The following is a 144,179-nucleotide window of genomic DNA, read 5'->3' as shown; positions in this document are numbered from 1 at the left end:
TCTGGGAAGATTGGTTGAAAACTCATGAGTGTGATTGCTTCCCAAACATGGTTTTAGACATATCGTTCGAGTTAATTCGGTATCATAACTAAATGAAATAAATTCACAAAGTCATTTTTTGATCAAGATTTATGACTCATGTTTATTTTTTTATTTGACTCACAAGACGTCTCAAACGTGTCGAAAAATTCGTTCAAGACGACTCGGTATCAGGCCAAGACAAGACAAGACAAATTACTGAGTTTGAAAATCATATTCTCAAAGGCCCTACTTATTTTATTATTAAAGATAGGGCTGCAACCATGGGTGTGGGTGTGGGTGTGGGTGTGGAACCTCAACCCAAGTCCGACCAAAATTAAAGTCAGGTTGAGATATTCTAATCCAAGTCCAACTCATCTTCTCAATAACTTGGCTCAGACTCACTCATGAATCGGTTTGGATTCGGGCCAACCTGTCCACGCTGCTGCCCTAATTGAAGCATAATGCATCAAAATTCAAATGAATGACTCTCTCTTACCAACCATACGTGTGGTCGGTTGGAAATTGGACCACAGCTCTATGGGACTAGTGGCGGCTAGGAAATGAACCATCTATAGTACTTTCATGATGATTGAAACAGCATCACATCAACAAAATAGCAAAATCTAACCGTTATATTTGAAATTTTGGTGTTTATACATTTTCAAAGCCTTCCGTCAAGTTTATATTTAATTAAATCTTGTCTAGGTTATGAATGTTAGAGGTCTATATTTTTTTTTTTTCCCAATTGGCACTCTCTAAAGCATGTAAAAAGTAATATAAGATACTACAAGAAATAAGTAATACAGAGAATCCACTCCCAGGTTTAATATGACTTTGATGGTCTATGTAATTGTGAGGGAAAATAATTTCCTCTTCAGTGGGTATATATGATTTCACAGAAATTCATCTTATTGGGAAAGTAACAACGGATTTTCATTGGGGTCCTTGCCACCCCAACACACGCACACATGAATTTTCAAAATCTATGAAAGCACATGTATTATTGTAATATATAACAACGATAAATAAGAAAATCTGTTTTATTTTGCTCTATATTGTCCCCACGAGAGCAAAATCCTTTCTCCACCCCTGTGGGAAAGTATTGTCCAACTTGACACCCCTAGAAAAATGATTTTCTACATTTAGTCGAAAAAGTCCTAACATTATATTCACACCATTTCACCATCATAATAAATAAAAACCAGCTTTTCTTTTACCATTTTTCTAGGTGCAATCATATATTTTGGAAAATGTCTGATCAAGAAATTCATGTCACATTATCCTTTTACATTAATGTCGTTTTTTGGTCTAGATAATAGTGGTCTCAAACATTATTGATGATTAGTCTCACATAATTAATGTTAAATGAATAAAGTGGATGAACACCTAAGGAATATTATGTGATCACCGATCTACATGTTTATCAAAATAGTGATAAAAACTTTAAGATACAAAATAAGATGGTTTATTTCTTATAAAATTTGTTGAGTTTTGTTTTGTTTTGTTGTTGTTTACAGAATGAGTCATGAGTCTAAGCTCTATATGTTGAGATGGATTAAGAAGATTAAAAACGCCTACAATCCTTGAGATATATGTAGAACTAGCATTCGTAGGTGATAAAATAAAATTGAATCAGATGGTTTCAACATATCAGTAAAGACTAAGTTGAAGATATGATGGATCTTAGAAATGGTATTTATAGATCTGCATCTGCGCAGGGCCAACAAATCACTGGAGACACAAACTTTCTTTTATATAAACTCATTAACTCCATGTTATATAAATGATTTCTTATTACACCTATAACAAATTAGGGAAGCATTCAAAGGCTTTAAAGAGAGCCAAAACATTTTTCAATATATAAGTTAGGAATTTCGGAATAAGCTGATTTTTTGTGAGATGATAATCTTTGTGAGGAGATCATTCTCACAAAAAATCAGCCCATTCAAAAACTTTTAACCATATCAAAAGTGGTTTACAAGTAATAGACGGTCTACGATTTTTCAACTTGTAAACTAGGTCTAAAAGTATCAAAATAGATCGATTTTTTTGTAAGTCACAAAATATCAGTTTATTCCAAAACTTTTAACCCATATATTGAAAAATGTTTGACTTTCTTGAGGGCCTTTGAACACTCCCCAACAAAATATTATCAAATCATAGATATAAATCAATCATGAAAAAATTATCAAATCTAACGACTAGATTCACCAATAATGTTTAATATTGAAGCGCTAGCAAATCCATCTACAGACGTAACAAGCCAAAAAAGTATTCTACCAACTATTAAATGTAGGAAATGTTCGGCACCCTACGCTTTACCCTATGTGTTTTGTCCTACATGGGTTAGAAGTTTTGGAATGGGCTGATTTTGGGTGAGGATGATCTCTATGATTGGAAGATCCTCTTCATAAAAAATCAGCTCATTCCAAAATTTCTATCCCCATGTTTACAAGTTGAAAAATTGTGGACCGTCCATTTTTAGTAAATCATTTTTGATGGGGTTAGAAGTTTTGGAATGGGCTGATTTTTGGTGAGGATGATCTCCTCACCATAGAGATCATCCTCACCTAAAATCAGCATATTCCAAAACTTCTAACCCATGTAAAACAAAACACGTAGGGTAAAGTGTAGGGTGCCGAACGGGACCCATTAAATATAATGCATTTTGTATTTAAAAATTTAACATTTTTTTAATTAATTAGTAGTAAAAATTGTCCAATGAAGACTTATTTTTGTTATGACTTCGATGGATTATCTTAACCCTTTGCAATAAATACTTTCAATAATTTGAAGGTGGATATTTTTAAATAAGAATATACAATAATTTTGTATTTACGAGCCAATATTCTAACATGCTAAAGTCGAAGTATATACTTTTATACAAACTCCATTTATTGAGGATATGTTGTAATGATAAGAAATATTCGATTGAAAATATCAAAATCAAATGAATTGATCCGAACCAATGATCCGATCAAACAAATAATTAGAACTACTGTTGCAGAAAAGCTTCATTTGGTCGATCAAAATTGATAAATTAAGAAGATTAAAATAGAAAAAACAAAAAACACAAGAGATTTACATGATTCAACAAAATTTCCTACGTCCACGAGAGACGATGATAATTTTTTATTGATAAAAATTGTGAAAATATAATACACCTTTTAGGATTTCTATATGACATCTTAAGGCAAAACACACATATTTTAATTATAAAAAGGCAGATTTACCAAAACATGCACAACTTTTCATTTATTTACCAAAACGGTACACTGTAGCAATTAATTCCGAAAACGGTAAATTTACCATTTTCGGAATTAATTTTTTTTACCAAAACGGTAGAAACAGTAAAATATATTTTTTGATACCGAAAATGCCCTTTTTTATTTTTTGACTGAAATTACAAAAATAAAATTGATTTCGGTAAAAAAAAATTATAAATACATATGATTGTTGGATTACCGAAAGAGAGTGAATCTTTTTAGTTGGATTTTCATTTTTTTAAGGTTAAAATTGTAAATATATATGTAAAACAAAAAAAGGGTATTTTCGGTATAAAAAAAAATATTTTACTGTTTTTACCGTTTTGGTAAAAAATATTAATTCCGAAAACGGTAAATTTACCATTTTCGAAATTAATTGCTACAGTGTACCGTTTTCAGAATTAATTTCGAAAACTCTACCGTTTTGGTAAATTATTCTTATAAAAATGTACCTAGAAACTATACAGATGCCCAAAACTCAAGTTAGAGCCATAAACCAACAACTACACCCAAATTATGCTCGTGCATGGGATTGATATGGTCATTCAAATGCTTACATGATCCAGTAAAAAAAATTCAATCATTCCAATAATTGCGATTGGTCAACAGCTAGCCTTCCTCCATTGATCACACGCATGCAATTACATCATACAACTATTTTTTTTCAAACTGTGCGATCTAAAAGTCATCGATTGCTTTCCCACCAAGTTGAGATGATCCTTGAAGCAGACTGCACACGTGCATCGTGGGTCCTTATTAAGAAATAATTCACTTGTTTAATCATTTCCTGGACTTTTTCACAGTATCCTTGATTTCACTTAACCATCTTTGACCGTATTATTTTAGTTTCTTTATTTTCAACTTGCAACCAGTCAACCACTACATCATCATTGTATCTAGTACAAATGTGTTTTGTTAATGTAAATGTGGTGTGTGTGACAGTGATGTTCTCTAAACAGGGGAGATGCATTTGATATTTTGATTTACATTATTTAGTATTTTATGATTTATTTTATTATATCTTATTTCTAAAGTTCAGTGAGAATTTTGAAAATATGAGTTATAAGTTTTGGAATGGACTGATTTTTTTGTGAGATTCATTTTTATGGTGAGAAAGGGGGGGATTACCAACGAAATAGCCAATGTTTTTTGAAAATATGAGTTATAAGTCTTGGAATGGACTGATTTTTGGTGAGGTTCATTTTATGGTGAGGAAATCATCCTCGCCAAAAATCAGCGTAATCTGAAACTTCTAACCCTATCAAAACTAGTTTTAAAAAAATGAACAATCTACAATTTTTCAACTTGTAAATTTGGGTTAGAAGTTTTAGAATGAACTGATTTTTTGTGAGAATGATCTCCTCACCATAGAGATGATCCCCACAGAAAATCAGCCCATTCCAAAATAATCCTTATAGGACAAAACATGTTGGCTATATCGTTAGTTGGCAAACTTGGGTTAAGTTTGGCAACCAACATTAGGGAGCCAACGATTTGTTTTATATGGCTTAAAGATTTTAGATTAAGCTATTTTTTTGTGAGGACAATTTTGATGATGAGGAGATCATTCTCACAAAAAATCAGTCCAATTTGAATCTTCTAACCCAATAAAAAGGAATAAGAATTGTGGATCTTCAAATTTTTATTAAAAATTTGTAAACTACTTTTGATGGATCTAGAATTTTTAGATAGGGCTGATTTTTTGGGAGGATGGTCTCCTCACCCTAGAGATCATCCTCACAAAAAATCATCTCAATCCAAAACTTTTAAGTCATATAGGAAAAAAAATTGACTCCCTAATCAGAGGCGGAGCCAGGATTTTACTCGTGTGGGGGCAACATAACAGTGGAAATTTTTTTGTGAGGACAACAAAAATTGTAATTTTATTTTTGTGGGGGCAACATAAGAATGAAAACTTTTTTGTGGGGACAACTAAGAGTGTAAAACAAATTGTGAGGGCAATAGCTCTATTATCTGTCACAATAGCTCAATAATCCATAGAAGGTTTGAAAATTCTTATGGGGGCAAGTGCCCCCACTCTAAATCCGTCCCTGTCCCTAATGTTGGTTGTTGAACGCCACCATATATAGGGGACCGTTCAAGAGATATAAGTAAAAATAATCATGCTTTAAAATATAGGTTAGAAGTTTTGAATTGAGCTGATTTTTTGTGAGGATGACCTCTATGATGAGAAGATCATGCTCACAAAAAATCAGCTTAATCTGAACCTTCTAATCCCATCAAAAGTGATTTAGAGTGGGTACCATCGATTTTTTTTACCAATATTTTGTAAACCACTTTTGATGGATTTAAAAGTTTTAGTTTGGGCTTATTTTTTGTGAGGATGATCTTCTCATTGTAAAGATCATCTTCACAAAAAATAAACTCAATCCGAAACTTCTAACCCATATTTTTGAAAAAATGTTTTGGTTTTACTTATGTCCCTTGAACGCCATATATATATAGGTCCTGTTCAGCAACAAACATTTTGGCAAAACATTTTTCAAAACATGGGTTAGAGATTTTGAAATGGGCTAATATTTGGTGAGGATGATGTTTACGGTGAGGAGATCATCCTCACAAAAAATCAGCCCATTCCAAAATTTCTAGCCCCATGTTTACAAAGTTGAAAAATTGTGGACCGTCCATTTTTTGTAAACCATTTTTGATGGGTTAGAAGTTTTGGAATGGCCTGATGTTTTGTGATGATGATCTCCTCACCGTAGAGATTATCCTCACCAAAAATCAGCCCATTCCAAAACCTCTAACCCATATTTTGAAAAATGTTTTGCCAAAATGTTTGTCAAAATGTTTGTTGCTGAACATTTCTCATATATATAATAAAATACTTGAGTTGCTACAGTTTTTTATTTTTTGAGTTAGGGTTAAAAATCCTCTTAACTACAATTTTGTGATTGGACAAATGTCTCATTGATATACATATTTTATTTTATGTTTCCTCTTCACTTTCTCTAATTTTTTATATAACCTATTTAATCCATTTTATTATTTTTTACCTTTCAACCTCATTTTTTTAATAATAAAGATAGGGTTCACTTTTGTGTGTGTGTGTGTGTGGATAAATCTTCCATCAAACTTTAGTATTATTGGGCTCACTTTATTTCTTTTACTTTTCATTCTTTCTAATTTTACTATATTTTCTGTTTTACCCATTTTAACCTACTTTATTATCTTTTATCTCTTTAACCATCTTATCACACTATAATTTTGTAGGACCCATTTTATTTTCTTTACACTTCACTTCCTATAATTTTCTTATATTTCATCTATTACCATTTTGACTAGTTTATTATTTTTTATCTTTTACTCCTTTAACCTTAAAAAATTTCAATAATACCTCTGTAATTATTTTTTACACGTTTACCCCTTTTACCCAAGAGATGATTGTTTGTGACGTACAGACACTCTGGGAGAAATATAACCTAACAAAAAAAATATTATTATATAGAAATATAATAAATAATTTAGTTCATGTATGGCAAACTTAAGATTAAAAGTTGTATACAATATTGAAAAAAGAAAAAAAAAATTGACACTCCCATTTTTACTTAATACTACATCAATTATTCAAATCAAATGATATAATTGAGATGTAGAAATCCATCCTTTGTATTGATTTTACCATTACACCTCATTTCTTTAACTTTTCTACAAGATAATGACAAAAACCTTTGCTCGTTTTTCGAAAAGGTAGGTCTATTAAGGGTACTTTTCTATAAAGGATTTTTTATCCAAAACCTTTTAGAGGTTTTATTGTATTCAACCTCATCTTCAATACAAGGATTTTCTACAAAGCCCTTCAACCTCAAAAGATTTGAAAATGAAATTTTGGATAGAAAAATCAAAGGTTTTCTATAAGAGGTTAAGGTACCTTTGGAAATATGTATTGTAGATGAGGTTAAATAGATTAAAATTAATTCACTAAAAAGGTTGAAGAACTTGAAGTTAATTTAAAAAATCTCTGATATAAAAATCAATGGATTTCTTGCTAAAGGTTGAAGATGAGAGCATACCATAAATTTGAAAACAAAGAGGTATTTAAAATATTCACAAAAATGTGAAGGAATGTACACTAAATCAACCGATCAAAACAAAAATATACACTAAATCATTGAAAAAGTAATGGGTTGGGATTCAATGACCTTTGAAAAAGTCACATAATCCCGACCATTAAAAAACAAAATTCAACAATGGGGATTTACATGTTTTTAATAACTTGTCCAATTTTACCAAAAAATAATTTCGTTGTTTAATTTATTTCGTTTTTTTCTTATTGTTAGAGATACATGCATGCCACCTTGAGATATAAGGTAAATACTTGATGTAGGGCTATATGATAAAATAAACTAAGTATTAGATTGAGAATGAGATCTAGGAATTGGACTCGAAAGTATTATTCATAGGTTTCAAAGTCAAACTAATCATATGCCAATATATAGATTGGTGGGGGGGATTGGAAATGTCTCCAAATTATAAACAGTGATTGATTCCACAACTCATGCAATAATTGCATGTACAATTATAGGTACATTCCTAACATTTTAGAATCAAGAATAGATAAAAAATTTAGACCTAACTATGACTCTTGAGAAACTTTATAATTTTTTATATCCACTTATGTTAACATTTCCATTTATCATTTCTTTATGTTTATTAGAATGTATTCATAAATTAAGCACCTTAAGAATGCCATCACTTCTTGTTGAAGTGCTTCTATAGGTACATTCCTAACATTCTAGAATCAAGAATAGATAAACAATTAAGACCTAACTATGACTCTTGAGAAACTTTACAATTTTTTGTATCCACTTATCTTAACATTTCCATTAATCATTTCTTTATCTTTATTAGAATGTATTCATAAATTAAGCACTTTAAGAATGTCATCACTTCATATTATATAAAAGAGTCATGATAATATGATTCCCCCCCCCCCCCCCCCCCAATTGACACACGCTCCCCATCACAGAATTGTAAATCAGTTGTCTTGGGATATAGAAGAAAATATTTATGATTATACGTATCCTTATTGTTCTGTGATGAGAGTGTGAGGACATAAAAGCAATCAAAATGTTAAAGTTACTTTGCTCAACCCATTGAATGTATTATATATATTTTAATTATAGATAAATAGGTTTTTTTTTTTTCTAAAGAAAAACTATGGGTTCAAAAGTTATGTGAGTTCAACATCAAAGTAATTTGTTTAAAATTGCAGTTCAATTTTTAATTTTTATATATGAATAGATTAAGAGATCTCTTGAAAGTAAAACAAATATATTTACCTTTCAATCAATCAACCCCCTCCCCCCAAATATTATTAATTATTAAGTAGTAAAAGAGAGAAAAATTCAAAATTATAGGGCCACAGTTGAATGTAAGTTACAAATTCTTACTTCTCTTTCAAAACTCGTGCACAAGACTTCTGTCGAAACCATTCAGTTTTAGGAAGGTTGGAATGTCCAAACAGCTGGTAACCTTTTGTTTCTCCCAAAGGTTATTTTAACTAACATTAATGACTGTTTGTAAACTTGACTCCTTGATTTTTGACTAATAGCTGTTTATTGTTTGTTTCAAAGATTACTCAAGTATTTAATCTTTAATTAGAGTTTAATTCATTGAACCATGAAGGTTTAATGGCCTTTGATTTGAAAGGTGTCAGAAAATCATTATTCTTTATGATTTGGTTTGTACTGGTTCGTCGAATACAAGGAAAAATCAAGTCCAAAGAGTTATCATATAGTTTAATATTAAGTTATAATCTATATTCCATTCGAAGATACACAATTTCCATATAAAGGTTGTATGAATTTGAAGAACTTGGGAACATGACGTCTATCTAACTTATCTCTTAAATGAAACACAAACCTTAACCCAAAAAAAAAATGATATTTCGTTTGGACTATTTCTTAAAAATTGATTTTTATTTCTTTCCTAGTCCTAACTAGGAACTAGGTTCATTCTAGAGTGATTGAACCATGAACCCAAATCCCAACGATGTTAGCATCGATGATAACATACCTCCTTAACATCTATCTTACGAGAACAGATCTTCTAGAGTACATTTTTCCTGTTGTGCCATTTAACTAGAAGATATTGACATTTTGAAAACAAAATCTAATACCTCAACCTTGTATAGATCATGGTGTAAATCGGATTTTTAAAAAATTTTGAAAAAAATACAATTTTTTAAGTATGACGAAAGCTTTGAAAATGGATGGTTCATGACCTCCAATTTTTTACCGAAGAAAATTTTGCAGATCTGTGACGTGCCTCTCCTTCAATTGTTAAATACCACTACAAGATACTGCAGGGAAAGCAAACTACAGAGGATCTGCTCCCCCTATTTTTGCATGGCCGATATCACACATTTTACATTCATTATTCAATTGATTTTATTTTAGATTCTCCATAATTAAATTTTTAGTCAAAATATCTTATTGATAGTTTAATGATCGATGAATGTGTATAAATTCAATAAATTTATTGAGTATATATATGTAAATCATTTCGTTCTACCCTGAATCAACTTCGTCAATAACTCGTTATTAACCATGATTTTTTTATGTTGAAGGCAAATATTCGTTTAAAGATAACAAAATTTCTTGTGCTTAGATTGACTAACTGTAATTTCCTAGAGTCCAACTTTAAAGTGATTAGGCCACTTCAAAATTTGGGACGAACCTCCTACTTACTTGACACGTTGCGGTTTATAGTTTTATGACCTGCCACTAGATGCCACTCTCATCATCATCATCATATCATTGACATCATCTCCACCACCATCATCATCATTGTGATTAGTTCAAGAAAAAAAAATTAAAGATATTTAAACCATTTTTATTAGTCTATGAGGGAAGACCAGAGTCAAGGGGCACATCACAAATTTGAAAATATAAGGGTATCCCAAATATTTAGAGGGTTCGTCCAAAATTTTAAAGCCGGGTGGTAGCTTGTTTTTTTCCCTAATTTCATTTCCTACTATTTTTTATGTTGTTTCCAATTTTCCAACAACTTCCATCTCGAATCACTAACAAATAATAAAAGAAAGAAAAAGTCAAAAATAAGAGGCCCAAAGAACAAAATAGAAATGATTAGTAACTCTAGTTCCTGGTTAATTGAGAACCATTAACACAAATTTAATTGTTTTCCTTAAGCATTCTAGATTCAAACACCCAAACTAATCGAAATCAGAAGAATCATAATTGGAAATTTAAGCTTTTGCTCCATAAAACATATAATGAAAATTTTGCAAAAGAAGCTTCCAAGAAGTAAGGAGTAGAAACAATGACACTCAATTGAGATTTGCTTAATCCCACGGAACTTTGTATAAACTTAACTGATCTTTGTTTAATCTGATGCCGACCTTATTTTAATGTCTAATACACAATCATGTAAGTGTTCTTGGAATAGAGGGTGTTAACGGTCACAAGGACATATAAGATATTTTGGTTTTTGGACAAAATTAAATGGAGGAACAAAATTCATTCAGCCAACCTTAAATTATAAAAATCTTTGATGATAATGATGACGACGAGAATAATAAACTAATTTGATATTAGGCTTGTGTTGTGTCACTTATTTACAAGGTCTTGTGCTTTGAAGTTACAGACTGAGAATGGAATCACTAGGCAAAAACTAGTTAGGGGTCTCAATGGGCTTTAAATATTTTATTTCAATTGGGCTTGAAATCTAGCCCAAGTTCATTAACTGGGCCAGTTAGTCCTGGATCTTATATCCAGCCCAAATACCACGGCCTATTTTGAGGTTTGAGTTGGGCTTTTCTTTATAAATTGATGAGAGGGCCAATCAGGTAACTTATCTTCTTGTGTTTGATTCCTCTTTCTTCTTCTACTTATAATTTCTCTTGGACAAAAGAAACCAATGATGGGAGATTAGTAGCTTAATGAGGACAACTTATGTAAACCAATCATATCTCTTTCATATTTATGTAAAAAGGTTTAATGTTTGGTAACACTTCTGAAGATTGAAGTCTAGAGTCTAGAAACATCTGAAGAAGTCTGAAACTAGAAGTCAGCTTTCAGAAGTTTCATCCAACATCCCATCATCGTTGGTTCAAAACTTCTGAAATTTGGTTTTGAAGTTTGATGTCTAAACCAAAACAAACGGAAATAAAACTATTAAAATCTGAATTTTTGACAATAGATGATAAATGAAGAATGATACACTCTTAATTTTGAATATTTAAATGTATATTTCAATTTATTTTGATGATTTATAACAAAAAATGAGAAATGAAATTGAGATTCTAAATTTTGCGAAGATTCCATTGTAATGTTTAGTTTAAGTGTCCATTTTACAATTATATTATATGTATTTTGGGTATTTTGAGAAGTTCTATTCAATGTCTTTGTAAAAAATAAAAGAAAAAAAAATCCTAATCATATTTGTAATGTTGGTATCGAGTTCAACATTTTTATTGTTGAGATTAACAATGTTATTGTTGAGGTATCCATTGACCTTTTTGGTGTATATTTGAAGTTTCTTTTTTCTTTTGTAAAAAATAAAAATAAAATCTGTTTTATGGTGTTAATATTAAAGTTTTTAACTTGAAATTTGATATATATATTAAATCACTGAGGGGGTATTTTAGGGTTAGCAACGGATCAGATCGCTGGTTAGGTACCAGATTAGTGCCACTCCAATCCAAATGGATTAATGAATATGTGAACCGAATTCGATCAATTTCATTCCATCCTTAATCTAAAATTGATCCGGTCAGATCTAAACACATGCCCTTTTTTCAAATTATCAATGTTAAAAAAATTTTAAAATTTTAAAATTTTAAAATTTTTAAAAAATCTACTTTTCTATTACAAGTATGGAAATAAAAAAGATTAAAACATTTTATACATATGTATTTATATGAAATTAATAATAATAAAATATTTTTATTCAAATACGTTTGGATCGGATTGGGGTAGATCCAAAATGATCTCGGATATAAGATTTCAATCTGAATCCAATTTTTCATGTTATTTTTAATCGGACCGTTTCAGACATCGGGGGTATATCTCATATCATTGCCAGCCTTAGGGTATTTCATATTTAATTTGGTGGGGGCATCTCTAATTGTAACCAAAAATCAGGGGCGCCTCTAAAATTTTAAGGGGCGCCTCTAAAATTTTAAAGAAGAAGAAAACACACCACACTTGTCGCACGAGTTCACTCTTTCTCTCTGCCTCCTATCATTTCTTTCCAAAAACCCAAATCACAATTCGAAGTTCGCACTGCAATTCCTTAAAGCGATTGATCGACAGTTTATATCTCAGCCATGGCGGTGATCAAAGACACTAACCTCTTAGATATTGAAGACGAAGATGAAGAACCAGGCGAGGTGATCGAATCCGCACCACCTCTCAAGGTCGGACAAGAGAGGGAAATTAACAGCTCAGGCCTTAAGAAGAAGCTCCTCAAGAACGGCCATGGATGGGAGAATCCCGACTTCGGTGACGAAGTTACAGGTAATGATGATCACCACTCAATCGAACTCCTCCCACAAATCAGTTTTTTTTTTTTTTTTTTTTTCAAATTCAATGTTTCTTGCTCTGTTGATTTTGTTTTTCTAGAAATGGGTTTTGTTCTTTGTGTGTTTTAGTTTGAGAAAGTTTGTTTCTTGAATCCAGTTCACTATGTGGGAACTTTACTTGATGGAAGCAAGTTTGATTCCAGCAGAGATAAAGGGGAGCCCATCACTTATAAGCTTGGAAATGGTGAGTTTTCAGTTCTTCTCATTGATATTTCAATTGGGTATATATATATATATATATTCTTCACTGATTTTATTGATGGGTTTGTTAGGTGAAGTTTTGAAGGGGTTGGATTATGGAATAATTACCATGAAAAGGGGAGAAGTGGCATTGTTCACATTACCTTCTGAGAATATTCAATTTGAGGTAGAACTTGTGTCTTGGATCGTGGTCGTGGACTTATGCAAGGATAGAGGAATTATCAAGAAAATTTTGGTGAAAGGGGAAAAGAATGAGCAGCCCGGTGATTTGGATGAAGTTACAGGTACTATTACATCGTTTGACTTCTTTTGTAGTTCATCACATTAGAGTTCGGTTACATTTGGACCAATTAAGCAAATTTTATGTTTTTGTCATTGTTTCGGTTCATGCAGTGAAGTACCAAGTGACGCTGGTTGATGGTACAGTTGTTGCAAAAACACCCGAAGAAGGAGTAGAATTTTATGTCAAGGATGGTAATGTGTCATATTTATGTAATCTAATAGATATTGAATGAAAGGGTAGAGTATTTTATTTTGAATTTTGATTAGGTAGATTTTCAATTGATTTATTTCTTGCAGGCCATTTTTGCCCAGCATTGCCAAAGGCACTCAAGACCATGAAAAGGGGAGAGCAAGTCAAATTAGTTGTGCAGCCTCAATGTATGTCTTTCCATTGTTGTCGTAACCTGATTTCTTGAAGATTTTAATCTTCTGTTGGGTTATCTACTACTTGCTTGTTTTAGTAACTTTAAGTCTTTACTACTGAAGCTGTTTGATACTTCTTTACATTCCTAGAATCCACATCTACACAAATATTTCTAGCGAAATTGTACTTGTCCTTACTGTTCTATGTACTTTCTTTCATTCATAGTAGACCGGTTGCTTTCAATTGGATGAGGCCATGGTTTTACCAAGTCACTTGGAGTGTATCATGTTACATTCTCCCTGTTTATGATGCATCAAAGTGAGACACATATGGTCAATTGTCTGGGTGCGCTTTTCATTTTGTAGCTATCGGATGATTAATCTCAGAAAAATTTAAGAACAAATGTTGGGTTAGAAGAGCCTTCATCCAAACCTAATCTTTCTTGTTTTTTCCCCAGACGCCTTCAAAGAGCATGGTGTAGATGATAACAATGGATTTCCTGCCATCCCTTCAAATTCTATGTTAAATGTTGATCTCGAGTTGGTATCCTTCAAACCAGTAATTGACATTACTGGTGATTCCAAGGTTTTGAAAAAGATTTTGAAGGAGGGAGAAGGCACTCATACCGCAAATGAAGGAGCAGCTGTTACTGGTAAGTATTCTGATTTTGCCTTTTTTCCTTTTGAGTTGGCAAGTCTGTACACATGTATTATATTATAACTCTATATTTAAATCAGACTTTTTTTTTTCACTAGGAGAAGAATTTGTAAAGAAGTAAAAGTGAACATTTCTATAGACCTAAAAAAGTGTATTTCGAATATCAAGCCATTCTTGTCTGCATGTTGATAGCCAAAAACAGAAAGGCAACGGAGTTGGAATCATTCGGCGAGACCCATTCTTGAATGGAATCGTCAAGATCTTCAAGATCCCCAGCTTCACCATGTATTTTTCAATTTTAGGTCCGTTCAAACCCTGTTTTCGGCGATTTTGCTATTTTAGGAAAGTTTTGTTAATAACTTTAGTTTTAGAAGTCAGAATCACGAACTGTCGATTCTTCCTTAATTCTAGGGTTAAGTAATTTCAATTTCCATGCTTATTTCATTTTTACTATTTTTAATAATTTTTGGCTATTTTCGTGTTTACTAGGATTATAACTTTTCTTCTATAAAAAGGGATGTAACTACAATGTAGAAATCATCTTCAATTTAATAAAATTTCTCTTTAAAAGTTCTTTTCTGGTGGATTCCAGATTTTATTAGTCTTTATTGTTTCTCGCTGTGTCACTTCAATAACTTTATAAATAAATAAGAAATGTATGGAGGCTGATGTACACCAACCCTCTTTCACAAGTCATTATAAAAATCATTAAAATAAAATGTCACTACCTTGCATGTTAGTAGGTGTGTCAAGGGTTGCCCATTTCGACATTGCAAAAATCTTACAAATCTTGTAACCTTATCACATTGCAAACGTTCTTAATAAGATCCAATGGAAACTAAAATCATCAAACTAGATGCCCTTAAAATCGTCAAGATGGAGACAATTTTTATAAAGAAATCATTTTGACCTTCTTCAATAGCGCAACATCTCTTTTCAATTTAGGGTACCATGCATCACTCGAGAGCTCATCAAGTTAAGATATGGTTTCTTCCTTCAAACAAAAAAAACCAAATTTGATTATCAGGGAAAATAGCCATTCAAAAAAGTCATCCACAGAAGATTGAGCGTGATTGTTTTAAGGTAAAAAGTTTAAAGAAAAAAAAAAGATTCAATTTTTTACGTTTTTACCACAAGGGTGTTCTTCAAAAAATTATAAGGGGGGGATAGGGGTTAGGGGCATTTAGAAATAAAAAAAAAGTTTACTAACTGGGTTATTGAGTGATTGCCCAAAAGCTAGGGGAAATTTAGAAAGAAATCTCTAAATTAGGGTCCATTAAGTAATTGATGCAGGATGGTGAGGGAAGAAGATGGAATTGGGCTTTCCAAAGATCTGTCGTTGGACAAGGAGTATAATCAGATCTCAAAGATCTATGTTATTTATGTGTAGATTTTTTTTTTTTCGTTCACATTTTCTAGTAGATGGGCCACCGATTGCATGGGATGTGGGTCAACAATGAGCCATTAATTGATCGTGGACTGTGTTGAGTTGGAGAGGTGATCCATCAATTGATGGCTAGGCTCAATGGCTACACATGTAATTATCACGACATCTCTTGGTGCTCATAATGAACCTTAGTGATATCACTCAAATGTTTTTCTTTGAGGACACCTCGTCCTCTTATCAATAAATTCCAAAAAAAATATCACTACACTTCATGTAATTAGTTTAAGTTGATATAAATCGCTTACTCTTTGATTTGCTTTAAACCTTTCTTCAGTTAGGTATTCTGCTAAGCTGGAAGATGGTACTATATTTGAGAAAAAAGGTTTCGATGGAACTGAGCTCTTGGAATTCATTGTTGATGAAGGTGGGTTTCATCTTAATGTTTTTTCGCTCTACTTTTTCTTTTATTTGTAGCTTTGCTTGTAGTAGGGCACACAACCAATAACTGCAAATCATCATGTTTGACATTGATGGTGTTTATTTGTTCCTACTTGTAGAACAAGTGATTCCCGGGTTAGACCGAGCAGCAGCAACAATGAAAAAAGGTGAACTATCCATTGTGACAATAAACTCAGAATATGGGTTTGGTAGCACCGAAGTTAAACAAGATCTTGCCATTATTCCTCCATGTTCAACTGTAGTTTATGAAGTTGAAATGGTTGACTTTACCAAGGTAGAGCTTTTTTTCTAGAACAAATATGAAGTTCGTTTTGATGTAGCTATTGTTGGGTTCTGTGATAGATTTCTTAAAAACTTTGGATCATATAAAGATGTAATTTTGCCTATTTTCCTGTTTACTAGTTTTATTTCTTATGTGCCATCACAGGAGAAAGCACCTTGGGAGATGAATAATCCCGAGAAAATTGTGGCAGCCATGAAGAAGAAAGAAGAAGGCAACATATTATTTAAGAGTGGGAAGTATCAACGAGCAGCAAAAAAATTTGATAAGGTAGTGCAGTAAGGGTTGCCTGAAGGTAAACTAATTGAGGGTCCACAATGATAACCGTTTGATTAGTGGATTGTTATTATCTTAATCTCAGGCTGCGGATTATGTTATTGAAGAGGGATCATTTGGAGTTGATGAGCAGAAGCTTGTTAAAGCTTTGACAGTGTCTTGCTGGTTGAATCTTGCTGCATGCAATCTCAAACTGAACAATTTCCATGAAGTAATCAAGTTATGTTCTAAGGTAAAAGCATGAAATGACATTGTAAGCATTACATATTAATGCCAATTTTATCTGCCAGTATAGTCGTAGCTTCATCTGATTAGGAACGTGGTATTAAAATTAGCTAAGTTTGTTGCAAATTTAGCCCAATTTTTGTTGAGTAACTTGGCAAAGCAAAGTTAACTGTCATATTCTAATAAATGCATCTTTCATACATTTATGTCTTTTTGTGTGTGTGTGTGTGTACTCAATAGGTAAGGGGTTAGTGGTTTGTATCTTGTTATGTCATTTTGTACCAGCACATTTAGGGTCCTAGGTCAATTAGGCTATGAAAGGACGTTGATTTAACTGAATTCCATTTATTTAAATGATGTTATCTTTAACAATTAATTAAACATCTAGCCTTGCATAAACTTAGTGTCTAACATTTGCATCAATATGTGTAGAGTACCATTCATCTTGCAAATTTTACTCGATGACAAAGGAGTTATGACTGTTGTCAACATGCTTTCTCCATCATTTCATGTATTATCGATGCTTTTTCTCGTCGTACTTGTTATAATTCTACAAAAGTTTCTAATTCATGAAATTTCCAAAACTTCTCCATGTCAACTCAAACTTCGAATTAATTCCAAATTTTAATCAAGTTAAGTTTATGGAATATTCTAAGTTTAGTAACTTGATTAGGAATCCGAGCTCTAGAAACGTGGCTGGAGCAGGTTTTAGCTAAAGTCTACTTATTTTAGACTTTAAAGTTAAAATACTAGTTAAGTTAGTTGTGTTAATAACTTAATATTATAATATATATGCAATTATATATTTTAAGGGATTTTTCTTCTTCCTTCAAGACAAACATATTCTCTATCGGTAAACAAGAAACAAGAGAAAACCTGTTAACTTCATTTGACCAAACCCAATTTTTGTTTTCCCCCAAAGTGAAAGTAGGGTGGAGGTTGAGAGCTCTGGTTTTGGTAGGAGTGAATATATACAACTAAGGTATTAAATTTCGATTTCAATCAGCTTGGAAATGGAAATATTTTGATCAATGTGGAAATTAATACATTTTTTTTAAATGATGGAAATGTTGTGGAAGCGATGAAAATATTGAGGAAATTTATATCTAAACCATGAAAAATTATAAAATAGGCATTAAAAAACGCTCATTGAGTAATCAAAATACAATAAACAACCATATGGAGTGTATAAATGAAGATCAACAACGTTCTACTATACATGCACAAGTGCTTGAGAGCACAATAGTGAAAAACAATATAACTCTACATGGAAATCAAAATAATAATGCCACTTTAACTACATACCATATAAAACAGTTACCTACATGGAGAAACTATTAAGTACTGCATTTACGTGTTACTATATTTCCTATTTTCTGAATATGCATGAATAAATTAATTATGAATCTAATTAATTAAAACATGAATGATGGTGTGCAAGCCTGCTATGAACGTACTAATATACTTAAAAATTAAAATACATCAAAATAAGATGATATACATATCTAATTAATTTATAATTTTTATTATATTTATAAGTTTTTATCAATATTTTTGAATATTTCTTTCAAAATAGAATATTTCGGTCAAGGTGTACTATTTATTGAAATATTTCCATCAAAATCATACATTTTTATACCTAAAATTTGATTTTATTTCGGTCGAAATTTAATATTAACCGAAATATTTCTAAAAATAAACCTTCAGTTAAATTTCATGTTGGACCTTGTGGAAATGGAAATATTTTGGTATATTTCGTGGAAATATGTCAAAATTTAATACTATGGACACAACCATCACCATTTTTTTTTCTTGCTTTCGACAGTACCACCACCATTTTTTTTTCTTGCTTTCGACAGTACTGCTCATTCGCTGCTACTATGTGAACATAATCTCTTGTGTGTCTGCTAGCAAATGGCTTATTTTATAGTTATTCAATTCCCCTTTCTGGTGTGTTTTAGATTATATAGTTTAAAGAAAACTATTGCACTCTTTTGAGTAAGGAAGTGATGGTCAGTGTTACTTGAGTTTTATAAATTAAATTAAATTATATTCCGGTAAGCAAAGCTTAGGAACCTGTGAATCTCATATCGCTGCATGTAGCATGGCAACCTTTAACGACATTGGTATCGGGTACACAGTGCAACTTTTTTTTTTTTTTTCTGGTTTTAAAAAGAAAACGAAGGATTTACAAGAAGTAGAGTGAATAGAAAATAAAAATATATGACAAACTATTTTTCTTATCACAAGGATGAAGATTTTAGATATTTTAAAAATATTTCTAGAAATCCAATAAATAGCTTATTGTACGTATTTCAGTGGATCATGTTTTAATTGTAGACATATTTAACTCTGATCGATATCGCTGTTTTAAATCTCATGTGGTCTCCTTCAGGTTCTAGATGTTGAGTTCCACAATGTGAAAGCATTATACAGACGGGCACAAGCTTATATGGAAACTACAGATTTCTACCTCTCTGAACTAGACATCAAGAAAGCCCTTGAAGTTGATCCTCACAACAGGTCAGTGGAAATAATCAATCGAGTCCCGTTACAGTATCTGTACTCATAAGAGTTGTCTTCCATGACGTAAGATGTGCATGTTGTGGTTCGCTTGCAGGGATGTAAAATTAATACACAAGACACTGAAACAACGTCAGACTGAGAGCAACAAGAAAGATGCAAAACTCTATGCTAACATGTTTGCACCAAAGAGGAAGGACTCAGCTGTGGTAAAAAAGGTGATCCCTCACTCTCTACTTTTGAAAGGTTTTCAATGATAAAGATTTCAGATGAGCAAGCCAAGGTTTTCCTATTAAAGGCTGCCACCGCTAATAAAATACAAATTTGCTCCCCCCTAGTATAATGTTGAAGAATGCCCTGAATATTTAGATTTTTTTTTTTTTAATTAAAAAAAGTTGCTACTTACCCTATGTGGGTTTAGAATTATGTTACCAGGTTCACTACTATAGCTGTGAAATGCAAACTGGTACAAACTGAACGAATTTGAGGTTCGATTCATAGTGGGTTCGTAAAAGACAGCAAAGCTAATAAACCCCCTTATTTTGGCGAATTTTAGAGATGCTCCCATGGTTTGGTCAATGTTAGATTATCCATATTTTAGAAGTCCTTGGTCAATATTGAAGATATCCCTTTGTTCTTAGACTGATGATATGCCCTCTTGACCGTAGTGTCTTCTTCTGTGAGATTAACATAAATGACTTAAATATCCGCCACGAACTACCTCTGCGAACCAAGAACCCCGAACCCAAATTCGAACCGAGGAACATAGGTTTAGAACAGAAGGGTTGGGTCAGATCTTGTCTTTTTTTTTTGGCCTTGGAGTTACCTTTGATAGATCTATAGAATAGCACAAAGCTGAACTCTTTTTTATAGAATTTGGGAAGGAAAAGTATCACTGTTTACTACTACATTTTGTAACGGAATGAAATTTTTTCGTATTGCAGAGACTGAAGATTGAGAAATCAGAAGATGAGAAATGGGATGGGGGTGTAATGGCAATGGAAATGGAAAAAGTTGCATTGGGTTCAGGTTCAGGTTCGGGTTCACCCAAACAATGAATCAGTATTGGAACCTTGATGATGTCCTTCGTGAAGCTTATACTTGTAAGATCAGCGTATGTACGAGGGGCTAATGGTAAGGGAGATGGAAAGTTACAGTAAGTTCAGCTCCACCTAACCATGAAAAATGGTATATTTAATATTATGATCAAAATCAATGATCAAGTTGGGTGCAGATCAAATCTATACCCATTCTTACTGGAGATCGATTTTGTCGGACGACTGTACTGCACAATGAGTTTTTCAAACCATAGAATCAACTTTATAAAAATTCAGCCCATTTTTATTTGGCATTCTTAATCTGGTGAACAGATAATTTTTGAAGTAAAAAATAAATAAATCATGATTATATTAATTCATTACTTTATAAAAGTCTCAAGATTACTAATGTTGGAATAGATTTATTGTTTTTTAAGAAGAATGATTAACATGGTAGTGATAAGGCCCAATGAGACCATGAAACATGGGGAGAGGGTTGTCAATGGGCTGGATCCAAGTCCAACCATCCATGGACCTGGAATATGTTATAAAACCTTGTTCGTTTACATTTTAGTCTCTTACAATTAGGAGTGTTAATGGGTCGGTTCCGATTCGGTTCCTAGGGAACATAGAACCATAACCATTATATTTATTTTGATTTCCAAAATAAATGGAACAGGAACCAGAAAAAAACACAGGTACCAATCGATTCCAGTTCTCAAGAATCGAATTTGAAAAAAATATTTCAAATCATTATAGAACTTTTATCTTTTTAAAAAATTAACATATTATTTACAAAACTATTAACTTAGTTATAATTTGTCATACTAAAAATACAAATTAATGATTTTTTTCAGAAGTAAAAAGTCATCTTAGTTAAAAGGAAAAAAATTTAGAAGAGAGTTCGTTTTAAACTCCAATAGATAATCTATATGAAAAATTGAAGAATTTTATATAATCCAATTTCTTAAATTATTTATAACACCCCAATTAAATATTAAAACTACTCTTCCAATATTACAAAGATTTGGCTCCAAAATTATAAACTCAACATTATAACCCTCCTCAAAACAATTTCAACATTTGTTTACAATTATGATTGGGTTCATATAAACATTTAAATGAAAAAATATAAATCTAGAAAAGGAAAGAGAGAGAAAGAGAGCTTCTATTGGCATCCCAACTTCTACCTATTCTCATATTTTATCATGTAAGAAATGTCAACTTTCTCAAAATATAGTTAATAACTTTATTGTCAAAATTATATAATGTTAGACATCTTACCTCCTCATCGGAATAATGTTATTCTTAACTTTTTGGGTAATACTTGATATGATCATTCTTCATTTTCAGGATTTCGTGATTTTCGAATATCAATCAACTCTATTCAGTCAACCTGTCTTTGTGTCTACCTCATTTTCGTAATTATCTTTTTTAGAAAATAAATTAAGATATGAACAAATAAAATGTAGATAAAGCATGAAGAGTTTCTTTTTTTTTTTGTTTGTCTTAAGATATGAATGAAGATGGGCAAACCATTTTATGTAAGAACACAACAGAAAATGCTGGTATAATAGATGGGCAAAAGATGATTCAAATAAAATGAAACCCATGTCAAAAAATTTTAAAAATTGGGTGAAAGTAGCCAAGGACTTTAGAAAAAATGGTAGAAAAATAAATGTAACATATGATGTTACAGTAAGAGGAGATTACCAAAATGAGATTGAGAAGATTTGCAGAGTGGATGCAGAGATGATAGAGAGAAAATGGTGAGGAAGAGAAGGAAAAAAGAAATGGTTGAGATTTATCCTTGAGATATGTATTACTCAGATATTCATAAATCTCAACTGTTGAATTTCGTGTCTAAAACGGTTGGAATCAAGTGTTTTCTTATGAGTCATTATTCTTGAAACATTGAAACCCAACCGTAGCCTAACCTTACCCACCTATGTTTTTAAATACTTTGATCTTTTACATTATATATAAATAAAATATTTGTCACTTCAATTTAATTTTAAGATAATTTTAATCCTTAGGAATATTATCATCGGGTCTCAATTTTAAATATATATCGGTAATTAACTAATCATGTTAGAAAAAATGTTGTGGGTTTATAGTTTGAAGTTTGAAAAAATAAAACTTGTTTAAATTAAGAAATGATGTGATGTGGGTTTATAGTCCACCTCACTCTTGTCTCTGTAGAGAGGAATGCGTGTCAAGGTGAGGCTGTGGAGTGCCCGGCCAACCATGGAAGGGTATTACGAAATACGAATACACTTTGGTGCTTGGATCTTTGACCAGCAGACCTGAATTGTTGAATAGATTTCCTTCACTGCTACTATTACCATTAATGGTTTGCAAGCTAGCATTCATTTTGAAGGAAACAATTATTTTTAGAAACTAATCATAATGAATTAAATATAATGGTCATGAGAAAATGAACTTTGTTGTTGGATATAATCTAAGAAAATGTCAAAAGGAGAGTAGACTTTTAAGCTTGTAAAGGTGGGGGATGAACGTAATAGAATAACACTGACTTTCAATTTTTATTTATATATGTTGATCAATGATGCTGCCATAAACTTATTAGCGTTAATAGTAGTAGTGAAATATACATAAGCAAATAGGATAAATGAAGAGTGGATCTAATAATGTATTTTAGAATTGAAATGGTGTTGAGTTGTGGCACCTAGGGATTCGAGTTAGGTACAGAGATTCAAGCCAACTCATCAAATGGTAAGTTCGATGGCTCGATCACACACCAAGCATGGGTTCAAGTCTCGATTGACCGAAAAAATATTGGGTCAAGGATAAATGGTAAGATCGTTCAATCAACCCAAATCCTTAAAAAATAGGGATTAGATCAAAAGTTATTAAAATCTTGAAAAGAAAATGTCCCAGTGAAAAAGAAATGTATAAGGACAGAATATTGATTAGATATATTTTAAAATCACCAATTAAGATCTCCTTCTAAATTGGATAAAAGCAAAATCGATAATAGGATCTAAAGGGATCGTAAGGTTTCATCTCTATAAATAAATGGACAGAGGTATTAAAAGGTATGAGTCCCCTCTCTAAATTTGATACTATTTTTGTATTAAACTTCTGACTTAGACATCGAAATAGTGTTGTTGTAGGCACACCCAGATGAATAAGGAGAGGAGATTGCAAGATATCGTCATAGATCTCAAGGTAGTGCAAGATTTTGCATTTACAGATGACTCAAGTTCTAACTCTATCTTTTCTTTGCCTTGATGCTTTGAACTAAAGTTTTGAAACTGGACAACCATTATTTCTACACATAAGCACGATAGAACAATCTGATATTAACGACATGATACCGACGTCTTCATATTGGGATGACAAACAAATAAGTTCTTTTTGTACAAGTAGAGATCAATGATGTGGGTTTAGTTTTAGAAAGAAAAAAAAAAAACACGGGCTTCTGACCATTAATTAATGCAGATGAACCCATAACCATGCTAAAATAAATCTGTGTCGGTTCACAATTTCAACACTCTAGTATGAGTTGTTCTGAACCAAGGAAAGCTGGGAGCTATACACCTCCATGAACAAACTCAATAGTACAGATTTCCAGGTTTGGGTCTATCGAGTCCAGATAAAATGAAGAAGTCAACTCCGCGCTTTAAACCTTCTGCACCATTTAATTATCAACTCTTTGATCTCGACCTCCATTCGAGTGCCTCTGTCTTCCCAGACCAACATGTGAGCGAGATCTTCCAAGGATGATCCAGACACTTCATGCACTGTCTTGAATCCTATTATTTTATAGAATTTAACAAGCTAAAACATCGAATTCCCAATTTCGAACCACCAATATAACGAATTCCAAACACCAACATCAAATGAATCAATAAATAAAATGATAAACACTTCGGTGACTTAGTGACCAAAAACTAGAATGGATGTTTACTGTTGTGTAAGTTGTTGTCTAAGAAGAAGAAATCAAATCAAAAGATTGGTGTTCAGTGATTAAAAACATAGTGAGCTGCTATTGACACCCCAACTTTTACTTATTACAACCCAATAAAAGTAAAATGAGATATTTACAAAAATGGTATAGTGTTCATTTTATTTCCGAAAACTTGCACATGGTACATTGTTCATTTATATGCATCTACCAACTCGTAAGTTTAAAAGTGGCGAACTTACTAATTCATAGATATTAAAAATGACGATCTTAGTAGATGCGTAAAAAGTGAACAATGGGCATGTTTTGGAATAAATATGAATAGTGTACCAAAATCAAAATTTTGGCATGTCACTACAAGAAAAATTAGCTAATACAACGACTTTTTGTGGCGGTCAAAGTTTGACCGTCGTTATATAAGATTTATTTCGCACAAAATCACTCACTCACTCACTCTCGCTGTACTCACTCACTCACTCACTCACTCACTCACTCACTCTTCGTTTTCTCTGTTTCTCGTCTCAAACGAATTCTGTTTCGTTTTCTGTCTCTCTCTCTCTCGTCTGAAATTTGAAAACGAATCTCACTCTCTCTCTCGTCTGCAAATAAACGAAGCCTCACTCTCTCTCTCTCTCGTCTGCAAATCGAAAACGAAGCCTCACTCCTCTCGTCTGCAAATCGAAAACGACGCCTCACTCTCTCTCGTCTGCAAATCGAAAACGAAGCATCTGTCTCTCTCTCATCTCATACTCGACAGATCTGTCTCTGTCGATCTCTCTCTGCCTCTCTGCCTCTCTACCACTCTATCGATCTCTCGCTCTCTTGATCTCTCAAACGCGTGAGGGATCAACTAAACAGATCCGATCTGATTTCAACCTCGAAAATTTAGGTATGTTTTTATACATATTTTGATAATTTTTTCTTCAGTCGATCCCTAAACCCTAGATTTTTCTGCATATTTTGTTGATTTTTCTGTATAATCTTAATTTCTATAGGGTTGATTTAAATTTTGGTTTGATTTCAAACCAAAATCCCAATTTCTATGATTTCTATCATAATATCTTCTATTCTTCTTCTCAGTATTTTCGAGGTTTCCAATTAAGTCATGTGTTCTTGTTTGTTAATTTCTTGTATATTATCTTAGTTACATTAATCATCTGTCTTTCATTTCTTTTGAATCATGTAATTAGATTTATTTGCTTAATTACTTTGTAAGTTGCATAATTTACTTATATTGATAGTTTTGAATTTTGATTTTCAATTCCTCTTCTTTGATTTTTGCGATTTCCTGACTTTTTTATGTAAGCTTCTTGCACGTATGATGAATCTGTTTGGAATGATCTTCATGATGTAATATTGTACAAATCTCATGATGGAAAACAGTTTTGGGCCCACTGACCATGTGAATGTGTTTGCACACTTGTTTACGACCATACACACCAAAATCAGCTTTGATATGTTGACTAGAAATCATCCATGAACCCATTACAGGTTGGATTAAGCTTAGCCTCAGCTGCATGTATGCCTGGCTAGCATTAGACAAGTCTGTCCTAAGTCTGGCCATTAACACACCCCTAGTTTCCCAATTTTCAAATACTTTTCCTAACTTTTCAGACAACTTCTTTTATTTGTAACACAAATAACAAACCTGCCATTTGAAAATTGTGAGGTATATGTATAAGTAGAATGATATTATAATTATTCCATAGTGACCAAGCTGAGTTCGGGAATAATTTGGCAAGGAAAAAATTGGGAAAAGCCAAGAAAATCAGGAAAACATTGAATAAATTAAAAAGTAAAAATATTTTTTAAACTATAAAAAAATAATATGTATTTATATATTAAATTATAAATAACACTTAAAAATGCTATAAAAAAATGTGATTTATTCAATAACTATTAAAATCATGACTTAATCATACTTTTTTTTTTTTTATAAATCATAGATTTTTGTTACTATGAATTCTTCAGACAGCGTTTTATTAGATGTCACTTAAATTTGATTTGGGTTATTTTGAAATACCCTTTCAATTTGTTGCGAGTTAGATACCATGCTTTTTCAAATTGATGACATGAATGAATTTAACTAAATTCATTCATGGTTGGGGCTCTTGAAACCTGATCCATCGATAGGAACTGATAAAAATTAATAACTAAAATCAATTTAGGATTTCAATTTTAGGAAGACCTTTAATAATTGCAGGTTGAGTCACTTGTCAACTTTTTCAATCAGATATATGCCTTTCCCCATCCCTTTTAAAGGGAGATAATTGGGTTTGATAGCGAATTTGTGATGTTTCCTTCTTGGTGAAATTATTTTATTAGTCCCAGGCTCATAACATCCCATCATATACTTTTCATTGATATTTAGGGTACTTGGACCCCATTTAAGGTGACATTTTCCTATTCGGTCGATTGTCCTAGATAGGATCTTGACCGCAACAATCTTACGTCTCGTACCATGACCTTTGTGATTGTTTTTTTAATAAGGTGGGGGTATCCTACATCTTTTGGGATGTAGACTAATCTATGCAGTTGCACTCATCCAAGTTGGTAAGTTTTACTTACCATGTGTTTTTGGTTTAAAGGTGACATTGCTGTGAAGCGGATATGCCGATAGATAAAAGTTGGATTCAGTTGCCTAGAGATACCCCTGAGTATGAAGCAGGAGTTATTAATTTCTTGGATTTTGCATTTTCTCATTCAAGGTTCGATAATTCGATCCAATGTCCTTGTGTCAAATGTCTCAACGTGGTGGTAAAGAATAGAGAAAACGTGCATGGCGATTTATTATGGTATGGGATAGATAAGGGATATATACATTGGACACGTCATGGTGAGACATTCGAAGATGAATATATAATTGATGAGTCCAAAGAGGGTGATGATATGCAAGGAATGTTACATGATGCATTTGAAATCCCTAACTCTGATTGTGAAGATGTTAATGAGTCGAATGATGATAGTCCAGATGAGCCGAATGAGGATGCAAACAAGTTTTATGAAATGTTGAAAGCTGCTGAGACTGAGTTATATCCGGGTTGTATTAAATTTTCGAAACTATCTTTCATTGTAAAGTTGTTACATCTGAAATGTCTTAATGGATGGAGTAATAAATCATTTGATATGTTACTCGAATTGTTAAAAGATGCATTTCCTACTGGTGAAAAGTTGCCTAAGAATTATTACGAATCGAAGAAGATTCTGCGGGAACTTGGTTTACATTACAAGAAGATACATTCGTGCCCGAATGACTGCATGTTATATTGGAAGGAGCATGAGAATGCAAATGAATGCGTAGTGTGTGGTGAGTCTAGATGGAGATCAATTACATGCCAGTCAACTGAGGAACCTTCTCGTTCGTCTACAAAAGATAAGAAAATAGCTGCAAAGATTTTGCGTCATTTTCCGTTAAAACCGAGGCTTAAGCGGTTGTTTATGTCTTCAAAAACAGCCGAGAACATGAGATGGCATTCCGATAATCGTATAAAAGACGGTGTGTTGAGGCATCCAGCTGACTCTATGGCGTGGGAAACTTTAGACAAGGAGTATCCATCATTTGGTTTTGAACCTCGGAATGTTAGACTTGGATTGGCAAGCGATGGCTTTACTCCTTTCAGTTACATGAGTACTCCTCACAGCACATGGCCTGTTGTTTTGATTCCGTATAACTTACCTCCATGGATGTGTATGAAACCAACTTCTTTTATGTTGTCGTTACTCATTCCAGGTCCTAAGGCTCCTGGGAACGACATCGATGTGTATCTGCAACCATTGATAGACGAATTGAATGAATTGTGGACAGATGGAGTTGAGACATACGATGCCTCAAGAAAACAAAATTTTAAGATGCATGCAGCCGTTTTATGGACTATCAACGACTTTCCTGCATATGCAAACTTATCAGGATGGAGTACTAAAGGAAAACTTGCTTGCCCCTCTTGCCACAAAGACACTTGTTCAGTCAGATTGCAGAAAAGAAATAAAGAATGTTACTTGGGACATCGTCGATTTTTACCACTTGATCATAGATTCCGAAAAAATAAAAATTCGTTTAATGGAAAAAAAGAGTTGGAATATACACCAAAACCGTTGAGTGGAAAGGATGTACTTGATCAATTACGAGAATACGAGCAAATTATTTTTGGTAAGGCAAATAAAGATAAGATTGGGAAGAAGAGAAAAAAGGATGATTGCAAGTTACCAAAAAATTGGAAGAAAAAGGATAGTGAAGAACTCATGGGGTGAGAAAGTTTACATAAGAATGTAGTACAGCATAGTTGATGAAGAGGGAATATGTGGTATAGCCACGGATGCTTCATATCCTATCAAGACCTCAGCAAAGACAACTAATTAGTTATAATTTTTGTAATGTAAAAGTGAAATTAGTAGCTCATGTTGTATCATAATCTGTGTAATAGTAAAACAATGAACTCTAGTAGAGTGGGGCATTTGGGTCTTTTCATATTGGTAAGTGGGTTCATGGTCATCAATTTCAAAATATTAGGGGTATCTCCAATATTCTGCAATACATGAGGGGGCTGGTGTAAAATAAAATTTTTTTTTTCTTCAAAAACCTTTACAGCGACGGCCAAAAGCCAAAAGCGTAGCTAAAGAGTAAATTTATTTTTTTTAAAAATGATACCCTATAGCGACGGCCAGCATTGGCTGTCGCTATAAGTCCTGCACTAACGACGTCCGTGAATTAGTTGGCCGTCGATATAACATATAGCGATGGGCTATTTAGCGACGACGACCGACGGCCTCCCTGGCCGTCGCTACGTGTTTTTGCTACGGTATTTTTCCCTATAGCGACGGTCACGACCGTCGCTATAGCCCTATTTTACTGTAGTGTGTGCACTGCATAATTTGGAGATTAGTCCAAATAAAAAAGACAATGATTTAGAATAAGTAAAAATTGAGAAGCTAATAGAATCTTTCTTTCTTTCTATTAGGATTTTAGATGTGCCTAATCCTAATGAGTCGTATTAACTGAATGTAGTGGGTTTGATTTGTTCAAATATATCCTAATAAAAATGGGTTAGATATGGATTGATGTCCCTTGACCAAAGTTGGAGCCAATTGGATACGAATCTATCCCTATATATACGCCTACATCCGAATAATATATTACTTTAAAAATTATATATATTTTGATAAATAGTATTGTATTCCAGTAAAAAAACCCAAAATCGGTCAAGATGACCAACCTAGGGAGGCCTTACAAGACAGCACTACTCACGATTAGAACAACATATCCTATCCCACTTATACACGAAATCATCAAAAAATAGACTCCTAAGCTCCTTATACACTTTGGACCAACAAAATATAAGACCCAAGATGGACATAATTGTTTCTAGACAATCCTTCTGTTTCCCTTCAAAAATGCGTCTATTCCTTTTAAGCTAAACCCCCCAACAAATTGCAAAGGGCGTAATATTCCACAACAACCTTTTTGTCCCACCAAACGGTTGACTAATTAATACCCAACCCATGAAGATGTCTTTAACTGAACTCGGTAAGCAAGTTGATACCCCGTATAACTTCAAAAAGTGACCCCAAATGCTATGTGAGAACTTGCAATGGATTAGAAGATGATCTGATGATTCTCCATTATCCATACATAACACACAACAACTCGCCCCGCACCAACCAATCCGCATCAAAATTATATTTTTATGTTTTTCAAAATACCTTTCCTCTACTATTTTAATATAACATGAACTTTTATAAAATAAAAGAATTATAATGGTAAAATAGAATATTACAGTAATTAGAAAAGAAATATAACAAAAAAATGTTCAACAACCTGAAATTATCCAAGCGATCGAGTGAATCAATTAATTCGATTGGGACAGATCTGGTTACGAGTTTAGTGAAAACAAAATGGTTTAGATATGATCTTAATTATTAGGATCCAAATCAGATTCGGATAGAGAACATAATCCGAATAATTTTTTTGGATCTGGACATGGATATAGTATATCTGGCCCGAACCTGACTCCTTTTTACAAATAATTCTTAAAAGGCTCAATTTTAAGGTGTTTAAGCAAGAGTCATGGCAACAACAGCAACAAAAGAGAAGTTTAATTCGGTCTCCATTTGTTTCCATCTTCTTCTTCTCATCTTGTACTGTTTGGTTCGAGGATCATCGCAGTCTCTAGATGGACGGTCAGATCTCTACCAGGCTTTACTGGTTCTCTTCCTTTCAAATTAGAAACTGGGTCGGTAAGCTAAGGGCCCGTGTGGATACAGGAGTCAGAAGTACTTAAAACATAAATACTTCTAGAAATACTTTCAAAAGTACTGTCTCAAATAGCGGAATACGTGTTGTACGTTTAGATGTAGGATTTGAGAAGTACTGCCAGAAATACTTCTCATAGAGTTTTGTGTTAGGACACTATTCTGTATTATGTTAAAATGACCAGAATACCCTTATATGTAATAATTACTATTTTTACCATTATAACTCAACAACATATGTTATAAAAAAATAACAGTTACTATTTTTATTAAATAAAAACATTATAACATTATTTTATACTCAAAATATACTTATTCTTATTTATTTTTTTAATTCGACAGAACCTTTCCTAAATATTGGACATATGAAAAATAAAATCCGTATAAAACATAACAACTATCATATAATAAAACCTGCATCATCATACATAAAATCATATATAATAATCACACCAACATATGTAGAATGAAAAGAAAACATTCATAAACAAAATTTATATGTGATCGTCATACCAATAAACAAAAATGTTCATATAGTAGAAACATATTAAATTTATCTAAAAATATAATTTATTCAGTTAATAATAACTTTTAAATCATAAAATTATATAATTATATCATGTCGATCATAAACTTCTTTTATAGCTTCAGCTATGACTTCTCTCCTACATTCCATTTCTCTATGTCTTTCCCGTTGTGAATGTCTCGAGGATTCAGGCTCATCTACACTCCTAGAGACGGCTTTATCTATATAATCTAATTCTTCCTATATAGCAAATTCAACATCTACCAAAACTTCATTTCAAATGAAATTGTGCAATCCCATACAAGCAATGACGATATCAGTTGATTTTCTAATAAAATTATAAAAAAAAAAGAAATTAACCTTGCCTTGAAAGATATGAGAAGAACAAAGACCATCGAATGAGTGTAAGCCGATCGACTTACCTATGAGGAGAGGACGAACTCGCTGCTGCAATCATCGGAAACGTTGTCGCCGTAGTCGCCTGAGGGGAGATATGTTTTATTCGTAGGGAGGAGAGGGTTTCGACAGAACTTCTATCGACGATTTAGGGTGAACGATGAGGGTTTATAAAACGAAAAAAATAGATACTGTTTTGTCCAACTGACTCGGAGAGGTCGTCGTCGTAGTCGCCTGAGGGAGGAGAGAGTTTCGACAAAACTTCCGTCAAGGTTTCAAGCGTGAACGACAATGGTTTCAAGCTTGAACGACTGATTTGTTTTGACAAACAGACTCGGGATATATGGAGTCATTTATATTTTTCATGGGGGTAATTTTGGAAACGCACCCTATTAATTGACAGAGAAATTTGCTCCCCACAAAAACAGATTTGAAAAGCACTGTTCTCGGTACTTCTCGTAGAAGTACTAATTTTACTTTTTTGAAGAATTATTTTTCGAAGTACTTATTTGTCCAAATGATTCAATAAGTGCTTCTGGCTCCAACAGGGAGCCAGAAGCACTTTAAGAAGTCAATCCAAACATGCCCTAACATTATGCTTCCATCGAGCTTCTGAAAAAAACAATCCTTGTAATAAGTTTTCTGTAAAATGAAATTTCTAGTGATTCTGGAAATTCTAGAAGTTTAATTCTACAGTGGGTTTTAGTTAATTTAGGTATGTGGGTGTAGATGATGATGATGTGCACCTGACACACGCTGACGTGGAAGAACATAATTTATTTATTTATTTTTAAAATAGTTTCTCTCTCGTGCACGTTTTCTACCCATATATTTATATTTTTAGATTTTAAATTTTAAAAATGATCGTTGACCAACGATGATTATCACGTCACATGGACAATCTAACAACACAGCCATCTAATTATTTTTCAAATTTGATTCACGGTATTTAAAATTGTCAACTATGATCAAGCATCCAAATTTTAAAATAAAATTCACCCTTGAAAAATTATTATTATTTTTTAAAATTCATATAATTTTATCCTCTAGAATCCCATTTCATCGAATCATGATTTTGAATCTCACAAAAAGTTTCTTTTTTATACTATAGCCAGGAGAGAAACTCATTTTTTTTTGTCTTAAAAAGTTATGTGCTTCAACGTCAGGTGCATGCACCAAAAGTACGTCAAATTATCTATGCTCATATTTAACATGTTTCTCTGAAATTAATTTATTTGATTTCAAAAAATTCTTCTACAAAGGAATATAACCATTCCTTCAAAAAATAAGTACCAATGTTTGATTGCAATTATGAAATATTAAAAAAGAGATTGCTTTCTAGCATAATTTTAGAAATCATCAAGTCAACTTCAAATTTGGCTAAGTCAACTGGAATTTTTTAGGATTTCAAGGTGACACCACCTAAAATATATGAAACCAACTTGCCAATTCAACTTGGGAAATCATCAAGTCAACTCAGATGGGTCAGCTTAAAAATGTATCAAGCAAGATAAAAAATTCAATCTAATACATAATATTTTTGGAGAAATAATATTAAGTATTTCATTTATTTTGAAATATTGTTAATTATTTATAATTTAATATATTTTTATTTGATTCTTTTGAATCATGTAACAAATTTTCTAGAGTCGTGATAATATGACACCCCCTCTAACACATGCCCCCTACGTCCCCCATCACAGAATCATATATCATTTGCCTCGGGATACAAATGAAAGATGTATGATTATGCATATCCCGAGACACATGATTTGCGATTCTGTGATAGGGGTGTTAAAAAATCATTACACAATTTTTTATTTGATTCTACTTGATAGACATTTTAATCATGTTGAGTTTTTTAATTTTTATATTACGATTTTTTATTTTGGGGTTGGAGGTGACATTGAAAGAATGACATTAGAGAGAAGGAAAATCATTTTTGTAAGGAGTGGGATGGGAATCTATTTGCACCCACCATTTATGCTCAATGCACGCACTTTTTTTTTTCTATATATCCTGTCCAAAAATGTACTTCAGGCTGGTGCAAATAGCCTGACCCATCTATTTTTTCCTTTTATGTGGAAAATCACCTGAGGTTAGAAATCAAATTCTTTATAAAATAAGTCATCAAATTAGGGTTGGCAATGATCCAAAATATACTGGATATCTGAATCGAACTGAATCAATTTGATTTGAAAAATATGAAAAATCTGATTTTTGGATAAGATTCAAATTGAAATCTAAGATCCGAAATAATTTTGGATCGGATTTGGATGTATCCCAATCTGTTAAAAAAATCTGATCTAAACATATTTTAATATTGTTTTTTATCCTTAATTTTATATAAATACATTAGAATAAAACGTTTTTGGTTTCCCTCTATATTTGTAGTTGGAAAGTATTTTTTTTTTTAATTTTTAGTTTTTTTAATTTTTTGAATATTGCTAAGTTGAAAATAAGGCATGTGTTTGGATCAAATTGATTTCATATTAAAGATGAAATAAAACAGATCAGATTCGATTCACATATTCATTAATTCATTCAGATCGGGTATATGTTTAAAAAAATTCAGATCGATATTGGAGTGGTACTGGGTTGATATCGAATCAATACATTGCCAACCCTAGATCAACTAAATTGAGGTTTGAGGCTTTCCAACAAACCAACTATTGGGATGGGAGAACACTCTTAGGGATTCCCAACAAAATAAATCATATACAAATGTTCAAGAAACTATTACTCTTCTCTAGGGAATATAAAGTTATCCAATCATCTCAGAAACTTTCACTTATGTAATACACTAAATTATATATAGATGGTGCAAGTGTCAATTAACTTGATAAAATCTTTAGGTGATGATAATGATATCTCTAACTTGGGTTCAAATTCCATTAGCATCGATTTAATAATCTTGTTAAAAATAAGCTCATTGATTAAAATAAAATTATATATAGACATACATTTAATTTTAAAAGGACTAGTGTATAATAAATAAAAATTGATGTGTCGTGAGTTCAACACCTAGGATAATGTGTGTGATGTGCAGGTGTTGCAAATGCTTGAGGGAGAGACCATGTGCCTTTCCTCTGGCCCTACCTCTTTTGATCCCCTGGGCGTTAATTTGGATAGAAAAAAAAAATTAAGAAAAACTTGCGCCAAGCAAGGCATTTCCAAGGAGGTATCCCACATATATATATATATATATATATATATATATATATATTATATATATATATATATATATATATATATATATATAAATTAAAACACGCCGAGCATAAAATAAATAAAAAATGAGGGACCAATAAATAAAAAAAAGTTTATTAAAAATGTCTCATAAAGCTACTGTGCAAAACTTAAGGATTGTTTAAAAATAAATCTTCCACCAGTGTTTTTTAAGTAATTTTCCCTTAAAAGATGAGTCTTTTTTTTATTTTCGGTGAAAATCTTGAACTTACTGGGCAAAGTAAGAGAAGTAATTCTTTAAAAGGGTTGAAATTCAATTAAGACTAGTTGAAGATTTAGGAAATGAATAAAAAGTAACATTTTATTTTTAATAAGCAAGCAGGTTTAGTGGGTAGTAATTAATAGGTTTTGAACTAAAGGTCGTGGTTTCAACACTAAAAAACTTAGGGTATGCTTGATTGCATAGAAAGTGACTTTTTATGGAATTTGAAATCATAGAAAAATAGTGATGAAAAATAGGTAGGGTTGGAAAATTAAATTCTATTGTTTCATTATACTTGAATAAAATCATGAAAAAATTATATGGGGAAAAAGAAGAAAGAGAGGAGGAAGATGGAAGGGGGAGGACGTCGTGGTGGCAATGACGATTGAGGTAAATGATGAAGAAGATGATGAGGAAGATGAGGGGAGAGCGGGTAGTTGTAGCGACGGAGGAGATGAGGGATGGAAAAGGAGAGAGAAAGAGAGTGATTGGAGATGGTGATGACGACGATGGTGATGGTGACAATGACGAGATTATTGTGATGGTGGTGGTGGTGATAGAGAAGAAGAAGATATGAGTGTGGAAAAGTTAGGAATGATAAATTTGGATATATTTCACTTTCTCACCCATAAGGGTGGGAAAGTGAAATCCATATTTTAGTGGATTTTTCGGTTGGAGGGTGAAAAATGAAATTTTATTTTCATGTGCAATCAAACATTTAAAAATATTATTTTTTGTAAAAATTAATTTTCCATCATATTTTTCACGTGCAATCAAGCATATCCTTAAATTTTTTTTTTAAATTTTTTTTTGGTACTCTTTGTTTAAGGAAAGATGGAACAATCATTCTTGGGTCAGTGGGCCCAAGCGATTGGTGGCATGACATTATTATATCATGAGTGTCACGTCAACTTTGGCCGGTCCTAGTTTTACAAATAATTCTTAAAAATCTCAATTTTAAGGTGTTTAAGTCAGAGCTATGGCAACGACGACGACGACAACAAAAGAGAAGTTTAATTCGGTCTCCATTTGTTTCCATCTTCTTCTTCTTCATCTTTTACTGTTTGGTTCGAGGATCATCGCAGTCTTTGGATGGACGGTCAGATCTCTACCAGGCTTTACTGGTTCTCTCCCTTTCGAATTAGAAACTGGGTCGGTAAGCTAACCTTATGCTTCCATCGATCTTCTGAAAAAAAACAACCCTTGTAATAAATTTTCTGTAAAAAGAAATTTCTAGTGATTCTGAAAATTCTGGAAGTTTAATTCTATAGTGGGTTTTAATTAATTCAGGTACGTGGGTGTAGATAGTGATGATGATGTGCAGCTCTTCTATTATTTTGTGAAATCTGAGAGGAAGCCAAGAGAGGACCCTCTTATTCTTTGGAACACAGGAGGTCCTGGTTGTTCATCTCTTACTGGACTTGCTTTCGAAATAGGTACTTATATTCTGGCCTTTTTCTCAAACACCTCCCTCATTTATGTGGTATATGTGATGTGTGCTGATAATTTGACGTACTTTTCGTGCACGCAACCTGACGTGGAAGCACATAATTTATTTTAAGAAAAAAACAGTTTCTCTGTCTTGGCGTTTTCTACCCACATTATTATTATTATTATTATTATTTTAGATTTCAAATCTTAAAAAGATCGTTGGTTACATTCACAATCCAATAGAATTCTTGGATATATTCATATTTTAAAAATTATTTTTCCAACTTGATTCAAAGCGTTTAGAACGTACTAGTTACCAAACACTCAAATCTTAAAATAAAATCCATCCTTGAAAAATAACTAATATATATTTTTTTAAATTCATATAATTTTATGCTCTACAACCCTCTTTTATCGTATCATGATTTTGAATCTCACAAGGTGGTCAGATATGAAAGTTTCTTTTTTTCACTATGACTAGGAGATAAATTCTCTTTTTTCTTACTAAGTTATGTGTTTTCACGTCAACATGCGTCAGGTGCGTGTGTCAAAAATACGTCAAATTATCAGCACTCAAATTTGATATGTTTCTCCAAAGTTAATTTTTTTGATTTCAAGAAATTCTTTTTCAAGGGAATATGACTATTCCTTCAAAAAATAAATACCAATGTTTGATTGTAACTAGGAAATATAAAACAGAGATTGGGTTCTTGCATAATTTTAGAAATCATCGAGTCAACTTCAAATTTGGCTAAGTCAACTAGAATTTGTTAGGATTTCAAGGTGGCACCACCTGAAATTTATGGAACCAACTCATCAATTCAACTCGGACAGGTCAACTTGAAAATGTACCAAGTAAGATAAAAAATTCAATCTAATACATAATATTTTTGGAGAAATAATATTTCGAGATGTTGTTAATTATTTTTTAATATTTATAACTTAATATATTTTTATTTGACTCTTTCGAGTCATTCAACAAACCAGCTATAGGGATGGGAGAACACTCTTAGAGATTCCCCACAAAATAAATCATATACAAATATTCATGACCCTATTACTCTTCTTTAGGGAATATAAAGTTATCCAATCATCTCAGAAAACTTTTACTTACAAAGCACCAAATTATATATAGACATTGCAGGTGTCAGTTAACTTACTTGGTAAAGTCTTTAGGTGATGATAATGATACCACAAACTTGGATTCAAATTCCACTAGCATCGATTTAATAATCTTGTTAAAATAAGCTCATCGATTAAAACAAAATTATATATAGACATACATTTAATTTTAAAAGAATTAATGTATTATAAATAAAAATTGATGTGTCGTGAATTCAATACCTAGTATGAGTAGTATATCCTTGGGACCATTGACGAAGGCCCACCCTCACTTACTCCATGTGTGTGATATTCAGGCGTTGCACATTCCTGAGGGGGGGACCATATGCCTTTGCTTTGGCCCTGTCACTTTCGGTCCTTGTGCGTCAGTTTGGACACTCATAAATAAATAAATAAAATTTGTGCCAACCAAGGCGTTTCCAAGGAGTTATCCCAAATATTATATATATATATGGTTGGGTTCCGTAGAACCCCTTTACGACTCACATTGCGACACACCGTTTTGTCTTATATGGGCAAAAATGTTTGGAATGGACTGATTTTTTTTGAGGATGATCTCTATGGTGAGGAGATCATCCTTGCCAAAAATCAGCTCATTATGAAACTTCTAGCCTTATGTTTACAAGTTGAAAATTTTTAGACCGTCCAATTTTTTTAAATCAATTTTGATGGGGTTAGAAGTTTTGGAATGGGATGATTTTTTGCATGGATGATCCCCTCATCACAGAGATCATTCTCACAAAAAATCAGTCCATTCCAAACATTTTTGCCCATATAAGACAAACGGTGTGTTGCAATGTGAGTCGTAATGGGGGTCGTAGGAACCCCACCCATATATATATATTCTTGACAAATATTGTATAACCAAATAATTCGATCAAATTTTTTACCTTATCTGATCATTTTCAAGTTGACTTGGCAAGTTGGTTGCACCGATTTTTTGGCAAAGTAATTGTAAAATCCAATAGCCTCGATACAAAAAATTATATATCACTGTCAACTTGATTGGGTTTCTCAATGACTCACTCCCAAACTTGATGGAACCAACTGTTCGAGTCAACTTGAAAATGCAAGTCAAGTTAGAAATTTGACCAAGTTATTTGGTTATATGTAATATATTTTAATATCTTTTGATGGAACCAACTTAGTCATTCTCTTAATGATAATATCCTACATTAATAATTTAGCTAAATTTAAAATTGTATAATTTTGTCCGAGATGAACCGGAAAGAGATTAATATGGGTTTTTGATATTGGAATATGTAGGTCCTTTGTACTTCAAGATTGCCGAGTATGATGGTACTTTACCAACTTTGGTGTTGAACCCCAATTCTTGGACGAAGGTTTGATGTCTTCTTCTTCTTCAACAAGAAAATACAATGTTGACTCAGGGGATAAACGTAACGCACATTTTCAGTCTCGTGTGAACTAGACGAGACGTCAAAACGAGTTTTAATACCCTGGTTTGGGTCTTTGGGGGTTAAAATTTATTGGTGTCCAAGCCCATGAGAAAATTGCTTAAAAAATTTGGAACACCATTCATGCTAATTTATTGTGTCCACTGAGAGATGGACCAATCATTCATGGTTCAGTGGGCCTGAGAGACTGGTGGCATGACAACATTATATCATGAGTCACGATTCTGAACAGTGTCACGTTCGTACAGAATAGGAATGGTGACAACGTGGCATGTTTTGGTTGGAGATTAAATACATGAGGCTATTTGTAATGTAAAAAGTGGCTTGGCTAGGGTCAATATGTTTTAACTCCAACCAAAACATGCCACGTAGGCACCATTCCTATTCTGTAGGAATGGGAGACCTTACCTGATTCTTGTATCAGTGGCAAAATTTTGTGCTCTTCATGACTTTTGGCTTAGTTGGAGAATGGGGAAGATAATAAAAAGAAGGGAATATTACTTAAAGGACCTGGTGGAGGAATTTTTTTTTCTAAATAATCCCTAAGTTTTGGGCGATCTCTTAATAGTCCATTCAGTAAACTTTTCTTTTCTTAACAGTCCCTAGACCTCATCTCCCACATTTCTCACGATTGAATGTTCTAATCGTTCGAACTCATCATTTTCATTAAAAAAAATGAATTTTTAACATCTCAATCGAGTTTTGGAGACTCCATTCCTTCAGAAAGGATTTAAGAAGGAAGAGGTCATTTTAATGGGGTTTTCAAACATTTTGAAGATTGATGTAAAAAACTAGGGTTTTTTTTTCTTAGTTTTTGGATGAAAATCAATCAAGAACGGTTCTTTTGGGTTGAAATCATTTAAATAAATTATTATCTCAAATTTTTAGTCAATCTTTAATTCCATGTATTTTAGTCGAAAAAACTCGAAAATTGAAAATGGATGGGTTTTGTCAGTGTCAAGCTCACCACTTTTTATTTAAAAAATAGTTAACTCATTAGTAAATAGTAGTGAGTTGGACAATAAATTAAAAAGCATCGAGTTCTTCAAAAATAAAAATGGTGAATTTGACGACAAATAAAAAAGCAGTGAGTTTGACAATAATGAGGGACCAGTAAGAAATAAAAAGTTTACTAAATGTCTGATAACGCTACTGTGCAAAACTTAGGGATTGTTTCCACCTGGGTCCTTCAAGTAATTTTCCGTAAAAAGAACAGTCTTTTTTTCTTTCCGGTGAAAATCTTGAACTTACGGGGCAAAGCAAGAGAAGTAATTCTTTAAAAGAGTTGAAATTCGATTGGGGTTAGTTGAAGATTTAGGAAATGAATAAAAAGTAACATTTTATTTTTGATAAGCGAGCAAGTTAGCGGGTCGTAATTAGTAGGTTTTGAACCAAAGGTCGTGGTATCAACACTCAAAAACTCTAACCAACTTGAAAGTGGGCCGGCACCTTCGATTTGAATAGCAGTAATCATCATCTATTATCGTAACAAGCTTTAGCTTAATAATTAAATTAAACACCTTGGATCAACACTCCCTTTATTGATGTTGTGTAATTGTCTTGTATTCTATTGCGTTATGTAAAGCCCTCGGCCCAAATTTTTTACGAGGGTACGAAAAGGGCAATCGTGTAATATTTTCTTAAGGGTTTTCTATTTTGAAGAGCTTTACATGTTTTGGTAACTCTCGGTTATATAGACAGAGATCTCTAGGACTGTAAAACTTATGAGAAAATAGTGATTGCTCTTGTTTTATTCTGTGGATGTAGGCACATTGCCAAATCATGTAAATCCTTGTGTTTTGTGTGATTTTGTTGTCTTTAATATTTTGTTTTTTCATCTATGACTTGTCTCTTTTTGATGAAATATTTAGGTTTCCAACATAATCTTCTTAGATGAGCCTGTTGGAACCGGATTTTCATATTCCAAAAGCTCCCAAGGTTCCACTTCCACAAACACAAAATCAGCAAAACAAATTTACACTTCTCTAAGAAAGGTATGGAAGCAATCACTTACAAGCACATTGGGTACTTGTAGACTTGTTGGGGATGAAAAATGCACAACTTGAAAAAAGCCCATATTTGATGGCCCAAGGCCGTTGAATTTCATAAAGTTCGATGGGCTAAGGCATGGAATTTTTTTTTTTAACGAGCCGAAACCATCAAATTAATGGAGAATGAGAGAAATTTGACGGCTCTAAACCGTTGAATCAGGGGAACATAAAAAATTTCAAGGGTCTTGGGCTGTTGAAATTCAGTTTTTTACATTCGTGGGCCTTGGTCCATCAAATTTTCTAGTTTTCACATAGTGAGGTACATGTTATGGGGCTGATGGGATGTATATGTTGTCCACTTCTCATCTAGGTCCGCCGTGAAATCCCTCACCTCCTATGGCTTGCCTACTAATCTTTTTCAGAAAAATAATGGGATATTACTTTTTGGTTCATTATAACGACCAACTGTTATTAGTCCCTATACGATAAAAAAATGGATTGTTGTAACCATTCTCATACCAATGTTTCTTCATCAATTTGATTTGGGATGTTAGTAGTGGTTGATTGATCACCCAGAGTTCCTCTCAAATCCTCTCTATGTGGGTGGTGATTCCTATGCTGGCATGATTGTTCCAATTATCGTTCAACATATATCAGATGGTAATCCTTTAAACCATATATTCCCATTTGATTTCCATTTATATTAATTCTTCAGAGATTATGTGGAAGCTAATTAGCCAATTTAATGCCAAACCAAGTACTAGAGAATTAAGGAAATGATCATTGAATTTAATGGGTTTATATTACACTTTCACAATTTCAGGAATCTTTAGCTCCATAAACGTTGAAATCTATAGTTCTGGCATTTTTGTACTAAAAGAATCTATGTATATCACAGGTATCCAAGTTGGTGACAAACCAATCATCAATCTTAAGGTATGCCAATCTTAGAAATAAATATTTGTAACTGAGGGAGGTTGACAGTTTATACTTCAAAGTGTGAAAGTTCTTAATTCGACCTATCTTTGTTAGATGTTGCATGCACACATTAAAATAGATTTTAATTTGCCTACCTATGGATTTCATCCAAGCAATTTATTATCAATATAGCTAGATTGTTAGGGATTTGATCAGAGTATTTCAAGTTTGGAGTAATCCAAAGCTAACATGGATCAATTAATCCATGTGACTTAACCTCTAAAATATGTGGCATGTTTGAAAGATGTAGGCGAGGAAGTATGCATTATACATGTTTTATGGTGGAGTGATTTGGTAGAATGTTCAATCTCGTACGTCTTGCTCGTGGGTTCTTATTTCCACTTTACAAACCTGAATTGTGTTTCATATACATAGAACAAATTGAAAAGGGAACAAAAGTTAAGGTTCTTGACCTTATGATTAGTGGCTAAATCGTTGTGTCCAAAACTGATGCAGGGATATTTGCTCGGCAACCCTGTAACAGATCCTAAGTTGGAAAATAACTCAAAAATCCCATATGCTCATGGAATGGCACTTCTCTCCGATGAACTTTATGAGGTAAATAAATTTCCTACACTATCTATCTTTATTAACTAACTATATATAAATGTTATAAGGTTGCTAGTGAACACAAGTAGCATCATTAGGAAAATTGATCTTTGTTTATATCACTTTTTCCAGTCGACAAAGAACAATTGTGGAGGAGAGTATGTCAACATAGATCCCAGTAATGTACTTTGTTCTAACGATCTTCAAGCTGTCTCAGAGGTCAGGGTGATCAGTTTCAGTTCTAAGTATTACGATTCTCATGGTTTTATCTGAGTTAAGTTGACATTTGTGGTATTGCATTTACAGTGTACTTCACATATTAATAATGCACACATTTTGGAACCCAAGTGTGTTTTGATATCTCCAAGGCCAAACGAGATAATAGGATATAGGAGGTCACTTGTTGAGAATTCGAGCAAAATTTTCTTTTCAGTGCCCCCCGTTCCTGGGCTCGAGTGTAGGGTATATCTCTCTCTCTCTCTTTTGCGAGTGCACGCACGAGCACACACACACCACACAGAGTGCTAACAAGCTTGCATTTTGTCGCAGAGTTATGGTTATCTGCTCTCCTACTATTGGGCAAATGACCTAAGTGTCCAAAAGTCACTCGATGTTCGGAAGGTATGAAAATGTGACTAAGAGTAACAATACTAATAAATTACTTGAATAATGTTTTTTTTTTCCCCACGATGAGCAGGGAACAGTTCAAGAATGGATCAGGTGCAACCATGATATATCTTATGTGGAAAATGTCATAAGCAGTGTAAAATATCATCTAAGTCTCAGTAAAAGAAATTACCGATCTCTGATATACAGGTGAGATCTCCAGATCCATCCACTGTATCATTCATTCTCTTGTACATGCAAGCAACGTACACCTTAATTTTTGTACAAATTTTATCTTAAAATAGTGGTGATCATGACAACCTTGTGCCGTTCTTGAGCACACAAACATGGATAAGGTCTCTCAATTACTCCATCATCGATGACTGGCGACCTTGGCTTGTCAATGGTCAAGTGGCAGGGTATGCCCATAACTTATCTCTTAATCATAATTGAGAAACTTGGAGTGATGGTTTACATTCCTTCGTGAATCTAAAGTCATGATGTTCGGTTTCATGCAGGTACACAAGGAAGTATTCCAACAATATGACATTTGCAACTGTAAAGGCTAGTGAATTCCTCCCTCACTTCAGTTCTGTTTAATTAAACCATTTATACAAGATATTTCTGTTTAATTAATTACATAATATATATACATAAAAACTATTTGAAAGTTTACAAACATTTTTTTTTATTTTTTGCACTCTAATTCTTTATACAAGTAGAGATATTTGTTGGGGGGCAGAAGAGAAGACATTGAGTCTTATATAGTGTATGTTTGTGCAGGGAGGGGGTCACACAGCTCCGGAGTATCGGCCAAAGGAATGCTTGCCTATGTTTGAGAGGTGGATATCAGATACTCCTCTGTAGTTAGTTTCCTTCAATTAAGAGCTCCAAGCCTACAAGGGCTATACATAAGTCCACAATTTGCAATGTACGCATTTGGGTGGGAATAGTTGTTGTATGAAAATTTAATAATGTGTCATGTGTGTCGTATGTTCCGATCCACTGATGCAAATGGAAATCGTTCAACATTATATCTCATTTATAGTGTTCCGAACATTAAAACAAAAAAATAAATAAAGAAACATTCTGTTTCAAGATGACGCTTGTACTAAAACTGGTTCCAACAGTTGGCTTTTAATTAAAAATCTCTAATACATAAGACTCTCTTATAGAAACATGAAAAAAAAAAAGAAATTTAATCTCTCCCATCTGTAACATAGTCCAAAATTCCATGATTGAATGGAGCACGTCAAAATTTTTTAGCTTGTCGATCTTAAGAAAAACGAAAGATGGCAAAATTAGATTTCCTTAAATATCATTTGTTTCTATTTAGAAATGTTCTCTATTATATTTATAAAAGTCCCATTAGATTCTTTATAAAGAAGCAGAGATATTAGGTGGCAAGAGAAAGTCCAAAGAATGATTAACTATGTTTGAAATTTCAAAAATCAAGTGTGCCTGCATTTCATTGATGCAAATGGAAATCATTTCGAAATTTGTGAGCAATGAATGGTTTCAATAAAGATTATTCAACTTCAATCTTAATCAGAGTTTTAACATTTGATCTGAGTGTCAATTTCACCATCATTATATATGAATTATGGGTACAATGTTGATCTTGAACAAACGAAAAAAAAGAAGGAAAAATCAAAATCAATGATTCAATCGTTCACAGGGAGAAAGGGGTATTTTTTGTATTTTAAAAAACTTTTGCTAAGTTGAGACTTGAGAGTGCATAATATTATTTAGTGAATTATTATATTGAATTTTTCCCACATTTCTTAGTCGAATCAAAATGTAATGAATATTAAGTTGACTTGTGCTAAAGATTCATTTGAATCCACACGATAATCTCAGGAATTCACCGAGTTGGATTAGAAACTGAGCCGAGTTATTTTTTTACATTTAATGAAGTGACCTCAAAATTGACCTTATTTCACACTTTCGTGACGTAGAGGTGTGTACAAACCATAAATGTTTTTCACATAGTTATGGTAAAAACCATAAATGTTTTTAACCCCTCTTTCGAGATAAGGATGCCTGTCAGATGCTCGTAAAGAAAAAAAAAAAACATTTGGTTTTGTGTGCACCTCCACGTCAGGAAAGTGCAAAATGAGGTCAATTTGAAGTCACTCAAACACAACTTATTATGAAAACGGTATTGTACTTTGCCTTCTTTCATAATAATAATGAATTGATGATTTTTAAATAATGTACAAAAGTATAAGCGAATTGCCATCATGGTTCAAAAACTTGTTTTGACGTCTCATCTTGTCCATGAACAAGATTGAGTTGTCTTTGATGAGTTTTCTGATATATTTGAGTCGTCTAATTCAATAATGAGAAAAATGAACTGTTTAAGTCTTGTCTGATACGTTTGACTTGTTAATCCATCTGTTGTTGGACTATACGTGGAGACGTATCAGATTGGATGAGATTTAAAATCATGATTGTCATCCATTAATTAATAAAGAGAGTTGTTATTGCCACATCAACTGTGTGCATTTTTTTTGTTTCAAAGGAATTGGTGTGGCATTAGCAACAGTTAATCTGGCAATAGTAACTTCACATTTCAAAGTGTGGAATTTTTAAATGTTTTAAATATGAGAAATCTGACAAGTCGCACAGTGCCATTAGTTCCATGGATAGAAGGTTTGACCTCTGTGAAGCCAAGGAAATGCCGTGTGAAGTGTGAACTTTTTCATATACAAATCCCCTTCTTCTAGTGACCTAAGACAGCTTTGGTGGTGTTAAAAGAATTATCATGGCAATAACAAAGAAGCTGTATTGGGTCTCTATTTGTTTCCATCTTCTTCTACTGTTCTGTTCGAGAACCATTGCTGGGTTTGGCTCAACGATCAAATTTCTACCAGGCTTTAATGGCCCTCTCCCATTCGAATTAGAAACTGGGTTAGTGAGCTACTTCTGAATAATATGGAAATTCCAAAAATAATAGAAATTATTTTCTAATCTTTTTTAAGGAAATTTATATTTCCATATATGTATTTTTCAGGTATGTTGGTGTAGATGATGATGATGTGCAGTTGTTCTACTATTTCATCAAGTCTGAGAGTAACCCAAGAAAGGACCCTCTACTGCTTTGGATCACAGGAGGCCCTGGTTGCTCTTCTTTATCTGGAGTTGTTTATGAAATAGGTACTTTTTTATTGTAAAATTCATAGGTTTATTCCTATATTTTGAGGATAAGGTTTGAACTCAAGACCTCTTGATTGTTACTTGTAAAAAGTAGAAATTTTCTTATTTGGTGAAACATAAACTAAAGAGTTTTTACGTATTTAAAAAAAAAATTAGTTGAAAGTCAAAGATTCTCTTTTTTTAGTTTGTAAAGAAAACTCTTTTGATTTTTTAGTCCACATCGGATAAATACTAGAAAAGTTCTCAACTTATTAAATGATCCCTCTCTCTTTATTGTTCGAGTTTGAGAGAGAAAGAGACTGGCACGCACATGGGGGCCCAAGGCATCGTGGGACTGCAGCCCATTGTGTTTGGGGCCAACCTGTCGAAAAACCTTAGTTCTCTTCTCTCTCCTATTCTCTCTAATACAAAATCTTACTGTAGATCTACTATTTCCGAGTGCATAGTTAATAGACAGTGACTGTTGAATCTTAGAAACCAGATGCCTAAAATGCCTAAAATTGACTACGTTGAGGATTCATTCCTAAGGGGCGAAATTGGTTTTAAGGACAGTGGCTTTTTCTGTGCCTCAGTGATCGATAATTTCTTCAAGTTGTTTACATTATACTATTGCTTATAATTTATTGTTTCAACAAACCAGAATCAGAATATCCAACACTTTTATTATATGCTTTTCTGATTTCTCTCTCTTTTTAGTGGTCTCAAGATTTCTTAAACTAAAGACATAAGAGTGGTACCAAATAATTTTTTTGGAATTTAGGAAGGCGCCTATAAATTAATATCCCACATTAATGATGGGGTTCAATCTAAAATTTTACGCTTTTCTGATTTCTCTCTCTTTTTAGTGGTCTCAAGATTTCTTAAACTCAAGACATAAGAGTGGTACCAAATAATTTTTTTGGAATTTAGGAAGGTGCCTATAAATTAATATCCCACATTAATGATGGGGTTCAATCTAAAATTTTACAATTTTGGTATCTGGTATGTTTGGTCTGCAAAGGAATGATGGATTTGATCTTGGTAATTGGTGTAGGTCCTTTGCATTTCAAGGTTGTTGAGTACGACGGTACTTTACCGACTTTGGTGCAAAACCCCAACTCGTGGACCAAGGTATACTTTATTTTTAATTTTCACACTATTCTTGGAGCGAGGAATTAGAAGTTAACACATTTGAGAAAATGTAAGAGTAACTCCAATGGGTGTTAAACTGAGAGAAGGTTGATTGAGATATTTTAGGTATGTTCAGTTAGAAGAAATGCTCAAGTTGAAGGTCTTAAATGAATGAGGGAGAATCCAAATATATATATATATATGTGTGTGTGTGTGTGTGTGTGTGTGTGTGTGCGTGTGAAAAAAAAAATGAACTTGCTTTAAATGACTTAAGAATTGTCTTTGGATAAAGTGGACATTGAGTAACAAGATACGTTTAGAGACAGGCGACCTCAAATCTTTGAGATAAGACTTGTTGTCGTCGTTGTTGTTGTTGTTGTTGTTGTCGATAATGATATTATGATCTTGGGTCTATGGACATTGAGTAACAAGATTCATTTAAAGATGAACAACCCGAAATCTTTGAGATAAGACTTGTTGTTGTTGATAATGATATCATGATCTTGGGTCTTTAACCATTCAGCCATGGATGCATGGTAGGGATCAAATCCTTAAGAGGAATCAATTATACAAGCATCAATTCAAATCTTGGATCATTGATTTGAGAGAGAGAATTCTCACTATTTCTTAGATTCATTAGTTACCCAATGTCACAAAATTTAACCGGATTGGTGATTTCTAGACTTTTATAATGGGCCAAATCCAGACATAAAAGAGAACATCAGGCTATGATAAAAATGCTGAAATCCAAAAGCTAGAAATAACCCATCAATCTAACTTATGTTGTTTAGGTACATCAGATTCAACAGTCCCAAGGTACTCCGTAAAATTGGATTGGTATTCAAAGATAATTTTAAGGGAATGCTAAGAATTGAAGGGGAATCCCAATCGTGGGTAATTTATGGGAAAATGGAGAGAGCTTCAATTGGAAGAGTGTAAATTATATTCATGAATTTGGATCCCTTAAGCACTTATAAATGTGATTTTTTTCCCTTATCTGGGAAATTTCAGGTTTCCAACATAATCTTCCTAGACGCACCAGTTGGGACTGGATTCTCGTATTCAAACAGCTTAGAAAGTTCCAAAAGTCAAGACACAAAATCAGCGAAACAAACTTATGAGTTTCTTAGAAAGGTAAGGAAGCCAAACACTATTTACAAGCACATTTGCTAACAATTGGATGGTTGTAAGTGTTCTCATATAGCTTTGTTTTATGGTGTTAGCAGTGGTTGATTGACCACCCAGAGTTCCTCTCAAATCCTCTCTATGTTGGTGGTGATTCCTATTCTGGCATCACTGTTCCACTTATAGTTCAAGATATATCAGATGGTAATCCTTTAATCCATTTCTTTTATCATTTTTTTCTTGTGTGTAAAATTTGATGTTCTTTCTAGGTTGGTATTTTCCCATTTGATTACCATTTATATATCCTTCAAAGCTTATGCGGAGATTAATTAGCCAATGTACCGTCATTTTGAAAGAAAAAAATATAACCCTAAGGAACTTGATTCATACTTGGAAATTACCTGTTTTAAGGCTATTCATGTCTATAGGGAACTTAGCAAAAGGTGCATTACTTCACATGGACATAATTTCTTGAAATGTTGTAATTTACCTTTCTCATTGTGTTTAAATCCTTTTGAAGTTTTTATTGTATTACAGGTATCCAAGATGGTGATAAACCAATCATCAACCTTAAGGTATGCCATTCTTAGAAATAATTTTTGGTAACAGAGGAGGTTGACAGTTTACTTCTAAATCTCAAATTTCATAATTCCACCTATCCGTGTTAGATGTTGCACACATTAAAACAGATTTTAACTTCATCCAGGCAATCTATTATCAATATAGCTAGATTGTTACTTGTTAGGACATTTGATCAGGGTATTTTTTAAGCTTGCTAATCCAAGACATGGATCAATTGATCAATGTGACCGAGCCTCTAAAACGTGTGCCGTGTTTGAAACATGTAGGTGAGGAAGTAAGCGTTAGCTTTAGTATTTGAGCTGTTTTCATGTGTTGCATAGACAAACTGGAAGGAGAAGAGAAGATAAGGTTCTCAACCTTATGATTAATAGCTAAATCATTGTGTCCAAAATTGGTGCAGGGATATTTGCTTGGCAACCCTTCAACAGATACTAAGTTCGATCAAAACTCATTAATCTCATATGTTCATGGTATGGCGCTTCTCTCTGATGAACTTTATGAGGTAAATCAATTTCTTATACTCTTATCTAACAATATATTATCAAGGTTGCTAGTGAACACAAATACAATTATAAGAAAAATTATTGTTTACATCGCTGTTTCTAGTCGACAAGGAACAATTGTGGAGAAGAGTATGTCAATGTAGATCCCAGCAATGCATTGTGTCTCAAGGATCTTCAAGCTGTCTCAGAGGTCAGGGTGACCAATTTCAGTTCTAAGTATTACAATTCTCATGGTTCTGGCAGCTTTAAGCTGATATTTGTGGTATTGCATTTACAGTCTATTTCACAAGTTAATAAAGCGCACATTTTGGAGCCCAAGTGTGTATTGGTATCCCCGAAGCCAAAAGAGATGATAGGATATAGGAGATCACTTGTTGAGAATTCAAGCAAAATTTTATTTTCACCGCCCTCCATTCCTGGGCTCGAGTGTAGGGTAACTCTCTCTCTCTTTCTCTCTCTCTCTCACACACACACACACACATATTGATAACAAGCTTACATTTTGCCGCAGAGTTATAGTTATATGCTCTCGTACTATTGGGCAAACAACGATAGCGTCCAAAAGTCACTCAACATTCGGAAGGTAAGAAAATGTGACCAAGTATAACAATACTAACAACTCAGTGGAATAATGTGTATAGCAATGAGCAGGGCACGGTTGAGGAATGGATCAGGTGCAATTATGATATACCTTATGTACATGATGTTAAAAGCAGTATAAAATATCATCTAAGTCTCAGTAGTAGAAGTTATCGATCTTTGATATACAGGTGAGATCTCTATATCCATCCACTACCATTTATTCTCTTGTACATGGAAGCAATCCCTTATTATCACATATTTTATCTTAAAATAGTGGTGATCATGATGCCCTTGTGCCGTTCTTGGGCACACAAGCATGGATAAGGTCTCTCAATTACTCCATCATTGATGACTGGCGACCTTGGCTTGTCGATGGTCAAGTTGCAGGGTAGGCCCATAACTCATCTCTTAATCATAATTCAGAAACTACTACATTCCTTTCAGAATCTAAAGGTTTTATGATGTTGGTTTTCTTGTAGATACACAAGGACATATTCCAACAATATGACATTTGCAACTGTAAAGGCAAGAGAAATTTTCCCACTTTATACCTAGAAAGAAAATAAAAGAACAGAATGATGGTAGTCCTAATAAATTATATCTAGCAGATTATAATTGTAAACTGTTACAAACAATTTTTTGTTTATCAGAAAATCAAACAATGGATTGTTCTCTGATTCTTTACACTAGAAGTAGATATATTTGTTGGAAACAGAAGACATGAAATCTTATATGTTGTATGTTTGTGTAGGGAGGAGGCCACACAGCTCCGGAGTACCGGCCTAAGGAATGCCTGCCTATGTTTGAGAGGTGGATATCAAATGATCCTTTGTAATTATGCAAGGTCTGATCTTCTTAACCCACATATGTCCACAATGTGCAATGGATGCATTCAGGTGGGAATAATTGTTGTAAGCTAAGTCTATAACTAGTAAAGAATAATGTGTTTCTCCAGTACATGTCATAGGAACTAGTATTTAAAATTTCAAAAACCAAGTGTGCCTTTGTTTCACTGATGTGATTGGAAATCATTCAAAGAATTTGTGAAGAATAATTACTTCATCCCAAGTAGGAGTGTTTGAAAACCGCTTGTTGCATACGCAAGTTGGCAACTCATGCACGTTGCTTGATGTTGTGTTTTTGGAAGGGTCAACACATGCTAATTGCCAATTCATCTACTCTTTGCAACTGTCACGCCTCTCATTTGCTTTGTCAATGAAGCATCCATTATTCTAGGGTCTATCTGTTTTTCTTTAGACATGCTTTTAGGTTTTTCTTGATTCAATCTCTGATTAAAGACATACGGTGTCCTATTTACGCGGATTTACTTTTCATGGTAATCTTATCTTTAACATTGTCCTTCTCTGTAGTTCTCTTCTTTTCTTCATTTTCTTTCCAGATTTCAGATTACTCTTTCTAATCGAGACATCAACAATGCAGATTTCAATTGATTGTATTTGTCATATGGTTCAAACTCTTGCTTTTCAAATGCACCCTTAATTTGATTTGTTTCACTTACATTTAGGCTGTTTCAATATAATCTCATTCCAATGCTTTTGAATGGTTTACAAGGATTGGGATGACCAAGCCAAGACTTTATTATAAATGTAGCTATGATGAAAATTGAAATTTTTATTCATTTTGATCTGTAAATTTTTGAGAAATGTGGCAATTTTTTTTTGTATATTTTGTCATAAAAGTAGATAGGTCACCACTTATATAATCTGAGTCTAATATGCGAACACACCCGTTTCTGCCAAACCACGAACCAACTTTCATAATCATGCCTTGGGGTGGCAATGGGTTGGATCGGGTCATGTTCGTCTTGTGTTGAGGTAAGGGCATTATGAAAATTTACCAAACCCAAACCGAATCTGTTTAATAATCATGTCAAAAATTTAAATTTAAACCCAACCCATTTATAAATAGGTATATCTTATCCAACTCATATATAACTTATTAAATAAAATTTTTAATTTTTATTGAAAAAAATAATTTTCATTTCCACCACAAAAATAAAATATCATTACTTAAAATAGTCACACAACCGTATACTAAATTTAATGGTGAAAGATAACTTTCTTTTAATCATGTATTTTAATGTTATAGGTGATGTGGTCATAAAATTTTTCTTACTAAGTTAGTAAGGAAAGTGTTTTTCAATATTATTATTACTATTATTATTGACAAAGTAAAATCTATTTCATTATCACATGAGACATAATAACCTTATTTGATAAGATCTTAAATCTCACTGAGTGATAGTTTGCTAATATTAGAAATCAAACATTACATACCTCTAGATTTTAATGAAAAAAATAAAGTAAAAAAGTATGAAAATAAATAAATAATTTATTAAGAAAAAGATTTTTTCTTTTTCAAATTAAAACTTAATCATTTATTAATTTAAAATATATTAAAACACCATTTATATTTGATAAAATTTGATTAAAAAATTGAATTATGAAAAAATTCTATAAAAAACTGAGTAATTTAATTTTTTTAAATAATTATTGATCTATTTAAAATTAGATATTAATGATAAAATAATTAAGCATGTCTAAATGGATTAGACGAGTTAACACCTTGAATCCAAATCTAACCTATTCAATAATCATGCTAGATGGGTTAATATTATTATGACTAAAATTCAAATGGGCTTCTTCCTAACCTACAAATTTTGTGTCGTTTTCAAGTCGTACTCAGCTAGACGTGTTGAGATTGCCACCCTTAATCATACCTACCAAAAGTAAGAAAAATACCCATCCCACGTATGGTTATAAAATATCTTCCATTTTCTGTTCACGAGTTATTACAGAGGGGACCACATAGTCATAAAAATGGGAAAATTACTTAATGGACCCTGCTGGAGGATTTCTTACTAAATAGTCTCTGACTTTTGGACGGTACGTTCACATTCCATTTAATTAACTTTTTATATCCAACTGTTCCTCAACCACATCTCCCCTCACCTTATAATACGAGAGCTGTTATTGACACACCAACTTTTGCTAATGCCACTCTTCGAGTGTGGCAATAGAATCTCTGTAAAATATTTGTTGGAGTATTTAAATTACCCTTTTCTCATTTTCTTTGTATACTAGAATTTTTCAACAAGATTGCAATTATTTCTCATGATTTTTTAAGGTGAATGACAAATGGAGAATAATATATTCCAAATCTTTAAAATGTAGAGGTAATTTTCAATTTATTTCGATGATTTGTAACAAAGCATGACGAATGAAGTTGGGATTCTAAAATTTTTGAAGATTTCCTTGTAGCATTTAATTCGAGTGTCTTTTTCTCACCTATGATACATGCATTTTTGGTATTTTTGAGAAGATTTATATAGTGTTGAGGTTGGATTAAAATTAAAAAAAAATTGAATCACATTTGCAATGTCGAGATCAATATTTTTCAACTTCGACATTATATGTATAGTAGTGAAATGGACCTTGTGACCAAAAGTGCATAAAATTACTTTTGCATTACATTAAATAACCCATACATTATAAAATTAGACTATTATTTTAAATTCTTACATAAATTGCATATGACAACAACCATATGCTCCAATCATAAGCATTGCTCAACTTCACTGAAAAATGTTGAAACACTAAAGATAAGTTACACAAGGGATTTCATTTTATCGAAGCTTACCACTGTAAAGCCAAACCAATACTGAGTTAATCTTTCCATACAAATCCTCTTCATTTAGTGATCTGAAGCTATTTAGTGAATTGCTTTGGGGATGTTCAGTAACTCGATGTTGGTGGGGTTTGAATCCAAATCCTTGATATCATCACTTAAAGACTTTACCAATTAAGCTAGTTGACGCCTATTTAATGATACTTTCTCATTTGAATTATACATAGATCATCTTTAATTCGTCCTTCACCTTCACAATTTGTCAAAATAAATCACAATTGTTATTAAAAAAAATAGATCTATTTAAAAGAAGAATAATGATAAATGCACGCGGTTTTTAGTGCGTGACTGACATGGCAAGGACAAAGAGTCATGGATATTTTTCCTGTGCATCCCGAAGAAAAAGATCTATGGTTCTGTTCTTTTTTCCACATCACCCGCACATACGAATTGCGTGCATTCATCACGACTCTTAAAAGAAGTGAGAAAGAGGCATTTTTGGTACCATTAAACTTTTATTAAGGTGAGGCTTTAAAAAGAAAAGTTAGTCGTTTAGTCGTTAAGTTATCAAGTTACCACCCAAACTTAAGGGGTATAAAAAGAGGTCCCTGTAGGGTGCATTAAGTAATTTTTTACTAAGCATGACTCTCTTTACTCTTGACCATAGATTTAAGGAGAGTAACAAAAAAGAATCTGAATAAATCAAATAAAATAACCTTGAAATCATTGTTAGAGGGATTTGCTTAAAAAGAGAGTAAGGCTAGCCTTACTAACTTAGTAAGATTTCAAATCTTACGAAGCATGTTGGATCACCTTACAGCGTCCAGAAAATGATGCAATGCCACAAGGATGGAGAGAACAAAGTTCTACAAATTTTAAAAAAATTTTACCATTAAATTTAAAATTTAAATTTATGAGTTTTGTGGGAGTTTAATAGTTATCTATTTTCAAGACCTAGGATCATGCCCAAAAGATTGGACATGAGTTTTTCCATGAAATCTAGTGGGTTATGGTGTTGGATGGTAATCCATTTGAGTTCTACGACCATTAATGTTATTTTAAATCTTACTAAGATAGTAAGAAAAGTGTTTCTCTCAAAAAGATATTGGATGGTAATCCATTTGAGTTCTACGACCATTAATATTATTTTAAATCTTACTAAGATAGTAAGAAAAGTGTTTCTCTCAAAAAGATATTTATTCATAAATTTCGTTACTTTTCAAGGTAAAATGGTCCAAGCACATCGTTCTAGATTGCATTTTGCCAAAAGTCAATAATCAAGTGGAGTAGGTGTCTCTTTTTCATAAAATTCCGGTCTCCAATGACGTTTAATGGACACCGCTTACCTAATGCTTTAAGATACGAAGAGATTCTCTTGAGATTTCCAAGAAAACAGATTTACCCGTTTGGATGGATGGGTGGATCTGACTTTTTTCACTTGCCACACCCCCAAAATCAAGGGTTAAGAATTTGCCGTTAAGAAATTTCTGTGTTAAAATATCATGACGTCACGTGCATTAAAAAACAAATGTGTTTGGTTGGTGGAGAGAATTTTTAAATAGTTAATGAGTTCAGATTTTAAGTGCTTTTTCAATATCCGTGGCGACACGTGCATTGAAAAACAAATGTGTTCGGTAGGTGGAGAGAATTTTTAAATGGTTAAGAGTTCAGATTTTAAGTGTTTTTTCAATATGTGGCATTGTGCCATTGGTTTCGATCCTTTGCACGCAAAGATGGGGTTAAGTTCAAAATAATTTGACCCATTAAATCCAGTTTGAGCTAGAGCCTGGTACTGTCCAATAATTCCGGCCATTATTATATTTTATATTTGTATATTTTTATTATTACAGCGAGAGAGACGGTCGAATTGTTATAGAGTGGCCTCAAGACGAAACTCACATCGCACTCCTTGACGTGAAAATGTATAGGAATCATAAATGCTTTTTTACTTGAATTTATGGTTCCTATGCACTTACACGTCAAGGTATATAATATGAGGTTCAATCTTTAGGTCACTTTAGCATTATTCTTAATAGCTTTCTACAATTACAATACATATATTTTTTTACTATTTTGTATTGAAAATCTATTTAATTAATATTTTAAGTTATAAATGGACCCTTATGAGTCTTGTGTGTTTGCATTAGGACTATCAATAGATGCTTATCGGTTTGAATACAGTAATATTTGAATTCAAAATTTTTATTTGATATTTGAATTCGAATTTGAATCCAGTTCTAAAATTCTATTTGAATTCAAATCTGATTATCCTATATATAAAAAAAAACATAATTTTTCTTTATTCAACTAATTTTTCATTATTAAAAAAAATTATTATATATTATTTTGTATCGGATATAATTGAATTTAAAATGTTAATATCCAAATTTGTATCCGATAAAGAGTCAATATATAAAACTATCTGAATTCGAATTCGATATTCAAAAATTTCGATTTGAATTCGAACTTTAGTCTATCCATTGACACCCCTAGTTTGCATGCCTATAGGGGTGGATTTACAATGGGGCACTTACGAATTTACCCCCACAAGAATTTCAAAGTCTAAGAATTATGAATTATTACGATAAATATTAATAACAAATAAAAAAATATATTGCTATTGCCTTAATTTATTTACTTTTCACTAGTAGTTATCCGCACCAAAATTTGCAGACGCTTAGTTGGCCTCACATGGGGAAAATCCTAACTCCCCCTCTTATTAGAAGTTTGGGCTCAAGGAAACCAAGCTGGCCCATTGATGGCCCAATTATCTCCCAAACCTACCACCATCTTTGTTGTCCCTGCGGTTCTTGGAAGCAAAATACACGGTTTTTTTTGGGTGTACATAAGTGGTACCTGAGAGGCTGAAACACAATGGTCAATGGACCGAGCAAACAAAACAAGACTTGTAAAATTCTAGACATACCTCCTTCGTTAATGTGAGATATTGTATGTGCCCCCCTGAATTAAGTAGATCTCTTAATTTTATCACAAAGGGAGGTACTTTTAATATCATGGAACTTAATGAGGTACGTATAATATTTAATATTAAGGATGGATGCAAGTCTAATTTTTTTGCGAGGATGTCTTATGTTTGAACATTATTTGTTTCGTTGTTCTAGTTTCGTTGGTCCTTGCCGAAAGAGAACAAAAAAGTCAGTTGTATTTAATTGAATACATACAAAACGACAAAAAGAAAAAAAAGAGTTTCCTTTTCAATTTCATTTTCAAGAATGTAGTTTGCCAATCACGTGAGGCCATGTATTGACACGCATCAGATATGATGTTAACAAGTATAAAAAAACAAAAACAAAAAATCTTATATTTAAATAAAAAATTTAGAACTTTAAAAACTCCACTTGTATCTCTATTGAGTCAAGCTGAAAACTTCTGAGTTAACTCAAATAAATCAAATTAAAATAATTAATGACTTAAAAGTGCACTTCACTTATTCAATGTTGAATTTTAGCCGCACAGCCTTTTTCACTCGTTGTTAATTGATTTTGAGTTGAACTTATAAAATAATGAGTTTTTTTAGTAAAATAATCAAATATTTTTTTTTTAAGATTATAAAATCAATGAATTTGAAGGCGATGTCAAATAAGTTGAGGATCTTGAAGATGATGGAAGAATTTTGGAAAAAAAAAAATTGTTTCTTTGATTCCTACCTTTCTAAAACTAATTCAACCGAGTTTTGAAGTTAACTCATTAATTTGTGTCCAGCAAGTTTTATAACCGAGTCATTTAAAAAACCCAACCGAGTCGAGCCGAGTTGACGAGTTTTAAAACTATGCTCTGATTTAAGTAGGGCAGTTTTATTAACTTACAAACGGTAATCTAACACTGTCATTTTGAGGTGTTAAGTCAAGAGTCATGGAAGCTGGGCTGTATTCGGTTTCTTTTTGTTTCTTTCTTCTTCTTCTTCTTCTACTAGTTCTAGAAGAGCTCTGCTCAAAAACAGTGCCCACTACAACATTCACAACGGTTAGATTTCTACCAGGGTTTAACGGTCCTCTCCCTTTCGAATTAGAAACTGGGTTAGTGAGCTACTACTACTACTACTACACTACAATCTATTGGCCTCTTTATCTAGTTTTACCTTCTTTTTTTTTTGAGGAAATAAATATCTGATGGTTATGAAATTCTTTAATAAATTTCAAAATAGTAGTATAAGTAGAGTGCTTTAATGGGTTTTGTTGTGTTGGTGATGGGTACTTTTCAGGTACGTGGGTGTGGATGATGGTGATGTGCAGTTCTTCTACTATTTCATTAAGTCTCAGAGGAACCCAAGAGAGGATCCTCTTATTTTTTGGAACGCAGGAGGTCCTGGTTGCTCAGGTTTCTTTGGTATTGCATTCGACATAGGTACTTATGTTCTTTGGATTTCTGAGTTACATCCCTCTTTTTTTCTTTGAATAATTAATAAAATTCTCTAAATAAATTGGTGAATCGACGGATCCATCGATTATCCTCAAAATTTTATTTTCTTCAATATTTAAATATCAATAACAAAATAGAATTTTTATGGAGGTTGAAGATGATGGGTTTTGGTAAGAAACCCAAAAGCCCCATTTCTATATTCCCCAAGTCGCCTCTCTTGACCTTTTGATCTCGACAAAGTCTGACTACAAATGACAAAATTAACTACTTTTTTTTCATATTAATTTTTAATTTTTTTTGTTGCTGTGTGGGGCCTTAAGTGAATCTGTTAAACTAGAGTCGTGCTGGGGTGACACTAACGGAGACACAAAGGTGACAAAATGATGTGGTGTAGCGCACATTACCGTAGATGTTTTTCTGCAAGATACGAGTAAAAACCATCTACGGTTATGGGCGCACCACCACATCATTTTTGTCACCTTTGTGTCATTCCAGCATTTCCGTTAAAATATTGTCATTAGTTGGTTAATTTAGTCTTTTAAGAAAAATTTGGAGAGTTGCTATTGCCACACCAACTGTGTGCAATTCTTTGGTAATTTATAAAGGAGTTGGTGAGGCATTAGTAAAAGTTGGTGTGGCAATAGCAGCTCTCTAAATTTGTCTAAGGTGTTGTTTGTTAAACTGAAAAAAATAAGTGCTGAATAGCATTAAGCGCTGAAACTTATAAGCACTGAATTTAAATGCTGAAAAAGTTGTTTGTTTAGATACTGAATCATGTTTGTTACACATTGCTGAAGCTAGTAAATTGTCTTTGTTACCCTTACAATTATATTATATATTGTTTGCATGTTTCAAATGCCTATTTCTTATCAAACACAATAAAATATATTATTTCTTATAAAATTAAAATACAATTCATTTTTAAATAATAAATAATACTCAAATCTTCAATTTATAAATAATAATTTCTATTTATAAAAGCCTACAAATTTCAAATTAAAAATAATAATGTCATATAAGTCACTAAAATTTGAAATCAACTTTAAAATAACTTAATTTTGGATGAACAATTTTTTATGGAAATGAAGGATGTGTAATTACAAAAGCACCCTATGAATTAATAAGGGCAACCCACACCATAGCCAATTTTTTTTGTTTTATATGGGTTAAAGTTTTTGGAATAAGCAAATTTTTAGTGAGGATGGTTTATATGGTCTAGAGATCATCCTCACCAAAAATCAGTCCATTTTGAAACTTCTAACTCGTCAAAAATAGTATTAAAAAAAAAAATAAGGGACGATTTACGGTTCTTGAACTTGTTTTGATAGGGTTAGAAGTCTCAAGATGTGCTGATTTTTGGTGATGATGTTCTCCTCATTGTAGAGATCATCCTCATCAAAAATCAACTTATTCCAAAACTTTTAACCCATATAAGACAAAATAATTTAGCCATGGTGTGGGTTTATTAATTTGTGGGGTGTTTATATACTTATCCATGGGATATAAGAGGTAATATCTTTTTAAGAATAAGGGCATACTTGTCCATGTTCAAAAAAATGAAGGGCATACTTGTCCGTGTCGAAAAAAACGAAGTGCTTAACGCTTCAGCACTTTTTTTCAGCATCAAAATAGTGCTGAATTTTTTTCACTTATTTTCAGCAATAAGCGCTGAAAATATAGAGTAAACAAACGCGCTATTTTGACAAAAAGTGCTGAATTTAATTTTTTTCAGCAATAAACGCTGAAAAATAATGGAAACAAACACTGCCTAAGTTAGGTGTTCAAGGGAGACACCTATAATATCAAGTATTTGTTATGGTTTGTGGCAATGTTTTAAAAACCGAACTGATGATTCAACAGAAATTTTGCTTAATTGGTCTGACTGGGGCTCAATTCGGTCACACCGATTTTTATTTGCTATATATAATATGAAAAATATTTAAGAAAAACACAAAATTAGTATATAATAAATTTAATTTTATTCAAATATTGCCTATTTTATCCTTGAAGATCATCAAAAATATCAAAGATTTAGATAAAAAAATATGAAAGCCTTTTTTTTTCTTTTCTAAATTTCAATAAATAAATCCGTAAGAAAAATATGTATTTTACTATCTAAAGACCTAGTAAAATTTCTGATTTTGGATTTGATGGCAAAAGAAATCAAAATTTTGAGTTTTAATTTAAGATTTTTGTAAAATCCTTAAAAAATTAATAATTTACAGTTTCTTCCTTAATTATCCTTTAATAAGGAGGATTTTGTAAAAAAAATATCTTATAAAAAAAGAATTACAAATCTCCATGTCATCAAACTAGAAGAGATTTGTATAGTGAAATTGGTGTGGCTTCGTGGTTTTTTCCTTTGGGATTCTTCACGTAAATCTATGTGTTGTGGTTGATTTCTTGATTATTGTTTCTTGTTTGTTATCTTTAGATAGTTTTATAGCCCAATATTGTAAGTTTGAGTTTTTTCAAAAATATTTAGCATTTATCATCCAGGTCGAACCATAGAGATATTATAGGTTTTATGTATCGTTGTTTGGTTTGTGTAGGTCCCTTGCGTTTCAATATTGCAGAGTACAATGGGACTTTACCAACTTTGGTTTTGAATCCCAACTCATGGACCAAGGTAATAAGTTTTTCCTTTTCTTTTTTGGTTACGTATTCGTTTAAAGTAGAAAGGTTTACACAAGGATATATAATACTATGAGTTAGGGTCCCACGGTCCCACCCTTACTCTAATGCTTGTGGAACCCATGCGGATTTCACGTTGGACAATACACCTCAACACTCTAGAGTTCACGGCATAGCGTCACTAACTTAGTCATGCTGCCACCCTTACTAAGGTTTGTGGAGCTCACACGGATATCCACATTGGACAAATAACACCTGAACACTCCAAAGTTTGTTGCCTAGATCAGATTTTTTTTTTTTTTTTTTTTTATAAAAACTTTTTTGGCCTGATATAAGGCTTTGAAAATGACCATTGATCTCCCAAATTTTAAATTCAAATCCAACGGTGATAATTAACTTCTTTTTTTAATGTTAATTTTATTGAAGTTGTTAAAATTTTGTGCTCTAATTTGTTGAGTTCATCTAAATCTGGAAAAACGAGTTCAACCAAAATTCTACAAAACTAAGAGGTTAGAACCCAAAAGGGTTCCTCAGCCATTAAGGGGGATGTCGCACAACGTTGTCCCTCTTTAAATAAATATAGGTTCTAAAAGAGGGATTAATAGTTCTCTCTAGATTCTGAAGAATGGATGACTCCTTAGATCTATGTACTATTCTTTGCAGATCCGAACAAATTAGATCTTTTACCTAGTTCAACCATCAAAGAAAACATGATTTTATGTTTTAAATATCAAATTGGATAAGATCTAATTTTTTCACAATTGTTGATATCTAGATGTTAGATTTGGACATTTTTTCAGAATGGGTCCAGACCTGGAGGTAAAACATTTTGGGATCCAATTTCATGATGAAATGCTTAATTCAAAGCACTAGAAATCACCAATCAGAATAATTTAGTACGCTTATGGTCATTGGCCACTTCAATAACTGTGGAGCGGGTCAATTACTGTTCATGACAGCCTTATCATTGTGAAAATCATATAGTTTAGATGTAGACAGAGTTGCCAAAGCTTTCCGTATGGATGTGATAGACTAGAACTTTGATGTCTTATGCCTAGAATTTTAAAGCCAACCCAAATAAGTAGAAGGGAAGGATTTGTGTGTTGGACTTTCGCTACATCTGCAGCTGAATTGGATTGGGCTGAGTTCTTATTGTGTCTTGATTTTCTCAATTTATATGGCTGTTTCTTAAATATTAAAAAAACATTGTAAATTGAGTAATTTGGACAAAATACATAGTTGTTTTACTACTTTACTCTTCTAACAAGTATAAGAACTATGTATTAGTTATAATTTTGAATTCTCCTTTAAAAAAAGGGACTTCCAAAGGTATCAGAGTCAATCGGTGAGTCAAGTGGGTATGATCTTGAACGGACCATTTTTTATTGGGCCTATAAACCTAGCAACCTAGCCTAGTCTAAACTGTTTATTGAATGAGCGGACCACCTTTCGAAAAATCAATAATCCTGAGCCTAACCCTTTTCTAGCTAGACCCAACTACATTCAAGCCAATTTGAAGGCCAAGCCGGACTTGTTTTGTTCTTTACAAGAGCTGGCCTGGCTGCTTAATGGTCTTAACCCCAAACCCAAGCCTCACCCATGTCGGCCTTAATAGGAATGGTCCATTGCAGGTCAACCCATCTTGTTTATGATTTTTTTTTTTTTTTTTTGTGGGGGTGTGGTAATTTTCAGGTTTCCAACATAATCTTCATAGACGCGCCTGTGGGAACTGGATTCTCATATTCAAAAAGCTTACATGGTTCCAGCACTGGAGACACAAAAGCAGCAAGACAAACTTACGATTTTCTTAGAAAGGCAAGGAAGCTAAACACTGCTTACAAGCACATTTGCTACAATTGGATACTTGTATCCTTTCTCATAGCTTTTACTTGTGGTGTCAGCAGTGGTTGATTAATCATCCAAAATTCCGCTCAAATCCTCTCTATATTGGTGGTGATTCATATGCTGGCATGATTGTTCCGATCACCATTCAACATGTATCAAATGGTAATCCTTCCTTTTATTAACTTGTTTAAGCATGATAACAGATAGCAACCAATAAACTCACCTTTGGGATAAATAAGCAAAAGCCACCTTCTATAGATCAGGATTTTGTGTACTAAAAAGAATTTGTCAGAGGAAAATTAATGCCTTCCAAGCATATCATCATGTTTTTATTACTTGGATTAGATAATGACTTAGAATATAACTAGATATAAAATATTCCTTATGCTTTTGTGGGAACTTTGATGTATATTAAGACATAAATTGGATTAGACATCTATTTTATAAAATGATCTTGGGATGGTTCATCTTAAACCTGGAAATAAAGTGATGTCGTACATATACGAGACTAAAGATGATCACTTAGGCATACATGAATTTCACCTCGTGCCCTTTATGGTAGGAAATCCATTTTTATTTGTGTTTTTCTGCTGGTTGGTGGGGCTATCACGGATGCGGAGTTTGTAACACTCTTTGAGCCCACGAATTATGAATTATGGTTGTAGATCTTTATTTCAGGATGGCAAAGTTGAGAATTCATGTGGTAGTCATCTTCTCTAAAATGATAATTATTTTAATATATTAAACATTTTTCATTTAAGAAAATGTTCAAAATGTCTATTGAAAATAAGCATGAGACTTATGATACTAGATCCATTGATTACGACTAGTGCTGAGACATTTAGAAAGCCTGTTGAAAGGATTTATCTCACTGGCAGGCCATGATGATATATGATCATAAGACTGATGATTAATCAATTAGACTCAATCCTTATGAGATCTCATGAAATGATATTTCTGCATTTTCTATGTTTGGATGCATGTGAATAAGAAGCGTCTTGAATTAGATTTTAACGTGGGACCATTGTGCCACTAGGCAATAGCCTATATTTTTTCAACTTCTGAATTGGGTTGAGTGAGGTTGTTAGTAGTCCATAAGTGCAATACATAAGAAAGAGAATATATCTCATATTAAAGTATAACATCAATTACTGGCATTAGTCATCTTGCCTAATCACAATATAATCGTTACAATTATAATAAGAGACGGCAGATTAGAAGTGGGTCGACCCCCGCCCCCGCCCCCGCCCCCTTAACATTTAAACTTAGAGTTGTGATAATATGACGCCCCCTTCTAACAAATGCCCATCACAGAACCAGAGACATTTGCCTCGGGATATGCAGAACCATAAATCTTTTTCTTGTGTATCCCAAGGCATTTGATTTACGGTGTAGGGGGGGGGGGGTTGTTAGAGGGAGTGCCATGGTTCTTAAACTTAATGTATATCAGGGTCATTTTTTGTCAAAAACCAAGAAAATTGCAATCCTACATCCCTAAAATCACGTTAGTTAGTTTTAAGAATTACAAAAATATCTGTTTTACTCTGTAATCTTCAAAGCAACCCTTTAATTAATATTTTAAATTACAAATAAGCCCTTTAGATACATATGCATTTGCACATGCCACCTTCGAATTGAATCCAAGAGGAATCTCCTGTTTCAAAATAACTTCTAAATGAAATATATATATATATATATATATATGGGTCAGGTTCGGCAGCCAATGTTAGGGAGCCAACGCAAGTGTCCTATATGGCTTAAAAGTTTCGGATTGGACTGATTTTTTGTGAGGATGATCTCTATGATGTAGAGATCACCCTCACAAAAAATCAGCCCAATCTGAAACTTCTAACGCCATCAAAAGTGGTTTAGAATTATGGACCGTCGATTTTTTACCAATAATTTGTAAACCACTTTTGATGGATTTAGAAGTTTCAGATTGGACTGATTTTTTGTGAGGAGGATGATCTCCTCACCCTAGAGATCATCCTCACGAAAAATCAGCTCAATCTGAAACTTTTAAGCCATATAGGACAAATGCGTTGGCTCCCTAATGTTGGCTGCCGAGCGCCACCTTATATATATATATATATATATTATCTCATGGGTGACCAAGGGGAAGGGTAAGATTTTTCTGCTATGCGGTGGACATAATTGGGCTTCTAAAATACTTCAATTCTCTTACATTCCAGTTATAAAGGAAATCCTAGTGTAATTTGAATTGGGAAATATAGTTTTGTATATTTGTAGTTTCCTTGATTGGTTAGGAAACACACTAGAATATAAACTCTTGGCCCTCTCCCTCTCTCTCTCTCCACCTTATAAATTAAGGATACTAGCTCCATTCTCATCACAAGCACACCCTTTGTATGTGAAGGAGGGGAGAGAGAAGGTGAGTTAAGAAAATACCAGGATTAATCGTGGATTTCATTTCATCAACGATTGAGAAAGGGATGGATCAATGTGTTACTGCCAATGTAAGGTACACAGGTAATTTTGTTCGATTTGATTTGTTATATGATTCCAAAATCCATTAGATCCTGATTTTTCTATGTCAATTAAATTGCATGGATGAATATGAAAGAAATTTATATGATGTCTTGAAATTTTGTAAATTATCTTGTTCATTGTGTCCTAAGCCTTTTGAAATTCTCATGGTGTTGAAGGTATCAAAGCCGGGAACGAGCCAATGATCAACCTTAAGGTATATGATTCGTAGATAGGCATTTTTTTCCTGACAGAGGAGGTTGAACAGTTTAAACTTTAAACTTCAAACTTCAAAGTGTCAAATCTCTTAATTCCATCTGTTTATGGTAGATGTTGCAGACATATGGGTTTCATCTAGGCAATCTATTATCAACATAGCTAGATTTTGGGATCATTTGATCAAGGGTATGAATGCTATGCTTGAAAGTTATGGGTGAGAAGTATGCATTAGCTTTTAGATATTTAGGATAATTTGATCAGGCGGATCCTCATGCCAAGCCATTGGTAGGTAGGGTGGATAGACACATATCCCCTACATAGGGAGGCAAAAGGTTTAGTGTGGTTTCTTTTCACAAACTTAAAGAACAAAAACAATAGAAACAATGAAAAGTGGAAAAAGAAAAAAAAAAAATACAACAGCAACAAAAGAGAGAAGGCAAGCTTCTGAGCTAAATTATTGTCCATAATTTGGTCCAGGGATACGTGCTTGGCAATCCTGTAACAGATTATGATTCAGCAGACAACGCGAAAATCCCATTTGCTCATGGTATGGGGCTTATCTCCGATGAACTTTATGAGGTGAATCTCTTTTTATCTCTTTATATACTATATATGTAATGCTAACGTTCAGTTCTTCATAGGGACATTAGCATGTTCCACAACTTTTATTTTCCAATAATATCATTGAATCGTATTTTATATTTTTTCTTTTGGTGCGAAGGTCCTTGGGTATTAAATGCTTCACAAATATGATATTGTAATAAAAGTTGCGATCCAAAACGGTGTCTCATTCCTATAGCAACATATGGCGTCTATGTGGCACTTTTTGGTTGGAGATTAAAGACATTGGGCTGCATGCCATGTAGAACACAGCTTGATTAGGAGACCAATGTGTTCTAAACACCTACCAAAAGGTGCCACATAGACGCCGTTCCTATTCTATAGGAACAGGACACCTTTTTAGATCTTGATTCTTGTAATAAATGCTTGTGCAATAAGTACTTTTATAAATATACCATTGAGATTTTTTATATTTAAATGTTTCATTGTATAAGTACTAAAATACCTCTACTTTTTCACTAGAAGAAAATAATTCAAGGTATTTATGGAAAAGAAAAATTATGCAGGATGCTAACCTCCCTTGAGGTCTTGGACTTAGCAGTCCCATACATATTATGAGAAAATCTTATATATGCATTTTTTTTCCAGTCAGCAAAGAATAGTTGTGGAGGAGACTATGTCAATGTAGATTCCAGTAACGAACAATGTGTCAACGATGTTGACGCTGTCTCAGAGGTCAGGGTGACTAGTTTCAGTTTTTTTAAGTATCACAATTCTTATAGTTTTAGCTGGATTTAGTTGATATTTGTGGATGTTTGCATATACAGTGTATGGCAGGATTTGATCCTGAGTACACCTTATTTCCCTTGTGCTCAGTGGCATCCCCTAAGCCACAAGATTTGATTAGAAGAAGGAGATCACTTGGCAATAATTTGAGCAAAATTGTACTTTCAGCACCCGCCTTTCCTGCTTCACTTGAGTGTAGGGTAACTCTCTCTCTCTCTCTCTCTCTCTCTCTCTCTCTCTCACACACACACACACACACACACTGTTCATAAGCATTGCATTTTTGTCGCAGAGCTATGGTTATGTGCTTGCCCATTACTGGATTAACAATGATTTCGTCTTCAAAGCTCTCAATGTCCGAAAGGTATGAAAAAGTCACTAAAGAACAATAATAACATTAGGGGTTAACTACTAATAACTCATTGGAATGATGTTTATGGCCTTGAACAGGGAACAGTAGAGGAATGGCTCAGATGCAACCCTAATTTGTCTTACGAATATGAGGTTGACAACACTGTAAATTATCATTTAACTATTAGTAAAAGTTACCGATCTCTTATATACAGGTGAGGTCCTCGGTTCCATAAACTCTTGCAATAAACGTGCAAGCAACACCTTATCACTGATTTTATCTTTTAAATAGTGGTGATCATGATCCTACGGTGCCGTTCTTGAGCACACAAGAATGGATAAGGTCTCTCAACTACTCCATCATTGATGATTGGCGACCATGGCTTGTCGATGGTCAAGTTGCAGGGTAGGCCCATAACCCATCTCTTAGTTGTAATTAAGCTCCATAGGGAATATTGGTTTAAATTGATTTTTTGAATCTTAAGGTTTCGAGATGTTGGTTTCCGTGTAGGTACACAAGGACATTCTCCAATAATATGACATTTGCGACTGTAAAGGCAAAATAATTCTTCCCCCACTTTAGTCTTTTTCAAACCATATATACAAGATTGTTTAGAAAGTTATAATAGAACAGAATTATTGTTTCAATGAGAATTAAAACAAATAGATAGAATAAATTTGAAAACTCTCATTGTGGTTTTGTCACATTTTACACCAGAAGTGGAGAGATTAGTTGGAGACAAGACATGATGACTTACATAGTAATTGTTTGTGACTTTTCGTGCAGGGAGCAGGCCACATAGCTCTTGAGTACCGGCCTAAGGAATGCTTGCCTATGTTTGAGAGGTGGATATCACATAATCCTTTATAACTAAATACAGTTCTGAGCTTCCAAACCATACAAGACTCTTTTAGCCCTCTTATGTGGAATGGATGCTTTCTTAGAGTTTGTATACAAGTACTACGACATGCTAATGAGTGAACTTGATTTATTTAAGTGATGTGTAACCATTTCATGTTAGTACTTTCTTTGATGTACTAGGTTGTCCTTATCACCAAAATCTCCTCTTTTTTTTTTTCACCTTTTTTTTTGAAAGATCATCGGGGGTTAAGACAAGACCCAAATCAAAAGACACACATAAGGAGATCCTAAGGTATAAGCTACCACACACCTCTCCTTCCATATATGATATACAAAGACTTGTTCTAACATTATATAAAATACATTTTGATCTCATGTCAGATGGATTTTTTTGATAAAAATGATAGTTTCAATAGCAAAAATATGGAAATTACTATTTTTACTGTTTTAGTAAAATAAAAATTTATCAAAACGATAAATTATCATTTGGTAAATAAGATGTATAGTACTCTGTTTGGTAAATAATCGATATGTCGTACATGTTTTGATAAATTTTGCCCCAAAAAAAAAAAAAAAACTCCTAACTCACTTTGCAACTTCCAGTCTTTCTCCGCTAGTGATCGTTGTGGCATGTGTCATGTGAGGAAGCAAAAGTAGAAGCGGTTTATATAGAAGAAAGGACATTTTTTTCACCAACTATTTGCTTCAATGTCATAGAACACTCTTTTCATTATTGCTAACCAGCTACCTACTAATTCATTAACCACGTCTCCCACCACCAAAATCTCTCCACTTTTTCTTATAAGATTTTATTGAAAAATCAAACTAGAGGCCGAGATGGCCCCTTTACAAAGAAGCAGATAAAGAAGAAACAAAAAAACAAAATAGGAAAGGAAAATACTAAGGCAAGCACTACAAACAACTACAAACTATACCCAAACCCTACCAAATTTGAAAAAAATTCTCATGGCCTATGGAAATCTTTGCACAATTTGCTCTAATCCAAAAGAATAATAATCCCAAAATGTCAAAAATCATCTCTTGGGGAACCTCTTCCTTTCCTTGGAACATCCTTATGTTCTTATCTTTCCAAAACCCCCAACAAACAACAAAGAGAGGAATAGCCCACAAGTGTCTTTTCCTATTAGAGAATACATTATTAATCGACCCATCAACAATTGCATTAGGAAAAACCCCGTCCAAATAAAAGAGAGTCAGAAAATGAGACCAGATACAGGTAGAGAAAGAGAAATGCAATAAAATGTGATTTCTTGATTCCCCATGTTTTCTTATAGAGGAAACAAAAGTTTAGTACCGGCAAACCACGCTTAATTACATTGTCCAGACTCTAGAGTTAGAATTCTCCCAAGGGAAGATAACCAAATGAAAATTGCAACTTTGGTCGGAACAAGAGTAGATCAAATTGCATTTTGAAAAGAAGCTAAGTCAAAACGAGGCAATAACTCTTTGTGAAAAGACCAAACATATGTCTTTTATCCTTACTCTTGCTCCCCTCTCTTTGATCCTCATCATTTTCAACAAATTGGTAAGAAAAGATAAAATCAAGAAGGGATGTCACCTTATTAATTTCTCAGTAGTTAAAATTTCACTTAAAACCAAAGTCGCAAGAGAACTTGTGCCCATTGTGAAACAGACAATCTTGCATAGTTTAGTTCTTTTTCAAAGAAGCGGCACAAAGATAAATGTAGTGAAGAGAGAGAGCCAACTTACACATTAGTCCTTAATTTTTTTTGTAAGAATAGGAGCAGCTCGAGACGATCCAATTGGTCCTATTTGTACTAATGTTATCTAATAAGTGTGCACGAGCCAGACTTCAATGAGATACATACATCCCAAAATATTGTCTAGCATTTGGTTTGGACTTGAGCACTTCTGAAAGTGATATGGGTCTTTGGATTTGATCATTTTGATTAGAGATCACCAAATAAACTTCTTTTTTATAATAATAAAAAATTGTGTGGTTGTGTGTGTAATGGGAGCTGATCCTCTGCGGTACTTTTTCCAGCAGTTCCGTAGAATTTGGTTAGACAATTGAGAGAGTGCCACGTGACGTAGAGACCAAAATCAATTTTTAGTGACAGTTCATTTTCAATATGCAAGTGATTAAAGCTTTAAAAAAAAAAAAAAAAAATTTCTTTTTAAACTTCTTTTTGGTTTTCAAATCTGATCCAAATTAATCATAATCAAAACATGGTTGATGGGTTAGATTTTATTTTACAGCTACTCTTCTCACCATAATTCAAATAGTAGGTCAACATTTCAACGAAGGGATTTTGGTATATACACCACATGGCACTCTCTCAACATTTCAACTAAGGACTATCGCGACCTTGTCGCCCAAAACTCTAAAACCATTTTTATACGTATATATGTATATAGATTGGTACTCACCAAAAGTCTGCATGCCCTTTGACCTTAGTCTTCTCTAACAGACCAATGCTGAATGATTATGTTATCCTCATCTTCAATTACATCATATAAAAAAGCCCTAGGCATGAGCTTAACTCAACCAGACCATCATGTTAGAGCTCATTAATCAAGTTCAACTCGAGATTGAGCTTCTAAAATCGGGTTAGCCAGAGTTAGGCAATTTTTGACCGGTAGAGCAAGATTAATTTCATTTTAACCAATACATAAATTTTATTTTATATTTTAAAAAAGTAATACAACATGAATAAAAATAATTACTAGGAAAAAAATTTGCATACAACCTCCAAATCCACCATTTAAATAATATTTAGACAAATTACTGTACAATACTGTACATAAACATGTATGGTAATAGAGTTAAATGTAAAAAAGAAATGTCAATAAAAAAGTTTTTTTCCTTTAGTTTTACAAATATATTTAGGAAGAGGAAATTATTATTTTTAAATAAATAAAAATATTTATATGTAAATATGTAACATCGGGTTCAAGTTGACTTGGGTTACACGAAGCCTCAACCCAAATTCAATTCGAATTGAGATTTCCTAACCCAAACTCAACTCATTCCATATATCCCATCACAGGCTCGCCTATCAATTGAGTTGAGTTCAAGTTAGCTCGCCCAAGTTGCAGCCCTATCTCAAGAATTTAAAAGCACAGGGGCATATAAAATAATTGTCCAAATGCAAAGGGATGTCTAAAGAATCTAAAATGCTAAGGAGGGACGTGGTGCCCCCCTAGCCCCTTATTGGCTATCCCCTAGTTAGACCCAAGGTTTCAAATCTCTTCCGAGACCATTGGGGTTAGTAAAGTTGTCAAATTAGGCATTCGGATCCGGTTAAACACAATCCAAACCCAATTAACTAAGTACCATGGATCCAACCCATACCCCAATCGGTTCGGTCAAAAGGGATCTGACTCTTTAACCATGCCTAAAGGAGGTTCGGCCTCTATATTTTCCGACCCCTTCAGCCCCTCTCAACCTCAAGGAGACTCAGCCTCCTCATGGAGCCGACCCCTTGTTATTTCATCCAAAGGAGGTCTGGACTCCTCAAGGGGTGGGAGCCCACCCCTTGCTACATCATCCGACCCTTCTCTCAAACACTAAAGTCATTTTACCAAGTTTTGTCAGCAACTACTACTACTACTACTTCTTCTTCTTTTGTTCCTGTTCAACAACTTATACAATTGCTACTTCTTCCTCTTCTCCTATTTCTATTGAGTAGTTTCTCCTCCTCTTTCTTCTTCTGCTCCAAGGGATTAGAAAAAGAGAACATTACAACTTGATCCATACTCGAATAACCGAGTAACATGGGTCTGATCTGTATCTCAAAAAGGTTTAGCTGACTCCATCAACCCTCAAGGAGGTTTGTCCTCTCAAGGAGCCGACCCCTTCACTCTTTAAACTTCAAGGAGGTTTGGCATCCCAAGGATCCCCCCCCCCCCCCCTCATTCTTTAAATCCCAAGGAGGTTCAGTCTCCTATGGAGCCAATTCCTTCACTCTTCAATCCTTAGAGCGATTCGATCTTCTCAAGGAGTCAATCCCATATAAGTTTACCATAAAATGAAACTATCTCCTCAAGGAGTCATCTCCCTAGCACAGTATAAATATCGATCCTTTGAGGAGAGACAAGATCTCTATCAAACATAATAACTAACAATTACTCGAGTAGCATCAAAGGGAAGAGAAAAGATATCAATAGAACAAACTTCAGATACGTAACATGATTGAGTCAACTCGAGGAGTTAAATAGATACCGAGTTAAATCGGTTGTAGAGTAAAAAACACTTTTGTGGTTAGTTATGAAGGCCAAGAGAGTGGAGCTTTAAGACCATTATAAACCTAAATAATGGTACTTTAAAGTCATTATGAGAGGAAAAAACAGGTCATAATGACATCATGAGTCATAAATGACTTACATTATGGGTCATCAATGACATACATCATGGGAAGAGGTTACAATCTCTAAGTAACTAAGTAATGCTTTATAAATAAGGAAACTACTCTCACCTCAAGGTAAGTTAAAACATTCAATACTCCTTTGCTTTTAAATTTTTCTGTATTTTTTTTTTCAAGTTCTAACTTGATCATCAGAGGTCCCTTGACTGACACCACACTTATGTCTTTTCAAGTGAAATCCATTAAGAAGATGATCGGAGAAAGTGGAAAGTTAACAAGCAAACAGATGTCTTTTCAAGTGAGACCCAAGGAGAAGATGACCGGAAAGATAATGTCAAGTCAAAGAAGAAGACCGGAGAAAGTGGAAAGTCAACAAGTAAATAGACACCTTTTTATTTTAATATTTTGTTAACAGAGGAGTGTCAAATTTTTTAATTCCATCTGGACACCCCTGCGATAAAAATAAAAATAAACGTTGCAGACATATGGGATATCTAGGCAATCTATTATTAACATAGCTAGATTTTGGGATCATCTGAAAGCTATAGGTGAGAAAGTATGTATTAGCTTTCAGATTTTTAGGATCATTTGATATCCTTATGCCAAACCATTGGTAGGTAGGTTGGATAAGTGCCTATCCCCTGTATAGGCAGGCATAAGGTTTAGTCTTGTTTGCTTTCACACTGTCATCCCCATTTTACAAGCCTGAACTGGGCTGCATAGCACAAACTAATAGGAAAAATAATAATAATAATAATAATAATAAAGAAAGTGGAAAAGAAAAAAATAGAAGGCAAGCTTCTGAGTTGATCATTGTACACAATTTGATCCAGGGATACATTCTCTCCATATATACATGTGTGTGTGTGTGTTGTACGCTAACATTTAATGCTTCATTGTGACATTAGCATGTTCCACAACTTTTATTTCCAATAAGAACATGCTGAACTGATCGAATTCCTTCGACACTGCGCTGGTATGGTAGTGTGTAGAGAACCGTTGATTTTCTTTACTGTATCTCGAGGAAAAAACATGTGGTTCTCTGTATACTGTCACATCAGCACAGTGTTGAAGGAAGTCAGTTTAGAACAACTCTTTCCAATTGTATTTAATATTCCTTTAGTTTAAAGGTCCTCAGGTATTGAATGCTTTTACAAAATTGATGCACATGTTAATCAAAATTCCTTTACTTTTTCATTGAAAGACAATAATTCCAAGGTATTTATGGGAAAAATAGATTATGGAAATTCTACCCTCCCGTTGAGGTCATGGACGTTAGCACTAGCAAACCTATATATATATATGTCGAGTCGTGCCGGGGTGACACAGGATTCACTGTGATTCTCACAAGTCTGACGTGGACATGCATACAAAACCGATGGTTTTTACTTGTATCACGAGAAAACACATCTATGGTTATGTACACATCCCACGTCAAACTTGTAAGAATTGCAGTAAATACTTTTTGTCATTTTTCATATATATACATAGGGTCCAGTTCAGCACCAAACATTTTGGCCAACATTTTAACCAATCATTTTTGTCCTACATGGGTTAGAAGTTTTGGAATGGGCTGATTTTTGATGAGGATGATCATCCTCACCAAAAATCAGCCCATTCCAAAACTTATAGCCCCATGTTTACAAGTTGAAAAATCGTGAACCGTCCATTTTTTGTAAATCATTTTTGATGGGGTTAGAAGTTTTGGAATGAGCTGATTTTTGGTGATGATGATCTACTCACCGTAGAGATCATCCTCACCAAAAATCAGCCCATTCCAAAACTTCTAACCCATGTTTTGAAAAATGTTTTGCCAAAATGTTTGGTGCTGAACATTTCCCATATATATCATGTGAACAATCTTTATATATATTCATTTTTTCAGTCAGCAAAGAACTATTGTGGAGGAGAGTATGTCCATGTACATCCCAGTAATGAACAATGTATCAAAGATGTTGAAGCTGTCTCAGAGGTCAGGGTGACTAGTTTCAGCTCCTCAAGTATTGCAGTTCTTGTAGTTTTAGCTTGATTTAGTTGATATTTGTGGATGTTTGCATTTACAGTGTATGTCAGGATTTGATCATGAGCACACCTTGTTGCCCTTTTGCTGGGATGCATCCCCTAATAATTAGCCCTGGTTCGAGCAAAAATTTAATTTCAACACTCCCCTTTCCTGCTCGACTCGACTGTAGGGTACCTCTCTCTCTCTCTCACACACACACACACACATGCTCGTGTGCTAGGTTAAGTAGCCCTGCATTATTGTCTCAGCACTATGGTTATGCGCTCAGTGAGCACTGGTTTAGCAATGATAGCGTCCAAAAAGCACTCAAAATCCGAAAGGTATAAAAAAGTCCCTAATAATAATAATAATAAGAGTTACTACTAATAACTCATTGGAATAATGTTTATGGCTATGAACAGGGAACAAGAGAGGAATTGGACTTATGCAGCTCTTATTCGTCTTATAAATTCGAGGTTCAAAGCACTATAAATTATCATTTAGATATTAGTAAAAGTTACCGGTCTCTAATATATTGGTGAGGTTTCAACTTTCATCAACTATTACCATTGTCTTGTGCATGCAAGCAAGCAACAACTTATCACTGATTTTATTTTTTAAACAGTGGTTATCATGACCCACCCTATGGTACCGTTCTTGGGCACACAAGCATGGATAAGATCTCTTATTGATGACTGGCAACCATGGCTTGTTGATGGTCAATTTGCAGGGTAGCCCCATTACTTATCTCTTGATTATAACAAATTTAGCTCTATAGGGAATACTAGTTTAAATTCCTTTTTGAATCTTAAGGTTTCACTATGTTGGTTTCTGTGTAGGTACACAAGGAGATACTCCAACAACATGACATTTGCCACTGTAAAGGCAAGAGAATTCTTCCCCCACTTCAGTCTTTTTCAAACCATTTTTAGAAAAAGATTATAGAGCAGACTGATAGTTTTGATGAGAATTATAACAAATTGATATAATGTTTGTGAACAATTACTAGGACATGCTAATAAGTGCAGTTGATTTTTTTAAGTGATGTATAACCATTTCATTTCGATGCTTTTCTTTTATCTACTAGGTTTTGTCCTCATCACCAAAATCTCTTGTTTTTTCTTCCGCTTAAGATATAATTTCATATAAAAAATAAATAAAAAGTCCTCACTCATTCTGCAACTTCCAGTCTTTCTCTGGTGGAGATCGTTGTGGCATGAGTCACAAGAGGACGAGAAAATACAAGAGAGGTCAATGAAGAAGGAAAGGACATTTATTTATTTATTTATTTATTTTTTATTTTTTTATTTTTTTTATTTTTTTTAAGAAGAGAAAAAGGTAATTTGGGTACTCCAAAAATATTACACGGATAGATGAGGTTGAGGGTCCATTTAGATGTTAAAAAGTTGAGAAATTTATCAAAAAGGAGCACTATACATTTTATATTTTAACAAAATCTATTTTTTAAAATATTTTATTTGATCAAAATGACATAAACAATAATTTTTAAAATTTTAGTACCACAAAATACTTATTATTTATATATAAAAAAAAATCAGTGTCAATGGGATCCTCTTGACACCATACAAAATAAATTCCGATCTCATGTCAAAAAGATTCTATTGACATTGAATATATATATATTATATATATATATATTATATATATATTATAAAGTTCTTTATTAATGAAATTATTTTCACACTTTACAAAAGTAAATTTTGATTTTATATCAAAATGATCTTGTTAACATTAAGTACTTAAAAAAACAAAAATACCTTTAACATGAGATCAAAATTTATTTTGTTCAGTGTCAAAATGATCCCATTGACAAAGAACTTTTTCAAATAAAAAAAATAATCAACGTCAACAGGATCATTTTAATATAAGATTAAAATTTATTTTTGTATAGTGTCAAAAGGATCTCACAGACATTGAATTGTTTTTAAAAATATTCAATTTCAACAGCATCTCTTTGACATGAGATCAGAATTTATTTTTATACAATGTCAAAAGTGATCCCATTGACATTGAACATTTTTTCTAAAAATGGTATCTTCGGTACTAAAATTCTAAAAAATACTATTTGTATCGTTTTGGTAAAAAATACTTTGTTTTGGGAATTATTTGATTTTTTATGCATGTTTTGGTAAATTTGCTTAAAAAATTCAATAAATGGACTATCAAACTACTACCCAAAATTTATCAAAAGTTATGTGTGAAAACATTTTAGAATTATTGTTTTATATGAAACAATAGTGTTTTTAGGATCAGTAAAGGCTAGTAATCCAAATTCAAAGATTTTGATAATCTTGAAAACATTTGAAGAAGACCAAATTCAACTTCTATATGGTGATAATGTCAAAGGTGACGAGATACCCCACCTTTATTCTTTTCAAATCTTTTAATCTTTTTTTCCTTTTCTTTTCTAGATTAACAAAAAAATTATCTAAATAACCCATCATTTTGAATGTTGTTTTAACACCTTCTATAAAACCTTATAATTTTCTATTAAAACTCTCATCATCTTACTTCAAAAATCTTATTTTATTCCTTAATTATATTTGAAAGTTAAAGTAGATCTTAAAGTTGAAAATTATAAGGTAAAATTTTTACTTAAAGATATTGAAGATGACTAGTTTTGGGAAGAGATCAAATTGAAAAGATTTTGGTTTCAGGTTTTGAAGGGTAATGAAATCATTTATAATATTGTCTATTATACAAGACCGAGGTGGAAGGGGGGCACAAAGGGGTTTTAGTGGATATTTGACATGGTCTATGTTTTTCAAGAAGGCTTTACACTTTGACTTGGACCTTCTCTCATAAATTAACGAGAAATGATCTAAATGCATTTTTCTTCAATCTCTAACCAAAACCTCGAATTTTCTCTTCCCTCTTCAACCTTACTATTAACTATACTTTGCCTTCTACAAGAAAATCCTTGCTCCTCACCCTAAATGATGCGAATCTCTTATGATTTTTCGATGAGACAACTACAATATCTTACACTAAGGAAGGAGGCAAATCTAAAATTTTATGAGTTTTTTACTATATTCTTCCTGATTGACTGGGTCCATTGACCATTGTGAGGAAGGAGATCACTTACCAATAATTCGAGCAAAATTTTATTTTCACCACCGCCCTTTCCTGCACTATGAGTATAGGGTAACTCTCTCTCTCTCTCTCACCTTATCACTGATTTTTATTTTTATTTTTAAATAGTGGTGATCATGACACTTTGGTGCCATTCTTGAGCGCACAAGCATGGATAAGGTCTTTTAACTACTCCATCCTTGATAGCTGGCGACCATGGTTGTCGATGGTCAAGTTGCAGGGTAGGCCCACAACTTAACTTCTCTCTCAATTACAATTTTAGGTCCAACAATATGACCTTTGCCACTGTAAAGGTGAGAGAATTCTTACCACACTTGCTCAAACCATTTAACAAGATTTGTCTAGAGTAAGCTAATATAACAGAGTGATAGCGTTAATTAAAAAAAAAAACATCTGTTTGAGACTTTGTGCAGGGAGCGGGCCACATACCTCTCAGTGTACCGGCCCTAAGGAATGCTTATCTATGTTTCAGAGGTGGATATCACATAATCCTTTATAACTCCACTCCAGTTCCGAGCTTTCAAACCATGCAAAACTCTTTGTCCTATTATGTGGAATTGATGCATACTGAGTTTGTGAGCCAGTTACTATGACATGCTATAACAAGTGAACTTGATTTGTTTTAAGTTATGCTTAATATTTCATTTCAATGTTTTTCTTTGATATACTAGGTTGTCCTCATCAAAATATATTATTTTCGTGTAATCTTATTCAAATCAGATCTGATTTCATATAATTAAACAAAATTACTACTTACTCAGCTCTCTGCACCTTCCAGTCTTTTTCTCCAGTAGTGATCCTTGCAGGCTTGCAGCATGTGATGTCATGAAAGAGGGGAAATTGATGAGATGATTATGAAGAAGAAGGGAAAATTTTTATTCACCCCATCTTTTGTTTCAATTTCGCAAAACAAACACTTTCTGGCTTTTGCTGATCATAGCAAGAGAATTGTTTTCTATTTTTCTACTTCATCTTCCAAAGAAACAAAGGGCAAATTCAGTATTCAAGTCCCAGGATAACCTATCACATAAAACGGGTAGGTTAATCTTAAAAGTAGTGCAACTTGAGAAGATCAAAAAGCTTCTCAACGAACCAGTTGCTTTGTGATCACCTACGAGTACTTGTGAGATGGAGCCTTCTAATAAATAAACTAAAACGGGAGATAAAAGGTTTTTGGAATTTAAGGTTTGATTTTAAAAATCAAAACCTGTCAAAAGAGAGCAGAGTAAGATATATGGAGAAGCATGGATTTGCATATATAACAGTAAAGATAACTAAACATCAACCACTATAAGGAAACAGAAAGTAGGCCAACATTTGGCACTCAATAATAATCGAAGAGAAGTGTAATAAGATATGGACACCCCAAGGTCAAGGGGAGTCTTGTTTTGTGTTTGTTACAACAAAAAGACCCCCCACCCACACACCCACACCATCTCCATACATCTTGATTGTTAAAATTTTCTTTACATAAAATTAAGGATACAACCGATGCCTTTGCAAGATCTCCTGTTTAGTTGCTCCATCTTTGCCGAGACGTTGCTTGACCCAAGTAAGGGCAAAAGTATACCTCAGTTTGATGTCAGTGGAAAAAATTTGGTTCAGAGTAGGCTCCAGCCATTATTTGTCACGCAATTCTCTTTTTGGAAGCAAATCACTTCTCCTCAATCTGAAACTGAACCTTATACCTGCAGACATGCAAAAACCTGATAAATAACCATATCAACAAAACAAAAAACAAAAATCAGTTCATTCTTTTACATAACTGAACAAACACTGATCCAAAATATAATTCAGGGAATTCCGATAAATATGTAAAACCTCAATCTATGTTTTTTTTAAAATCTTCTTCCTGCCCTTTAGAGCCCTTGAATTACACCAAAGTGTTGTGTATGTGAAAACCTTTGTGAAGCTCACTTGGTAATTTGATCAAATACCTATTGGGTATTTCACTAAACACCTTCTATACCACACCTTCCAAGACCTTGTTTGATAGTGGCAATGAATGATAACCTAACTAATTGTAGCAAATGCAAACAAAATAAACAACCACATAAAGAAAAAGTAAGTACACAATACCCACAACACGAGATTTTATGTGGTACACGTAAAGGCTATCTCCACGGAGGTATGAGCATTGGAGCTCGATTTCACTTTGAAGAAAATGGGGCAAAACGATACAAGGAAACACACCTCTATCACTTAACTTCACCTTCTTCTAGATCTCAATCTTTCCAAATCTCTCAACCTCTCCTCTCTTGGGTTTCTTTCTTTCTCTACTCTCTTCTTTAGAAAAGACTTAAACTTGAAGTTAGACTTACAGCAAAAGAAAACAAAAACCCCATCCTTTTAAAAGCACCACAAAGTTGACCACTTAAATAAGTTACAAGTGCAACCCAAATTACCTTGGACCGACCAAAAAATACACACATTTGAACCGGGCCTAATTGATTTTGAATCATACTTCAACACAAAGCACCCCCTTAATCGGTGCCATTATTGTTCTTCTTTGGGATTGGTTCTCGTTTGTATATCCTTCTATATTCCATCCCACTCACATTTTGTAGCTGCTCCACAGCTCCTTATTTACGTAGGCACCATAAATGTCTTAACTGTATTTGTTGTGCTGGTCATGAATGGTTCAGAATATTACAACCGTTGGCAATGAAGTCACTTCACAAGTTTGTACAAATATTTTGTTTCACTAATTACTACTATCTCAGATACGTCATGGTACGGGATTAGTTGGACTACAAGATCAAACCAGATTATATAGCAGGACTTGATAAATAATGATCAGCAAATAAGGATTCATTTATCAACAGATTTTTTTTCTTCCATTTGAACTCATTTCTATAAATCTTTTACTTGCCTTGAGCATCCCCTTAATCGGTGCCATTATTGGTCTACTTTGCACATGGACCAACTTTCCATTATTTTATCTCATATTAAAACTATTCCTAAATTTTCTTGAATACATTCATCTTTGATCTTGTCTTTCCTAGTCATATCACCCATCTATCTCAACATCCTCATCTACGCATGCTCATACTATGAACATGTTTATTTACTAGCATAGGGGACGCGCGTAAAAGGCTATCTTCCATCCAAAACACAACACAACCTTGAGTCTGCAAAGAGAAAATAATTCTCTAAAGGAAACCAAAACCTTATAATCCAAAAAATAAAAAACATCCCCTAAGAGTTCTTTTATTAGACTCTCAAACGTCTAATTCAACCCTAAGTTCTATTCTCATCAGACTTACGGATATCTATTTTATAGATTTTTAGTATGATTGTGCAAACAGTCATTATGAGTGACTCAACAGTCAAAATTGGATGGTCCAAAGCACTTTAGATCTTATTTAATGGACAAGAGGAGAAGAGACATACCATTTCTACCTTTATGGAGACTTGAAACTCTTCATAGATTAACAATCAATCATTTTGGAGCATGGTTAAACATGGATGACCAACGGTTAAGACATTCGAGCACAATCATACCAATTTGACCAGTGGAACAATGGTTACTTTATGCCATGGTCAATCCCATTTGACCAACATGCATAACGATTAACAACAATCAAGTCCATCTGAACCAATCATCATAGTCTCACCTATTCTGATCATCCAACAGACAAGATCGTATCTCAACATTTGACCTAGCAAGTAGAAAAGGACACCTCAAGCTCCTCGATGCGTACATGTGCCAGACGCCTCATTAGCGTATTGTGCACATGGGCGTGCACAAACATGGTAGTGAACCGCCTCTTAGTAGTCTCTCACAAAAATAACTAAAGTAAATGTGTAAGAGATCCTATATAACCTCAATGAGTGTTTTCTTTTTCAAATGTGGGACTTATCTTTTTGATGGTAGATTCCTAAATTAAGTATCAGGATATATATATATATATATATATAATATAATTTTACTCCTCAACTTACCAAAAATCTCATTTAACCCAAAACAAAAAAAACAAAGAATATTTTATTTTTAATTGGATCTAATAAACATTTACTTTATTGAGAATAAAAATAAATAAATAGAAATAGTGCACTAATTGAGGAAAATGTAGTCATGACTCATGATACTACATAAGAAAAGCATTACCTCTGGGATTTCTTGAGAAGAACTTCAATATCTCATCAATTATAATTACCTGCAAAACATAGACATAATTCATGGTATTTAGTAAAAAAGAAAATACTTGAATTTAGAATTCAAAGAAATGAAACAATAAAAAGGTACATGGCATACAGTTTAACTTGTCTTGCAAGGGTTTTCTTAAAGCAACCCCCCCCCCCCCCCCCCAAAAAAAAAAAAAAGGTTATGTGGGGTGATAGTCTGAGAATCCCGACAATTCACAATGGAGCTAAGGCAATTTTTAAATCAAAGGTTCAAGATCTCCTTTTACACTAATTTACTAACAACTAGAGAACCAGAGATACTGAATTGAAAGGGTAACTTGGTATGGATTAATATGATCCAAAAATCAAAGACGACCTAAAACTAAATTTTGAATGACTAGATACCCCTAAATCACATACTCTTACATTTGAACTTTTAACACAATTTTGTGGCTCAAAAATAAAATAAAATAAACCATTGAAAAGTTGTGAAATAGCTGTTATGGATTACGGAGAAACATATTAGAAGGTTTCTCAAACAAGTATTTGATTAGACACCATTATATGAAAACTGATCAAATTTAAAGGCTAAACCATGCTGATTTATTATATCTAGTTCCACTAAGCAGAGTGCCATTGGATAGGAGGATTGTAAAATCTATGAAGTCCCAGTGGACACCTACTTTCACTTTATGAACATATGGTGGGCCCAGTTATATACTACTTAAAATGCTATAGCCCTCCACTAAATATCATGTGGAGTATTCTTTAAGGCACACTCCCTTATATCACACATCACATTTTCTTGAACACAAGTACTAACTGAAAAGCATACCTTGTGGGAGTCAGCCAAACAATCATCCAATTAAAATTTATACGCCTTACCCATTAGGTCGCGTGTGTTTGGTAGCTTATTTAAACATTAAACATATTTGTGTACAACCCCTTTGTGTATATGTGTATACCAGTGTGCATTGGTGTGAGAAAGGGTTATTGTGTTTTGAATAGATATGTATAAAGTGCATTTATAGCTTCAAACACAGGTATATATAATTTATCGTAAATGCATCAGTTAACACGTAGCTATTTTGGATTATATCAAAGAAGAGAATTAAAAAGACAAGACAAATTACAACCTTGAGCAGGTATATTAAACTTCTATCACTAATATGCAAATCCTAATAGAATGTCTGTTAATTAGCAATAGCAAAGAAAAAGCTACTAACAGGAAAAGAAAGATATAGGACAACTGTCCACTCAGCCCATGATAATGGTGTCACCTGCAACACAGAAGAGTGAATTTCCTCGTGAAAACAAATCAGACAAATCTTTGTCACCAACACCGAATGGAAATAACAACAAATGGATGAGGGGAAAGATGACTTACTGAAAAAAGAACTGATAAAGGTTGCACATACAAAATTAGTATGTGAAGGAGCATAGTGAGGACAATTGATGCAACAAGCCATAAATTACTCCAGGGAGCAATTACACTAGAGATAAAGAATAGCAAAATTTGAGTCAGTATTTGATGTAAAGTTGAAATGCTGGATGAAATCCACCAAATATTGTAAATGAAGATATTACTTTTTTTTATAAATATACATAATAACAGAATATGCACATAACAAATAACTAAACTGCATAAGAGAAATGTGGAGCATGGCACAACCATAACTGAAAATATTCTAAGCATGTTAGCATACTTATTTAACCATTTATCTCCTAATTAATTGAAAATAATTTATCAAAAATAAGAAAATTAGATAAGAAGATTTCTGAGCTTAGAGTTCATAGCATGTCTGTTATGTAGATTTGTTATCTTAAAAATACGTCACATATTACTCAACGTAGATGTTCATCCTCAATAACATGAACAATAAATCTTGGATTATCCAACTAAGTTGAATAACATAATTTATTGGTGTAATACTATCTTCATTAGGGGATTAGTTCTTTAAGGGGTCCCGGGCAAGTTGGAGACGACAAAGTCGGGGTTGGCAAAGGAAGGGACAGTGTGAGAAAAAAGGGAGAGGTGAATCAGAGCTGGTAGGAAGCCCTCGTGCACATCTTGTTGGGCTGAGTGAGTCAGTGTTCAGTGGGGCCAGGGAGAAAGGGGAATTGTATCTAGCTCGGACTGAAGTTATATGTGGTTGTGACATTCCTATGTGCCATATACTATTTTATTTAATGTAGTTAATGTGATATTATTTGATGATTATTTTCATTTCCATGTGTGCTTAAAGTTGTTTTTGCCATTAAGTTCTTAGATACAAGTACCAGAATACAAAAACTATTGATTTTCATTTTCACCCCATATGATTATTTATTTAGTTTTATGGCTTATGAGTGTGTTATGCTGTTTTATAACAAAATGCACACTTTCAAAATAATTGATAAATATAGCTTTATACGAATTGGGATTAATTTTACCATCTTTCACATGAAAATAGCAAAGGACACAAATTTTATTTTATATTTTTGACAAGCAAGGTCATGAAGACCAAACCAAGAAAGATAGAACCTGAAGGAAAAAAGGGGAAATCTAGCCCACAATAAAGCCCACACCCCTAACTACCAGCCCTTCTTCCTATGAAGGGTTTTCAGTGACCAGAAACACCTTTTTAGAGAACAAGGCTAGTTTAACATCATCCAAATCAATCGAGCCATTTCCACAGAAACCATAGAAATAATATGCCCATAAAATAAAGGATGGGTATCCTTATCCTCCACCTTGAAATTCTCAACCTGATAGGATTGAAGCTATTTAGTAGCTCATTGATACTCAAACTTTCATCTTAGGTATATCTGATTCATGAGAAATTTCGAAATGCAAAAACTTTCAAGCTTTGCTCAAAGCCACCCCTACATGAACATACATAATAACTCATTTGCAGAAGAAACAAAATGCACTTGCAGTCATCAAATCATAAACCTCTGATTATCTTTAGACATTTCTACAAGCTTTTTTTCCATTTCTTCTTCTGAAGTCTAATGTGGACTATGCTAGATCAGGCTGTCCCGAACCTACACTTGCCAACGAAAAAAAATGATTTTTTCCATTTAACTTCTCCACCTCGAACCTCATTTTCAAAACTATGTAACATTCAAAACTTTAGCATCACATATAACAGTTTGTTCCAGATAAAAATGGATCAACTAAGTTTGAAGAAATGCAAAAAACAAAAAACAAAAAACAGAGAAGGAAAAAAAAATAGTCACAGAAAATGACAAACAAATAATTTGTTTGGTTCACCATGAAGGGCTACATCCAACAGCAATGAAAAAATAATACTAAAGAGCAGCCCTAAAATAGGACCAAATAGCCAAAACCCAATCCCAAATTCACCAGGAAAACATAACACAAAAGCTTCACCTAATTTAGAAAACAAAGTAGCAATAAACAAATATCTCTAAGATGAATAATACGCAATCAAATTCAAAAAAAGTAACCTCATGTAAGTAGAAGATACAGAATTGCATATTAAATACTTACAGTAGAGATTGATTTTCACTAAGGTTATTCAAGGCATTAAACATCTCAACAACAACAAGCACCGTCATTGATACAGTTGATGCATGTCGGTCATCAAATATACTACAGGGATATGTTGTCTCCCTAGTGGAACAAGTATCAAAATTAATCTGTAATCATAAAATAAACCAGTGAGTGCTCCAAAAAAAAATCGAAATGAAGAATATGAGCAGGCATTGTCTATTAAAAATGAAAGGAACTTTTTCCCATACTAATCATATTGAATCAAAGTAAGCCACAACTTTTTACCATACTATTGACATGATGTTACTAATTAACATCTAAATGCTCTTATGGGTAGTTTAAAAGCCGAAGATGCAAACTCTGAGCATTGTGACTTCACATATTTAAATGAAGTTGTCCTACAACTCATTTTTCAATTGACATTTAAAAGAATTTGGAACAGAGACTAAAGTAATTTAAAAAACATAAAAACTACCTAAAAAAACCAAAAAACGCAATTGAGAAATTGATAGTTTCACAAGTTTAGGGAAATTGTACCCAAAACTTTCTTGATAGAAGCCAATTATTCAAAATTTCATAGAATACAACTCAACCAAGTCAACTAGCACAGATTGACCATGTGATGGTTTTGGATCCTAGAGTATGAACCATTTCACACTAATGCCAAGACAACTAAGATACTGGGTCAATGCAAAACAAATGCGCCATTGAAGGCCAAGGAGAGTCGTAAGTCAGCTCAAGGAAGGCCACACAACAAGATGCAAATTAAGTTATATGAGACTCATGCGAAGCCCAGCCAAGTCAAGTCACATGGGTGTTAAGCATGGGGAATCTACAATTGACTGGGGCAATCCAACATGGGGTCACCCATGACTTGGAACCATGGCTTACAACAAAACATGTTTCTAAGGCAACTTAGCTTACAATACAAACCCAACTAATTAAAAACACAGTTTTAGTCCATTCTCAATAGTCAAAGAGCCAAATTACACAAACTAATGATATATGAAAACTCACCAATTCATGGTATGGTAGCTTGGGACCACTCTCAGAGTATACAAACCACCATATGAACCCAGCAACAGTTGCTAGACCGACATAAGCTGTAAGAGCCAAATAACATAGTCATGCACCTTTATTAGTAATCAAAATTCAATGAATAGATAGAGCGAAAAATGTAACAGATTAGCCTTCACAAAAATTTGAATGATGATGATGACATGGTAAAAATTGCATGGACCATGGTTTTTCAAGAGCATTTTCTTTCCTTCCAATGGTAAGTAGGAGTAGAAAACTCATAACCCAATGGTTCTGATGTAGTACACGAGCACTTCAACCAATTGAGGAAGGTGGTCAACCCCTATGGGCATATCTTAGAAAACACTTAATAAAAAGCAATGAGATGAGAAAGACTTGTATGCCCCATCTCATCTCCTTTACACTATTTTTGGTGCAATTGCCACTTTACTGCTACCAAAGAAAGGCTACCATATTCGATAAACATGAAAAAATATATTGATGAGTTTAAAACTTCCATCAAATTTCTGAAGATGTATATAAGCAACATGAGATTGTAATTCAACATCAAGGTTAGTTGGTCACAAGGTAAAGATGTATCATCACAGTCATGATCATGGTTTAAAATATCGTATCGATTTACAGTTTCGGTAAATGAAAAAATTGATACATTCGATACAAACTGATACATTCCGATAAATACCCGAAACATTCAATGTTTTGGAGTCAATGTTATGTATAGGTCTTGGTCGATACTGATACATTCCGGTTTTAAACAATGGTCATGACCAAAGACTAAGAAGTTGAGGTATATAATATCTAATAGCATTTATAGCCTACCTCCAATTACCAAATAACGGAAAAACAACCATCCACTAACAACAGCTTCATTAACCTGCATATTTCAAGAAATTGAAAAATGAAAATTTTACAAGAAAAAATACAGGGCAAATTATTGTCATAAATTGCAGAAAGGTAAATTGTAAACTCCAAGTTTGAGATTGTAAAACTCCAGGAGGAAATATTGCTCATTTTGTTTTCCATTAAGGGTTTGAAACTCGACTGCTGTTACTCTAGTATTTTTGGGATATTTTTTCTCTACCACCACTAATCGGTGCGGAATCTAAATTCGCCAAAAAAAAGCGTCATTTCAAGCACAAATATAGAACAAAAGAAGCCTAGAGAGATACAGAGAGAGGAATAAATAAATAAAAAATATCAGGAAAAAAAAAGATATCAATCAATTATGATTAGCAATACCTTCCGAGGTTTAGCCTTCATCACATCCGAGTCTTGCTTATTGAAACCAATAGCAGTGGCAGGCAATCCATCAGTAACCAGATTGACCCAAAGTAATTGTACCTGGAAATTTATGTCAAATCGTCAGTTTCCAAAAGACAAATTGAAGGGAAGAGTTTGATGGGGAAGTTTTTAGGATTTCATATTTAGATTGGATTCCTCGATTGTCTGAAAGTGTGGGATGTAGGCTTCCATGGCTCCTGCTCTTGGGGGAGAGTTGATCATTATGTGTGAGCAGGTGTTTAGGGTTTGTGCTCCTTGGTAAGTATCCTCAACCTCCATTCCAGCCTCCCTTCATCTTTGAATTTATCTTTCCTAGTTCAATATTATTTTTATATTTATTGAAATAAAAATCAAGTTGTAGTTAAACCAGTGTAGACAAAGGCACCAGATAATAGGTGAGGACTTAGGGTTCTTCAGGAGCCTAGCCTCGCATAGGCATTGCCTTGTTTAACAGAATTTTAATTTTGTATAATAATACACATCAAATAACAAGCCACTGCATTCACGAGCAAGAAGAACAGAATGTTGATGAAAGTATCCCATTGCTCTTGCCAAAAGCAAAGCTTCCCATTCCAATGTTGCTTTGCCTTCTTAGGTAAAAAAGAGGGAGCGATTGGGTGGGGGTTTCTTTAAATAAAAAGGAAATTCATGTCCTCCATATATATAAGTAGGTGTGTTAATATACGTATTTGCTAGGCAAGCAAAGGGATTCTATGGACTGGAGAGGTGTGTTAATATCCCAGCTTGACTGAGATATCCTCCTAAAGTATTTCGCAGTTTAGGCAAGTAACAAATAAATGCACTTCATCTACATTTCTATTGAGTGTTGAAAGCAATGACGCATAGCAGTGTCAAAACAAAGAGCAGCAGAAATTTTTTAATCCATCTAATATCCAAACAAACAGTTCCTCAAACAAAATATTGTGAGGTCCTCACCCACAACTCTACTCTTTGTATCTTTGTTCCTTACTTTGTTTTTAACAAATTTCGACCTTTACCAATCCAAAATAAAATACAACCAAAAGACTAGATACTCACAGGGACAAGGGTTTCTGGTATTCCAAGTACAGCCGCCACAAAAATACAAACCACTTCACCAATGTTTGAAGAGATCATGTATCTGATGAACTGCTTTGTGTTATTGTATATAGCCCTTCCCTCTGCAACAGCCTGTTAAAAGCTATAACTAGTCATGATGATTGCAATCATGATAGTTCAAAGGAATAGATGCCCTTTTGTACAATTTTTATATATAAAGAAGCAACAGATGTACTGTAATCAATAGGATGGAAAAAAGCATACCGCAACAATTGATGCAAAATTGTCGTCAGCCAATACCATATCCGAAGCACTCTGAAAATTCCAAACAATATAAGAAAAAGATACAACAATTTGAACAGAAATCAGGAAAAGAAAATATTTAATGAGTAAATGATCCAAGCACTGCCAAGTTATTAAAATGAGCTCATGAAGAGGCAAAACCAACGAGTGGCCATTTACCACATCAGTATGCAGTTATTTTCCTAGAGATGAACCCCACACAGACAAAACACAATATTGAAGTGGCAGGGAGAACAAGTCAAGTAAAATCGGACCAAAGTCAAACACAATGACTGGTCGACACAGATTGCAACCTTGAGAAATATAAATTATTCATAAAAATTGTTGAAAATATAACCAAGAGAGCTGAAATAAAGTGCTTCCTGAGAAGAGTCATTCAGTACTACCTTTGCAACTGCTGTTCCAGATCCCATTGAAATTCCAATATCTGCCTTCTTCAGTGCAGGTGCATCATTAACACCATCACCAGTCATTGCAACCTTCATCATAAATGACATGAATTTATTGTCCAAGAAAAGTAAAAGTATATGGAAGCATGTTTATCTATCAAAAAATATGTAGAAGCATAATTCAATGGAAGAAAAATAAAATCAGTCCAAAAAAAAAAAATTACATTGCATACGATAAACCAAATAACTTTTGCAGCACAAAAGACAAACTTAAAATGTATGATGCAAATTACTACACGTCCACAACAATTGACTGTAAACGAAAGGGACAGACAAACATAAGCTAACAAAGTTTTAGTTGGCAATGCTGATTGCATAGAAAAGATTGTCAAGCAGGTTTAACCAAAGTGCATTTAGGAAAAAAATAATAATAATTGAAGTTAGCCAGCAAGAAAAATCCTGCAGTTTTTCCTAAATTCTAACCACAACATAATAGTTTTCAATATATGTCCAGCTTACCCATAAAAATAAAAATAATAATAGTTTGTCAGTATATGGCCAACAAGAGACTTGGGCTTAGATAGATGATGAGCCTAACAAGCATGGAGGAACGTAACTGCATTTCTTGTTTAAAAAGGAAAAGTAATGGAATATCCTCAGCTGTTATTAGAGTGAAGTAATTCAATCAAAGGCCCAAGGGAGAGCACAAAACTTGGTACATCATTCGCATACACACCAGATATTCAAATTAAACAAGATTTTTGACGATTGGAAAAGAGGAGACATACCACTTCATTTTGGTGCTGCAGGGCTTCCACCAGCATCTTTTTATGAGATGGTTCAACCCTAAAAAGTGGCATAAATTTTCATAAAACCACAGAACAGGCAAAATAGAGTAACAGTGTTGACCCCTAACAAGAAACTTAGTAAAAGACTAAGCAGAGAATAACACAAACACAATATTGATGGTCTAAAGAACTGACAATAAAGCAAGCATATGTTAATGCCAAATAGCATCCCAAATACCTGGTGAAGAGTACCATGCGTTGTAATGCTATTGTTTGCTGCAACGCTGGGAGTTCTTCAAACTCAGAAGCAGTAAAAGAACGTCCAACAAAATCTTCCAAGTGATCGAAAGCACCTATTTGGCGACATAAAGATTCTGCTGTAGACTGCAGGCATGTATCAAATTGATAACAGAATATAATTTTTTTTTCAGTGATCCAGACAGCAGGATGTATATATGAGTGAGAATATTTCATGAAATCAACAAGAATAAAGAAGACACTGATTTTTTTTACTTACCTTGTTATCACCAGTGACAACTATAACACGTATGCCAGCAGACATACAAGAAAGCATAGCATTTCTTACTTCATCCCTAGGTGGATCAAGCATTCCAACCTTAAAATATCAAGGAAAGGCTTCAATCTAGGGCACAAACGAATAAAGACAATTGACAAAAAAATCACTAGTAACTTTCCATTCCTGAGACAAAGTAATGATGTAGAATGAGTATCAAATCTAAAGAAACCAAGCATTTAATAGTTTAACAAAGAGCATAAGGATTGACTATGGTACAATAGAATGAACCAAAACAAGCTTTTGAGAAATAAGGATGAAAGGCTTAAGATAATATATATGATCTTGGACTCTCAATCATCATGAAAAATTACTAACCCTTGCATTAAAATTAGCTGAAATTTTTGTGAACAAAGCCGAATTTTACCGATTTCTAATTTAGCTAACTGAAGCTTACCTGAAATGTTTCATAGAGTTGAACTGTTTAATACTGAAACTTAAAGTAGATTATAGGTGTTCAAAAGCATTTCTATCCTCACTTTTTCACATTTGCTTCTGTTGGGAGATAATTAAGTGCAAAACAGTCACACCATCAAAGGGTTCTCGAATACAAAACATCTTCTAGGGGCTGAATTCAAGATCAAGCGAACTATGCAAAAAAAAAAAAAAAACTTATAATGAAGATCAACACTCCAGTTAAGTTGCTCTTAGGTAAAAATCGGGGTCAGGCGTAAATTCATGTTTTAATTATATCTTGAAGCTGCATTACTATTACAAATATGCAAATGCAATAGATACACAAATATGATTCATATCACAATATTTATCAGTTTTTAACTTTGGGATTTCTGTGGGGACTGCTATTTATCTTCCACACGTTAAACCAAATTCCACTTGACTCTCATACAAAGGGAATGGACTCAACCTTCTTACTGTGAATTCGTAAGCTATTTTGTTCACTCATATAACTAGCTGGTTTTGTTCATTGTCTCAAATGATGAATCAAGAAATGATAATAACTATTCAATACATTCAACCTTTTGTTTTCGAGTGGGAAAAAGGAAAAAGGTCAAAGTTCACGTTCCAATGAATCACACGTAAAGATATTGTTAATACACACAGAGTTAAGGTATGCTTAATTAATCGATTGAGCAGCAGCTCCCTAAAAGAAATGAGAGAGAAAGGGGTCAACATGCAATTTTGATAGGGTTCATCGGCTAAAGTGGCAGTCTCTTGGAGCCAATTCACTAGATTACTGTTACCGAGAGATCAACTACGCGGCCGCTTATGGTATATGACCAAACTCATTAGCTAATAATATCATCCTTTCTAACAAGTAATATAATCCTTAGTATCATATTAGAATAACTCTATCTAAATTATTTATTTATACTCATGAATCCTGTGTTTTATGGTCTGCTGGATTTGACACTTATCATATATACAGATGCTAAAACCCATATACAATTATTCATGCAACACGAAAGAATAAAATAAGAAATTATGGACAGAAATCAACGTCATGTTTTTATGTCTATGTAGTCGAATGCACTGAGTATTCTGCATGAAACATATCCTAGCTTTGGTGTCAAATAAATTTATTATCCTATTTTGAGGAACACTTACCAACCCAACAAATGTAAGGTCCTTCTCATCATCAAAGGAGAGAGTCTGTTGACCCATGGGCATTCGTTTCAGTGCTAGAGCCAAACATCTCAGGGATTCTCTCCCTGCAAAGCTGACAAGTCAATAGCATCTAAATTAGTGGGAAATTGAGAAAAAGTCAATAAATATAGAAGAGAAAAGAGTTCAATGGTAAAAGTGAAGGAGCTCGAGGAGACCTACCTATAGATCAACGAAGTTACATGATCAAAAGCAAAAAAACAAAAAACTATAAAAATTAAACATCCATCATTATCCCAATAATATCCCATTAAAAATGAAATCCTCCAAGAAAAGTCCATAACACTCCTTAAAGAGCTAGGATCATAGAAAACTAAGTGATTTAACATCCAAAATTATGCCCTAGCTAGGTACCAACTTATCTTCAACCCTCATTTATTACGCTCTTTCTAAATGGTACTACAAAGTGCAAATGATAGTGACCTCCAAATGATATGTCCCCTGGAATAGATAGTAGAGATGGACCAACTGCAAAATAAGTCTAAAACCAAATAAGGTACAGTCTAAAACACTCCAAAAGAGGGAAAAATGAATTCCAAACTTCCTAGGTGAGTACACCGAGTAAAAAAGACAATTATTAAGTGTCACTGGTACATTTGCACATTTGACAGAAGCTCCATAGGATGACACTATCGGAGATGAGATGATCAACATAAGGATTCTATAAAGAGTTGCACACTAAATAGAACGGTCACTACGAATGGGAATTCTGGACCCCTCAATATCCAAGATGGAAAAAATGATGGCACAAAATTCTAGAATTATTTGAATTGCCAAAGCTATATAGAAAAAGCCTGGCATGGGTCTGGTACTCATTTCATCTACTACGGGAATGGGTATGTCGCTACTAGTAGTAGTAAACTTGTTTCAAGCTCGACCTCCCAACTACTGAGATTTCTTTTGTAGTCAAAGTCCAAAGAAATCGTCTCACCCAAGCTCATCTTAAAATTTTATATTGGCTAATTGTTGTGATTTGAGATCATAACATAATAGCTAAGGGGAAAGGGGAAAAAAAAGGTATAAATAGAACTGGAGTTCGCGCTTTAAAGTTGTTGAACCACATGACCAAAGTGTAAATAATGCTATGGAAATTCCTTTTCACACTGCATGTGGTTCTTTATTATAGTTTGATCATTTGTGTGTTTTCTTGTTTGTTTTATCATTACCAAAAATTTAACAAAACCTTTTCCAATATTTCCATTATTTACTAGAAAAATGCATTACTTCCATAGTAAGCTAAAATTCCTAATCCTAGAAGATCGATATATACCTCAACATCAAAATTCAACACATTCAATAAGGGGCTAGGGCTTTCAAAAAAGTGGTGATATGTGAGAGAAATCACTTATAATGAAACCTAGATAATGTGATCACATGGGAAGGAAAAAAGAATTCCATCATTAAAGGACATCAATGATGCTTGGGATTCCCACAGTAAAAAAAAAAGTAGTGTCTTCCAACTTTTGGGTCTTTTGTGGTGTTTTCATCTTTTTTATAATTTCGATGTGGTGCAATGCATCAACAATGAATTCCTAGTTTTCTATTTCATTGCATCCTAAATTTGTAGAAGCAGATACCTATGGAAATTAGTGTGTGAATGCATAGTGATCCAAGACTTAGAAGTACCTTTTGAAAAGAAATAGATAGGATGGATTCAGCTTGGCATCTCCTATATTGTGATGGTTGTGATTTCAATCTTATCCATTTTTCTTATCAGAGAAGGAAGTATAATCACTCAAAGAATAAGAGTGTAACACATAATTGCTGCTAGGAGTAGATTTAGGAATATTCCGATGCGTATTGTTAGATTCACCATTCATGTGCCCAAATCTTCAAGAAAACATAGTTTGTTGCATATAGGATTCTTGACTCCAAGGAAGTGGGAATAGAATCTGATAAGCAACATCAAGACAACTTCCATACTATTGTCCCATCCTCCTTTTTAATCAAAGGCATATCCAAGGTTGAAAATCCTGTTTTGACCCAATGTTTAGGTTAGGTGAGACACCAAAATCATCCAAATATTGAACCATGGGCATATCAAATGGTACCCTTCATTTCCTTTTAAATAATATCTGGATTACTCACCCACACCAAAAGAATGTCAAATCAGAAAAACCTCCTCTGATACTGGCAAACTCTAGAGAAAACTTCAGAACAAAGTTTGAATTTTGACAAGAACAAAAGAGTTGGAAGAGAAAATTAGAAGTAGAGCTTGAGGAAGTAGCAAAGTATTAAAGGAAATAAATCGAGACAAAAATCTAGAATATAATAGCTCAAAGTGGTAAATAGCAACACACGATTCCTCCTAATCCGCCAAAAGATAAATATTTCTCGTCTAAGCTAATAATAAATCGATTAAGTTAGAAAAGCCTCAGGATATAGAAAACAAACTCAATAACTATTCCTCCAATCTATGCTCTTCGGAGAACCGGAGATGACTGGAAGTAAATGGTTAGATGTCTGGATAGGATTTGAGGGAGTGGGACACGTGGCTAGAACATAACGAAAGATGAAATGAAAAAGTGTCATTTTCAGATTAACTAAAGCATTCGAAACTGGAGTAAAAACACCAAAACTACCCTGCTCAACATAAAATAATGACTAAACACAATTCTAACAATTATCTTCAACATACATTTCAATTTTTCAGCTTATGATGTGCTAAATGATGCAGATATTTCCAACCATGAATACTGAGTTTAATGACAAGGGTTGCAGTATTGAAAATTGAACCGCTTGTCCTAATCCCTTACTGATTATATCAACCTGTACAGGGGCAATACTGAAGTCACAAGTAGTTCTTAACTTGCATATGAATTATTTATGCTAATTCTGCATATTTTAGGAGGTAGAAACTGAGGTGAAATCCCTAAGATACCAAATGGAGCAGCGTGTTGTCATAAGGGTATAAGAATCTTGTAGTCATTCACGGTTGAGCATTGGACAAGTAATACAAGTTAGTAAATGAATACTAATAAAAAAATTTAGATAAGATATGCATGCCCATACTTCGCAAATACAAGTTAGATTTTTTAAATCATAATGTCAAAAAAAAAAAAAAGTAGGGCAGAAATAAAAGATATGTATGGATGAAAAATATAGCTAACCTACTAAATCTAGCCTCCAACGCAGCTCGAACATCTGGAGTAAGTGGAACAGTTGAACCATCATCATTGCATAGAACATTTGTGCATCTAGAAATTATACTCTCGGGTGCCCCTTTTGAAAACATCATCTCTTGCTGATTTCGGCTACATAGGACACTCATCATTTTGCGATCACGGGAAAATTCCAAAAGAGAAACCTGCAAAAGCATGAAATAAATGATGACCCAATGTACAAAAAAAGGAAAAATACTATGTGATAAGGATAATCCATTCCAGATTATTTTTGGGATGCTTGGCAACATTTATTACAACAAAAATCTTAACATCAAAGTTCCGTATCAAAAACTCTAAATGTCATTTTCCTTTCCTTCTTTGCAGACATTCTGCATGCATATTCACACACATAAAACTATATGTTCAATTTGAAATCGTAACATCACAAATGTATTATCCATTATGGAAGAAAAACATAAGAACGAGAACTACAAAAGGAGAAAACATACAATAAAGAAAAGAGAAATCTACAATAAAAAGAAAAAAAGAAGTTACCCCAATATCTTTCTTTCTTTACTAAGTAGACTTATTCAAAAGGAAAAGCAAACCAAGACAAAGATGTTCAAAAAGATTGACATACAAAAAGCTGAAAGATACAAACAGCCACAACCCCCACAAACTTACAAAATACTCCCAGCCTTGTTTGACACACATTCTCCCATCTAAATAAGAAATCCTCAAAGAAAAGCCACTTAAATTCTGGAAAGAGCTTACATCAAAAGAAAATAAGCCCTGAACCAGCAATAATAATAATAATATTTCTAAAAGTATTCTCCTTCCCCTGAAAGATGCGCTCATTTCTTTCCTTCCATAAACACAAGCAAACGGGAAAGAGCATTATGCTCCAAAGAATCATCTTCCAACCACCAAAACATGGGGATAACTAACATTGAAACGCTAATGAAATGAATTTACGAACCAAATGACCCTAGAAAAGGCACAATAAAAGAAAAGGTAGCTGATAGAGTATAGACTCCCATCGCATTTACAATAAAGAACACTATTGATGCACATGATCCCCCCAGTAACATGGCCATTAATTATTGACTACAAAAAGATACATATACGTATACATACATATATATACATGGGGGTCATTCAAGGGACATAAGTAAAAAACATATGTAAAAACAAACATTTTTCACAATATGGGTTAGAAGTTTCGGATTGAGCTGATTTTTTGTGAGGATGGTCTCTATGATGAGAAGATCATCCCAACAAAAAATCAGCCCAACCTGAAACTTCTAAATCCATCAAAAGTGGTTTACAAATTATTGGTAAAAAATCGACAGTCCACATTCTAAATCACTTTTGATGGGGTTAGAAGGTTCAGATTGGGCAGATTTTTAGTGAGGATAATCTTCTCATCACAGAGATCATCCTCACAAAAAATCAGCTCAATCCAAAACTTCTAACCCATATTTTGAAAAATGATTGTTTTTACATATATTTTTACTTATGTCCCTTGAATGGTCCCCTATATATATATATGCATGGGTAGCGTTCAAGGGCAAACTTTTTAGCAAACTTTTTGGCAAAACATTTTTCAAAACATGGGTTAGAGGTTTTGGAATTGGCTGATTTTTGGTGAGGATGATCTCTACGGTGAGTAGATCATCCTCACCAAAAATCAGCCCATTCCAAAACTTCTAACCCATGTTTACCAGCTGAAAAATTGTGGACCGTCCATTTTTTGTAAACTGTTTTTGATGGGGTTAGAAGTTTTGGAATGGGCTGATTTTTGGTGATGATGATCTCCTCACCATAGAGATCATCCTCACCAAAAATCAGCCCATTCCAAAACCTCTAACTCATGTTTTGAAAAATGTTTTGCCAAAAAGTTTGCTAAAAAGTTGGCCATTGAACGCCCCCCTATATGAATATATATATATATATATATATATATATATATATATATATAATATATATATATATATATATATATGTGTGTGTGTGTGTGTGTGTGTGTGTGTGTGTGTGTGTGTGTGTTTAGACTACTACAGAATAAAGCAGATTTTGAAACATACAGAATCAAGAGGAAGGGAGGCGAATTAATTTGTAACCAGACACCAAAGGACAAACAGTTATTACATTATGTAGCCAAGCATCGATATGTGTGTGTGAAGTTCCATATTGTTTTAGGCATTGCGATAGCAAGAAAGCAAACCTTTTTAAACTGATTCTCCCAATAACGATTACAGTAAGATGCACGCTCATGCTTGCTCAGCATATTCAGAGCAGAAGGCATAGAATCAAAACCAGGAAGTCCAACCTGTAAAAAAAGATATTAAGAATAATGTGCGTCTTGTGACGTCACTCAAATACCAAACAGTACCTAATAATAGGAAAAATGGAAGAAGTAAACAAAATTCTGATGGGTAAGCTAGACTTGAACCCACAACCTCCAAGTTGCTTTGCAATGTGTCAAACCAACTGAGCTATGGTCCTAAGCCCAGGAAAATCGAAACTTTCAGTACGAGGCTACAGTTGATTGTGATACTAAAGATTTTGAACTAACCTTTTCTGCTAGTACACGGAGTGCTACTTCAGTTGACTCGCCAATTTTCTCATAGTTCCCCCTGTCCGGATTAAATTGTAACATTGACTCATTGCAAAGGGCCGAACACATTGCTGCGTGAAGAAGGCAAGGAAATTGAGCTGGAAACTCAAGCTGCAAACAAACAGTAAAACTTCAAGGGACTATGCAAATAAGAAAATCTTAGGCTGCTGAAATCAAGCCAAATCTTCAAGAAGAAGAAAAAGGTCAAGCCACAACATGTATCATGTGCGAAAATTGAATCCTAATTGATGAAAAAACATTCAAGGAATGGAAATCTAATGATAGTGATTTCTCTCTCCAAGAGTAGTTTTGCAAGGTCAGAAGGAATGGTCAGTTAGCAATACTAAGGGCACAATAAGAATCACCATAATTGTTGTGAATTTCCCAGATGCGACCTCGGTACAGCATGGATACAGCAATTACATTTGTACTTGACCTATACAACACAAATATAGGGACCATTTTGAATGCAGGTAAACAGATGTGGCATCCAGGTAAGAAATGGTAAATTTCCTACTAGAGATCTTTCGGTCCCTACCCTGCTTTTGCAAGTTAAACATGTTTTGATGATCACAAAGAATGGACTATCAAGCCCAAAACTTATCAATCAGTTCATACAAACCTAGGCAATCTTCCAAAGCCTTTACTTGCCCATTAATCTTAGAAACAAAGAAGCATGTCACAAGAATACCATTAACCAAGGTTTCTCCTTTCCATTAGGTGGCGAACAATATCTCCAGGGGAGCCTGAAAGGTGCTAGAACGTTGTGATCTTTTCAAGGAGAATCTAGAGGGTCTTCTATTGCACTCGTAGTTCTACAAAGTCCTATATTATATCAAGCCTGACAAATTCCTAGAAACGTTCTAGAATAATAACAGTAGATGGAGTGTTATAGAAGGGGACACGGTCGTTGGACCATGACCATGTGAAGCACTCCTAGCTCAGAGAATGAGCAAACTTTAAGTTAAAATAATACAAACAGAAGAATTGTAGAAGAGAATTCTCAAGTCTCATAATGAGAGATTGATAGATATATATAAACTAAAAAGAGAATAGACTTAAATGCCCTTACATAGAAAACTAACAATATTAAAATAGAAATAAACATATAAAAAAACTACATATTTCCAATACTCCCCCTCAAGCTGGGGGATTTAAACCAACCAAACTCAGGGTGAGAGTTAGTAATAGATGGACCAATAGACTTCGTAAGCATGTCGGCTAGTTGATCTGAAGAAGACACAAATATTGTCTAAAGAGCATCAGATCGGACTTTCTTCCTAGGAAAGTGGACATCAACCTCTATATGTTTAATTCTCTCGTAAAGAACAGAGTCAGAAGCAAGCATGATAGCAAACTTGTTGTCGCAGAACAATGTAGAGAAACTAGAGATAGGAAATCCCAATCCGTCAATAAAGACCGAAGCCAAATAAGCTTACATGTGCCAAGGGCCATAGCTCAATACTCAACTTCAGCAGAAGAATAAGAAACCACACTTTGTTTCTTACTTTTCCACGAGATCAAGTTACCACTATGAAAAGTGCAGAAACCAGAGGTAGATTCTCATATCTGTAAGAGAACCAACATAATCAGCATCAGTGAAGCAGGGCAAATGAGACTGAGCAGTGGACAAGTAGAAAAGCCCAATACCAAAACTCAACTTCAAGTAGCGAAGAATGCGATAAACGGTGTCAAGATGAGAAGTGTGCGGAGCATGCATGAACTGACTGACTACATTAACCGCAAAAGTCAAATCTAGTCTAGTATTAGTCAGATAAATCAAATGGGCCTACGAGTCTCTGATAAGATGAATGATCAGATAATAGATCACCAGATTCTCTATGAAGGCGATGATTCTGATCCATATGAGAGGAAGCAGGACAACAACCAAGCATATCAGTGTCTTGAAGAAGATCCAATATGTATTTACGCTGAAATAACAAAATACCACGACGAGAACGAGCCACTTCTATCCCCAAGAAGTACTTGAGGGGACCTAAGTCCTTAACCTCAAAAGCACAACCCAATAACATCTTTACCCTGTCAATCGACTGTGCATCATCTTCAGTCAGGATAATATCATCAACATAAACTAGAATAATGGTGCAACGGCCATCCAATCCTCGACGAACAAAGCAAGTATGATCTGAGTAGCATCTGATGAACTCAACAGATAAAATAACCTCAGAAAAACGTTGAAACCATACTCGCGGAAACTACTTCAGGCCATACAGAGATTTGAGGAGACAACATACTTTCTTAAAATACTCCCCCTGAAAATGAAACCTAGAAGAGAGTTATGTAGATAACATTAGTCAGATCATCATTTAGAAAAGCATTCTTCACATCGAGTTGGTGAAAAGGCCACGAGTGATATGCAGCGAAAGAGATAAGAAGACGAACAATAGAAAGTTTAGCTACAAGAGCAAATGCAACACCAAAATCCTTTCCTGGAGTCTGCGTAAATCCCTTAGCAACTATGCAAGTTTTGTATCAATCAATAGTGTCATTTGCCAAATACTTGACAATGAAAACTCAAATACAACCAACAGTCCGCTCCCTAGAGAGAAGAGGAACAAGCTCCCAGGTATGATTCTTCTACAAAACATCCATCTTAGTAATCATGGCTGCAGTCCACTAAGGATCTCGTAAAACCTCTGAAACAGATCGAGGAACTCTAATAAAAGCAATAGTGGCAAAGTAGGCTTGATAAGAAGGAGAGAGTCCCTGATAGGAAACAAACTGGGCAATAGGATGATCAATGACACACCCCAACTTACCTTTGCGAAGTGCAATAGGTAAGTGAGGGTCAGAAACATATGGGATAAGAGTAAGATAAGAGATAATGTACCTAAGTCCAAGGAGGAGGTTGGCAAGATTGGAGAGGGGCGAGGACGACAAGAATAAACCCTGAGTGTTGGTGAAGTTGGATCGAAGACCGAAGAAGGCAGCACTAAAGGAGGAGTATAAGAAGAGTCCTGCAAAGGTAAAGTGTCCTGCAAAAAAGATGTGGCACGAAAGTAGGGAACAGTTTCAAAAAAAGTGACATTCATAAAATTTATGACACGATGAGAAATAGGATCATAACATCGATACCCCTTTGACATGGTGAGTAGCCCAAGAAAACACACCCAATAGCTGTCATCTAATTTCTTGCAATGAGGGGTATGGTCTTGAACAAAGCAAGTGCACCCAAAAACTCTAGGTGTAATCGGAAAGATGGTACTATCAGGACGAAAAACATGAAGAGGTACTTATCCCCCTAAGGTGCGACTCGAAACACAGTTAAAAAGAAAAATCGCGATGAGGACCGCCATGTTCCAATATAACTTAGAAACATGCATAGCTCGAAGAAGGCAGTAGACAATGTTCATAAAGTGGTGGTTTTTGCGTTCCGCCACCCCATTCTGCTCAGGGGTGTAGGGACAGGTCAACTGGTGAAGCATACCATGCTCATGAAGGTAAGAGCGAATCCCATTAAAAATATATTCACCTCTATTATCAGACCAAAGAGCTTTAACAATGATGTTGTACTGGGTCAATCAATTTAAGAAAGTTAACAAAAATAGTAAGTACTTCAGACTATGATCGCATCAAGTAGACCCAAGTACAACGAGAATAGTCATCGATAAATGTAACATAATACCGATGACTAGTAAAAGCAGTAACAGGGGAAGGCCCCTATACATCAGAATGAATTAAATCAAACATGGTGTTAAATCAATGCATGCAAGGGATATATGAAGTATGAGTATCTTTGGAGAACTCACATACAGAACACTGAAACTTATGCCTACTACAAAAAAAATTTAAAGTAGGAAATAAATAACATAGTGCTGAAAATTAGCATGTCCTAAGCGAACATGCCACAAATCTAAGGACTGAGAAGAAAATGTGACTCTTAGAAGAGAATAACACAGAGGTTGAAGTAGCAATATGCGGAGATCCAAATAGGTATAGCCCATACCTCTTGCCAAAAATGTTCCTTAAAATCAAGTCCTAAAAATTACAGTGAGTAGGAAAAAGGTCACTGCGCAATTTAGAGATTTGGGAAAACTACTCATAGACAAAAGATTAAGAGATAGGTAAGGAATATGGAGCTAGAGTCAAGAAAAATACCAGATGATAAGAGGATGGTACCCTTACTATGAATAGGTGTAAGGGGTCATCAGCAAGGCGAATCTCCCTATGAGCATCAGGCAAAATAGATGAAATGAAATGGTTAGACTCACCGGTCATGTGATTAGAGGCACCAGAATCAATAACCCATGTCAAAGGAGCTGGAACAAACTAGGTGACATGAAATGCAGAAGATATACCTAGAGGCATGGTAACTAAGGCCACAATCGAAGATGAACGAGTATGAGTACCGATCTGATCACAAGCAATAATGACAATCTGAGTCTGAAGCTGTTGTAAATCAATAGTGCTAGGAAAAATAGTAGTGGGAACAAGTGAGGAATCCACAGTGGCAACACGGGGAGCAGAATACCCTAACGAAGTGCCAGGAAAAACAGTAGTGGGAATAAGTGAGGAATCCACAGTGGCAACACGGGGAGCAGAATGCCCTAACGAAGGAGATATAGTAAAGTTCAACAAATGAAGATAGAGTGGAAAGCAACGAACCTTCTCATAGCCTATTTTCCCACAATGATTACAAATAAAGCTATTCCTTCAACCACAATGAGTAGTAACAGTACCCAAAAACCATCCAGATTTGTCGTTACTTACCAAATAGATTCTCACGAACCAACACCAAGACTGATGCAATGTCATAACTCCTACCAGTAAAGGAGAAACACTTTGATGAGTAAGACTACACTTTGGATTGGAAAAAAAAATCCAGCACAATTGCAAAGAACAAAAGTGTTGTCATATACCAACTTTATCGCGACACATCAACATCATCGGGTCACAAAAGTACACAACCAGCAACCCAACCTTATCGCACATGCACCACACTATCACAGTCTTGATCGCAGCAACCTTTATCTCAGCCAACAGCCTGTATCGAGGCCAGCAGCACAAATCAACTAGCACCCTAGTTACAAAGTTCAGCCCTATCGAACAGATCAGATAGAAAGAACATGGGAGGGGGCTAGCTATGTCGCACAGTCCAGAATGCTGTCGTAACACCCTAGCAGCAACACAATTGTTTTTCCAAGGCAGCAGACAGCCCAATAGTACCTCTACTACAGTTGTAGGGCAAATACACACCATACAACACACAAATGTTGTCAAAGGGCACAGACCTATTGTTGTCGCAAGACAGCAAACAGCCTACCAGTTGCTGTCCCAAGACAGAAAAAGACCCAAAACCAGTTCCACACAGCCCTGTTGTTGTTGCAAGACAGCAAACAGCCTACCAATTGTTGTCCCAAGGCAGAAAAAAACCCCAGAACCAATTCTGCACAGCCCTGTTGTTGTCGCAAGGCAGCAAACAGCCTACCAGTTGCTGTCCCAAGGCAGAAAAAGACCCCAAAATCTGTGTCGCACAGCCCTGTTGCTGTCGCAAAGCAACAAACAGCCTACCAATTGCTGTCCCAAGGAGAAACACACCCCATAACCAGTGCCGCACAACCCTGTTGCTGTCACAGGGCAAAATAACTCCAATTTGCGTAGAAAAAACTCCCAGCAGCACCATTTTGCTATCGTAGGGCAAACCTAATCCAACAGTTGTTGTCACAATACGTAAGGGGGGTTTCATAGGGCAGCAGCAAGAGCATAGGCCAGGATGTAGGATAGAATCCAAACCAAAAAACCTATCACAAGGTAGGAACCCTATCGTAGGGCAAACAACACAGCGCGGAAAATCAATCGCAGCATGTAAAATCTTGATAAAAAATCCTATCGCAACATGTGAATAGGAGAACATGAATAAAAAAAAGCCTCCGAAGGGGAGACCTAACGAAACTGCTCTAGGTCAGTAGGTCTCAAAAATCAGAGAATAGGGGAGAGAAGAAAATAGAGGAGAAGGAACGAGAAGAGACAAAGAACTACAAGAGAAAAACAAACAAGAAGAAGAACCCAAGAAGGGGGACGTTGGATCCTCTAGAGGCTCCGATACTAAGAATAATAGTAGAAGAATTGTACAAACTTCCCCAACTTGTGTGCTCTTGGTGAGTGTTCTTTTGAATATTTAGATTAGTGCCATAGTGACATTTAAAACTCCTAGAACTCATTGGGTAAGGTTGACTAGGGCTACATCAGGGGATTAGCTAGAGTGTTGCACAAGCACTACATATGGAGAGGTTAGGCCCATGAGAGTTGATAACATAGCAAGGTTCGAAGGAACTTGATTGAGAGGACATGATCCAAGGTCGACTTTGGGCTACATCGAGGGATTAGCACTAGTGTCGCAAGGGCACAACACATGGAGACACTAGGTCTGTGACAAAAAAAACAAACCAAAACTTCTTAACATTAAAATCTCACTCTATTCTTATTTGTTGGGTTGTGTGTGTGTGTGGGTGTGGGTGTGTCTACTCGCTTTGTTCCATGAGTAACAGCACAACCGCAAACAACCATAGCAGTTTCCAAGTATGAAATCTTTCTTAATGTAGCCTGTAAGGAATGTTTTTAAGTGTCTGAAGCAATATAGATAATAAAATCTCTAAATCTAGACTAATTTAGCCCTTAGCTTACTCTATGTTAACAACCCAAGACAATGATTTTAGAGCTGCAAAAAAACTCTGAGCACTACATCCACTCCAAGGTATCAACCCCAGAGAAGTTACTGACACATGCATTTGTTGTCCTTTAGTGTGAGCTGCAATCAGAGAAGATTGAAAAGGGACTGCTTTCAGATGGGAGGACTGGAAGCAAAAGAATTGACCAAGCTAGCAAAAAAACCTTGTGGTCTCTGTCAGAAAAGATGGTCAACATGCATGGGTTAACACAGCATAAACAAATGATATTAATTCGGTTGTTAACTTTGTGAAAAAGGTTATTTTGTTATCTCGTAAAGCATATGAGCAGCAGGTAATAGTCCAGTGAAGAGAAAACATACCTGCAAACCCACGTTGTCAAATATTATTCCTTCCGGTGCATATGTATTCCCAGTAACATGGAATTCAGTAATAACAGGCCCTTGGTTCACAGAGCGAACCATACATATCTGGATGGAAATAGCAAAGATATGCATCATGATGGAGTAATAAGTAATAAAGGTTTGACTATAAGAGTTTCCATGTTTCATGAAACTGTTAATATAAGACCACAATAAATTTTCCTTATCAGGTAAATGAGTTGTCAAAAAATACAACAATTTGAAGCAATGAAGCAAAATAAGAAAGATAATCCCATACACCACCTATTCAATTAATTTTATTAATAGTATTATCGGAATAATTGATAAAAATGATACCATTAAAAAGGGGGGGAAAAGATCAATTACAAATCTTGAAGGAAAAAAAAATATAGAAAGATATAAAATGTTAAAACAGAAGTAGAACAGAGTGGTAAGTGAAGCTAAACATAACGCACATGATGATCTATATAATAGGTTGGGAACTAAAGGGGGTGTACAAGGAGTCCACAAACTGGGGTGACTTGGAGAAAGTTAAAAAAAAAAAAATAGACTTCAATCATGTTTGATGCATTCGGGAAAATAATGACAACAACAACATCAACAAAGCCTTATCCCAAAGATTGGAGGTTGGCTGAACAAATCCTGATCCCCCATTGCCCGCATTTGCTTGCTCGAATTATAGATGAAGTAACTGCCCATTTCAGGAGCAGGTTCCTTGGGTATGTTATAGTGGGCCTTGATAAGGATAATTGTACGAGTGTATGTAAATATCTTTGTGAATAATGCAACCCCCACCCACCTCCCTCTGCATGTGGCTGGAATGTACTTCCATGGTTCATTTGTGAAAAATGATTAAAAACTTGGCAGAGCACGAAAAATGTAAACAATACATCTGATATTATGAGATAATTACCTTTGAGACTGACATCATGTTGGTTGTGAGTGTACCAGTCTTGTCGCTGCATATCACTGTTGTGCACCCCAAGGTCTCTACTGAAGGCAAAGACCTTACAATAGCATTCAACCGTGCCATTCTTTTTGTCCCAAGAGCCAGACACCTAATTAGGGAAGGAGACAATGAAACTAAGCAGATTCCAAAGGAAATGTCGAATTACAATGTTATAAATTAGCTTTACTGACTCTAAAAATAGACCACATTACCACATAAACAGAGCTTATATTCACTATTTAGAGTAACATTTTATCAGATTATGATATTACTATCCAATTATAGATCAGAATTTGAAACCTAAGTAAAATGACATAAAGATTAAATATGGCAACTCTGCCATTTATTAAAAAGTAGTGTGCATACACATGTTTATATGGCGCCAAGCTTTAGAATATGATGCATCAAAGTAAAACTCACGTTGTAACAACAGCTGGAAGCCCCTCGGGAATTGCTGCAACTGCAAGGGCAACTGCAATCTAGGCAAGCACAAGAAATGAGGTCACAGCAACAAAGAAAAGTACAAATAATACTGTTGGGCAAGGAAAGCAGCAACCGATTGTCTAAATAAATCATATACCACTATCCACCTTGCAAGTGCAAAATATAAAATTCTAGCGTCTCTTGTTTTTCTCCCTCGTTAGCATCTTAACCAACAGTCCAAAAATAAATAGCCAAGAAAATATGTTTTCTCAAGGGTTCCCAAAATTAATTTAGTCTATGCCCAAAACAATATGATAATTAGTAAAAATATAATCATTATTTGTCTCAGAGTACAGTAGATGAACAAATGGTGCAACAACACCTACAGAACCTATTTAAAAATGTGAATGCCATTAGGACTGAGTCATAAGTAATAAAAAGGTCCGATGAGTCCCATTGCACGAAAACAGGAAACTCCACAGCTCAAAACTTCAGTGGCATAAACAAGATGCTAAAAATAAACCAACAGAGCTGTAGCAAGCCATCATGCTAACTAACAACAAAGTTCATTCCACCTCCTCAAAGCATAATAACTATGGTAATGACTGAGCTATTAATAAAAACCATAAAAATAAGAAGAACACAATCCAAAGGAAAGTTTTTTTATGTTCAATACATAATGTGGTGCTGTCTTAGGTAAATAACATCCTTGATGTATGGCGTCTGCAGAGGACATACTATTAATGAATAAAGAGGGGTCACTGCAAAACTATAACTCCGGATAGCTGCTTTGGAGGATTTCAAATAAGTTGGATCAGAACAGAGCATAATGATTGCAAATTTAGTAAGGACACCCAAAATGAGCATTTATATGGTTCTATAATCCACTAGGATTGAGAGGTTGAGGAGGATGTTTCCCATTTAGTTAGAGCTGAGAAGCTAACCTTCTAAAAGCATTCTATCCATGGTAACAACCAAGCTATTACTAAAAAACATAAGAAATAGGAACCCAATCGCAAGGAAATTTTTGATGTTCAATGAACCATTAACATGATGTGGGCTATCTTCACAAAGATCTTACTAATATCCTTGATGCATCTAATGTGTAAAAGACACACTAATAGTTAATAGAGGGGTCAATGCAAGAGTAGAACTCCAAAGAGGTTAAGAAGGATGTTTCCCATTGAAATAGAGCTAAGTAGTTAAATAAGAGATGTGCTTCTGAAGCCATATGTGCCCGGGTGTCACTGCCATACTGGAACAACAGCGGAGGGGCCGTGCGGGGCGCTAGTTCGCAGCCCAACTAATGTAAGTCTTTAGGGTGTCAAGCGTGACACGGAGCTTGGTGCTTCGACGGCACGCACATATGCGACATAAGCTGAGGGGTCCTCGCACCCACAGCATATTCCTCCTGGGTTTTGGCCCCCGTGTCTCACGGCACACCAGTCTCCCATGGTACGGGATAGCCAATGTCCCCCATAGGGACTCCCAAGTGTACCATGTGCACGACCCACATATGACATATAGTGGGGGTATAGCAAGGATACAGAAAGAGGCTCGGGGCCCTACGGGTGCCTCAGTGCAGCTGCCCTACTGACATTATTTCAAGGCTTTCCCTAGGGCACACGAGAACTCAAAAAGCCCCCCTACAGGATCTCCCCAAGCCAGCCCGGGGTTGATCCCAGGAATGCCCAGGGATAGTCTTGCATGGCTATGGGGAGGGGGTTGGGCAAGTGCCCCTCCTTAAAGAGTATACTGTGTCTTTTCCCCGACTCTAGAAGGAAACATCAAAACATGAGGCGAGTCATACTGGGCTCTACAGAGGCCCAAGACCGCTCAAAAGGTCTGGCCCAATTTGGCCGTGACACCAGGGCAGTTCAATTAAAATGAAAGACAATTTTATTAAGATGGAAATAAAACTGACTACACTCCAGGAAATGTAATGTCAACAATCAAAGGAAAACAAGTTCACCTAAAAAGAGCATAACAGAGCTGAGGATGTTAAGATGGATGAGTGGAAATGGATGGACTAAGAAAGATAAAAATCATTAACAAATTCATGAAAATACAGTAGCCCCAATCACTGATAAACTAAGGCAAATCGATAGAGATGATTTGATAATGTGAAACGAAGATTGATGATAGAACCAATGAGGATATGATGGTTGCGGTTTTAAAAGAGCAAGAAGGAAGAGCACAACGGAAATGGATTGAGGCAATGAGAGCAGCTAGATATAAAAAATACATAAATAATTGGAATACTTTGCTTTAGAGAGAATTGAATAGACGAATGATTCAACCAGAACTAGGTATTTGGGACAATTCTTTGATGATGAGGATCATAGCTTCATTCTGGACATTCCCTTTGGAGTAAGAAATCCATATCAGACAGTTTCCAATCAATTAAACAGAAAAATAAAGGTTAACGATCAGGCATCGTATTTGTGTAAGATAAGAAAGGTCAAAATGCGGCAATATTTCCTGCGCATTCTTTCCCATCACACATTCACCAAGCCATTGATATTTTGAGAGGATCTGAACTACATTCAAGCAGGCAAGGAATGACATTAACAGTTTAAGCATAAGCACTATCAGTTCATCAGTATTTAATATGAACTACCAAAACTTCAAATAAATTAAACTAGATATAAAACTTCAAAATATGCACTCTATTTATACAAAGTGCATGTGCAAAGGAAAGAGACAAATGTTTGCATCGGACAAGCATAATTTAAGTAATCAGACAAGAACTCATTATCACCATCAAAGCCTTATCCAAAAAATTGGGGGTCAGCTAAATGATCATTTCTCCTCCAATTCAATGCTGTCTAAGGCCATAAATCCAAGAACAACTCAAGTTTTAAGATGTGATTCGTTAAACAAAAAACTAAAGAAAATTACACTAAATTGTCATAATCACAAATAATATAATTACTCAAATGGGTCATTTTTTTTCTCTCCATTTGACATAAGAATTTAACAGCTCTAAAAATATTTTAGAGGAAAGCAATGAGGACAATTTCCTTTGCAAGATATCTGACCACTGTTTTAGTGCAGAAAATTATGTAAGGAGACTCCATTTTCATTTTCCTTTGCATAAGAATCGTGTATTTTATAACACAGCTTTTGTGTATTCTTGTTTAAATATATTTTATGGAACTTACATGCTTTCACAAATTAGTAACTTTTTTTTACTAATCAAGCGAGAATTTCCTAAAAAAGTATATAAAAATAAAGTACAGAAGAGGCAGTGGGTATCCCCAACCATTGCATAATTCTAAAAGAAGGCAGATTCATATAATCCCCCCAAAATACCTTGAAGTAATGGATTGCACCTCGCAAGAAGCCACCATGAGAAGGATCACGAAAGTGCCCAATGTTTACAACCCATACCAGTACACAGATTCCTGCAATGACCTAAAACAAAATGAACATTACAGGTAAGGATGAGCCACTATAACCACCACTTGAAATGGAGCACATGGTTAAGTTAGAAAAGGATTTAGTAAAAATTTTCATAACATACGAGGGAGTTGGCCAGAGGAATGACACTTACCTTCTGTGTCACAGTTTCCCAAGCAAAACACATGTAAATAAACATTTTTTATGCAAAGAAAATATGCTTCTTTGTTCGTGTACTCATCATCTTCAATACTTAACGGAGAAAAGTAAGGAAATATAAAAAAATTCAATTTCAGCTTTACTTTCAAAGAAAGTAGGACAAGTCTAAGTTGATCAAGAGTCCTAATTTTGTCTTAGACAACAAGCAAAATGCAAGCCTCCAAAAGAGGTGGGGGGGGGAGGGGCGAGTCCCCTTCCCATTAAGGTTCACAGTAAAAGGAAAAATCTTCTCATCAGAAAAAGCTATAAAAGTAAATAATGATGAAACAGATAGGGAAAAAACTAAACAATCTAAGTTTTCTACTCTTAAAGCCTGTCCAAATGGCTTCAGGAAACATGATTCCACCTTCTTGAATCCTTTGTAACCTTCCATATTTTTGGAAATCTACCACCACTGTAACACATTTTCTTCCAAACCAACCATTAATGTTCTATTCTTACCCCCCCCCCCCCCCCCATCTTCCTATTTGACAATTTTTACATCTAATTAAGAAAATTATGATTTTCTTTTTATGAATAAAAAAATTTAATTAAGAAAGGGAGGACAAGATGACCAGCCCAAAGCAATGGACAAACAACCAAAACCCCCAACAAGGGCTCTTACACTGCAGCAAGATTACAAACCCCATCCCACCTTACAAGAAAATTTTCAAAGAAAACTCCCTTAAAGTCCTTAAATAGTTTACCAAAAATAAATAAATAAATAAAGAGGCAAAAACTAAGGTGATTAGATCCTAAAGTGAGTGCTCCCCTCCCCTCAAATATACGGCTATGTCTTTCCTTCCAAAGACCCCAACATATAGCAAATTCTATAAGACTCCAAGGAATTTGCTTAGCTTCGAGAACGAGAAGCCCCAAGCCAACCAAGACACGAATAACACATGCACTGTGAGTGGTAGACAACCAACTAAGCCAAACAAAGATAGGAACTAAGACCAAATATATTGGGCAACTAGGAAATGAACAAGAATATGATCCGTCAATTATCCGTCCACCTTACACATACAACAAAAGTTTGGTGATTGAAATCCTCTCCTAATAATCTGGTCCAAAATAGTTAACCTCCCCAACACCGCTAACCAAATAAACACCGAGACTTTAAAAGGCACCTTCATACCCCAAATGAAAGAAGCAACTCTATGAAAACAAACCCTAGCAAGATACTAGATCGAATTGAAAACAAACCCTCCCGCGATCTATCCCAAATCCTTCAATCCTCTGAGTCATCACAAATCGAAGTCAACTCTATGAAAACAATCAGTCAACCCAAGTTCTCCACTTCCCAGTCATTAAATGATCTTCTGAACCCAAATCCCATGAAGTGTTCGTTTGACCTTTCTTTAGAGACACCTCATAAGCTTCGAAAATAGATATATAAAAGAAAATTCCCTAAGCCACCTATCCTCCTAGAACCAGTTCTTATTGCCTCTTCCAACCGTGATTTAACTTGCGAAAAAGTAGGAGCCTCTTCAAAATCCCTTCCCGAACCCCACATCATAAGAACCCTTTGCAACCCCACTCTCCCATCCAAACTTTTGAACCCCAAATTTCTCAATAATGACCATTCTCCAAATATTATCTCCCCCTACACCAAACCTCCAAAGTCATTTCACTAGAAGAGTTAAATTCATCAATCCAACCTATAAACCCCAACGCCAAATCACCAAATGATACTTCTTCCCTCCCTCTTAATCGTGCTAGAAGAAATCTCAACAAAATTTATCAAGTTTTATTTCCACACTTCTAGGCATGGAGAAAAAGGAAATGAAAATAATTAGGAATACTAAATAATAAACTTTTAGTTAGAGTCATCCCCCCTTTTAAAAAGAAAACTTGCTTTCCATGAACTTAACCCCTTCCCAACCTTCTCAATGACCAAATCTCAAATCTCTTGCTATTATAAGCTGCTCCCAAGGGTAACCCCAAGAAAGAAGATGGATAGGCCCCAACCTAGAACCCAAACGAAGCAGCCAACAACTCCACCCTTGGAACATCCCTAGACAAAAAATCCTTACTCTTATATGGATTATAACCGAGAGATCAAAAATCACTTCAAAGAAACACAAAATTCCACTAAGAGTGTCATCCGCAAATTGAATGTGAGATATTAATTGTGTCGACAGTGATCCAAGAACACCAGAGTATCATCCGCAAACTAAATGTGAGAAATTAACAGCCCATTTGGCTCAAATTTAAAACCAGAAAAATATCCATTAGACACTTCCTTAGATACCATCCTACCAAGAGCTTCGACCACTAGAATGAACAGGAATGACGAGAGCAAATCTTCTTTCCTCAGACTTCTTGAACTCCTGAAAAATCCAACAGGAACCCATTGACTAAAATTTAGAAAAGAGTAGATACACACTTCATAACCCACTTGATCCATTTTCCCCAAAGCCCATTTGAAATAATAAAAATCTCAGAAAGCATCAACTCACATGGTCATACACTTTCTCCAGATCAAGCTTGCACACTAAGCCTGTCACTTTCAACTTCCTTCTAGAATCAACACACTCATCGCGTGAACATTAAGCATGCATTCTTGGTTCCAAGCATAAACCAAAGAGGGTTGTATTATGTTGGGAGTAGGTGTAAGACTCGTGCCATGACCAATGACAGCATTTATAAGAACCACTCTCATACAAGTCAAAGGCCAAAAGCGGGTAATAGGATCACCTACAACGAGCACTAGAATCAATCTTCTGCCCGGCATGTCATTCTCACTTTGGAATCATGCTTGAAGTCATAAAATAATTCAATTTCACGTTTTTGATAACACGTTCCCAACATAAAGCGGCTTCCTAGCACTTCCAGTAACAAAGAAACATGGATGGGGATACTAAGACCTAAAGACACATGTCTTGAAAAAATTTACCACTCTAGATTGAGTTGAATGGAGAAATAGGATTGCTATTGGTAGTCCTGAATAATTCGGATCAGGCCTAGAACTTAGGGGTGAAAACTCACCAAGAAAGATTGGTCACACGTTTAGAAAAAGTTGCAAGCCCAAGCCCAATCCGACTACATTCGGGCTAATTTACGAGCCAGTAGCAGTTTGTTCTTTGCAAGAGAAACAGGGAGAAAGTGAATAGAAACAAGGACCACCCAACAAGTTTGTTTCCAAAGCCCAAGCCCGATCCTCTCAATACTTGGGCTTTACCTGACCCAACTGGAAAATACTTCAGGATAAATGAGATTGCCCAAGCTCTCTCCAGTGTAGGCCAGGCTGCAAGCTAGCCCATGTGGCACGGCCGTATTCTTTCGAATCGAGGTCGTGCGGCGCAAGGGGGTCAAATCCACTTGCAAGCCTGTAAAATGATCGTACACCACACACACGTAGCTAGCAAATAAGTAAACGAGGCAACACGAGGCAAAGCCCGGAGGAAACTTTGTTGATATAATATTGATTACACGGGGTAACGCGTTACAAAAGCATAAAGGTGCGTTACAAAACAATAGATGATCCTATGACACACGGGACTTCCACGGAGCTGGGCTTGAGAGCTTCAGTCAACGTGGATGTCGACCGAGGATTGGGAAGCACTAGACACCGTTCCTACAAAGAGTACGCTAAGTCTTTCCTAGGTTTCCAGAAGGAAACATCAAAAATAGAGGCCGGTCATACTCCCTTATTACAGAAATGCCACTAAGCTAACAAGTATGCCCTGGTACGGGGCTGACATGTACCTCTAAGCTAACAGATATGCCCTGGTACGGGGGTGACATGGCTTTATATCAAGCCTTACATATTGTTACATGGGTGCTCCCAGGTAGCTCCGGGGCGAGCTTACACCTAACTCTAGGTGACAGATGTTATAACCGTTACACCATAGCACCCCTGTCTATGATGAAGATGATGAAATAGATTTACTCTCTGTATATTTTATGTACAAGAGTTTCCAAGCCACTAAAGCATTGTCTATACAAAAAAAGAAATGGATACTAGTTTTTTCATTAGAAATTGATAGGATATCTATCCTTTTTAGAATCCTTTCTATTCTTTTATCCTACCCCAGGCAAGCAACATCAAACCATATATGCCCACTATCAGAAAACTTTCTAACTCAAAATATGTTAGTCAAGAGCTTAATCAGCATCAAAGAATAGAGAGGAGAATAGAGAGGAGGGTAGATAATAGATATTCACCTTAGCCAAAAAGGTACCAAATTCATCGAGCTTCTTTTTCAACGGTGTCACTTCCTGCAACCAATAATAGTACGGATTATTTTTCTTATGGAGCAGAATGTTACAGCTCATGATGAGGGTTTTTTTATAGAAAAAGGGCATTAAAGATACATCGAAGGGGTAGGTTGAGGTGACCCACCAGAAAAAACAAAAAAGAGCATAAGAAAACAAACAAAAACTAAGAAAATTCCAAACTACAAATAATACCCCATCGAATCAAAAAGTCCTCAAAAAGAACTTGCACCAAAAGAATAAGAGCCGAAGGATCGAAATTATCAACTCTTGGTTCAATGGGATAGATGAAGTTAATTGTACTACCATGGATGTTTGAGGTGAATGCACAAGTACAGAGAATAAATCATAAAATATAACAATTTTCAGACAGAGAAACAGATGTAGCAAAAAATATTATTTATAACATTTGTAACTATGAACATCCTACTGCAGGGAAAATGTGATAAATGGTAAGTAGGGAACTGGCATCTATAAGGGGAAACTGGTTTCTGGTAACTCTAAACCATAGTATAAGCTAAGAAATTAAAAATGAAAAATGAAATACAGACATCAGCAAAAAAGGTTCAAATGCTCAATTCCAAAAAGAGAAATCGAGACATGCTTACATCTTCCGTTCTTAACATTGCATCACGAATACCACCCATTGCAGTGTTGGAGCCAACTCCAACAACAACAGCTCTTGCTCTACCAGCAACCACTACTGTACCCTGGCAAAGAACATAAGTCGAAAATCGTTCATTACTCATAATTATTTACTAAGCATCTACAAGTTATAATGGTGCTAAGTTGAGCATAAATTCCACGTGAAAGGATAGCTATCCCTTATAAAAGGAAGCTTTTTCTCTCTCAGACAACCATTTATTCTCTCCGTTCTCCTCAACCAATCTCCAAGGCTTATCCTCCCTTCTTTGTGATTGATACCAAAAATTCATTATCTCTTTTTATGCGATAAACAGAAGTCACCTCTCCTACTCGGTGAACTTTTCATACTTGGTAGCCAATGTTAGCAAAGGCCGTATCCACACTCTTACAAATAAGAATAGCTTTAGGCTCCCTTACAAAAATGGAAATTTCCCTTTTATAAATAAATACGAAAAATTCACATGTATTACTAGCAGAAACAAAATCCTAACCTGATGACCTTAATTTCAGCATTTGCGCAATTGAATTGATATCATTATTAACATAAATGCCAGACCTTAAAATTTATTTCACTTCTAGAACTAGCACTGTGCCCCTAGTATTTTACCAGGCTAATGGCACAATTTTGCTGCTTCTTTTTGTGTTGAAAGTATACAAAGGGGTGTTTTATAGGTGTAGAAAAAAGGAATGAAAAGTCTCATTTTAGAATCATCACAATTGAAACTCCAAAGAAAAGAGATGGACTACAAAATGGCAAAAACATTGAATCCATAACAAGGATTTTGTAAATGGTTGGTTATACCAAACATCACGGTTGTTTTCAGACACGAAACAACGCGCTCAGTTGGACAACGCCTTGAGGCTGGCATAAGCCTCAAAGCATAAAGTGTAAGCCGCAAAGGCATGATATTTATAAATAAATAATACAATATTAAAAACACAAAATTAGGATAGTCATTGCATATTTCTAAATTTCAAACCAACATAGTCAAATTTCAAGTTTTAATCCATAACGATAAATAATAATATAAAATATTAGTACTTTATATTTAGCTAAATAGAAATATTTTGTATTAAAGTTTCTATAATAACTAACTTTTTTTTATTCATTACAAAAATTAACTAATATTATTTTGTCACAAACTTCATTTGTATAATACTAAATACTACGATTTTTTTTATATAAATCAGCTTAATGATTTTCTTTGTATATACTACTGTTTTGCATTCGAATTCATTTCTAAACATTACAATTTTATTGCATATTAGCAATAATAAAGAAATAGAAGTAAAAAAAATTATAAAATCTTACTTGGGTAATTAAAAAGAAATAAAGAAGTAAATTAGCAAGTAAAGAATAAGAAGAATGATGAAGAAATGCATTATCTAAAAAAGATTAATGTGAGGCGTATGCCTCGGCCAAAAGTCGTATGCCTTTTAAGTGCCTCAAGGTTTGAGGCGTAAGCCTTAGCTGCTTTAAGGTTTCAACTTTATGCCTCAGGGAGTTTTTAATGAGCCTCATCTTGAGGTGCACCTCGAGGCTAAGCCTCATACGCCTCTAAAAACACCAACTCAAACCGATAGGTACCATTATTTAAACATTGTTATAGAAAACACACTTGGAATCAATTCCAACGAATGTTTTAGTCTATGCCAGCTTGTCTTAAAATGCTTCAGTAGTTCCGGCTTGTCTCGAAATGTTTTGGCTAACACATTCTAAGATGAATCGGAACACAATGAAATCAAATCAAAATGGGAGGACAAGTTATAAACAATGACTATTTCTAAGGGAACCATTATTTGATGAATATTTGAAACGTCCCTATGTGTTTTCAAACTAATGACATACCCCTTCAACTTAATCCTGTCTAAGATACTAATCAAAATGTCCTCATCTTCAATGTCTAGCCAAAAACTCTTGATTTTTCTCCACAAACCCCGTCATATGCAACCTCTAGAGTATAACGTTTATCCTCATCTTTATGTTGGATCTTATCTCCTTCAACCTTCAAACCTTGAGAACAAGAAAAGAATTTGAAAGAAAAATGAGCAGATTTACGTATGCATATTGGTGTTAAAAAGTGTGATATTTGACAAAACTAGTTGTAAGAGTTATTTATAACCTAAAACAAGTTTTTGTTTACAACATATATCATTAAAATGTTAGTTTTTTTTTTGATTGATAAATCATTAAAAATGTTAGTTTTATAAATATTTTGAAATGTTTTAGGGAATGTTTCAAAATTTTCTGAATGCTTCAGAATGTTTTATTCCAATTCGATGAATGTTTCAATTTTTTCCTTGAACAAAATATTCCTCTGAAACATAATTTTAAACCTCGCTTAACACGAGCAAAGAATTAAGTGAAGAAGATCAACTTGAAAAGTCGATGAATACTTTTTATTTTAGAACAAATTCTTAAATACTTACCGAGAAAAGAATGTTTGTCTTATCTTGGTACACGGCATTTGTTGCCAAGGTGGATCCAAGCTCCTTTGCCACAGAACAGCTCTCACCTATCATCAACAAACAACCACCTTTGGTCAAAATGTAACCCAATCCATGCTTGTCAAATATTGAAGAGAACATAAAACACCACCGACCATACTGAACTTGCCATGGTGACAAGAACAACATAGAAACATAGAATAAAGAAACAGAACAAACATATAAAGAAAAAATTAAGATGCATGAATATAGAAAAGCACGCATGTGGATACATCTCCAAACACCACCCTCAAATCCATATACATTTGCCATTTATCAAACAAAAAATGCACATACATTTGCACAAGATAAGTTTTCAAAGAAAGCACATGCAAGCTTTTTAAGCAACATAAGTACAACAGAGTGACAAACAAAGAAAAGATACATGTCAAAGAACCTAATTTGTGTTTTTTAAGTCTGAAGCAAAACTACAATCAGCCTCTTATACAAGACCTAAGTAGTCATTTCAATAATATTCCAAGCTAGAAACAATGAAACATGAGAGTCAACAAAATAAGCAAAGAAGACCACAACTAAAACCCAGATCTTGATCTCATGCATATTTTGTTAATTTTAAATTATTTCATGTAAAAAAAAATTCAATAGAAATTTTTGAGGAACTTTGTACAAGTCCCAAGTATCGGTTTAGTTTCAAGACCCAAGAAAAATTAGGTTTTCTTCTACTTGCAAGCAACAAAGGAACCATGTGTCCCACCAATCAAATCTACAAGTAGCTGACCATCTCATCAAGTCCATCCCTTAGTACTTAGTAGAGGATGGGGAAGCATGGAGCTTGGCCATCCTACCAAAATTTTGGAAGTTTTCAACATGCTAGGTATATGCTACTCCTCTATAACATGTGAAAAGTTGAAATTTGAATGTATGTATACAAATGTGAGTAAATGAGAAGCGTTTTCCCAATGGAAAATTCAAAAGAAGATCTTAAAATAGACCAGTGGAGAAGAGTGCACAACATATATATATTATAAAACACAGTTGCGGGTCCCACTCCTTGCTTCAGTTATGGGGGATAAACATCCCATCCAACTATAGTGGAGTGGGGTCCACACTACCCCACACTTTATCATCTTTTCTCTTCACCCGGTTCAACTTTATTGTCTTTCCTCTCCTCCCCCTCCTTTTTCAATAATACCCCTATAACTTTACCATCTTTCCTCCTTTACACCTTTAACCCCAAAGATTTTTAATAATGCCCTCCAACTTTATTATTTTCCTCTTTCCCCCCCTAACCCCAAAGAGGTGCCCATGCTGTAGGCATGGGCGAACTCTAATGTGTGTGTATGTGTGTGTGCTTAAAATCATGCTTAAGGGTGCCATAATCTCTCCAAAGAATGGAATCTTGATGTATTGTAGTCATGCATTCTATGATACCTAGACATTGCTAGTTGTCAATTATGAAATTAATAATAGTACTTCAAAATCCAAAACAAAGTTCATGAGAATTGCAATATTTATTCATTTTACAGGCACTTTCAATACATCTAAACTCTCTGTCTTCAATCAAGGCATGCTACCTTCAACCATGCCATTTTTCCATCTTCTTCTTCCCCTTTTAGAGACCTCAATTTGCACTAAATACATTTAAAAATAACAAAATCACCCATTTAATCAAATAAAAAATAAAAAATCAACCTCAATTGATAAGTTTTGGGAATGTCTATGCCATTCATTTCTTGCCAATCATTTATATGATTGAAGTTATGAAAAATGTAAAGAAACAAGAACATGTAGAAATGTATAAAAAAATTCAGAAATCAACTAATAAGGGGTTTATTATATGCATAAATTTTATTAATGACAAGAATGAGGAACAAAAAGAGAGAAAGAAAAGAAATGACATTGAGAAGACCGATATGGGTAAGCAAAAAAAAAACAGGAAAACAGTTATCATCTTACCCCATTCACAATAATATCCCATCTTTTTTTCTCTTTTCCATTTTTGCTAGACATAATGGTAAATGGAGGGGTTTTGATCCCAAGGTTTGTGATATTACCACTCACAGTAAGATCTCATCTTACAATGAAGTCTGAAGAAAAGATTACATTCCTTAAAAATATTGGCACACTGAAACACGAGCTTTAACATTAAGGAAGATTTTGTGTATCATCCCCCCCCCCCCCCCTCTTATCTTCAGAGATTCTTCTATTCCTTCCTTTTCAAATACCCAATAGATATTTACGATGCCTCTACAAACACTGCAGCCATAAGAGGTCCGAATGTCCTAGCAGTCCAAAACAAAATTCCTCATACCATACTTACAAACAACAATTTCCCACAATCTGCATAACCATTTCCCCAACCAACCAAATTCATTTATTTGGCCTTACTGAATCCTAAACAAACGTCATAGTTGAGAAAACTAAGGATCTTCCACTCTACTAAATGATATTTACAATTTCCCTCTGAATCATGCCACAAGTAATGCTTAAATCAATCTTTCCAATTGCTTGGCAATGTTGACCAGGATAGTAAACAAGGACATGAAGTACACTGAGAGACTATAAAAGGTACTCTCATAACCAACTAATAAGGGAGTAACATTTATTTTAAAACCTAATTGATAATCAATAAATACGAGTTTGATATAATTAAGGGCAAATGAAAGATTAGAAGAGCATATACTCAAAGCAAAAGAGCAATATAAACAAAACCTTTCAATCAGAAAAAGAAGCGATGAATGTATTTTGATACTAAACATCCACCAAATCACAACTTTTCTATTTGCAAACAATAGCCATGTTATTCGGAAGCTAATGAACAAAAAAAAAGTGAAGCCTAGTGATGACTATCAGAAGCATCCCCTTTGCAAAGCCACGAAGGATGGTAACAACAGGAAAAATGTGCAAGGTTAGATTCACCCAGTCATCTGTCTTTCTTAGGGTCCAGCCATATTATGGTTTTGGACCATGACACTTGCAAGTTGACTGTTGGTGCAAACAAATTGAGAAGCCTGTAGGCTGTGGTTCAGCAGCCCATGGGTGGAAATCAAGCAACATGCCAACAATTATTAATTAGTTTTAGAAGTCAATATTCTTTTTCAGTAGGAAATTTGAGTCTTTATAACAGTTACTTAATAGCTGGTATGTTGGCTTTAGGACTTAGGGTACTTTCCATTTGCAGTCTCTTCTAGTTTTTGAAATTTTGAATTTAGAGATTGCTATTTTTTGTGTAATTCATCCGAAATTATGTTTATAAGTTTGGACTCTCATTAGAAAGGGGAAATAAGGTTGTAGTACAGTTCCTCGATATATAAGTCTGTGGTCTGTACTCTCATTTATTCAATGTTCAATAATCGGTTTTCTTCCCCCAAGATGCCGACTGCTGCAAGGGTTAGGTGCATCTCTTAACAATAGGAAATTGTCAATCAGTGAAACAGAGATGAAGAATCACCTAGAGTAGGTGAAATTTTTGGTCACATGGCTCATATCCTCTCTATTTCTTAAAATTTCTAGTCTGATGCAATTCCAGCCATTATAACCCATTCCTCCAACCCCTATTGGTCTTAAAAAGCATTCCTACATCTTCCTTAACCAGTCACTTGCATCAACCTTCAATTCAGTCCTGAAATTCTAAATCACCCTATACTGATGCTAATCTACTCCCTGTTATCCTATCAAACAACAATCCGTTAACTTCATTATGTCTACAAGGATTCCCGTGACCAAACAGACCTTTGCACTTCAATAATAGTCCCATAATTGATATCCAAAATCTGTTCCCTGCAATCATGTCAAACAGCAATCCTATAACTTAATAACGTCTACACTGATTCTAGCTACTAAACAGTCCCTTCGCACTTCAGTAGTAGTCCTATAATCAATATCCAACTGTTTGATCATTCTCTTCGTTGAACCAATCCCAAATCCATATTTACCATTCAAAACTCTACCCTAGACCCTGTATAATAATGGTCCCATTTACTGTCATAGTCCTTAAAACCCCAATAATCCTATACATCAAACCCTCGTTCCAGTATCTGTTCTACCCTTCTTTAAACCAGAAACATTAAATCTTCTTACACCTAATTATATCAGTAAATGGCCTCTTTAACCCATTTTTACCATGCCTAATTGCACCCTCGAGCTCTATAGTTCTCACATTACCTCAGTGAATAGCTACCCATTACCATGTTATCATTTGATTCATTTCTTGAAGCAATCATGACCTTAGGTACCACCATTATAAGGGATAATGTTGAAGCCAGCACTATTTTTTGGATAATGGCTGCAGTAAGAAAAGAATCCTGAAATGCAAGCATCATATCTTTAAAAAAAAACAAAACAGATGAGCAGATAGAACTCCCTTTTCTTCTTAATAAAATTATTTGCTTATCAAAAAAAAAAAAAATCCTTAGAACTACAAATAATAATAAGAAAATAATGGATCATTTTTTTAAATATAAATTCAAATCATTTGAACTAGATGACTGAAACATATACCTGTAAGGATTGCTTGATCAACACGTAGTTGATTATTTAGCATCTCAATCATTCTCATATCAGCAGGAACTTTGCATCCCACTATTCCATGCAAAAGAAAACAAAACAAAACATATCAATCAGGGTTTTTCTAAAGTAGCACGTTTGACAGAAAAGCAGGAGCTTCAACTAAGATAAAAGCTTTCCTTTTCGTTAAGTGGTCAACATACCTCCAACTTCCACAATATCTCCAGGTACAAGGTCCGTTGCAGGTAATATTGAGAAGCAACCTGCAAGGGATTGTTTCCCATGTGATTATCTTCCAAAGCCACTAGTAATTGCTCATAGTTTTATTTTTTATTTTTATTTTTTATAGGTTTAGTGTGAAAATGGGTTTTGATCCCCAGGTCTATGGTATCACCACACATAAACTTTACCACCTCACCAAGGAGGAACCTTCAAATTGCTTCTAAAATTTTAGAAGCATTTTATCAAAACCTTGCCTGAAATGAAACAAGCACTACATACTATATAGGTGAAGGTGCAAAGCAATATACAGGGAACAAACTAAAATATTCTTTGAAAACCTTGCCAACCAATGGTAGAAATCATGTAAAATATTAAACAATGGCACAATAGAAACAAGAAAAATGTATTTGTGATGTTGTACAAGGCGAATTAACATATATTGTAATGCCCCAGATACACAACAATACGATATTGTCCGCTTTGAGCCGAAGCCTGCACAGCTTTAAAGCACGTTGTACCATGTAAGGTCTGGTTTGTCCTAAGAGATTGGGCTCTAAATGTTCTCCTACCCAATGTGAGACTAATTGCACTCCTCCTTGCTATTCCACCACGCAACATGACAACTCTACTTCGACGTAACGCAGTCTTCGCAGTCCTTTCCATGGCTTAAAATCTCTTATTGTTTCAATGTTTCGATTTTCTTAAATACCGATAAATTCGATACATCAAAAAAAATATCTTTCAGTGGAAACCAAGGTGAAGAGGGATGGCATCAGTTTGAAAACAAAATGGTATCTCAAATATTTACTGACATAAGGAAGGAGTTATTTAAATGAGCAATCTTTGAGAAGAGACTGGGGTCAAGGGCATTCATCAATTCAAAACACGATCCTTTACTCACATTTTGGGGAAAAAACAAAGGTGAGAATAAAGGACTATGCATAGATCTCCGCCACAAATCCGAAATCCAAGAAGTTCTCTCTCTCTCTCTCTCTCTCTCTCTCTCTCTCTCTCTCTCTCTCTCTCTCTCTCTCTCTCTCTCCTTCTTCTTCTTTAGATTCTCTCGTTAGGCCTCTCAAGTTTTACCCTCTCACAGATGAAATCAAAATCAAAACCAAAAAATGATGAATGTTTCGATTCTATAATTCTATAGTATCGGAATGTTAAAAAACCGATATGCGATACATTCCAAAATACAATACTTTAAACCATGGTCCTTTCCACATCCAACCAGTACCACACTTACGGGGCCGTGCAACCTCTCCACCAAACGGAAGAGTCATCCTCGGCTCTAATACCATTTGTAACATCTCAATCTCATACCAAATCCGATATTGTCTACTTTTGTCCAAAGACCGCACAACTTTAAAACACATCATACCATGCAAGGTCTAGTTTGTCCCTGTAGCCCAAGCATTGAACTAGGGTTGGCAATGGATCGGTTCGGTACCAAATCAATGTCTACCTGATACTGATCCGAAAGTTTTACTCTAAGATCCAGATCCGATCGGTTAAAAAATTGGAGTAATTCGAAACCAATCCGATCCAAGAAGAGGATAACTTGATTTTTTTCCCCCAAAAATCCATCCCAACCATAAATTTTCACAAAGAGGTATAGAGGGGGGGAGGAGGATGACAAAGAAGAAGTGAATTGAAACAAAGGTCAACTACTTTAAAGTATAAATTTAAAGTATAAAATTAAACTTACTAGGAAATAAATACTAAAATTGAAAAAAATTATTATACCTATATTACACCCTTAGTTTGAATTGAACTCCTCCAAAGAACATATCATCTCGAACTTAATTGAATAAGGGCCAACGACTTGAAGGACGGCAAATTTGTCAAAATTAAAAAATTAATCACAATAGAACAATCTTCAAAAGATCAAGCGATATCTCCTCAAATCCAAAAACCCTAACAAAACCATGGATCAATCGTACACATCAACTGTGAAATCTTTGAAATCACTTGATTTTCAAGGTTTCAATCTAACTAAGAAGAGAGAACAACTTACAAACTCTAGAAACCTAAAAAAGAAGCCAAAGAGGGAAATGGAGTGATGAGAAGGGATTTGTAAGGTGTATTTAGAGAATTTTGAAAGATAGAACGAGAGAAAGAGAAAAAGAGAAAGAGAAGGGGTTAAGGAGGATGGGTTTTGGGGATGGGGAGAAGAAGAGGTATTTTGTTTCTGGAAGATGGAGACGGAGAGATTGAGTGCATTGGGTAAGAGAAAATAATTTTTTGTTTTATTTTACTAAAAAAGTCATGGGGTTTGGGTAAGAGAAAATGAATTTTTTTGTTTTATTCTAACAAATATGGTCATTGGAGTTGACTGTTACTAGTAGTGTTGATTGTTCGTTTAAACGAGAGATTGGTTCGGGGGTTTTTCGGATTCGGTCAAGATTCATCTGAAATCGATCCGAAGTTTAATTGGATCTGTAAAATCCAATATGAATCCAATCTGAACATTGAAAACCTTATTCTGAACCCTATATTTTTATCAGATCAGATACCGGATTTTTACGGAACATTGCCATCCCTACTTTGAACATTCTCTTGCCCAATTTGAGACTAATCATGTTCCTCCCTGCTATTACACCCCGCAACATGACGGCTCCATTTTGACTTCATGAGGTCTATGCATCCCTTTCCACGTCCAGTCCATAGCGCATCGACAGGGCCAGGACATATACTACAAGAAACAAACTTGAAATGGCACCCTACACAAAGAGTGGGACAACAGTCTATACCACTTCATCCCAATAACATGTGCAAATAGATTCAGTTGATTACAACCCAAGCTTCAAACACTAATAGGGCAATGAGTCAACATAGCATGAACACATCAGTATCCAGATCAACGATGGATTTTATGGTCGGCAGTGGATAAAGGCCATTTGTTAATATAATTCACAAGAGTATTATTAAGTGGGCTAATGGTAATGGATCCCCTCAAGACTTGCAAATCCAACATATCACATTAGAATTAGTAAAAGGGTGGATAAACAGTTGGATTAGTGCAAATGATGTTTGGCCCTTGTGGTCTCCTTATCTAGAAGTGGTTTAAATAAAGGATCTTTTTCCATAGAAAACACGTTAGGGTAAAATGGTGGATAAACAGTTGGATTAGCCCAAATGATGTTTGGCCCTTGTGGTCTCCCTATCTAGAAGTGGTTTAAATAGAGTATCTATTTCATAAAAAACACTCTCTCCTAGCTCATGTTACTTCATATTTTACGTACTCATATGTTACTAAAAACCAAGCACCCAAGTTTTACTAGCGACATACTTTCTTAACTAGGAAAAAATACCAACCTTTTCTCATTGTGATTTATGAAATGAGAAAATTCATAGGGCAAGAAACAGAAGATGACTAAAATAAGGAATCGTTTCCTATATACAAAATTTATCATAAAATGTCCTATTTGGCCAGCAAGTGCAATGGTTTACTGGCACGATGAAGGGTGTGATAACAAACAATCTATGAAACCTAAACTGGTGGCCAATGGAATCATGATGCAAAGAACAATGGTTTGGGCTTTGCTCAAACCCAGTTCATGACCCATCAATAAAAAAGAAATCATTTGGTACCACCCCCTCAATATGGAGTATTGTGGCCAAGGAAAACGGGGGAACAAAAACGGTTGTCTATCCATCTATGGAGACTACGTAAGGATTAAATATATCTATGGGAAAATTAATGTTTGAGTGTTGACATAACCAAGTGAATGCTTTCAATAGATTACACGGAAAAGTAACCGTAACACAACTTGAAAAACATGAGATGGCAAGTAAATTCAATAACTCAATCTGTCAAACTTCACAAGCACGGATCAAAACAGAACAGTTCACCACTAGGAACTCAAGCTCCAATAACACTTTCAGGTTTAGGATATATTTTTTTAAAGGATGATACTTTTGATGAATAAAAATTTACAAAATTCCTTTGTTATGTCTTTTGCTTGGATTTGGGGAAAATCCAACTTGGTTGAATGCGGTTGCTTTCAACTAAGTGATGCCATGAAAATCATTGGCGTGATTCCAAGTTAAATATATTGTTCTTCTTCTTTTCAATCTTTTTCTTTTATTTTCTGTTTTGAAGCCATAAAAGAAACCATCAAGAAATGCATATAATCTTCTTTCACCATAAACACCATGTACCATTAATCTCTAATCCAAATCTACCCTATTACCTAATCCTACTCAATACCCCTTAACCTAATTACGACACTGTATTGCAAAAATTTATGCTCGCTCTTACCACTCAACCCTTTAGGCCTAAACCTTTTAACCTTTGTAACCCTTCAATCTTCTTCTTCACCTAATTAGCCTATCCGGTATCCCCCACTGTTCCTAAAGTAGAACAGACATACAATTGATAAAACCTAGGTTGTTCTGCATCAAACACACAATGGAGAAGATACATTATATGGACCTGGTACATAAAAAGTAATATTATCCGATTAGAGCATCGATGCAAAGCATGAGTCACCATATTGCATTTAAGAAAATGTTAACAATTAACCCATTTCGGATGTCTAGGTAACATAGGTGAGAAGCATAAAATGCAGTCTCCCACACTCAATACCAATGCTTCAAAACTGTTTCTGTATCCCTATCGAGTAGTTCAAATTTAAGTGTGAATTTCATGTTGCAGCATAAGGAATGTTTACTAACCATTTCGTAATACAGTTGCAACATCAGCTTGGTATGCCCGCAGTTCCTATAATGGGCATAACAAAGAACACAATTAGTTATAAAAGAATAACCTAAAAGAAAAGGTTTTAATAAATACATGAGAAAGCATAGTTGAGGTAACAACTAGGAGCCACAAAAGGAGCTTTTAGACTTTGACTTGATCAAAGAATGATATGCAAACATTAAACAATTTATTCATATCAAATCCTAATGCTTATGTGCAGTCATCATGGCTAGCAGATAATAAACTTACCTCAAGAGCCTTTTCAGCATTACTCTCTGTAATCACTCCAACTGCTGCATTTGCCACCAGGATCAACAAAATGACCTGTGCATCTAACAAAAATCAAGATAATAGAACAAGAGGGCACTTTCAAAAGACAGGTATGACCCTTTACCCGCTTTGTCAAGTCAAATAAAACCAACAAGCTGAATTCATCAAATACAGAAGCCAGATGCAATAAAAAAAAATATTGAACATCAAGTCTCTAGAAGGTAACAACTAGTAGTCTGTGAGTGTTGTCACCCTGACCCGGGTTCAAAACCCACCTCCACCTGCTAACTACTAACCACTAACCCATTTGCCCATTTCAAAGGGGGAAAAAGTAGAATAAAAATTGTTGGATAATTCAAATAAAGAAGTAACGCTCTTTACCAAAACCTGTCTAATCTGCAAAAGGTGGTGTTCTCTCGATTGTTCGACTATTAAACAGACCTCTATCGAAGAAAGACCCACAAGAATATCTCATGACATTGAAACCCTGCCCCCAACACACATACACACACACGCACACACCCATCCCAATGCACCAAAAGTCCAATACACCACCGACATCATCTAATTCCACCCAAATTGGTCTTTAAGGCCCTTATAATTGGCCCCACAAACCATATGAAGACCTTGGAAGACTCCTCACCAACCTGATTACAGATAATTGCCATAAGAAGGTTCCTGAAAAGGAATCCAAAACCTCAATAGCCATCTCGTCCCAAATGACAACAATACCTCCAGCAATACTCTCCCCTAGTCCTATTTGATTTTTACCCTTAAGAGCTTCGTATTGTAGTAAAACCATTTGGCAAGCAATCATTGAGAGAATGGAGAAGAGACTAAGCACTTGGAAAAGCAAAACACCTTTCAAAAAAAGGGAAGGTTACCCAGATCAAAAGCATGTTGAATAGTATCCCAATCTATTTCCTCTCCCTATTCACAATGCCAAAATCGGTGGAAGTGAATTTGGAAAGGAAGAGAAAGTATCACTTGGTGAATTGGAAGTTGATTTGTATTCCAAAGAATAATGGAGGTTTGGAGATTAGAGGCTTAAGGCCAATTAATAAAGCATTGTTGGGTAAGTGGCTCAGGCATTTTAGGGAGGAAAGGGGAAGTTTGTGAAGGAGGGTCATTCAAGTTAAATATGGGGGAAAATATTTAGTTGGCTCGGTGGCAAGGCAAATAGCACTTATTGTTGTAGTGTGTGGAAAGGGATTCTTTAAATAGTCAAGCAATTTATTAAGGTAATTAACTTCAGTGTGGGGGTAGGGGACAAAGTGAGGTTTTGGGAGGATAGATGGTGCGGGAATTCATCTCTGTCAATTCGATACCCTTCCATGTACACTTGTTCATTAAATAAGAATTGTTCGGTACAACATTGTTTGATTCGCAACAGGACGAATTCTGCTTGGGACCTAAGCTTCAAGAGAAACTTTAATGATTGAGAGTTAACTGAGGTGACATCTCTTCTTAATCTCCTTAATACTTACCAGTTGAAGGGAGAACGTTGATGATAGAAGAGAATGGTTCAAGAGCAAGGACAAGAAATTTAGATTTTTCTATAAAGCCTTACTTCCTTCATTCGAGGATCATTTGCCGAATTCATAATTTGGTATGCCCTTATTCCTTCCAAGATCTATTTCTTTGTTTGGCTTGCTTCCTTAAGGAAGATCCTAGCATTAGATAACCTAATCTCTCAAGGGGATTGTTCCAAATTTTTGTTGTCTTTTGTAAAAGGGACGAGGAATCTGTAAATCATACCTTAGTTTCATTGCTCATTTTCCCGTGAAAATTGGTTGCTCCTCTTTTTAGTCTTTTGGTAGTTTGGGTATTCCCCTTTTCCTTTTTCCATCTATTGGAAAGGTGGACTTATAATATCTTCTCTATAAAAAAAAAACATATGTAGGCAAATCTTTCACCGGCCATTGCTTGGGGTATTTGGAAAGAGAGAAATAAAATGGTGTTTCAGGGTAAGGAGAATACTTCCAAAGCTATAGGTATCGAAATATTGGGGTTGCTCTACTTTTGGTCATAGTTGAACAAAGATTTCATGGGGTTTTCTTTTTCAGATTTTGTGTTCAGATGGGATTCTTTATGTGCTACTAGACAGGGGCAGAGCCAAGATTTTACCCATGTGGAGTGAAACTAAGATTGTAATTTTTATATTTTTTTTCTGGAGGGCAATGTAAGAGTGGAAACTTTTTTGTGGAGTAACTAAGAGTGCAAAAAGAATTTGTGGGGGCAACATAAGAGTGGAAAAGTTTATGTGGGGGCAATTTAGAGTGTAAAAAAAAAATTGGAGCAATAGCGGCAGATTTATATATCCGCCGCTATTATCTATTGCAATAGTTCATTACTCCTTAGTAGGTTTGAAAATTCTTATGGGGGCAATTGCCCCCACTCTAAATCCACACCGACTACTAGACCCTCTGAGGGCTTTTGTATTTTCTTCTCTTTCTTTTTCGTTTTTTTTTGTTTGGGGGCTAGTTCGGTCTCCTTTATCTTTTTTCTTCTTTTTAATGAAAATTTTACACTTATACAAAAAAAAAAAAAAAACCATAGCAGAAAAATTATTTGAAAAATATCATTTTCTAAAACTTACTCATACAACCATCCATATTTTTTTTTATTGGTAAAGAAACCCTTTCATATTTGTATGAGTACAAGTAAAAAATAAATAAAAATTTTACATATAAATGAAATTTTAAAGCAGAAAAATTATTTAAAAAGTCAGCCTTGCAAAACAGAAAAATATCATCAGCAACTTGTTCTTACAGATGGTTCTAAAAATGCTGTTAGGCCTGTCTCTCCATCAATCAAAGCCAGAATGAATGAAACAAGGGCAGCCACAATCAGTATCTTAACAAGCAAATCATCAAATTGCTTCAAGACTAACTTCCAAAAGGGAGTACCTGCATTAAAAATGAAACATAGAGGCATAAGGACTTATATTACATATCAAAAAACTAGGGGCCGGATTGCAAAATGTAAACATCAGTTCACCAAAAGAGCCTGGCCCAGATGAAGTAAATTGTTTGAAGGGAAAAGGTGTATGTGATGTACTTACTTCCCTCTTGAGGCAGCACTGCAGATTACATGTGGAGCATGCAGAGAAAGAGAAAAAAAATCAGATTTGCAGTTCAAAATACATTTTCGACAAGTTTTGGAAAACAACGTCATCGTAGTTCAACTAGTAACCAAGATGCTGTTTTTAATTTCCAAGGAAGGTTTCTAATCTAATCTAAATGGAAAAAATTATAATTCAAACGAAATAAAAAGTAAAAAAATTTATAATAAAAACAGATTGAAGGAGAGCATAGAATGGGACACACCGTTTCTTCCATAAATTCTAGCATTTTCTGTAACCTGCAGAGAACAAAGAGATTGATTTTCTCTAAATGAAGACTAATATGAATCAAAAACTACAAATTTCATCGATTTCGATCAATTTGCACGATAAATTATCAGAAACAGATCAAAGAGTGAGCATATCCATGCCTGAGAATCTGTGAGGCCTTTGGTCGGGTCTACACCGAAGAATTCCAAAACCTAACCAATCGAACAAACAAAAATAACGATCAAACAGTGATTGTCAATTGCAATCGAAGTAGATAACAGCTTTCATGTTTCCAATTAAGTCAGATCGAATGGAAACTAAATCACGAGAGATTTAGAACTCGAGTAAGGCTTTTAGAAGCTAATAAGCGATAAGAGCTACTACCTCTGTGACAGATCTGGCGAATGCGTCCTCCATGGAAGTATTGAGGAAAGAGCGAGAGTGACAGAAAGGGAGGTTATGAACTATGAAGTGGGATCTGCGTCTGCGAGTTAATGGAGTTTTCTGCTACGATTCAATGACGTTGGACAAACGTTGTCCAACAAACGGCTGGGATGTGAAGAGAAATGAAGAATTCCTAGGATTACATTTGAGAATCCCTATGAACTTAACGGGAGTTAACGGTGGGCTTTACTTGCACTAACGCTGGATTTACCATGAGGACCTCTTGTATTGCGACATGTGCCCATTGCAAATGCTTGGCCAAACTCGTTACTTGGGTTTTGAATCGTTTGGACACATGTCGCATTTAGATTGCGCTAATACCAACTCTTCGATGTTTGTAACTCCATCGAAGTCTGACTCTTGGATGCTCAATTTCGACGGGATCTTGTATTGGCCAACTCAACACCCCACGTGACATTCTTTGCTAGAGCAAAGATGTTTGACTTATAGCTATAGAACTGATCCAATCTATCCAATCCAAGATAATAAAATGAATCAATTATCTTACTTATGTAATTTGCATTGGAAAAGATGCACAACAATTTTATTTTTTTTCCCCAAAATTCAATAACCTTTGAGCTCTTCATTTATTTTATTGAATAAATTATGTTTAACCCTATTCAACCATTCTCTTCAACTTCTTGTATAGAATTTTTTATTTTTCTATATAAAAAAATGCATTATCTTCTACGAATCAAATTCTCATCTTATTCTTGAGGTTATAGGGTTGGAAAAGAAAGAGATTATTCACATTGAAGAAAATAGTAAAATGTTTAATGATTGAACATTACTCGTTAAGGGAGGGGAATCAATTTTTTTTTTTTTTTAGTAGAGATTGAGGATAAATACATTTCAGTCTTTTTTTTTTTTTTTTTTTTTTTACAAGTAAAATTTATAGTGAGAAGAGGACAAGAAATCCTCAAAAAGAAACAATAGCAAGGAATTACTCTGAAACATAACAAATCGAATCCCACCTCAAATAAAAAAATCCATTAACTCTTTAGAATGCTTACAACAACAACTTAAAAATAAAAATAAAAAACCCATATCAAGAATACTTAAAATCTATCATTTCTTGTCAGCCTTATAAGATATATCAAAGTTAGTTTGCAAAATATTGTTGGTCGTGCATGAATATGTTTAAGTCGTCCTAAAATCTACAAGAACACGGTTGTATGTAAAAAAATATTACCTCACCCCCAGACTTGAATCTAAATGAAAGCCTCCCTATTATTATTATTTTTTTTTTTTTTTAAAAAAACCTCAAATCTAGAAGTGGTTCCCAAATCATGATCAATATAACAAAATGAATGCTTTAAAGAATGAGCCAAAAGTATGGTGATCCTCATATTTATAGACTCAAATAGTCAAACTTTACTTGGTAACTTTCCTTTACGTAAAATATTGTCATTATTTGTTATCTTGATGTGATTAGGAACTTTCTATTTTCATCTCGTTGAATCCATAATATACTGGACTTTTTTCTAATAATAATTACTTTCTCGTTTAATATGAAAATATAACTACCATTGATATCCTAGGTTGACATGATTCTCTATTTTTGCAATGTTCCTTTTATGAAATAACCATTTGATCAGTCAAGTGCTTTAACATTTTCACGTGTCTCAGATTGAGTCCTTACAAGGACTCAACCAAGTTACAGGGGCGGATTTAGAGTGGGGGCACTTGCCCCCACAAGAGTTTTCAAATTCCATGAAATAATGTGCTATTGTGACAGATTTGCGACATAAATTTATCATTATTGCCCTCACAACTATTTTTTTCACTCTTAATTGTCCCCACAATTTTTCTTTTCTACTCTTGGTTGCCCCCACATTAGCAAAATCCTGGCTCCGCTCCTGCCAAGTTACATGTGCTTGTCTCATCCAAAAGCCACTCTTCCGCAGAGTGGCCCTTCCACTCGATATCTTATTTAACCCATTATTTCCTATACTAGTGAGACACATGGAACCTCTCTATTGGTCCACGCCAACTAACATAAGTATACACCACAATAGCCATAATAAAGGTCACTTCCTACATATGGATAAATGAAAGGTAGCTTTCAACTATTTTTATTGTTTTGGGTCTCATCTCTTTTTTTTTTTTTTTTCTGAAGGATGCAATTACCTACTATTATATTCTATGTTGGCACTCGAAGACTTTAAACCATTTCAGTATGTGTGTTTCTCTGTTTTATCTTATTTTTTACTTCTGTTATGCAAGCAATGATACTTGTGAGAAATTAGACAGTTTCAAACTCAAGTTGGGATATCAGCACTTGAAGACTTTAAAGAACTTAGCAAGTTGGCACATTTGATCAATTTCTTTTTGTGTGTTAAAGTCCACCAACATGGCAGCCAAAAAATGTTCTCATTGTCACATTTAGCGGATCAACTGAATATGCCACATGGCAATATGCAATAATTTATACTCAAAATGACGTAGGTCGTTTGACAATGGATGTACACATGTTTTCAGCACCTGACGTCATGGCTCTAGATATGTTGGAACGAGAGAATAATATTACTCATCAAGCTGACTAGAGATCATTGGGATAAATATGTGATGATGATGATGATCGACATGGGTGGGAGGGTGTATTTTTTGTAAACATCTCGCATTAGTATAGAAAGAGTCGTGATAATTTAACTCCTTTTTATGTACGCTCCCTTCACAAAACCGTGGATCCTTTGCTTTGGGATACACAAGAACAAATCTTTATGATTTTGTACGATTTTGTGGAGGGAGCGTATAGAAAAGGAGAGTTAGATTATCAAGACTCTTATAGAAAATATCCACGTGCTTACACAACATATATGGTAATAACATATTAGAGTAATATATAGATAATACATACTTTTTTAGCCATACGAGGCTCCCTTTGTATTTTCGTTTTATGGGATATCAGCACTGACCTGGCTCATCATTATATATATGGATTTTGATAAAATGATGTCGTTTTTGTCGAATGCCCCTAACGCCTGTTCCTCTCTTCTATTCATAATGAACAAAAAAATAAAAATATTGATTTGATCACCTTGTGACATTCAAAAACATGATTTGGTGCAATGGAGTTGTAGAGGACAAAACTATATGAAGTTTAAAAAAAGAAATTTAAAAAAATAGTTATTTTTCACCGTTGATTTTTTATTTTATTATATATACGAATATTTTCATGAAATCTAAAAAGCAGTGTTGTTGGAATGTAAATGTGATAATCAATATGGTCCCAATGACTCTTTTTAAGATTATAAATCTAAAAAAAATAAATTTGTGGGCAACGGGCAAGAGAGAGAAGTTCTCTCTATTGTTGATGTTATTCACACCACATGTCAAACGTTTGTTGGGCTGTGGGCAAATATGTCAAGGGGCATCGAGGGCATGCACAAAAAAGGTCGTCATATTATTAGCACACACACACACTCTCTCTCTCTCTCTCTATCTATCTATCTATCTTTCTATCTATATATATATATTATATAAAGCTCTTCTTATGCACTAGCACTAAAATGCAAAAAAGTTGCTCCCACCATATTTTTTTTTACAATTTATTTCTTGTCCTTCATGAAAGTGGAGAGCCTTTTACTCGGCATATGTTTTTTATTAATTGGCTTTATAGAAGGCATTTCCAATACCATCTCAATAGAAATCATTCATATATATTAATCTTAATTATCCAACACTCAACATTTTACTCTTTCGATTCTAAGCCTCACGTTTAGATAACTAAAATCAATAGTTAAGATCTAACAAATAGTTGCATTGTAGGTTGAGATATGTGAATCAATGTTGTTCTTACACTCACTGAGAATGACCTACTTATATCCAATACGATTTTAACAAATCCAGACACACATTTGTTAAGAAAATAGGTATAATCGCAGTAAGAAAACGAATCTAAAAATAAAACACAAAATACGATCACACAAATAAACACAAAGATTTTACGTGGTTTCCTCTAGATTGAGGTATGTCTACAGATCACACTGATTTCGTTATGAAAAAAAAAAAACTCGTAGTTACAAATTACACCTTTTTACAAAAAACGAGAAATATAAATATCCCAAAAAACTTAACTAAGATTTTACAAAATATTAGTGAATTTACAGTATCTCTTTGTTGATCAATACTATCAAGCTCCACAAACCACATCATCTTCTCTGTTACTCCCAATCACACATGTCTTGTTATGCAATGCACGCATTAAAGTTTAACCATATCCTCACATTTCCATAAAATATAAAAAATACCGTATTTTTATAGAGATGAAGTGGAACTCTTTCTTAATTCTGAAGAAAATGCCTATATTTCACCATATAGTAAAATTCTTGGTTGTCATCATTTTTATCTAAGAGTGTTTGTTGTCTTAATTGAGATGACATGTTGGTTGTCAATTACCCTTAGTAAATAGTCGGAAGATCTTAACTGAACCCGGTGGTTGAAGATCTTGACAATTGTTGCTCAAGAACGACAGCCACGTTGTTTCCAAACATGACCTAATTAAGACCTAAGAGATTGATGACGGTGATTTCAAAAAGAAAAGGTTTTTAGATCATTTTCACTAGTCTACAAGGGAAGACCAAGGTCAAGAGACGGGTCATCAATTATAAAATGAGAACTTATATTGGGACTCCAACTTTTGTTTATTATACCCCCATTAAATTTTTTTTAAAAAGGGGCATAAACAATTTAAGAGAGCTGCTATTGCCACATTAATTCCTATGTCAATCGCCAAAGAATTGCAATCAGTTGGTGTGGCGATAGCAAAGTTGTTGTGGCATTAACAGCTCTCTAATTGAGGCAGTTAGGGTGTAATAAGTAAAGGTTAGAGTGTCAATAGAATATCTATTTGGAAATATCGATTCCACAATACCTACCAAAACATGGAGGGACCACATGTCTTTCAAACGCAGTGTCAGTGTGGGTGTGGCGCCAGCATTTCTCATCTCATGGATACGCTCTCATCACTACTCAGTCCAAACTGAAACTTCTGCTCTGGAAGTGAGCAATGAGGGGACCTCGACCACCAACAACGAAGCCGGGCTTGAGCCCAGTCGAAGACGAGACCGAAACGGCTCGAACCGCCGCAGCTTCTGGTAGCATAGGTGGGCTCAGGAAGAAAGTTACAGGGGTTCGAACATGGCTCCTCTTCGACTCAACTGGCCAAGCCCAAGTGGTCGAAGCAGGGAAGCAATCTATCATGCGCCGTACTGGCCTCCCTGCTCGAGACCTTCGAATTCTTGACCCTTTATTGTCTTACCCATCAACGGTCCTGGGACGAGAGAAGGCCATCGTTATCAATCTCGAGCACATCAAGGCCATTATCACCGCTCAAGAAGTTCTCCTTCTCAATTCCAGAGATCCCGCTGTTACGCCCTTTGTTGAAGAGCTTCAACTTCGTCTCTCCCGTCTCCACCACTCCTCAAACATCCAGGTTTTGTTTGATTTCGGTTTAATTTTCTATTTTGTCCTCTCCTGGTTTAATTTCACAGTTAAATTCCGAAATTGTATAACCTTTGCTACGGATCCTGTTCTTGTTGCTTATGATTTTAAGGTTTTTAATCAAGATTTGTAAAATATGTATCAATTATTGATTTTGATTTTTGGCGTAATTTTCTAGTTTCTCCTCTCCTGATTTAATTCCACAGTTGCATTCCGAGATTGTATCACCTTTGCTACGGATCCTGTTCTTGTTGCTTATGATATTAAGGTTTTTAATCAAGATTTGTAAAATATGTATCAATTATTGATTTTGATTTTTGGCGTAATTTTCTAGTTTCTCCTCTCCTGCTTTAATTCCATAGTTGCATTCCGAGATTGTATCACCTTTGCCATCGATCTTGTTCTTGTTGCTTCTATTTTAGGGTTTTGAATCAAGATTTGTAAAATCTATATCAATTGTTGTTTTTTATTTTGATCTTTGGCTTAAGTTTTTTACTTTATCCTCCACTGATTTAATTTCACAGTTAAATTTCTGAATTGTGCCACCTTTGTGATATCTTATTCTTGTTGCTTCTAAATTTATGGTTTTGAATCAAGATTTGTAAAATATGTATCAATTATTGATTTTGAGTGATAGTTTGTTGATTTTAAAGGAAGGTAGGTTCAGTGGTGATCATGCCGACTGGACAAATCCGTACGATTCCATGGAGTCGGAGTCTAGGACATCGACACCTCCAAATTTCTCTGGAGAATTTCCACATCTTCAGGAGACGGATGAAGGAGCTAAGCGGGAGATGAAACCTGGTTTCGAGAATAGGGACGGGCCCAAGGTTCTCCCATTTGAATTTGTTGCGCTGGAAGCTTGTCTTGAGGCTGCATGCAGTTCTTTAGACAATGAAGTAAAAGATTTTTCTATTTTATTTGATCTTAACTTGTGGTTTAATGGCTTGTTTTGGTCCCTCTGTCTTTACTGCGTGTGTTTGTTCTAATTTCTGACCAGGCAAGGACATTGGAGCGAGAGGCACACCCGGCCTTAGATAAGCTCACTTCGAAGATTAGTACTCTTAACTTGGAACGTGTACGTCAAATTAAAAGCCGATTGGTTGCAATTACTGGCCGTGTTCAAAGGGTTGGTGTTCTTCTCAATTTGTTGAAGTGTTAGAATTTCCATCTTTTTTATATGAAGTCTGCTTATTGAAGTCTCTGATTGGAATGGAAAACTCTGGCTTTTTTGAATGGATTTGTTCTCTTTGTTATTTGTTTAAACCAATTTTATTCAAAATGCCTGCATAACTCCTCAAATTTGTTTATTGATTTATTCTATAGATTCATCTTGAAAAGATTTTGTTGCCAAAATTGAATTTAAGAAGTTTAAGGAGAGGAAGTTGAAGCCTTGAGTGAGTAGAAGATATTCTTCCAGTGTGTGATTTTCTTATGTTTAAACATGAATCAACCCAACTTTAATATACAAAACAGTAGTAAAACAACCACAATTTGACAATAAAGAAGTTGACAAATAATGCCACTAGTGTGCTTAAGAGCAGAAAGGTGTGAAAATGGGAATGTTTATTCATGTACACATCTGGGGTGGGAGTGGGGGACAGCTACAAAACAGCCCTAATTATACCTGAACCAGCAAACCAATCAAGAAAATAAGAAAGAATAGGCTTGCGTGGAAATTCATGAACTCTCACAGTAAATTTGGTGTCACAAGGTGAAATCCGACATAAGAATAGGTAACGGTGTGCACAGTTATTTATCTTGTTTGAAGATTTCTTGTTCAGGTGGAATCTGTTGTGCAGAGGGTGACTGCTCCCTTGGGTGTCGGGGGCCTGTTTTTTGTTTTGTTTTCCTCTCTGCTGCTGGTGCCTTTTGGCCTTTGTTTGTTGCTTTTTTCCTTAGAGGACTCCTTGTCATCTTTTTCGATAAAACTTCTTCGTTATCAAAAATAAAAATAAAAATAAAAATCGGGTCCATTACTTACCTCTTGGATCTTTTCAAAACCTCGTCTTCAGAGTGAGCCTGCTCTAGAACTTCAGACCATGTAAAGTTAACTGATATCATAGTCAACAACAAAACTCATTGGCTAAGAGAGTCAGTTGCTTTGTTTTTCTGTTTCTCATCATCCTCAAAACCTTATCCTCCTCATCAAACAAACACACACATCTTATCCCAAAAAAATTGTGTCAGCTGAACAAATATTATTCTTCAATTCATTTCTAAGTAATGCTGTCAGTAATTGAACCTGTGCACTCAACCAGGGGCGGAGCCAGGATTTTGCCCATGTGGGGCCAACTAAGAGTGGAATTTTTTTGTGTGGGGGCAACTAAGACTTAAAAAAATAATTCTGGGGGCAATAGTGGCAATAGCTCACTAAACTTTTGATTTTGAAATTTCTTGTGGGGGCAATTGCCCCTGCCCCCAATGTAAATCCAATCCCTGCACTCAACATGATATATTACTTCGTACGTTGTATATTTCTTTTGTGCTGAAGTTGTCACCAAAACCTAAAAACTCCAAACTTCGTGGATTTTAGTTGGAGTTTAACAATTCTAGGACATTACATGCCTATTTGTCTCTATTTTCACTTTTATCAGCAGAAACAACAAAATCTAGAAAAATGGACTGGAACTTGGAACACCATAGATATGTCAAACAGGTTGTCTCTTCTTGATACCAGGTCAGGGATGAACTTGAACACCTGCTGGATGATGATGACGATATGGCTGAGCTGTATCTGACTGACAAGATGTTGCAGCAAACCACTGATGGGTCCTCTTCTCATTCCTCACTAAACGGGAGTGACTGCATGGATGATGTAGTTCTTCAATCAGACATGGATGACAGGTATAATTTCTACGGCTACTACTATAGTGGCATGCACTCCTATCTAGACTGCTTTAATTCTTGATGAAATGATTGCATTTGCATCACGGTTTACTTTTTTTCTCTTGCAACAATCTCTAGTATCTCTTAGACAAAATTGCATCTCATTTTTCAGGATTCCAGCTGAAATTTCCTTGGAGGGAAATGAGGTTCTCGATAATTATGAAGGCAAACGTTTGTTGGGCGTACCCAATGTATGCAGGGGAGATAGCCATGGGACCCATACTAGTACCACCCGCAGTACCATCAGCAAACAACTTGATGTGGAGGAGCTTGAAATGCTCTTGGAGGCATACTTTGTGCAGATTGACGGTACATTGAACAAGCTATCTACGGTACGTAATCTTACCATTTGGTTCTCTCTCTCTCTCTCTCGTTGGGGCGGGGGGGGATTGGGACTTTGAAGAGTATATGTTTTATGCATTTTATTATCAATGCATCTTTTTTGCGATAGGTATAGGGTTAGTGATTAGCAAATGAAGTTGGGTTCAAGAGGGTTTGAAACTAGGACATGGGAACAACACTCCACACGTCTTTGGGGGTAGGGGGGTTGGTTTGGAACTTGGAAGAGCATATGTTTTATGCATTTTATTGCCAATACATATATTTTTTTTTTTGATAGGTATAGGGTTAGTGATTAGCAAATGAAGTTGGGTTCAAGAGGATTTGAAACTAGGACGTGGGAACAACACACCACCCATCTTACCACTTAGCTAAGTTGGCACTTCATTGCCAATACATTTTCAAAATATTTGTGAAACTATTCCAAGTTTACTGTACAATTCACAGTTCTTTACTTTGGTTGGTTGTCTGGTGGTGAAGCTGAGGGAATATGTTGATGACACGGAGGACTACATCAATATCATGCTGGACGACAAACAGAACCATCTCTTGCAGATGGGTGTCGTGTTGACGACGGCAACCCTTGTGGTGAGTGCATTTGTTGTCGTGGTTGGTATATTTGGGATGAACATCACAATTGAGTTGTTTGATCCCAATAAATCGGGAATGCACCATTTCTTGTGGACTATCGGAGGTGGTGCCACGGGCAGCTTATTACTGTATGTGATTGCTATTGCCTGGTGTAAGCACAAGCGTCTGCTGGAGTAAGTCTCATTGTATGCTGCGGAACTCTGAATATTATATCGTTTCCTGTACTTACATGGTTATAATGCGTATTACGTGTATATGGATGCTTGCTTGCTGTAAGAAATGCCATTGAGTTCTAGAATTGATGTAATGTGAGTCTCTTCAATTCTTGATGTACATGCAGCTGCACCCATTCATTGATTTATTCAATAAGTTGGTCAGATCTGATCCGATCCGACTATTATCCGGGGATGTATAGAGGACGACCTGTTATGGCCCTCTCTTACGGGTTGTACTTTAAGGTGGATCCTTCCTTTTATGATTTTATGGATTGTTTAGAACAAATCATCAGTAGCATTAAAGGGTTTTTTTTTTTTTAGGTTATATGGGCTGTTATATATTTTGGAGTCGAGGAGTGTTGTCATGGATCTGGTATATGGATGAGTGTACAACTGGTTGCTCAAGTCCTTATATCTTCTAAGTTTTCTTCTCGAAGGAAGGTCCTCTTGGCCTCTCTTTACCATTATAATGAGAGAAGGTGAAGTAGAAGTGGTTAGGACACCCATTTTTGGATTCCAAAAATGCCTCCTCTTTTATAATTAAATTTAGTATAATCATGATTTTTTTTCTTTTTTCTTTTTTTCAAAAAGCAAGAAAACAATCTCTAAAATCATGTAAGTTTTCTTCTCGAAGGAGGGTCCTCTTGGCCTCTCTTTACCATTATAATGAGAGAAGGCGAAGTAGAAGTGGCTAGGACACCCATTTTTGGATTTCAAAAATGCCTCCTCTTTTATAATTAAATTTAGTATAATCATGATTTTTTTCTTTTTTCTTTTTTTCAAAAAGCAAGAAAACAATCCCTAAAATCATGTTGAATTTTCAAAATTACAAATATATCTTTTTAACTATGTAATCTTCAAAATCACTCTTTAATTAATATTTTAAATTACAAATAAACCCCTTTGATTTGTGAGTTTGCACATGCCACCTTCTACTATGTACTAAAAAAAAATGGTAATTTTGAGATACAAATTTTAAATGATAACATACTTCAGTGACTAATGTCTTCCATTAGAGGCCAAAAAGAAAATACCTTCTGTATTCAAACTGGCAAAAAAATTGTTGATTGCCCCTAGAGCCTATTGTCTTCAATTATCTTCAACCTAAAGATTCTCTTTCAACTTCAAAGCTCAAGAAGAAGATAGGGATTTGAGAAGATGAGATTGATTTTTCAGAAGAAAATTCAAGGGTTTCAAGCAAGAGGTTGAAGAGAGAGCATGTTAGTCTCTCACTATTAAATGGTTTGTATCATGTAGACTTTTTCTTCCCTTCATGGTACAATCTCAAAATGTCCTGATCAAAATGATCTCGATTATTCTCATGATCTGTTAATTTTATCGTGATCAGATTTTTAAACCTTGATTCGTGATCTAATTAAATCCACTCGTGAGGTTCCAGTAGATGGTCATATCGGTATGAGTGTAACAATGCCATAAAAGTTGTGGTGATGGTGGTTAGTAAATTCACTTTAAAACAAGGAGTTGTATGTAATTTAAAGTTTTAAACCATTTACGTGAAGCCTTATCATCATCCCGCGGTCCAGCTTTTGTGTGCGTGAGAGAGAGAGAGAGAGAGTAATGAAATGACCTCAACTAGAAAGTTGAGTAGGTGAACGTGATGGCGTTGGCTGTGGCAACTGTTACTTTAAGCGAGAAGCCCGCAGCTTCTTCGACGGTACTAGGAGTCTACGGAGGAGACCGAAGACAGAGACCAACGAGAACCAACTTGGCAGTTGGGATGACAGAACTGGGAAGAAGAGGAGTCCTTCTATCCGTCATCTTCGCATCATCTACAACAGTACCAGCTCCCGAAACCAACGACTCGAGAACTTCTCTTCTTCAAAGTAACTATTCAATAAACTTTCAGCTTGATTTATAATTCAATCTCTGTGCCAAAAGATACATAGTCATTTATTGTAATATAATCAATTTCGCAAGAATATTTGCCAAAATAACCTTAAAGTTATGTTTGCTAACACTTCTTAAGGCTCGAAACTATAAATCCGACTTCCAAAGTTTCATCCAGTGTCCTTAATTCTGGTTTAAAATTTTTGAATTTCGATTCTAAAATCTAAAATGAAACAAATGAAAATAAAATTTCTAAAGTCTGAATTTTAAAGGTGGATCACCTCCATTCAAACTTCAAAAGTGTTGTCAAACAAACTAAATGTTTTTTGAACTTTGACAGGATATCTGAAGAAATCAGAGGAGAACAAAGTCAAAAATGACAAAGAAGTAAACTTTGGACAATTTCAATTTACTTCTTTTCGGTGTAATTTGTTGATGGGTAGGTAAGATTACATACTAAACTTTTAATCTCTATTTTTTTTTTTTCTTTCTTTCTTAGCGCCTAGATGATTATTACAAGCGCAACTACAAGGATTACTTTGAATTTATTGAAGGGTCAGTGAAGGGGAAGAAAGAAGAGCTCTCAGAATCTGAGAAGGGTATTCTCGATTGGCTTCAAGCTAACAAATGATTTTCAAATTATTGTATTGTTGGGTTTTGGTTTTGCTAAGTAGAGACAAGTATTAGCCACTATGGATCTCATGATACCCTTATCTTGTATAATGGTAGATCATTTTGTATAGGATTGTAATTCCACGTAACCAATTAAACTCCACTACCATGAAAGATTTCAGAATGCTTTTTATAATCAAATGACTTTCGTCTCTCGTAAAAGGAAAAAAAATAGTTACTAACAGCAAATCTAACAAATTAAGGCTTGGGCTCTATATATTCTCCCAACTGCCATTTTACAGAGTTAAAGACTTTCGAAAGCATTCCAACGCAATCGAACTCTGATTTTCTAGTTTTAAATATTTTAGAGAGAGAGAATGTGGGAGAGGCAAAAGAAGAGATTGATTTTTGACTACAGGCCCCTTGAATAGTTACAATAAAATCAACTCCAATGCACTAGAACTCAGGCTCTATATCTTTTTCCAAGTACCATTTTACAAAGTTAAATACCTTCGAAAGCACTCCAACGCAATTAGACTTTGACTCTCTAGTTTAAAATATTTTAGAGAGGGAGAAAGTGGGAGAGACAAAAGAAGAAAGTGAGTTACAACTGAAGATCCCTTGAATAGGCAAAACCACTCTCCACAATACATGCCTGGTAGATATGCCTATTTGCATTGGAGTTGCTTTAATTGCACACCAATATATTTGTGGAGTTTTGAGTTAGCATATATAGAACTAGGGTATAGGCAACCTCTTTAGAGTTAATAGAGTAAAAGAGAAAATATAATAAAATTGGAAGGGTATTATTATTGAAAAATGAGGAAAAATAAGAAAAACAATAAAGTTGGGGAGGGGGGTATTATTATAGAAAAAAAGGAAGAAAAGTGATTAGAAGAGGAGTTCGGTCTGTGCTATATGCATAAAGAATAGAGTGGGAATACTGGCACCCACTTTTTGAGACATTTACCACCCACTTAAAAAAAAGAAAATGACGAATGGGTCCCATTTGTCTTAGTATTTGGACCCATCGTAATAACTAAACATTTGAAATATAAGACTCTAAATTTCTACTAATGCCATTGGGGAAGAGGAAGATAACTCCTCTTAGTTCTTCACTTTCTATTGATTCTAGGGTTCAAAAGGTTCTAAAAATCATTATTTCAACGTATTACGGCAATGGAAAATGATTACTATTGAAATCTCATTCTATTTTTAAGGTTTTTTTCATTATTTAGTTCATTTGTTTGAACTCAAATGAATGATTCACAATAACTCAATCTAAAAAGAAAATAACTCAATCAAATGACCAAAATTACAATGAATATGATGGTTCAAAAGTTGTAGATAAAACTTATATATTTTCATGCATTTATCGATCTTTGTTTTCGTGTATTATGTTTTACAAAAAAATCTTTGTGTCAACATGATTGGTTTGACTTGGCTTAAGTCATGTCTCCTAAGTCCTATTGACATGGCTTAAGCCATGTTTATTGACATGGCTTAACACATGTTGATATTTCAGGGTTGACATAAGCAAACAAAAATTTGATTTGATTTGATTTTTT

At 34.5% G+C, this 144,179-nt stretch overlaps 8 protein-coding genes across 11 annotated transcripts; 7 read left to right on the top strand and 1 right to left on the bottom strand.

Annotated features, from left to right (window-relative positions):
• The first annotated feature begins 12,483 nt into the window (after window positions 1-12,483).
• LOC147409354 (70 kDa peptidyl-prolyl isomerase-like) lies at window positions 12,484-20,922 on the top strand. The gene is made up of 13 exons (XM_086427973.1): window positions 12,484-12,790; window positions 12,953-13,039; window positions 13,128-13,340; window positions 13,450-13,530; window positions 13,636-13,716; window positions 14,160-14,354; window positions 16,081-16,170; window positions 16,304-16,479; window positions 16,633-16,755; window positions 16,847-16,993; window positions 19,382-19,509; window positions 19,607-19,727; window positions 20,454-20,922. The coding sequence occupies exons 1-13, from the start codon at window positions 12,601-12,603 to the stop codon at window positions 20,565-20,567; spliced, it is 1,746 nt and encodes a 581-aa protein (XP_086284099.1). The 5' UTR covers window positions 12,484-12,600; the 3' UTR covers window positions 20,568-20,922.
• A 4,044-nt stretch (window positions 20,923-24,966) lies between these two features.
• LOC147409353 (uncharacterized) lies at window positions 24,967-28,725 on the top strand. Its single transcript, XM_086417767.1, has 2 exons — window positions 24,967-25,366; window positions 27,066-28,725. Exon 2 carries the CDS (start codon window positions 27,088-27,090, stop codon window positions 28,723-28,725), a length of 1,638 nt encoding a protein of 545 aa, XP_086273893.1. The 5' UTR covers window positions 24,967-25,366; window positions 27,066-27,087.
• A 7,271-nt stretch (window positions 28,726-35,996) lies between these two features.
• Window positions 35,997-44,289, top strand: LOC147409352 (serine carboxypeptidase-like 7). Its single transcript, XM_086427961.1, has 14 exons — window positions 35,997-36,248; window positions 36,387-36,532; window positions 38,916-38,992; window positions 40,939-41,061; window positions 41,616-41,718; window positions 41,957-41,994; window positions 42,493-42,594; window positions 42,718-42,804; window positions 42,892-43,047; window positions 43,135-43,206; window positions 43,283-43,401; window positions 43,497-43,610; window positions 43,710-43,755; window positions 43,975-44,289. The coding sequence occupies exons 1-14, from the start codon at window positions 36,076-36,078 to the stop codon at window positions 44,056-44,058; spliced, it is 1,440 nt and encodes a 479-aa protein (XP_086284087.1). The 5' UTR covers window positions 35,997-36,075; the 3' UTR covers window positions 44,059-44,289.
• A 1,528-nt stretch (window positions 44,290-45,817) lies between these two features.
• Window positions 45,818-51,337, top strand: LOC147409351 (serine carboxypeptidase-like 7). The gene is made up of 14 exons (XM_086427947.1): window positions 45,818-46,104; window positions 46,208-46,350; window positions 47,384-47,460; window positions 48,472-48,594; window positions 48,687-48,789; window positions 49,123-49,160; window positions 49,568-49,669; window positions 49,774-49,860; window positions 49,948-50,103; window positions 50,182-50,253; window positions 50,322-50,440; window positions 50,527-50,640; window positions 50,732-50,777; window positions 51,004-51,337. Exons 1-14 carry the CDS (start codon window positions 45,959-45,961, stop codon window positions 51,085-51,087), a joined length of 1,410 nt encoding a protein of 469 aa, XP_086284073.1. The 5' UTR covers window positions 45,818-45,958; the 3' UTR covers window positions 51,088-51,337.
• Window positions 51,338-57,727: 6,390 nt separating this feature from the next.
• On the top strand, window positions 57,728-68,160 carry LOC147409350 (serine carboxypeptidase-like 13). Its single transcript, XM_086427933.1, has 14 exons — window positions 57,728-57,937; window positions 58,123-58,265; window positions 60,833-60,909; window positions 62,607-62,729; window positions 62,819-62,921; window positions 65,426-65,463; window positions 65,943-66,044; window positions 66,675-66,761; window positions 66,854-67,012; window positions 67,105-67,176; window positions 67,263-67,378; window positions 67,456-67,569; window positions 67,675-67,720; window positions 67,951-68,160. The coding sequence occupies exons 1-14, from the start codon at window positions 57,774-57,776 to the stop codon at window positions 68,032-68,034; spliced, it is 1,428 nt and encodes a 475-aa protein (XP_086284059.1). The 5' UTR covers window positions 57,728-57,773; the 3' UTR covers window positions 68,035-68,160.
• A 10,625-nt stretch (window positions 68,161-78,785) lies between these two features.
• On the bottom strand, window positions 78,786-130,757 carry ECA3 (endoplasmic reticulum-type calcium-transporting ATPase 3). The gene is made up of 34 exons (XM_086427920.1): window positions 130,613-130,757; window positions 130,390-130,440; window positions 130,224-130,257; window positions 129,959-129,976; window positions 129,667-129,803; window positions 126,874-126,948; window positions 126,600-126,645; window positions 121,901-121,960; window positions 121,692-121,772; window positions 117,174-117,259; window positions 114,707-114,808; window positions 114,048-114,101; window positions 109,593-109,694; window positions 106,275-106,333; window positions 105,819-105,963; window positions 104,885-104,992; window positions 97,834-97,986; window positions 97,483-97,587; window positions 95,262-95,458; window positions 92,095-92,206; window positions 90,472-90,570; window positions 90,193-90,338; window positions 89,955-90,012; window positions 89,164-89,256; window positions 88,739-88,789; window positions 88,475-88,606; window positions 87,395-87,496; window positions 86,975-87,029; window positions 86,135-86,220; window positions 85,115-85,263; window positions 83,006-83,111; window positions 82,845-82,898; window positions 81,602-81,650; window positions 78,786-79,178 (listed from the first exon to the last, which is right to left on the bottom strand). The coding sequence occupies exons 1-34, from the start codon at window positions 130,643-130,645 to the stop codon at window positions 79,111-79,113; spliced, it is 3,006 nt and encodes a 1,001-aa protein (XP_086284046.1). The 5' UTR covers window positions 130,646-130,757; the 3' UTR covers window positions 78,786-79,110.
• Window positions 130,758-134,928: 4,171 nt separating this feature from the next.
• LOC147409348 (magnesium transporter MRS2-3-like) lies at window positions 134,929-140,437 on the top strand. Of its 2 annotated transcripts, none has more exons than XM_086427878.1 (6): window positions 134,929-136,109; window positions 136,771-137,016; window positions 137,118-137,246; window positions 138,798-138,964; window positions 139,119-139,338; window positions 139,793-140,437. In XM_086427878.1, the coding sequence occupies exons 1-6, from the start codon at window positions 135,684-135,686 to the stop codon at window positions 140,111-140,113; spliced, it is 1,509 nt and encodes a 502-aa protein (XP_086284004.1). In that variant the 5' UTR covers window positions 134,929-135,683; the 3' UTR covers window positions 140,114-140,437. The 2 variants fall into 2 exon arrangements, with proteins under 2 accessions (XP_086284004.1, XP_086284015.1); XM_086427889.1 differs by having other exon boundaries at window positions 135,549-136,109; window positions 139,826-140,437.
• Window positions 140,438-141,378: 941 nt separating this feature from the next.
• LOC147409347 (photosystem I reaction center subunit N) lies at window positions 141,379-142,812 on the top strand. 3 transcript variants are annotated; one of them, XM_086427907.1, is made up of 3 exons: window positions 141,379-141,995; window positions 142,340-142,438; window positions 142,554-142,812. In XM_086427907.1, exons 1-3 carry the CDS (start codon window positions 141,770-141,772, stop codon window positions 142,628-142,630), a joined length of 402 nt encoding a protein of 133 aa, XP_086284033.1. In that variant the 5' UTR covers window positions 141,379-141,769; the 3' UTR covers window positions 142,631-142,812. The 3 variants fall into 3 exon arrangements, with proteins under 3 accessions (XP_086284033.1, XP_086284040.1, XP_086284024.1); XM_086427914.1 differs by having other exon boundaries at window positions 141,380-141,995; window positions 142,340-142,442; XM_086427898.1 differs by having other exon boundaries at window positions 141,404-141,995; window positions 142,340-142,386; window positions 142,499-142,812.
• The last annotated feature ends 1,367 nt before the right edge of the window (window positions 142,813-144,179 follow it).

This window comes from Akebia trifoliata, chromosome 2, assembly GCF_017979445.1.
Source record: "Akebia trifoliata isolate Shusen 1 chromosome 2, ASM1797944v1, whole genome shotgun sequence".
Classification (NCBI taxonomy): domain Eukaryota; kingdom Viridiplantae; phylum Streptophyta; class Magnoliopsida; order Ranunculales; family Lardizabalaceae; genus Akebia; species Akebia trifoliata.
The sequence above is the reverse complement of the archived record's forward strand: the minus strand, read 5'-3'. Positions and strand labels throughout refer to the sequence as shown.

What these genes read in the sequence shown, in the direction of transcription:
- LOC147409354 (XM_086427973.1), top strand. Translation starts at nt 12,601, where the DNA reads ATGGCGGTGATCAAAGACACTAACCTCTTAGATATTGAAGACGAAGAT. An exon ending in TGAAGGAGCAGCTGTTACTG is followed by an intron (nt 14,355 to 16,080) that starts GTAAGTATTCTG and finishes ACCTTTCTTCAG; the next exon opens with TTAGGTATTCTGCTAAGCTG. An exon ending in CAGCAAAAAAATTTGATAAG is followed by an intron (nt 16,756 to 16,846) that starts GTAGTGCAGTAA and finishes TCTTAATCTCAG; the next exon opens with GCTGCGGATTATGTTATTGA.
- LOC147409353 (XM_086417767.1), top strand. Translation starts at nt 27,088, where the DNA reads ATGCCGATAGATAAAAGTTGGATTCAGTTGCCTAGAGATACCCCTGAG.
- LOC147409352 (XM_086427961.1), top strand. Translation starts at nt 36,076, where the DNA reads ATGGCAACGACGACGACGACAACAAAAGAGAAGTTTAATTCGGTCTCC. An exon ending in CGTTCAACATATATCAGATG is followed by an intron (nt 41,719 to 41,956) that starts GTAATCCTTTAA and finishes TGTATATCACAG; the next exon opens with GTATCCAAGTTGGTGACAAA. An exon ending in GTCAATGGTCAAGTGGCAGG is followed by an intron (nt 43,611 to 43,709) that starts GTATGCCCATAA and finishes GGTTTCATGCAG; the next exon opens with GTACACAAGGAAGTATTCCA.
- LOC147409351 (XM_086427947.1), top strand. Translation starts at nt 45,959, where the DNA reads ATGGCAATAACAAAGAAGCTGTATTGGGTCTCTATTTGTTTCCATCTT. An exon ending in TATCGATCTTTGATATACAG is followed by an intron (nt 50,441 to 50,526) that starts GTGAGATCTCTA and finishes ATCTTAAAATAG; the next exon opens with TGGTGATCATGATGCCCTTG. An exon ending in GTCGATGGTCAAGTTGCAGG is followed by an intron (nt 50,641 to 50,731) that starts GTAGGCCCATAA and finishes GTTTTCTTGTAG; the next exon opens with ATACACAAGGACATATTCCA.
- LOC147409350 (XM_086427933.1), top strand. Translation starts at nt 57,774, where the DNA reads ATGGAAGCTGGGCTGTATTCGGTTTCTTTTTGTTTCTTTCTTCTTCTT. An exon ending in ATCCCAACTCATGGACCAAG is followed by an intron (nt 60,910 to 62,606) that starts GTAATAAGTTTT and finishes GGTAATTTTCAG; the next exon opens with GTTTCCAACATAATCTTCAT. An exon ending in ATGTTGACGCTGTCTCAGAG is followed by an intron (nt 66,762 to 66,853) that starts GTCAGGGTGACT and finishes TTGCATATACAG; the next exon opens with TGTATGGCAGGATTTGATCC.
- ECA3 (XM_086427920.1), bottom strand. Translation starts at nt 130,645, where the DNA reads ATGGAGGACGCATTCGCCAGATCTGTCACAGAG. An exon ending in AAGGCCTCACAGATTCTCAG is followed by an intron (nt 130,258 to 130,389) that starts GCATGGATATGC and finishes TGTTCTCTGCAG; the next exon opens with GTTACAGAAAATGCTAGAAT. An exon ending in TTGGAGGCTAGATTTAGTAG is followed by an intron (nt 92,207 to 95,261) that starts GTTAGCTATATT and finishes TTGACTTGTCAG; the next exon opens with CTTTGCAGGGAGAGAATCCC.
- LOC147409348 (XM_086427878.1), top strand. Translation starts at nt 135,684, where the DNA reads ATGAGGGGACCTCGACCACCAACAACGAAGCCGGGCTTGAGCCCAGTC. An exon ending in TTACTGGCCGTGTTCAAAGG is followed by an intron (nt 137,247 to 138,797) that starts GTTGGTGTTCTT and finishes TCTTGATACCAG; the next exon opens with GTCAGGGATGAACTTGAACA. An exon ending in CAATCAGACATGGATGACAG is followed by an intron (nt 138,965 to 139,118) that starts GTATAATTTCTA and finishes CTCATTTTTCAG; the next exon opens with GATTCCAGCTGAAATTTCCT.
- LOC147409347 (XM_086427898.1), top strand. Translation starts at nt 141,770, where the DNA reads ATGGCGTTGGCTGTGGCAACTGTTACTTTAAGCGAGAAGCCCGCAGCT. An exon ending in GAGAACTTCTCTTCTTCAAA is followed by an intron (nt 141,996 to 142,339) that starts GTAACTATTCAA and finishes GAACTTTGACAG; the next exon opens with GATATCTGAAGAAATCAGAG. An exon ending in AAGTCAAAAATGACAAAGAA is followed by an intron (nt 142,387 to 142,498) that starts GTAAACTTTGGA and finishes TTTCTTTCTTAG; the next exon opens with CGCCTAGATGATTATTACAA.